At 45.6% G+C, this 115052-nt stretch overlaps 2 protein-coding genes across 3 annotated transcripts; both read left to right on the forward strand.

Annotated features, from left to right (window-relative positions):
- The first annotated feature begins 4069 nt into the window (after positions 1 to 4069).
- On the forward strand, positions 4070 to 53399 carry setd7 (SET domain containing 7, histone lysine methyltransferase). The gene is made up of 8 exons (XM_038792477.1): positions 4070 to 4270; positions 5409 to 5538; positions 17930 to 18131; positions 21179 to 21368; positions 38836 to 38917; positions 46052 to 46169; positions 49143 to 49300; positions 51175 to 53399. Exons 1-8 carry the CDS (start codon positions 4231 to 4233, stop codon positions 51347 to 51349), a joined length of 1095 nt encoding a protein of 364 aa, XP_038648405.1. The 5' UTR covers positions 4070 to 4230; the 3' UTR covers positions 51350 to 53399.
- A 15289-nt stretch (positions 53400 to 68688) lies between these two features.
- Positions 68689 to 113498, forward strand: zgc:113425 (uncharacterized protein LOC541425 homolog). 2 transcript variants are annotated; one of them, XM_038792479.1, is made up of 8 exons: positions 68689 to 69183; positions 69696 to 69799; positions 82868 to 83139; positions 83252 to 83311; positions 94326 to 94463; positions 104078 to 104224; positions 106910 to 106970; positions 112814 to 113498. In XM_038792479.1, the coding sequence occupies exons 3-8, from the start codon at positions 82975 to 82977 to the stop codon at positions 112924 to 112926; spliced, it is 684 nt and encodes a 227-aa protein (XP_038648407.1). In that variant the 5' UTR covers positions 68689 to 69183; positions 69696 to 69799; positions 82868 to 82974; the 3' UTR covers positions 112927 to 113498. The 2 variants fall into 2 exon arrangements, with proteins under 2 accessions (XP_038648407.1, XP_038648408.1); XM_038792480.1 differs by lacking the exon at positions 68689 to 69183 and adding an exon at positions 69260 to 69406.
- Positions 113499 to 115052: the final 1554 nt, after the last annotated feature.

Genomic DNA, 115052 nt, shown 5'->3' on the forward strand with positions numbered 1-115052 from the left:
CCTAAAAAGAGTAGCCATTTGAGTACATGATGCAGTGCTGAGAGTTTGATATCAGAGGGAGTTGAAGGATGACTTAACCTGGCGGAGTGGGTGACATCATTCATTCTCTTCCTGCACTGGATCTTGCCGGGACACGGTTGCCAGCCATGAGGACCTCCTTGGTGACAGCCTCCCATTCTGAAGAAGTCAAGGCAGGTGTGCTTCTTGGAACTGTCCCTGGGATAGAGCTTATCACTTTGTCCCCCACACTCCTCTGATCAAGGTCTGGAGAGTGATGTGGTTGAAGAGAGGTGCTGTCTTCTTCTTCTGTGTAGAAGACATCTCTCTGCATGTGTTGGGTACAGCTGGGCTGGGAAGATTTAGATGTGTGTGCCATGGTGTCATTTAAAGATGAGCTTAGGCCTTCGACCCTGCTAGCTAACAAGCAGGGTGGAGGAATCCACTCCCGACCTGCCAGGTTAATTTGTCCGATTCTCGCCTGTGCATAATTAATGAGCTTCCAAGTGTGGAATCAGATGCAAGTTGCTGTCATTCCGAGAATTAGGGTGGGTGCCGCAAATACCACCTGCCACCTCACTAGGGGCGGGACTTAACTAAATAGGAACAAAGTCCCACAGTGAGTGCATTTAGCTGCGTGTTTCCGGCCGCTCGCAGCACCGAGAAACACAACGCTACAAAACAGCACCCAGATTAGGTAGGGGACCTCAGCGGGGAACAGCGCCCAAGGTCACACATAGTCCCGTTGTGTGCACTGAAGAACTCTGCTCGGCGGAACTCCTCAGTGTAGCAAGAGATTGGGACGCCGTTTTTTAATGACATCCTGATCTCTGGGGCCTCGTAGCGATCCCCCAAATGCACGATGGGAGGGTCCCCGAGCCCCCAACACCTGTGCAGGGCACCTCGGCCTGATGGCCACTACACAAAAAATGCCAGCTTGACCACCTTGGCAGTGCCAACCTGGAACCCAGCAGTGTCCCTGCCACCTGGCAGTGCCAACTGGACATCTTGGTAGTTATTCTTACAAAAAGGTTGGCAAAACCTTGCAAATTAGCACACATTTCCTTTTTTGCTCATCTGGAATGCTACCAAACTGAAAATTACTTTCCCTGCTTGCCTCGACTTACCTTTTAGGCCTTCCAACAGTACATGGTACTGCTGCTGCTTCAATTGGTATTTCCCAGCCCTGTTTGCCTAAGTGATCCGGGAGGTACGTTTTTCCTCTAAATTTATTACCCTTCTATTTTCAAGCAGCTTTTAATTTAATGCATAAATTGTCTTTTCTAATATTTTTTATTTTATGTGCCATTTAGCTCATTGCTTACTTATGCTTTTTTTAAGGCAATGTCATCGGCATGCCTGTCCTCCCATTTGTACAGACTCTGGACTCGGACTGTCTGACCAGCTTCTCCCACTTCCACGCCCACAATGAGACTTAGCACCAAACTTGGGCATTTATCTATCTTGCTCCTAACAACCTTGGTCTATTTTGATCAATGGCTTCCCGGCTCATGCCGTTCCTACCTAGTTTGTGCATACCTAAGCTCCTTTCTCCAGTTCCATGTCCCCATTCTAACTGGTCCTTTCATTATCACCTTCCTCTTTATAATTTCCTGGCACTGTGAAACAGGATTTTTTGAAGAATGTTTATATCATTATGAAAGGACCATAGCATGGTGTTCAGTCTATAATGTGTTTTGAATTTTAAAAAGACAAATTGCTGATTCTCACTTCTGGGAAACCAACAAGAGTTTATAATGAGACGGAGGACTGGATTTTCGAAACGGTACTGTTGGGCGCGATCTATCGGCCATGCTGCGCCCGAAAAGCAGCGTGCTGCGGTGCAACGTGGCAAGTAAATGACGGGAGAGCCCGCTCCCGGGATCTACCTGGCTCACTACGCCTCATTACATCTTTAGTAAAAGGCAAATATTTCTACAATCTGAAGAGAAAGAAGCCAGAGTATTGCCTCATGAGATCTAATAGGATCTCGTGAGACGTCACGGTGTTAAGCCCACCCATTGCGGGTGGGATCACTTTTGGGCAAATCTGCATATTAGAGTGAAACATCTAGTCTCTCTCTAATATGCAGTTCCCTGAGGTAACCAAGGCGTGGGATCTATCCCCTTTGCCTTAGAGACCTCGGGTGAGTGCCGTTCAGTACTGGTCTCCACAAACAGGAACTAGACGAAATGGCACTCGTGCGGGTCTCCAGTGGGATCGAAGGCCTCCAGGTACTTGCCTTCCAGGTGAAACCTGGCATGGCCAGCCTGGCACCCTGGCAGTGTCACCTGGGTGCCAGCCTGGCACTGATGAGGTACCAATGTGGCTCTGGCAGGTGCAATGTCAAGGTACCAAGTTGCCATTTTTCATGCTGCGTTGATTGGGCCAGGGGTGCACTGCGCGTGTGTGGAGGGGTGCGGGGGTCACTTCAGGAACTCAATAGATCAGGATGCCATTTAAAAATGGCACCCTGATCTTTCGTTGCACTGCCGAGTTCTGACGGGTGGAGCTCCTCAGTGCAGAAAATGGGGCTGAGTGCGGCCTTGGCGGCATATTCCCCACTCAGGCCCCATATCTAACCGGATCGGCATTAGATGAGGGGTGTTTCTCAATTCTGTGTGCGCAAGCGGTTAAACGTGTTCGCTCTGGGATTCTGCTCCCATTTGCTTAAGTTGGGCCCAGCAAGTGTGATTGGGAAGGGGATGGGTTAAAAAGGGAATGGGGGCTGGTGGTGAGGGATGGTTTGGGGGTGATGTAGGCTGAAAGGGTTGCTGGGATGGAGGTTAGCAAATGGGGACTGATCAATTAAAAGAATAAAGGTTCTGGCAGGTTGGGGTGGTGTAAGAATGGACCTGGCTAATGGAGAGATGATGGGAAGAAAGGGTTGGTGGGTAAAGTGGGAGCTGAGTGGAAAAGAGTGAGGAATAGGGTTGAATAGGCGGGTGTAGATAATGGGGTGGCATGTGGGACAGGATAAATGTCAGAATGTAAAAATAGGTGACACAGGAACAATGAGTTAAAGATTTTTTTTATTTTTTTTAAAATTTAGATTACCCAATTATTTTTTCCAATTAAGGGGCAATTTAGCGTGGCCAATCCACCTACTCTGCACATTTTTGGGTTGTGGGGGCGAAACCCACGCAGACACGGGGAGAATGTGCAAACTCCACACAGACAGTGACCCAGAGCCGGGATCGAACCTGGGACCTCAGCGCCGTGAGGCGGTTATGCTAACCACTTGGCCACCGTGCTGCCCTACAATGAGTTAAAGATGATACAGGGTGTGAGAAGGTGATGCAAAGGAAAAGGCGTGGGGGGGGGGAGATTACCTGATTTTAGCTAGGCCAAAGGGAGGCACAACACTGAGCTCCGCATCCTTAAGGGTAAAAAATAAAAGAATCAGCCTTGATAGAACATGGATGGGGAAGGGCATCAATTCAAAGCTGCTGGTAGTTGAATAGTATGGGGCCACAATTCTGTTGATTTATGGAAGGGCTATTGGCAAAGTTGGGAGTGGGGTAGACAGGGGCATCAGGAGCAATTGTAAAACACAGTAAGGGGGAATATAATATACATCAGAAGCATTGGGAGTAAACAGGACAGTGGGTGGGTGTGGGCATTCGTCATTCTGACTCACCAAGTAGGGGAATGGGAGGCAATGGCAGAGAGGGGTGGAGGACTGCTGCGGTGGGAGTTGATGATGTTTCTTTGTTTTATTACAGAGTATGATTCTAATCTGTGAGGGCTGAAGGGAGAGGTTGTCAGCTATCAATGAGAGGAGTAGTTGAATGTGGTTGGGGGGGGGTAAAAAGCGTCTGCAGCTGTCATGCAGAGGAACAGTTAGATATGGGGGGGGGGATAAAAAGGGTCTGCAGCTGTCAGTCAGAGGAGCAGTTGGATATGGGTGTGGGGAGGATAAAAAGGGTCTGCAGCTGTCAGAGGAGCAGTGGAATATGGATAAGGATGTGGGAGGGGGAAAGAGTGGGGCTGGAACTGTCAGTCAGGAGCAGTTGGATATGGAATATGGGAGGAGGGAAGGGTGTGGCTGCAGCTTGTCAGTCAGGAGCAGCAGCTGGGGATGATGTCAGCGTCTAAAGGCTGATTCCGGTTTGGGCAGCAGGAGCAGGCAGGAACTGGCGCTGTCTGAGGGCAGAGTTTCAGCCAGCCTCCCAGTGCACCAAAAGCAGCTGCAGCTGCCCAGGGAGCGTCCCCACACCGAGAGGCAGCAATATGGATAGTGACGACGACAATGTGGAGGAGACGGTGGAAGGTGAGCAATGTGAATGTGTGCTGGCTTGGTCCGCACAGGGGAGGACAGGGCCCCCCGGGGAGGGCAGAATCCCCCCCTGGGAGGGTAGGGTAGCCCCCTCCCTCCCTCAGACAGCCCCAGCAGAAGGGAGGGGGGGACAGTGCAGTGCAGATTTCCGGGCCCAAATCACGCGTTTTAAAAGCGAATGTTCTAATTTGTGCATTTGAACAAAGCACGGGAAGCGGGTGCTGGCGAGAGAAAACCATTTTGCATGCACCGTTCGCGAACATATGGTTTCCAGTTAAAATGATAACATGTTTTAAAAAGTTTATCTTGGGCAGATCTCCCACGATTTCAATTTTTGCAATCGACACGAGGTGTGGATTAGGCAAGATGAGTAACGTGGTGCCCACAATAAAAGCCCCCCCAAAAAAAATCTTCATTGTTTTGGAAAAGAACACTGAAGAAAAATCCCTATTCCCCTGACTTTCCGGCGAACAGATTGGACCCCCACCCCCACCCAAAAAAAGTGATTCGCTAAAGAATGTGTTGTGCTACTTTAAGAATTATGTAATCTGGATTATTGTGATGCAGGCATTAGAGTCAGTGTACTCAGCAGTGTCACGGTGGGGAAACTGCTGTGTTCTCATTTGTTGCATATTCATAGTCTGGGAAAGAGAGAACAGGAGAAACTTTCTTTCCTATTACTTTTTAAATAAAAACAATGTAATCTTTCCCTCACAGCAGTGTTTGAGTGCCCTAAATCTTGGGGTACTCTCGAGGGGAGGTCATTGTCATTTGCTGTTGCCAGTTTGATTTGCGATTCTCTGCCTCGAGCAGAGTTTCAGACAAATTTATAAGCTAAAGGTTGTCCCATTTTTGTTAACGTTACTCAGGGGAGACAAAAAACAACCCCCCTCCCCTCCCCCCATCGTGACATTGGATTTCACTCGTGTTCAATAACCCAGTCAGAAAAATCACCTCCTCCAAACTGGATCTCACACGAATCAGAAACCAGCTCTTGCGCTGGTGATATTTAGTCAGTAGCAGATGTTTAGTGGGCTAATGTTGCAGTAATGTGCATATTTTTTGTGGATTTAAAATGATGCATTATATGCCTGTGCCGAGGTTCAGTAAGTGTAAAATGTTCCTATTGTAGGTCCCTTGGATGAAGATCACCAGCCACATGGGTTCTGTAAAGTTACCTATTCCTCTAGTGACAGATTTGAAGGGCATTTTGTGCATGGTGAGAAGAATGGTCGCGGGAAGTTCTATTTTTTTGATGGCAGGTAAAAAAAAAATCACAAGTCCATCAATTTAAAACTTATTACTTGTTGTTTGGATGTATTTATTCCATCGGAGAGGTTTTTCTCCTAACCTAATTGAACAAGATTTTTGTTTGCCGTCTATTATTTGGAATGTGTACATCTGCTGAGTGGGGTGGGGGGGTGGGGATGAAGGATGGTCCCCTCCTGTTCAACCACTTGCTGTTGGACGTACAGACGCTGGAGATTCACATTTCGTAATGGGTGTTTTATTTCAATTGAATTTTACCAACTATATTTGACAGTGTGTGCTTGCTGTAGTGTACCTCAACAAATATCTTCTTAAAAAATAAATTTAGAGTACCCAATTCATTTTCCAATTGTGGGGCGATTTAGCGTGGCCAATCTGCCTACCCTGCAGGTCTTTGGATTGTGGGGGCGAAACCCATGCAAACACGGGGAGAATGTGCAAACTCCACACGGACATTGACCCAGAGCTGGGATCAAACCTGGGACTTTGGCGTCGTGAGGCAGCAGTGCTAATCACTGCCCCGCCGTTCTGGCCTCTACAAATATCTCCTTCGCTAAATTGAAAATAATGCATTTAATATTTTGACACACATATATCTATGATGCAGGTTATGATCCTTCTCCAGGTATCATGCCCTAAAAGAGTGTTGGTAACCAGGGGCTTCCATTGTATTGGTTCATGAGGATGCTTGGCAAAGTACTGCTGTGGTTTGCCATTGCCTTCTGCAGTGTGGCTGACCAGGAAACTCTTCTGCTCTTACTGCCTGACATCAGGCGTATTCGAAGGATTTTACATGCTCATATTCAACGTGTTTGGCCACCTTCTGAATGCATCTTCCTTGGTTCAATCCTGAAATGGGACTTGAACCAGGCCTAGAGGTAGGGACAATACCCACTGTTCTACAAGACCACCCAGTTCAAGATAGTTGAGTTACAAATATACCCAACTGCTTCTCTTTATTTCGTGGTGTTGATCTTCAAGGGGGGAATATTGGACATTTCCAAGAATAGTACTTCCTTGCCCAGCAGAAGCTTTGTTTGTATCATGAAGGCAGCATCAAGATCCTTGCCTTCTAGTGTGTGCACAACAGAATCCTGAAGTAATCTTGGGTATATTAAGACAAACGCATTGTTTACAGAAGGTGAGAGGGGTGGTGTGGGTAATGTGGTGTGGGTAATGTAAATGACGTCAGTTCAAGAATCAATTCTTTATGGAATTCTGAGGTAGGGAAGAGGTAATTCCAGCTGTGGTAGGAACATGGGAGGAAAAATGTTGTATGACCCAAGTGACCAAAATATTATATTGCAATGTTACAATTTAATAAATCTTCCACTTCCAAGACACAAAGGTTAAGCAAGCAGTAGTCTAATGAAATCACATTTACTGTGTTTATATCTGCAAGCTAAATTTGCTATGGTTTTTAAGTACATTTTTCACATTATAAATTCTTATTTAACCATTTAGAATGGGGTATTCACCTCATTTGTTTTACTCTTGTTACTGTAATAGGTTTTGTTAACAGGTCACCAAATGTCCTTAAATCAATCCAAATATTTTCTGGAGTTTCGCCATCTGAAATTTAAATTTTAAATCCCAAAGATAAGGGGTTTAAATTCCAAGAAATAACATGTCATAATAACATTAAGCTTCTGAAAGGTTAACTTAAAATGCTCGGACTTTCCCAAAAGCCCAGAGAATCATAGAATTTACAGTGCAGAAGGAGGCCGTTCGGCCCATCAGGTCTGCACCAGATCTTTGAAAGAGCACTCTACCCAAGCCCACACTTCTAGCCTATCCCAGTAACCCTACCCCACCTTTTGTTTCTGAACACTAAGGGCAATTTAGCATGGCCAGTCCACCTAACCTGCACATCTTTGGACTGTGGGAGGAAGCCGGAGCACCCGGAGGAAACCCACGCAGACATGGGGAGAATGTGCAGACTCCGCACAGACAGTGACCCAATCCAGGAATTGAACCTGGGACCCTGGAACAATGAAGCAACTGTGCTAACCACTGTGGTGTAACTCTTGAGCTCAGTTTAGTTAATGCAGTTTGAGAATGTGCAGTAGTACCTAATTTTCCAGCTGCATCCAACAGCTACACTGATGGAATATTTTTCTTCAGCTTATAGCTGCTGTGGCAGTCAAATTTTGAAAAATCTTATTGCGCAAAGTGCATGTGTATTTATCAGAGCTATAAATGAGAGAGAAAAAAACATTTGTACGAATTGCACATCCATGGTAGTTTGTGTTCCAAGAAAACCCTGCAGAAATTGAGCTGAGTCTTCATTCAAAAAAATCTGAACAACACTGCCAATTAATTGCCACATCTACACGATGCTTGCAGTTTTTAAAAAAAAAAATGTCAGTGCTAACCGCTTGCATCTGTGAAACCGTTTCAAATACCGAGGAGAAAAACTGGGAGAAAAACATGTGCGAGTTGTTAGAGTGCGACAGAGGGAGAATTAAATAATTTGAGGAAGGTGGGCAGTGTCCTTTTCAATGTTATTTAGTTTGATGAAAAATTGAGAGCAAAGAAAGAATGGAAAGAAGGAAACAGATTGGGAGGGAAAAAGGAAGGGGGAAGAAGGAAACTGTTTTGAGCAAAGGGAGCCTCTTGGCATCTGCGTTTGGGGCTTTTGGGGTCAGGGCAGTAAAGTAATTAACCTAATCCAGTGACCGTCAAAGAGCAAGAGGCGGAAAGGCTGTCCGGGTCAATAGGAAGTAAAATAGAGTGGGCTGGAAAATGAGCAGTTGATTCAATTCCATTGTTTCCCACCATGAGGATAGATTAATATCTCCTGGTGTTCCGGTCAGACCTTTTGAAATTTGAGACTGGAGATGTGTTGTCATGCTCATAAACTGGTAGAGAAACATGTGTTCATAATCAGTCTGGTAATTGGGGGTCATGGGACCCACCATTTCTATGAAATTGAATTTTATTCCAAATTATAAATAGTGAGATGATATTCATGATCTTATCCAGATATTTCTGCTGTTCGTCATTCGAAACTGGGACAGAAATAAATGTGCTAGCTGACTTGCAGTAATACCGGGCAGAAAAGGACTTGTGGTGTTGACGCATGTCCGTCCTGTTGATGGTTTGGACAAAGATATTTTAAAATATACCATTTTCAGGTCTTTATAATATGTACAGGCATAAATTTACAAAACCAACAAATCTTTTTGACACTTGAAGCAATGGTTATTCAACTTAAAGAGAGGCAGAAATAACTTTGAAATCGGGCACGTAACTGACCGAGAAGGTCTTGGAACCAAAAGTTAAATAATGCACCATTTGAAAATTTTAAACAAAAACATAGAACATTTGATACCCAGCAAGTCACCATCATCAGTTGAGAAAAAACACGTCAGCTGGCTTTTCGGGTGTAGCCCATTCCTTGGAATTGAAATGCATTAAAGTGGTTAAATAGTAAGGAGGAAAAGTACATGTAAGTACAGAATGTTGAAAGAAAGGTTTGCATTTATATAGAGCCTTTCATGACCTTGGGGGTTTCTCAAGGTCAGTGGAATTGTAGTGCACTGTTGAAATGTAGGAAAATTCTGCAGCTAAATTGCCCAAAGCAAGCTCCCCACAAACAGCAGTGAGGCAAAGACAAAATAACCTGTTTGTAGTGATTTTATATTTAGTCCCATAAATGTACATTTATTCAAAAAATTGTGAAGTATATTGCAAAGACAGTTCAAATTTGACAATGCATGAAGTGCAATGCAGATCAGTCTCTTTCAATACAGTACATGAGGTGTCTAAACTACACTTTCATTACAGGTTATATTTATAATGTACATTTGCATTTCATGTTGAACCATTTCCTGCTAGTTACAGCTTGAGGAAGTTTTACAGTTTCCAGCGTCTCGTGGAGAGGGCCTAAGACTATAGCTTTTCACCATTGAGGGTTTGTGGCAGCTGCCATGAGCTTTAGTGCAGCTCTCAGCACATAGTCCTAAGAGCTTAAAATGGGCCAGTCTGCAATACACTGTCTGTATTGAGCTTGAGGGATATATATTGGCCTGGAGACTGAAGAGTAAGCCCCTGCTGTAGAAATAGTCATGGTATCTTTTCTGTTCACCTTAGTGAAGACAGGGCTTTAGTTTAATGTCTCATCTGAAAGGTAGTGCCTTTGACAATACAGTAATTGGTATTAGACTGGAATGTCAGCCTGGGGAATTTGTGCTGAAGTCCAGTGGAACTGAAAACTGCAGACTTCTGACTCAGAAAATGCTACCAACTCACCCTTGACTGATATGAGATAAGAGTTCACGTCGAGCTACAGTGGCACAAGGAAATAGAATGAGAGGCATGCAAAACCAACAATTTTGAGCATGCTGCAGTGGCCCAGGAATCTCTCAGATGTTGGAGACGTTCAAGGCCACACCGAATGATTCCCTCCCTGAGCAAGAATCCACTCCTTTCCATTTCCAGAAATGCAAGCACATGAAGATCTTTGTCATTTTATACCAAGGGCAGATTTCTGGACACAACGCCATATCAATGAAGAATTTGGTTAGTTTCAGGGTGGCGCAGTGGTTAGCACTGCTGCCTCACGGCGCTGAGGACCCAGGTTCGATCCCAGCCCCGGTCACTATCCGTGTGGAGTTTGCACATTCTCCCCGTGTCTGCGTGGGTCTCATCCCCACAACCCAAAAAGATGTGCAGGGTAGATGGATTGGCCACGCTAAATTGCCCCTTCATTGGAAAAGAAGAAGCGGATACTCTAAATTTAAAAAAAAAAGAGTTTGGACAGTTTCTCAGGAGTGAAAACTCTTGACCAGCTAGACTCGGTGTGCTTACAAGGCCATAAAATTATCAACACAAGTGGGAGATTTGATGCCTCACGCCTACTCACAGGAAACTACTCAGTGAACCAACCATTTGGCTTGTGTGGGCGAGGAGGGCGGTCAAACAGAAGTTAAAAGGCTCCTATGTTTTGAGATGTGACAAGGTAACCCATCGTTGGCCATCTCTTGAGACATCCAGAGATGCAAACCACATGAGCTTGTAAGATATGAGAGAGCCAGTTATACGGTCACCGCTGATAGGTTAACCTCTGCACTGGATGGAGGGGGAAAGGTTAATGAAACAACACTCTTGGAACAGTTTATAATTTTTTTTGTACTGCAGTTGCAGCTTCCTTGAGATGTTCAAGTCTGTCCAGTGTGATATTTTGTACCCTGCTGGCACCATGCAAGTGCGATGGAGTGGTGCCATTTAGTGTTTGGAACAATGAAACAAACAGGACTGGTAGTGATTGTTTGTTTTTCTAGAGAATTATATAAACTGATCATGAAGGTCAAATGCTTAAAATGTTGGAGCAGAGACTGGCTTTTGTGATTAATACAATTATTTCTACGGTTACCGTACACCGCTATCTCTTTGAGTATTGTGTATTCTATGCTGTTTTTAAATTTACTTTTTTATCCATTCAAGGAAATAAACAGTGCATGTATCTCTCCCAGATAGGGAACAAAATAAGTTTTGTTTATCCTCTCGCCTTTTGAGGCGATGGATCCAATCAATAATATTGCTGTGCAATTCATCGTGAATATTTTATTCCCAATTTGCAAAATAAATGTAGAAAATAAACAGGACCATAATAATTGTTGGAATCTTCAATATGGCACAAGGGTTTGTCCCATGAATGCCAAATAGACAGCATAATTGGAGTACAAGGTGCTCTTCCCCACGCCCCTATACCCAATTTATGGAAGTGTGCATTGACTGCATCATTTTGGATCATGCTGGTATCTTTTTGTCAATGACAAGAGTTTAGTCTCCACATCAGAGTTTAGTTAGCAAGTGGTTAAAATCTCCAAATTAACTTTAGTTAATTTTGCCTGTTTCATTGTGGAATGCAGCTACACCCCTAAAGCTCAACTGCCTGCTTCATTATTGATGGTTCCTTCAGCTTGCTGCTTTGTTTTTCTGGGTGATCTTCAATGCTTGGCCCACATCATGTAATCTATGAAAGACAATGAAGTGCTGGTACATGCTACTGGTGCTACAGCCAGTCTCATCTCCACTGTTGGAGATTAAGATGTTATCAGCTCTGTTAACCAGGAAGTAACTAATATATGTATAAAATTATACTTCCCTTGCTGCAGCACCACCACCCACAGTGCAAAGTAAGAAACTACAAGGCGAATACGGTTAAATTATGAGGATAAGTTATATAGACTATACTTCTATTCCCTTTTAATGTGGAATATTTGAGGGGTAGCCTAATTGTGGTGTATAGGGCGGGATTCTCTGTTTGAGAGACTTGAGTGCTGACCCGGGCTGAATGGGGGATGTTCTCCGCTCGCGATAAGGGTGCGACTGCTGAAGCCATTCAGGACATGCTAATGAGCCAGCAGTGGCACCACGTGGAACTAGTGCAATTCCAACTCACTCCGGCGTGAGATTCGCTGGAGTCTCGAGAGCTTGACAAGCTGGAGCTGCATTTAAGCACTCCTCTCCCCACACACACTCATTCCAGCCAAGACGGTGGCTCCACGGAGAAGAGGCCCCGAGATTTACAGATGCAGAGCTGGAGATATTGCTGTGGAGGAGAGGCAGGGCACCCTGTTCTCCTGGATGGGAAGGAGGCTGCCACGTGTCTAGGCCAACTGGGCATGGACGGGGATAGCAGAGGCAGTGAGCACCACTGGCCCCACGCCGAAGACCGGCGAGCAGTGCCGCAAGAAGATGCACATTCTCCTCGGGGTGGCCTGGGTACGTCACCACCTCTGCCCTTGGCACCAGCCCCGTTCCACACCAGGCGGACGGGTAGGCAGTGGCTGTCGCCAAGGTGGAGGTCGTCATGGGACAGTCAAGTGAGCCCCCAATGTGTTGCAATGTCTCCATGGCATGTGAGTCATTCCCCCCCACCCACCCACCCAATGTCTGTCTTTGATCTCATCACACGTCTTGTCTTTTTGCCTTGTTGGACACTACCCAACAAGGCAGAACAGGCTGATGCCCAGCCGCTACACGGCGATGACGGGGGACCATCCGGGGTCCCTTGTTCCCAACCTCAACACCCCGGAACACCTGCTCAGGGATGACACTGACTTCCCGTCACTGCTGTCACTGGTGCCCTCCACCATCCTGAGGCTCCTGAGACACTACATAGTGCGCACCACATACATGCAGCACTACATCAGGTGGGGGTAGGAACCCTTTAGGGCCAGACGGATGGAGGGAAGCCTGACCCCAGGGAATAGCTGCCGTCAGGATGGGTCTCGTCTTCTGGAAAAGGAGGTCCCATCAGTGTTGGAAATGCAGGCGCAGTGCACTACAGGTGGGGGTGTCAGCAACTTCTCCTGCCTGCAGGTGCAGTTGGAGGAGTCCAACTGCCTGCAGGAGCAGGAAGCGGTGCCGATAATGCATGCCACCTAGGCCAAAACCCCACAGGTGGCGTCGGCAGTGAAAGCCTTGGGTGCAAGGGTCACGGCCATGGGTCAGGATGTCCAAGGCCTGAGGCATTCAGTGCAGCCATTTCACAGGTGGCAATGTACAAGGGTCACATGGACATTGCTGCGGCGCTCAGAGGGTGGCCCAGTCACAACGGACCTCGGCTGCGGGTGTCGAGAGCATTGGCCTGGCGCTGGCTGACCTGAGCCAGGCACAGAGGGAACTGGCCCAGTCACTGAGTGACATGGCACATTTCCCCATACAGCTTTCATTATAATCCAACAATGAATACCCATTTCTATTAGTCACATTTTGTACTTATACATTTGTAAGGGCAAAGAAATCCAGATTTTATCTGATGACCTGCTCTCTGCCGCTGCTTCCGATGGAAGGACTCCATTGTTGCTGAAACAAAATCGCCCCCGACAGCACGCTGATGTCAAGAGGAGGTGGTGGAACCTGCTGGACTCCGGGCCTGCGTACTGCTTGATCCAGCACATATGTGCGGGATGGCCGGCAATCTCAAACGTCCATCATAGCTGGCATTTTTAAAAGCCGGTCATTGGGTGTGCCTCTCGCGACCCTCCCGTAACCTGCCTGCGACCCACCCATGGCTTGCAACCCTGAGTTTAAAAACCCCTGCTCCAGAGGACAGCTGCCTCACACATGCCGCGAGACATCAGGTGGAGATAGGAATCCCTGCGGGGACAAACCGGTCACAGTGTGGGAAACATTTCTGATGTACTGCCTGGGCATCCACCTGGAAGGAGCATTAGGACACTGAAGAGTAGAAAGTTAGACACCAGTTTGGCACATGTGAAGCACAGTTTGCGTTGGGTGTGAGTGCACAACACTTTATAAAATACAAAAATCTGTTCACCGAAGTTTCAAAGTTCGGTACTCTGTCTGAAGGGATGGGTTGGGCCGGGTGTAACAGGTCTGCTGGGTGGGATGCCAGCAGTGTGGGTATTGGAGGGAGGCATGCTTGAGGGCCCCCAGGACTGTCCAGAGTTCTCCCCGCGTGTCAGCAGGGGGCTGGACTAGCTATGTGGGGGCGCCATGTGGTAGGGCCTACCCGGTGAGTGAGCCATCATCGGCCACTACCCCCATAACCGCCCCCTGAAGGTCTGTGGGTGCATGTGGTGGAATGGCTAGCACGCAAGTAGGAGCCACCCAGGCAGACAGTGGAATGTGACACTGGGGCAGGAGTCCATCGTACGATACAGAGCACCAGAGCTCATAGCTGAGTGGATTATCATCATCCTCCCTCCTATGGACTAGACCCATGATACTACCAGCCCAGGGCCAACACCCTGTAGTGGAAGTGGTGGGAAGCTCTGAGGGATGGGGGGGATGTTTCCTGATTTTGGGGGGGTTGTGGGGAGGTGGGGCAGGGAGGACGAGCTGTCAGTGGACAGGCCTCCTAGTTCATGAACCTGGAGACAATCAGGGTGTCCCATGCATGTCGGCCCAAGTTGCACACGTCGTGCAGCCTATACCTGCCTGTGCCCGGCCTATCCTGGCCCTCCTCTGCAACCTCCTCGTTGGACAAGGCCTGACATTCATCCTCATCCCTCCTCCAGCATGTCTCTTCTTTTGCGCAATGTTGTGGAGGACGCAGCAGATAATCACTGTACGAGACTCTCCTTGAGTGTATTGGAGATCCCTACCAGAGCAGTCCAGGCATCTGAAACCGCATCTTCAGTACTCTGATGTAGTACTTGATGACGCCCCTTGGTGGCTGCGTGGGAATTTTTATAGTGGGTCTCCGCGTCATTCTGGAACCTCCGGTCGGGCGTCATTAGCCACAACCTCAGCGGATAACCCTCGACCCCCAGGTGCCAGCCGCTCGCTCAAGTGGTACCTTGAAGGTGTGGGGCACTGCTGAGTGTGCCAGAGCGAATGCGTCATGCGTGCTGCCTGGGTACCGGGTGCAGATGTGCATCATGTGCTGACGGTGATTGCACACCAACTGCACATTCAGGGAGTGGAAGCTATTTCTAATGATGAAGGGCACTCCCACATGCAGCGGTGCTCGTAAGGGGACATGTGTCCCATCTATCATCCCCTGGTCCTGGGGCATGCCAGCAATGGCAGCGAATCCTGGGGCCTTGACAGCCTGATGGTCTCGGTCTGCATTGAAGGTATACTGCACTGCCCGGGCATGTTGGACATCTGTTACTGCGTGGAGGCACCTGTGAATTGAGATCTGGGAGATCCCAGACAGGTCGCCACTTGGTGCTTGGAAGAACCTGGTGGCAAAGTGGTTCGGGGCGTCCTCCCCATACCCCAACAATTCCAGGTGTGCCATCATGTGGCGGAGATGTTGCACGGTCTCCCTGCTCTTCAGTAACATGTCAGTCCGCAGGTCCTTGTATGACCGGCGCTGCCGATTATACATACACACAGGCCCGATGCCACGCTTCCTTCCCACAACCCCCTCAGCCTGTTGAACGGCCTTCTCTCCAGCCTCACCAGTTGGCCGCTGCTCCTCCGGGCAGACTCTTGTTCTGCAGCCCCAGTGCATCCACTGCGACCAGGCAGTAAGGGAAGGATTTGTGAAAGTATGGAACAAATTCTACTACAAATAATTGTCTTATTTCAAATCGGCTATAGTGCCATGTATTATGACACTTATAATTGTTCTTGGAGGGCAGCATGGTGGCACAGTGGTTAGCATTGCTGCCTACGGCGCTGAGGACCCGGGTTCGAACCCCGGCCCTGGGTCACTGTCCGTGTGGAGTTTGCACATTCTTCCCGTGTCTGCGTGGGTTTCGCCCCCACAACCCAAAAAGATGTGCAGGTTAGGTGAATTGGCCCCTTAATTGGAAAAAATAATTGGGTACTCTAAATTTATTTTTAAAAAATAATAATTGTTCTTGGAACCTACACTTTTTAGAAACCAGAATACACATCCCTATTTTCAAAGACGTGGCACATTCTGCAACCTGGCAATCGCGAGCACATTTTCCGCATACTTTTGAAGCCAGGTCTAGACAACTGTTAATGTTATCATGGTCTGGGGCAGCACGGTGGCCTAGTGGTTAGCACAACCGCCTCACGGCGCTGAGGTCCCAGGTTCGATCCCGGCTCTGGGTCACTGTCCGTGTGGAGTTTGCACGTTCTCCCTGTGTCTGCGTGGGTTTTCGCCCCCACAACCCAAAAATGTGCAGAGTAGGTGGATTGGCCACGCTAAAATTGCCCCTTAATTGGAAAAAATAATTGGCTAATCTAAATTTTAAAAAAAAAAAATGTTATCATGGTCTGTAGTCAAAAATGATCCTGGGGTGAAAGGGAAAAGCTAATAACTTCAAAAATCTTTAACACTTTGCCGTTCCTTTTTAATTTTCAAATTTCCTCATGGCTTTTCAGTAATTGAGACTTTGCTGCTCTCTTTTAACACAAATGGAGTGCACAGGTCCCCCATGAGGGATTCGACTTTGTCACCAAATATAACATCACTGGAGGAAGAAATGTTATCATTCTGGTGTCAGTCAGGCTGAAACCTTCAACAGGCCGGTGATGCGGGGCCGGATTCTCTGTTTCTGATTTAAGTGTTGACGCCAACGGAGAATCCGTGGAACTTCACATCAGAAATATCGGCGCCACAGATGCTCCATGAGGGGCTAGCACTGGCGCCGCGAGGAACACCGTTGAAACACATGAGAAACAGTGCGGGAATCAGAGGGTCAGTGATGGAAAGCCCCAGGGCTGACGAGCTGCAGCCGCGCGTAAACAATACACCCCCCCCCCCCCCCCCCCCCCCCAAAACACACACACACCATCGGGGCCAAAATGATGGGGCCGGTTATGCTGGAGCAGGAGCCGCCATACAGCTGATAGGTCTGCTGGGGCCAGAGGGCACCCAGGGAGGTGGCCCCGAGGGGGGTGGTCACCTAAACATACCAGGGCACCAGGTTTAAAGCGGGCTGTCAGTGGCATGCGCAGCCACATGGCTGCCTTGCCGGCTGGGATAATGGTGTTGCGTACCCAACCCCACAGCAAACCTCCTGGCCACGCACCACTTTCCCTGCCCCCCCCCCCCCCCCCCCCAGCTCTCTGGCAGAAGCTCCCTGGCCAGCGGCACGGCTGGACACTGTTCGTACACCCTTTCTTTCTCTCAGCAGCCACTAGGCCATGTTCACCATTTGTGAGAGCACACGTGGACTGCGCCACCGGGAACTCGGCCCATCGGAGACGGAGAATTATGGGTGAGCCCACTAATGATATGCGAACGGTGTTGCAACTGCATCCATCGTGCATTGCATTGACGCCGTTTTCGAGGAGGAGGCGGAGCATCGCGATTTGGCATCAAACCGGCACATCTCGCGCTTTTGGCATCGGGAGCTATTCTCCGCCCGACCCCATGCCCTGATTTTGCTGTCAGCCAACGGAGAATTCCATCTGTGGTGTCTCATTTTGTTTGACTTTATGAATTTTTCCCAGCCATTGAGATAGGTCAGGGTTTAGAAATAGTTACAAATGACTCTTTTGCTTCCAATTGCGAAGCACTTCCCTCTCCTTTTCTCAGTTGAGGTCCAGTCAAGAGAAGGAACCTCCCATGTATAGCATTTTGCTGCAACATGTTATATCAGCTGCTTGGAGGAAAAGGTCAGACCGTCTTGGATATGATCTCTGTCATCACTAAGACTGAATTAATGTAACAGATGCATGCAATTTTATTTGCTAGTAAAATACCCACATCCCAATGCTCAGGTGGGGAGAAAATTGCCTTACCCTTGGTTTTGGTTTTGCAGAGTTACCACTGCTGCATATTGTAAACCATAGTAAATATTCATAGAGGAGTCCTACCTCTGGTCTTACAATAAATTGGCCAGATTAAGCGTATAGCGCGCGCGCATCCCAAATTAATATTTGATGGGTGCCTATTACTTGTTCTACGTACAACCATTAAGGACTAGGGTATCTTGAAAAAATGTGTAACATCAAATATCCCTTTTTATTATTTAGCACACTGGAAGGGAACTGCATTGATGATGCTTTACATGGACAAGCTGTTTACACGTATGAGGACGGGAGTGCCCTCCATGGTACCTACTTTGATGGAGAATTGAATGGCATGGCTGAGGAATATGATTCGAAGGGACGGTTGACATTCCGGGGTCAATACAGGGATAATGTCCGATGGGGTATTTGTTGGATGTACTTACTGGTAAGCTTCAATTCGAGGTCAACAGCACAGAAAAGGCTCTTTGGCCCATTACTCTGTGCCGGAGCACTGGGGCTGCATGGAAGGCCAGTGTTAGGTGAAGATTGACGAAGATGTTGTGGGCAAAAAAACAAAGTGAATGTAAATGGGGGTGATTGGTGGTTTACAATCCCACTGGCATGGAGTGGAATCAATAGAAAATCCCATTGGCAGCAACAGGACCAGAAGATCCCTTAATTTAAGCAACTCTTAGACCGGCACATGGACAGTAGTAAATTAAAGGGGTGTAGGTAAGGTTGATCTTGGGATAAATGGTCGGCACAACATCGTGGGCTGAAGGGCCTGTACTGTGCTGACTGTTCTATGTTCTATTGATTTGCAAACTCTGGTGAAAAACTTAAATTTGAGGTTAACTTGCATAGAGACCATAGACCGCACGTTTGATCTGCAGCCCCTGATTAATTATATAACCTCATCTAAAGCACCAGTTTGGTTGCTTTAGTTGCGCTCAACACACACACTTTTTTTTCAAATATGATATGCACCTGGACTCTTGTGAACGAATGGTCAAATTTGCCTGAACATCATGTGCAACACGCACCTTGATTTCTGCAAAGTTGTGGCCAAAGTGAACAAACCAACCAAACTGCAGTATTTGCTCCCGAATTAGCATTGAAACTATTTGTATGAATTAAAAATAGCTTTTTTATAAAAATGTAAAATGCCATGGCTTACTTTGCATATTGTTTTTGAGTCAAAATTGTCCTCCGCTCTTCATCTTTCAGTGGCTCCTTCTAGTTTTATTTATCCTCTTGTTCCAAAATAATTCCTTGCAGAATGTACTATGATAAAATGGCCAATCCAGCTGTGTCTAGACTAGAAAGAATTGCCGTGAAGTTTTATTGAGGCAAGATGAGTTGTGCTAATTTGAAATATGACTATGTAAAATTACAGCCGTTACATAATTCACAGCCAAGCTCCCACATGCTTTCAATTGATCAATCGAAAAAAGCTCATGACAAATGTGTAATGCTTCACAAGCAGGGGTTCCCAAGCAGTGGGCCGCGGCTCCTGTTGGCCGGCCGACCTTCGCGACCCAGGCCAGCCGACCTTTGCGACCCACCATTGTTTGCTGCTGACAAAAATGGAGGAAATGGTTTTGGGTCCCTTTGGCCCTCGTACACGCTCCTCCAATGGAACCTGTTGGATGAAGGTGAAGCCTTCCGGTGTCAGAAAGTATGGAGTCTCCATCTGTCCAAAGTTCTGCATTTTTTTCCTGTAAAAATGTTATCAAGTAAAACCACCCCGAACTTGTAAAAATATATAAAAATAAAATGAATAAACCCCTCCCCCCCCCAAACTTGTAAAACAAAAAGCTGCGACCGTTTTAAAAAAAAAAGCGGCTGCACTGTGCATGCGTGCCCGATCATCGATGCACATGCGCAATGCGCCTGCATTGTTTTTACATCTTCGCGCCATTTTGAAGGCCGCTTGCAGCCAGCGTTATTAAAAGCTGGCTGCTGCGTGCAGATTTGCGCGTTCGGGAGCGTCGCAAAGGGCGGCTCCGCGACCCACCCGTGTGTCGCCCCACCTGCCGAGTTTGACAATCACTGATCTATAGGACCACTCTTGATTGGTGGTTCTTTCTTTGTTCTGATTGGCCATTCAGGTAAGCACTCTGATTAACTAATCGGGGACTTCAATTGACGTGTTTGTAATTCGAGGAGGTGCTTTGCGTGCACCAAGGCTCCGTTACAATCCCAGGCAAAATGTGCAGCTCTGAGGCAAGTCAGTCTTCGAAATGGTTGCGGGAAAAACAATATGCCTGCAGGCAACAACACCCGTCCTTCCTTCCTTCCAACCCCACCCAACACTTCCTTTCTGGTTCTTTTCCACCCACTATCACTCTGGGGCTGCACCAATTTTCAAGCATTAAAATGGGGTCACGGTGGAAAAACATTTGGGAAGCACTGTTCATAAGTTTAGAAATACTGGCTGCAAAACAACTTGTATTGCTATTATGTGTAATATATCCTAACTTAGAATCATTGAATCCCTACAGAGCAGAAGGAGGCCATTCGGCCCATCAGGTCTGCACTGACCCTCTGAAAAAGCACCCTGCCTGGGGCGACTATCCCGCAACCCCACCTAACAGTTGGACACTAAAGGGCAGATTAGCAAGGCCAATCCACCTAACCTGCATATCTTTGGACTGTGGGAGGAAACCCAGCACCCGGAGGAAATCCACGCTTCTAGATAATGTTTTGGCAGAAGAAATGTGCATTAAATTCAGAAAATGATGGTAGGTCAGGGAGGAAGAACGATTAACTCGAGGCATTATCACACCCTTCTGGCTCATAAGAGTGCTGCCAACTGGCCCTGAATGTTTTTGGAGAAAACTGGCAAAAATTATGGATATAATTTTTTTTTAAAAGCTTTGCATTAGTGCTTTCATGGCCATATCTATTCTGGTCAGAAATGTCTGCGAACTGCTGCCATAACTTTATCAGAATTAGAGTAGAAAATGTATTTATGCATGGAAATGGGGTGTATATTGTCTGCACTTCTCGTGAAATTGCGATGGCAAAGTGTAAACTGTTCATGGAAATTCTTTGGTGTACGTGGGCGGCATGGTAGCACAGTGGTTAGCACTGTTGCTTCACCGCTCCAGGGTCCCAGGTTCGATTCCCGGGTGGATCACTGTCTGTGCGGAGACTGCACGTTCTCCTCGTGTCTGCGTGGGTTTCCTCCGGGTGCTCCAGTTTCCTCCCACAATCCAAAGATGTGCAGGTTAGATGAATTGGTCATGCTAAATTGCCCTTAGTGACCAATAACGTTAGCTGGGGTTACTGGGTTGCGAGGGTAGGGTGGAGGTGTGGACTTAAGTGGGGTGCTCTTTCCGGTGCGGACTCGATGGGTCGAATGGCCTCCTTCTGCACTGCAAATTCTATGATTTATGTTTCCAAGATCTTTGGAAGAAAATGTATATGACATTACACCTGTGAATATTGTGTGTTATGAATCAAGTAACATGTTATCTTATATGACAGGATGGTGGCTGTCTTGTAGGAGAGGTGAATGAAGATGGAGAGATGACTGGCGATAAAATAGCGTATGTTTATCCTGAGGGCAAGGTAGCACTGCTTGGAAAATTTGTTGATGGAGAAATTATCGAAGGACACCTGGCAACTTTTAAAGGTGTGACTGAGGGGAAACCCCAGTTTGAGTTGTCACCAAATGGTGAGAAGTATTGATTTATCATTACACTGTTTTGTCACGTAATTTAGTAATGGACACGCGTGTTCAATAACCTTTACGCTTTTTCGCAAATTTTTAGTGTTTTTTTTATGCTTCATTTAAAAAGATCTGTCAAAGTGGCATTCCTAAATTTCAACATGTTTAAATTCTGGGCGCTCACTTCCTGGCTCCCCGTTGTCAGATTTGGGGCGTCTACCCCAAAGATATGCTGGGGAGTCATTCTCTGGTTCCCAGGTAAGGATTTCCCCTGTAGCTGTCCAGAAGGACTAACTTACCCTGCGCAATTGGGCAGCGCTGGGAACCATCCAGCAAAGCCATTTAAATTGCTAACGTTGAATGTTTCTGCTAGTTTTACTCTCAACCAACTTGAGTCAGAAAGGTCGGGTGAGAAAAGCACTTTACAATTTAAGAGCAAAATGTCAATAAGGATTGGAAAATCAGCCATTCCTAGGAAGTTGCAGGCCAATATTGGCACCATCTGTGGAGAGAAACAAAGTTAATGTTTCGGGTTAATGGCCTTCCATATGCGTTCTGATGAAAGGTAATCAATCTGAAGCATTAACTCTTGCTTCCAGCTCACCGATGCTGCAAGACTTGCTGACGTGTTCCAGCATTTCCTGTCTTAATTTCAGAATTCCAGCATCTGGGGTATTTTTTGCTTTTTAAAAAAATTGCCTCATTCTCCCTACGTCACCCATTCTAAACGTTTTTGAGGCTGGGTGGTAAAAATTCCTGGAAGAGGGAGGAAAATAAGTTGATTCTGAGTCCTCTGTTGGTAACCAAGTGGGGCTGGTGTGGAGTGGTGGTGGGTGTAGGGCAGGGTGGTGTGTGGCTTGCTGAGGCGGGGTTGGCAGTGGGAAGAATGATGGTGATTTGTCCCTCATTGCTAACGATAATAGCCTGTGATTTTCTCCCCTCCAATTAACACATGGGAATCAGGAAGGTAAGGAGGAACTATTGAAAGAAATTAAGTATTCTACACATACTTAAACAAAAGAAAGGCGATAGGGCCGCTGACAAACTCATGACAGTGAAATGCAGAAATACTAACAAGAAATGCAGGATAAACTCAACAGGTTTGGCAGCATCTTTGGAGAGAAAGAGTTAACTCTTTTCGGATCTAAATGACTCTTCTACAGATTCTACAAGGTTTATTTCTGTATTTACCAGGGAAACAGACACGAGGACGTTACATTAGAAGATAAAAAAGGATGTTAAGATATTTAAGATGAAAAGGGAGGAAATAATTGATTAATTAATTGAACTTTGAGGATCAAACTTCTGAATCAAATGGATTGTGGATTGTAGCTGCGCATATTTAGGAGAGAAATAGCCGAGGCACTATTACAAGCAAAAGAAAAATCATTTGGAAAGGGAACAGTATCAGAGGACTGGTGGACAGCTGAAGTGATTCCTGTATCCACCAGTCCTGGGAAATTTAGACCCATTAGCTGATCATCAATGGTAAGAAAGATAATGGAATCTTTAATCAGGTATGTAATGGAAAAACATCTAGAAACTGAAAATATAAGAGTAGTCGGTACAGATTCCAAAAGGGGACGGTCATGCTTGACCTATCTTTCTTTCAAATGTTTTGAAAAATTTGAAATAACGGGGTAGATGGAGGTAATGCACTGTCTGGAAGTGTGGTGGAGGCAGGTTCAATCGAGGAATTCAAGAGGGCATCAGATGATTATTTGAATAGAAACAATATGCCGGGGAATGGCACAAAGTCTTAGTGCTCATTTGGAGAGCTGGTGCAGACACGATGGGCCAAATGGCCACCTCCTGTGCCGCAACAATTCTGCGGGGTAATATATTTGGATTTTGAAACAGTCTTTGACAGAGCATTGCACAGTAAACTCTGATGAAAGTCAGAGAATGTTGAGTCAGAGGAAGGGTAGCAGAATGGTAGCAAGCTGTGTACTAAACAGAAAACCAACAGTAAATGATCAGACCGTTACTTGGGAACAATTGATAAGATTTATGTTGTACAAGGATTGATGTTGGGGCCAGTGCTGCTCATCATTTACACAAACAATTTGGAGTCTGGGATCGGAAGTAAAATTTCACCAAATGGATGACACCAAATTAGTGGATATGGTTTATGCAGATGAGCACTGCAGCAAAATACTGGAAGATATTAATAAACATGGAAAAATGGACATTTCATAGGCAGATTTACTTCAATGAAGATAAATGTGTAGGGTCACATTTGTTGTGAAGAATAAGGAGACCACATTATCATTGGACAGGGACAACGTGAGATCTGAAATCTAAAAGTAGTGAGGCAGAATATAAGGCAATTTAAAACAACAAACCTACACTCTGGTTACTTTTTTTTTAAATAAACAATTTTATTGAGGTAGTTTTTGGCTTTATAAACAGTTACAGACATCATCAGAAAGGAAGCAAAAAAAGGCAAAAATGTGCAAACATCCACGTACTTTCAATACTTCCATCATACCGTATTGCACAAGCCCGCTCCCCTCCCACCCGTACTACCCGCCATATTTTCCCTCCTACTCTACTCTACCCCCCCCCCCCCTTCCCCCACCCCCCTGCTGACGCTCACTCTCCCGCAAAGAAGTCAATAAATGGTTGCCACCTCCGGGTGAACCCCTGCACAGATCCCCTCAAGGCGAACTTAATTTTTTCCATCCCCAGGAAACTTGACATGTCCGCAAGCCACCACTCAGTCTTCGGGGGCTTTGAGTCCCTCCACGCCAATAATATTCGTCGCCGGGCTATCAGGGAAGCAAAGGCCAGCACATCGGCCGCTTTCTCCCCCTGGACGCCCGGGTCTTCCGAAACCCCAAAAATTGCCACCCCTGGACTCATCACCACCCTTGTTTTTAGCACCTGGGACATGACCCCCGCAAATCCCTCCCAGTACCCCCTCAGCTCAGGGCATGCCCAAAACATGTGCACATGGTTCGCTGGTCCTCCCGCGCACCTAGCGCATTTGTCCTCTATCCCGAAAAATTTGCTCATCCGAGCCACCGTCATATGGGCCCGGTGAACGACCTTAAATTGGATCAGCCCGAGCCTTGCACATGTCGCAGTCGAGTTTACCCTACTCAGGGCCTCTGCCCACAGCCCATTCTCCATTTCCCCGCCTAGCTCCTCCTCCCATTTAAGTTTCAGTTCCTCTGTCTGGGACCCTTCCTCCCTCATGAGCACCTTATAAATACCCGAGACTCTACCCTCCCCTTCGTCCCTCCCAGAGACTATTCTGTCTAGGATCCCCATTGGCGGGGGGCGCGGGAAAGATGGGACCTGTCTACGAACAAAGTCCCGCAGCTGTAGGTATCTAAAATCATTTCCCCCTACCAACCCAAATTTCTCCTCCAAGCTCCTCAAACTCGCGAAGCTCCCTTCCAGGAACATATCACCCACCCTTCCCGCCCCTGCTCGCCGCCATACTCGGAACCCCCCATCCATACTGCCGGGGGCAAACCGATGGTTGTCGCAGATTGGCGCCCAGACAGACGCCCCCATCTCCCCCACATGCCTCCTCCACTGGCCCCATATCCGCAGGGTCGCCACCACTACCGGGCTGGTGGTGTACTTGGCCGGCGGCAGCGGTAGAGGAGCCGTGACCAGGGCTTCCAAACTGGAGCCCCTGCACGAAGCCGCCTCCACTCGCTCCCAAATAGACCCCGTACCCACCATCCACTTCCTTATCATAGCGATGTTGGCCGCCCAGTAATAATTGACCAGACTCGGCAACGCCAGCCCCCCCTCGCTGCGGTTCCTCTCCAACATTGTCTTCTTCACCCGCGGAGACTTTCCCGCCCAGACAAAGCTCATGATCAGCCCGTTAACTCTTTTGAAGAAGGACTGTGGGATAAAGATCGGGAGGCACTGAAAAATAAACAAAAATCGAGGGAGGATTGTCATCTTTACAGTCTGCACCCTCCCTGCCAGCGACAGCGGGAGTGCATCCCATCTCCAAAACTCTCCCTTCATTTGCTCCACCACCCTGGCCAAATTTAACTTATGCAGCCTGCCCCAGTCTCGTGCCACCTGGATTCCCAAATACCGGAAATTTTCCTCAACTAACCTAAACGGTAGCCCTCTCAATCTGTTCTCCTGGCCCCTTGCCTGTACCACAAACATTTCACTCTTGACCGTATTTAATTTGTATCCTGAGAACTGGCCGAACTCCCTCAGCATTCCCAGTATAGTTCCCATCCCGGCCACTGGGTCCGACACGTACAGGAGCAGGTCGTCTGCGTAAAGAGAAACCCTATGTTCAACCCCGCCCCTCACCATCCCCTTCCAATCCTCTGCGGCTCTCAGCGCAATCGCCAGCGGCTCTATGGCCAGCGCAAACAGCAGCGGGGAGAGCGGGCAGCCCTGCCTGGTCCCTCGGTACAACCTAAAGTACTCCGACACTTCTCTGTTGGTCCTGACGCTGGCCCTCGGGGCCTGATATAATAATTTGATCCAATCCACCAATCCCTCCCCGAACCCAAACCGTCCGAGCACCTCCCATAGATATTCCCACTCCACCCGGTCAAAGGCCTTCTCGGCGTCCATAGCCACCACTACCTCCACCTCTCTACCCGCCGGGGGCATCATTATCACATTGAGCAATCTCCTCAGATTGGCCGCCAGCTGCCTACCTTTCACGAACCCCGTTTGATCCTCCCCAATCACCTCCGGTACACAGTCCTCCATTCTACCCGCCAGTACCTTTGCCAGGAGCTTGGCATCTACATTAATCAGGGAGATTGGCCTGTAGGACCCGCACACCTCCGGGTCTTTACCCTGCTTTAATATCAGAGATATGGTGGCTTGTGACATCGTCGGCGGCAGGGTCCCTCTGTCCCTTGCCTCATTGAAAACCCTCGCCAAGACCGGGCCCACCAGCTCAGAGAACTTCCTATAAAACTCTACTGGGTATCCATCCGGCCCCGGGGACTTCCCCGACTGCATGGCCTTTAGGCCCCCCAATACCTCCTCTACTCTAATCGGGGCCCCCAGCTCTTCCACTCGCCCCCCCCCCCCCAACTGTTGGGAATGTTAACCCATCCAGAAACCTTTTCATCCCCTCCGGTTCTTCTGGCGGCTCCGAAGTATACAGCTTACGATAGAAGTCCCGGAATACCCTATTCAATTCTGCCGGATCCTCCACTTTGTGCCCCCCCTCGTCCCTCACTCTACCTATTTCCCTGGCCGCCTCCCTCCTCCTAAGTTGCTGCGCTAACAGTCTGCTAGCCTTTTCCCCATACTCGTACACCACTCCCCTCGCCTTCCTAAGCTGTTCCACGGCCCTGCTCGTGGATAGTGCCCCCAGTTCCGCCTGTAGCCTCTGCCTTTCCCTGAGTAAAACCTCCCCCGGGGACTCCGCGTGCTCTTCATCTATCCGGCCCATTTCCCTGACCAATCTATCCATCTCTGCCCGGTCTGCCTTGGCTCTATGGGCCCCAATTGAAATCAGCTCCCCCCGCACTACTGCCTTTAGCGCCTCCCACACGGTCGCCGCTGAGACCTCCCCAGTGTCATTCACCTGCAGGTAATTTTTTATACATTTCCGAAGCCTCTCGCAGATCCCCTCCTCCGACAGCAGTCCCACATCTAGCCTCCATTGCGGGCGTTGATAACTCGTTCCCCCGAACTGCAGGTCCACCCAATGCGGGGCATGGTCTGAAATGGTAATTGCTGAGTATTCCGTGTTCTTTACCTCCCCCCTACAGTCCCTGCTTAGCACAAAGAAATCTATCCTGGAATATACTTTGTGGACGTGCGAGTAGAACGAGTAGCCCCTTCCTGTTGGCTGTCCCTCCCTCCAGGGGTCCACTGCCCCCATTTGCTCCATAAACCCTTTCAGCTCCCTTGCCATTGCTGAGAGTCTACCCGTTCTGGGACACGACCGATCCAAAGTCGGGTCAAGGACCATGTTAAAGTCCCCTCCCATTATTAGCCTGCGAGAATCCAAGTCCGGGATCTTCCCCAGCACTCTTTTAATGAAGTCCACGTCATCCCAGTTCGGGGCATATATATTCACCAGCACCACTCTTCTCCCCTCCAGCCTGCCCCGTACCATCAGGTATCTGCCCCCCCTGTCTGCGGATATGCCCTCTGCCTCAAATTGCACACGCTTGTTGATCATGATTGCCACCCCTCTGGACTTCGAGTCCAAGTCCGAGTGGAAGACCTGGCTAATCCAGCCCTTCCTTAGCCTGGTCTGGTCTGACACTTTCAGATGTGTCTCCTGCAACATAATTACGTCCGCCCTCAGGGCCCGCAAGTGCGCGATACACTCGGGTTACTTTATAAACAAATAACTTGTCTGCTTCTCAGTTCTATGTTAACTATATACAGAATCTTGATTAGACCAGTACGGTGAACAACCTGCATATTCTAAAAAGGACATAGAGGTGCTAGGGGAAGTGCAAAAAAGATTTACTAGAATATCACTGGATTTAAAAGTTATACTCATCAGCAAGGGTTGAGCCGGGTCTCTTTTCTGTAGAAAAGAGAAGATTGAATGGTGATCAGATAGAGATACACTTAGAATCCCTACAGTGCAGAAGGAGGCCATTCAGGCCATCGAGTCTGCACTGACCCTCCGAAACAGCAGCCAAACCTAGGCCCACTCCCCCATCCTATCCCCGTTACCCCACCCGACCTTTGGATACTAAGGGATAATTTTACATGGCCAGTCCACCTAACCTGCACATGTTTGGGCTGTGGGGGGGGAAAACCAGAGCACCCGGAGGAAACCCACACAGACACAGGGAGAATGTGCAAACTCCACACAGACCCAAGGCCGGAATTGAACCAGGGTCCCTGGCACTGTGAGGCTGTGCTAACCACTGTGCCACCGTGCTGCACTTTATCTTCAAGGTTAAGGAAGGATTTGATAATCTTTATTAGTGTCACAAGTAGGCGTACATTAACACCGCAATGAGGTTACTGTGAAAAATCTCCTAATTGCCACATTCCAGCGCATGCTCTGGTACACTGAGGGAGAATTCAGAATGTCCAATTCGCCTAACCACTTCTTTCGGGACTTGTGGGAGGAAACTGGAGCACCCGGAGGAAACCCACGCAGACACTGGGAGAACGTGCAGACTCCACACAGACAGTGACCCAAGCGGGAATCGAACCTGGCACCTTGGCACTGGGAAGCAGCAGTGCTAACTACCAAGCTACCGTGCTATCGGGTTGGTGTATTTCCACTTGCAGGCGAGACGAGAATTAGAATCCAAAGTTGGTCACGAATAAATCAAAAAGGAAATTAAGAAACTTATTTACCAGAGTGGTTAGAATGTGGCATTTGCTATCACGGGAATAGATGAGGTGAATAGCATAGATGCCATCAAGGAAAACAAGATAAGCATATGAAGGAGAAAGGTATTGAAGGATATGTTGATGGAATTGGGTGAAAGGGGAGTGAGCGGAGGTCCGTGTGAGCATCAACACATGCAAGAAACTGTTTAGCTAAAAGCCTGTTTCTGTGCTGCAAATGTGTTGTAATATATTGTAAGTTGTGGGCTCTTGTAAGACTATGGAAAAAACAACATTCAACATATGGGCTAATTTTTCCTTGATTAATCGACTTATTCCCTACTGATACAGATGTCTCTCTTTTCAAGACTACTTGCTGACTAAGTCTTGGAATGTGCTCAAATTCCAGGCCCTAAGTATTTTGCATTCCTTATTGATTCAACCTCTGATGCAGGATTCCAATTGTAACTGAACACTCTGTTAGTGGAATGGACACTGTTTAGGACACCTGTTTCGGATCTCTTCCTTGTGCTGTGGAAAGGAGCAATGTGACTCTATATGATTGTCCAGTCATGTGGGATTGCCAAGCTCTGTTCCTGCTTGTATCCACAGGGGAATTATCCTATCCCTGAGCCACCTATGTGCACTTTTTGGCTTTTCGGCACAGTTCCTGGTGAATCCACACTTGTTTTGCCTTGAGCCCAACATCCAAGACATTGGTTGACTCGTTGCCACTTGAGTACATCCTACCAAGAGGTTTCCTTCACCAGTTTAACCTGCGTGCTAATGTAGTTGTCCAGGTTGTGGCAATCATGAAATCATGAGCAACATCACTGCATCAAGTGTCTCTTGGAAGTCCATGTACCCCACCACATCAACAGCATTACCCTCATTGAAACTTTGTTAACTCTTTTTTTAAAAAAAACACCAGAAAGTTAGTTAAAGTAACTCTTAGCAGCCATTGATGAGACCAAAAAAAGAGCCCATCATAGGGGAAAAGGTTGACTTTAGGTTTAAGAGCATGAGAAACAGAAGCAGGAGTCGGTAAGAAAGCCTCTTGAGCCTGCTCTGCTTTTAAAGAAAAACAATATCAACCGAATTGTTATGGTGCAGAAGGAGACCACTTGGCCCATTGTGTCTACACCAGCTCTCCAAAATGAGAATTGTGACTGTACCACTCCCCTGCCTTTTCCCCATATCAATTTGAATACCTTAATGGAACTGGCCTCCATCACTCTTCCACGCAGTGCATTCCAAACCTGAACCACTCTGTGTGAAAAGGATTTTTTTTCTCACATCACATTTGCTTCTTTTGCAAACCACTTTAAATCTGTGCCCACTTGTTCTCAATCGTTTTACAGATGGGAACTATTTCTCCATATCTAATCTCTCCAGCTGCCTCAAGATTTTAAACACCTTAGCCTTCTCCACTCCAAGGAGAACAGTCCCAACTTCTCCAATCTATCCTCATACCTGAAGTTTCTCATCCCTGGAACCAATCTTGTAAACTTCTTCGGTACTCCAGTGCACTCACATCGCTTAAAGTTTGGCACCCAAAACTGTACATAACACAACAGCTGAGATCTAACTAATATCCTTTACAAGTTCAGCACAACCTCCTTGCTCTTGTACTCTTTGCCTTATTACTAAAGCCTAGCATATTCTATGTTTTATTAACTTCTCTCTACCTGTCCTGTCCTACCACCTTTAATGCCTTGTGCACATATACGCCAAGTCCCTCTGATCCTGCACCCCTTATTTAATATCGTCTCTCTCCAAAATGAATCACCTCTGACTTCTTTGCATTGAACTTCATTTACGACTTATCTGCCCACTCCACCAACCTGTCTATGTCCTTCTGAAGCTCTACATTTTCCCCCCTTACAAAACCTGGAAACATTGTTAACGGTATAATCTGCCAAACTTTGAGATTGTCCCCTGCACACCAAGGTGTTCATCATTAATACATGTCAGGAAAAGCAGGGGTCCCACTACCAGCCTTTGGAGAACTCCATTACGAACCTTCCTCTAGCCTGACCAATATTTTGTTTCCTATTACTTAGCCAATTGTGTAATCATATTCCTACTATCTCTTTTATTCATGAGCTACAATTGTTCTCGCAAGTCATGTACATCACTGCACCAAACACCTCTCCGATGTCCATGTATCCCACATCAACAGCATTACCCTCATTGAAACTTTCTGTTAACTCTTTTTTTTATTTTTAACTCCAGACACTATAGAGAGTCGGGAACACAGCCCAGTCCATCACGCGAGCCCACCTCCCACCCATTGACTCTGTTACACGTCTTGCTGCCTTAGGAGAGCGGGCAGCATAATCAAAAAACCCTCGCACCCAGGCTATTCTCTCCTCCAACCAAGGAATGGTCCCTGCGAAATGCTGACCGGGGGGGGGGGGGGGGGGGGGGGGAGAGAAGATGTGTTTGGTAATGGCTTCCAGCCCCCCACCCACGGTATAAATCTTGACCCTATTTCCAGTTCTCGGCAGCTTTGACAAAGAGTCATCCAGACTCAGAAAGCTTTAGCTCCCTTCTCTCTCCACAGATGCTATCAGACCTGCTGAGATTGTCCAGTATTTTCAGTTTTTGAACTTGAGAAGGATGTTTTTTTTTAAAAAAAAAACATATTGGGTCCTAGCTTTATAATTACAGCCATAGAGTACAAAAGCAAGGAAGTTATGCTAAATCATTATAAAACACTGGTTAGATGTCTGTTTGGAGTATTATGTTCCTTTCTGGCTACCACATTTTGGGAAATATTTCGGCTTTGTAGAGGGTGAAGGTGAGATTTAATTGCATGGTACCATGCATTGGAGGTTGGTTTAGCTCAGTGCAGAAAAAGGCAGGCAGCGTGGGTTCAATTGCTGTACCGGCTGAGGTTATTCATGAAGGCCCGGCTTCTCAACCTTGCCTGAGGTGTGGTGTCCCTCAGGTTAAACCACCGCCAGTCAGCTCTCCCCCTCAAAATGGGAAAGCAGCCTATGGTCATCTGGGACAATGGGGACTTTACCTTACCTTAACAGGCATAAAGGACTTGGGTTATCTGGAGAGACTAGAGAAGTTGAGCTGTTCTCCGTAAGAGAAATGCAAAGCAGTGATATTGAATAAATATACAGTACAGAAGAGGCCCTGTGGCCCATGAAACCTGCACCGACAAAAAGCTACTCTAGATCTACACTAATCCCACTTCCCTGCACTTGGTCCATAGCCTTGAATGTTATAACTAATGTTACGGTCAGGAAAATAATTTACAAAATCAAGGAGAAAAAATAAGGGGTTAATTGGATATCTCATTCAAAATGCAACTACAAGCATGATGGTCTGAATGGCTTCCTTTGCTGCATCATTCTCTGATCAGAAGGCAACATTTACTAGGAGGTCAGGAATAACAGAGTACTTGGATAGCCTGACTGTTTTTGCTTAATCTTGATATTTCCGATAGCAGGATTGTAGGGAGTTTTTTTTGTTTGCACAAGCAAGGGGATGAGGTCCTGAAAGCCAAACATGGGGAGCTAGGAAATACATTTTTAAAAGTAGGACCTCAAAAGGTAGCAATCACAGGACTACACGCAATGCCCTGTGCTGGTGAGAGCAGCGAATAGACCGGATAAATGCGGGGCTGGAAAGATGGAGAATGAGAGAGGAATTTGGATTTGTGAGGCATTGGGACAGATTCTGGGCAAGATGGGACCTATACAAGCTGGACCGATTGCACCCCTTCCCCCAGCAGGACCGGAACCAGTATCCTTGCAGGGGGTATTTGCGGCTGCTGGTTTAAACGAGAGTGGTGGGGGGATGGGAACACGAGAGGGAAACAAAGATAGAAATGAAAGACTGAAAAGTATAAAGCAAAAGTGGAAGTCAGGAGGAAACTAGGGCTAGCAACAAATAGTTTTTTTTTGTACCATAGACCGAAGAGTAAAAACTGTTAAAAAGACAAGTATAAAGTCACGGTATCTAAATGATACTCAATAAGTTGGATGAATTAACAACACTAATTGGTATACACGGGTACGGTATGATTGCGATTACAGAGGCGTGGCTGCAGGGTGACCAAGGCTGGGTACTTACTATCCAAGGGTATTCGATATTTAGGAAGGACAGACAAAAAGGGAAAGGAGGTGGGGTGACTTTGTTGGTTGTGCAGTAGTGAGAGAGAAGATTTGTTCAAAATCTAGATGTAAAATCAATCTGGGGGGAACTAAGAAGCAACAAGGGGCAGAAAATCTTAAACAGGAAATTTGAGATACATGTAACCATGGTGCTGCAGTAATCCTGGGTGACTTTAATCCAGATTTAGATTGAGCAAATCAAATTAGCAACAATACTATGGCAGATGAAGTCCTGAAGCGTACAAGATTTTTTATTTTAGACCTATGTTGAGGAACCGACTAGGGAACACGCTATCCTAGATTTGGTATTATGCGATACGAAAAGGAGTTAATTAATAATCTTGTTCTGTGGGATCCTTCAGGGAACAGTGATCATAATATGATAGAGTTCTTCAGTAGGGTGGCAAGTGAAGAAGTCTGAGCTGAAATTAGGGTTCTAAATCTAAACAAAGGTAACTACAAAGATATGAGGCGTGATTTGCTTAAGATAGATTGGGAAACTTCATTAAAAGGCATGATGGAGGATAAGCAATGACTAATATTTAAGGAACAAATCTATGCATTGCAACAGTTACATATTCCTTTCTGACGCAAAAACACAAGAGAAGCAACCCAACCATGGTTTGCAAAAGAATTTGAGGATAGAATTAGATGCAAAGAGAGGGCACGTTCTCACCAAAAAAAAGGTCCGTTGTGGACGGCGGGAACGGCTCTGCTATCTAACGGCACTCTTTTTTTTTTTTCCGGGCCTCAGCGGAGAATTCCCCACTGAGGGTGCACTCGGCCACATCCCCTGCACTGAGGAGCTCAGCTTGGCAGTGCAGGAAGACATCTGGGGCCACAATCTCTCTACACCCCCCCCCCCCCAGCTCCCCAACCCACCTGTTGGGGGGGGGGGGGAGTCATTGAACCCACCTGCACCCCATATCATATGGTCAGGGCACCCCCAGGCCAGATCCCCAGTGCTGGCAAATTGCTGTCCAGGCACCCTGGCAGCCCCTTAGTACCAGCTGGATACCCTGGCAGTGCCCAGCTGGCACTTGGGTGGCATTAGCAGTTCCAAGGTGCCACCCTGCCCAGATACCAACCACCTGGGGCCTCTGAATGCCTAAGAGATCCGAGATCCCCCCCCCCCCCCCCCCAAAGTGCCGTTTCACCTGGTCCGGTTTGTAGGGGCCAGTGCTAATTGGCACCCGGCTGGGGTTTCTTTGGTGAGGCCGGTAGATCCCAGGAGCTGATTAGATCTGGCATTGGCAGAGTTGAGTGTACTTAACACTGCAAGTTTGGGTCCCGCCCATTGTGGGAGGGATCCAAATCAGGAGATCTCATGAGGTGTAACAGCCATTGGGAATCCCGGGCGAGACCCATTGTGGGATCTACCAGCCTCATTCAGATTCTGGCCCGGCAGGTAAATCGTACCAAGAATCTCATACAGTTGCTAGAAAAAGCAGCAAGCCTGAGGATTGGGAGCAGTTCAATATTCAGCAAAGGAGGAAATAAATAAGAGGGAATAAATAGAGGATGAGAGTAAATTTGCAAGTATCCAGAGAATCCCTACAGTGTAGAAGGAGGCCATTTGACCCTTCGAAAGAACACCATACCTAGGCCCACTTCCCCACCCTATCCTTTGATGATAGCCAATCCACCTAACCTGCACATCTTTGTGACTGTGGAAGGAAACTGGAGCACCCAGAAGAAACCCACGCAGACAGTGCAAACTCTATGCCGGAATTGAACCCGGATCCCTGGCGCAGTGCTAACCACCGTGCCGTAACATAGAAACAGACTGTATAAGCTTTGCCAGTATAGAAAAAGATTAGTGAAGATAAATGTAGGTCCCTTACAGTCCAAAACAAGAGAATTTATAATCAATAACGAGGAAATGGAAGAGCAATTAAACAAATACTTTTAGTTCTGTCCTCACAGAGGAAGATGCAAAAAGATTTCCGGAAATGCTAATATCTGGCGATAAGTAGCAATTGAAGGAAACTGGTATTTGAGAAAAATATTGTTGGGAGAAATTAATGGGACAAACATCCCAGGGTAATAAAGGAGGTGACAATGGAAATAACGGATGCGTTAGTTGGCAACTTCCAAAATTCTGTGGATTCTGGAACTGTTCCGGCAGATTGTAGAGTGGCAAATGTAACCCCACTTTTTTTTTTTTAAAAAGAGGGTGCGAGAAAATGGAATTACAGGTTATTTCACCTAATATCAGTCACAGGCAAAATGCTAGAATCCCATTATGATTGATGTGATAACAGGACATTTAGAAAATATCAACTAGATTAGGCAAAGTCAACGTGGATTTATGAAAGGGAAATCATGTTTGACAACCCTCCTGGAGTTTTTTGAGGAATTAATTAGTGCAATAGATGAGTGAACCAGTGGATGTCGTGTATTTGGATTTTCAAAAAGCTTTTGATAATATCCCACCTAATGAGGTTAGTGTACTTAAAGCGCATTGGATGGGGGATATACGATGGAATGAATTGAGAATTGGTTAGCAGACTGGAAACAAAAGAATAGGAATAAATGAGTATTTTTCAAAGTTGCAGGTGGTGACTAGTGGAGTGCTGCATGGATCAGTGCTTGGGCCCCAGCTATTCACACTATACATTGCTATGGGCCAGGGTTTAGAAAATCCCAAAGTTTATCATGGAGTTCACCTGACCCACAACTTTTAATAGATTGTGGTATGGGGAGCACACGGCCCACTCTAAAGTAGTGGTACAGCAGAAATGGGAAAGTATTTTTTAAAAGCAAAACCATGTTCATTCTATGAACTAAGTTAACCTTTTTAAAACATTCAGTGACCATCTTGGCCATCATCAATTCAAATACAACCCCCAAAGAATACAACACTAAGTAATCCTTAATAACTTCCCAAACAACATCCAGAAGACAAAAGAAACACCTTTTAACAGAAGCACATTAGGTTTACATTCACTACTGAGAACATTTATAATTCTGAATTCACCAAATGATCAAGAGATAGTCTTTTCATGGCAGAGAGATCAACAGTGCACCTGCTCTGTCTGGCTTCAGCTCCAACACTGAAAATGAAACTAAAACACACCCTGCAGTAAACAGCCTAAACCGAAAGTAAAAAGCTGACAGACTCTGTCAGCTGTCCACACTCTGACATCACTGATAAACACCCATTTCTTAAAGGTACATTTCTTAAACACCCATTTCTTAAAGGTACTCTCACATGACAAAATTAATAATTTGGATGAGGGAAGCAAAAGTAATAATTCTAAGCTTGCTGATGACATAAAACTTGGTGGGAATGGGAGTGGTGAGGAGGATGTTAAGAGAGTGATTTAGGCGAGTTGAGTGAGTGGGGATGCAGTATAATGTGGATAAATGTGAAGTTATCTACGTCAGATAGAGAAACAGAATGGCAGAGTATTATTTAAATGGTGATAGATAGGAAATATGAAAATGAAATGAAAATCGCTTATTGTCACAAGTAGGCTTCAAATGAAGTTACTATGAAAAGCCCGTAGTCGCCACATTCCGGCACCTGTTCGGGGAGGCTGTTACGGAAATTGAACCTTGCTGCTGGCCTGCCTTGGTCTGCTTTAAAAGCCAGCTCTTTAGCCCTGTGCTAAACCAGCCCCTATCCAAAGGTATCTGGGTGTCCCGGTACACCATCACTGAAAGCAAGCATGTCGATAATCTTTATTGTCACAAGTAGGCTTACTTTAACACTGCAATGAAGTTACTGTGAAAAGCCCCTAGTCGCCACATTCCGGCGCCTGTATGGGTACACGGAGGGAGAATTCACAATGTCCAAATTACCTTTCGGGACTAGTGGGAGGAAACAGGAGCACCTGGAGGAAACCCACACATACACTGGGAGAATGTGCAGACTCCACAGAGACAGTGACCCAAGCCGGGAATCGAACCTTGGACCCTGGCGCTGTGAAGCAACCGTGCTAACCAGCAAGCAGTCAGGAAAGCAAATGGTATGTTGGCCTTCAATGCAAGAAGACTTGAGTACAGGAGCAAAGATATCTTATTGCAGCTGTACAGCAGGGCTAGGTTATTGTGTGCAGTTTTGGTCTCCTTATCGAAGGAAGATATACTTGCCACAGAGGGAGTGCAGCGAAGGTTCTCCAGACTGTTTCCTGGGATGACTGGATTATTGTACGAGGAGAGGTTGGGTTGACTGGGCCTTTGTTCACTGGAATTTAGAAGAATGAGAAGGGGTCTAATTGAAAGGTATAACATTGACAGGCTGGACAGACTGGATGCAGGGATGTTGTTTCCTCTGGCTGGGGCGTGTCTAGAACAAGGTCCACAGTCTCAGACTATGGGTGTTAGGCCATTTGGGAAGGAGATGAGGAAAAACCTGGTCACTAGAGGGCAGTGGACCTGTGAAATTCTCCACCACAGAAGGCTGTGGAGGCCAAATCAAAGAAGGAAATATATAGATTTCTAGACTCTAAAGCTGCCAAGGGGTATGGGAAGAGCGCTGAAGTATGGTGCTGAGATAGAGGATCAATAATGATCATGTTGAATGGCGGAGCATGCTTGAAAGATCAAATGGCCTATTCCTCTATTGTCTGTTTCTGAGCTACAGTGATGCATGGAATCATATAATCACTAGGAGGCCATTCAGCCCATCGAGTCTGTACTGGCCCTCTGAAAGGATACCCTACCTAGGGCAGGCCCCCAATCTATCCCCTTAACCCGATAACCCCACCTAACCTAACCTTTTGTACACTCTGGGGTAATTGATCATGGTCAATCCACCTAACCTGCACATCTTTGGAATCCTTGAAATCTCTATCTTTCTTTTCCGAACAATTTTTTAATATAAATTGAGTACCCAATTAATTTTTTCCAATTAAGGGACAATTTAGTGTGACCAACTCTGCACATCTTTGAGTTGCCGGGGGCGAAACCCACCAAACACCTAGGGAATGTGCAAACTCCACATGGACAGTGACACAGCCGGGATCGAACCTGGGACCTCGGCGCCGTGAGGCAGCAGTGCTAACCACTGTGCCATCATGCTGCCCTGAACAATTTTAAAACTACATTTTACTTGGAAAGTTTATCTCCCACAGAATCATTTTGATTATAATCCTTCAGCATTTAGGTTTTGAATATCATCTGAAGCTTTCAATGGAACAGATCTGTGTTGCAATTTCTATGTTAACATGTTCAGAATAACAGTGGTAAGCTGCTAAATATAGAACTCGCCCAATATGGGAAGATTACTTACAATGAAAGCTGCGTGGTAGGTAGCCCTTCAATCTATTTTCATTTCCATGTAGAGTTTGCTGCATAGTTTTGCAGCTGGAAGCAAAATGTATAAAATCTCCTAAATTGGAGAAGCTTCAATAACTACAAAACCATACAATTATATAAACTTAGTAAAATGACACCTGTGCTTCACAAGGACATTAGCAAACTGTGACCCTGAGCCACCCAAACGCTTGATCTTTCTACGCTGCAGGTCTTGAGTGTTTTGAAGGAAGGTAGATAGATGTAGAGGAGGAATCCTGAGGCTCAGACAGCTGAGGGGTTAGCTACAAACGGTGGAGCAGTTGAAATAGTGGAATGCAGACATCTAAGAATCAGCACGGAAAGAGACCTTTCGGCCCATTATGTCTGCACCAGCTGTGTTGTTGTGTTTGCACCGGCTGTCAAGCATCTATCTATTCTAATCCCATTTCCCACCACTTGGCGGAGAGTACTAGAGGAGGTTAAAGAGCTGGGGAGGGCTTTGAAAACCAGGATGAGAGAAGTTTGCTGAACTGGGGTCCAATTAGGGTTGACGAGGAAAAGGGTTATGGGTGAACAAGACTTGCTATGAATTAGGAAATGGACAGCAGAGTTTTAAATGAGATTTAAGTTCGTAGACAGTGACAATTGGGAGGTCGACCATGAGAATATTGGAACTGACGATTCTGGAGGTAGGTAAGAAAGGAGTGGCATTTAATAAAGATGTCCATTAAACCTGATTATTTTAAAAGACATGTATGGATAATTTAAGACATGTTGCCTGCAAATCTGATCAACTGTTGACATTCAATATCCTTCTTTCTCTACGACAGGTCCAGTTTACACCTTCGACAAGTCCACCTCTTTTTGCATTTCTACAAATTGTCTCCTTCCTGACCCTTATGAAAATGAGAGGTTATTAAAATTTCTTCTCTTCATAAACCAGCTTTTATTTTTAAATGTTGAAATTATTTATAGTTGGCGGGGGGGGGGGGGGAGGAATTGTCTTCTACTGAGTGACATTGCTGACAGTATGAAATAACTCCTCGGATTGTGAAAATAAGAAGTATAATGTTTAATCATAAGATTAAAACCTGCAAGAGAAAGAAAGTGCTTTAGCCCCGTTTGAGCTTAAAATGGAGCATGCATCCCAACTGGGGCATGCAAGGTTGGCCTGAAATTGGGCCTGATAAACTTTGGTGTAAGCCACTGGTAACTTGCATCATCACAGACAGCTCAATCAGTGTCTGGCTACTGGTCTCTCTAGCAGCGGTCCAAAGCTAAGCCCTGGGGGAACAGAACAAAATGGGCTAATACCAGACTGGTTGAGTCTGCTGAAACTACTATGGAGCATTCTTGCTCCTCCTAGCTCCACATCAACTTAAAACAAAACTTGCCTTTTTGTTGCTAGCCTCTTAATAGAACATGTCCAGCTTTAAGACTTCAATTATAAGAGAGTTGGCAGAGGCATTCAAATGTATATTTATTGGCAATGAGACTTAGAATTTAGAAGACCACTTGGATTGAAGATTAATAGAAGCTGAGGAACAATGAGAATGATTAGATGATGCCAAATTATTGTAGTAACCATGAGAATGATTAACTGCTGGTGACCATGTTGTTTTAAACAGTGCATCACTGGCTGGGTCAGTATTTATTGCTCATCCGCAAATGCCCTCCTTTTCAGAGGGCATTTCATAGAATCATAGAATTTACAGTGCAGAAGGAGGCCTTTCGGCCATTGAGTCTGTACTGGCCCTTGGAAAGAGCACCCTTCTTGAGCCCACACCTATCCCCATAACCCAGTAATCCCACCGTACATTTTTGGACACTACGGGGCAATTTAGCATGGCCAATCCACCTAACCACATCTTTGGATTGTAATAATAATAATTGCTTATTGTCACAAGTAGACTTCAATGAAGTTACTGTGAAAAGCCCCAGTCGCCACATTCCGGCGCCTGTTCGGGGAGGCCGGTACGGGAATTGAACCCGCGCTGCTGGCCTGTTCTGTATTACAAGCCAGCTGTTTAGCCCACTGTGCTAAACCAAGGAGGAAACCATAGCACCCGGAGGAAACACATGCGCAAACGGGAGAAAGTGCAAACTCCACACAGTCACCCGAGGCCGGAATTGAACCCGGGTTCCTGGAGCTGTGAGGCAGCAGTGCTAGCCACTGTGCCACCGTGTCACCCCTACCACGTTTCTGAGGAAAGGGGAAGACGTTAAATCTTTATTCACACTACCTGCATTCATGAGGAACAAATTAATACTATTGTGGGCCCCATATGTATGTGAAAGCATCTATAATAATTTAAACAATTTGACTTATTAAATTATATTTAATTAGTATCTCGAAGCCGTTGGCTTCTATACTGAATAGTTTGCGTTTACACATCACAATTCACATCTAGGGATAGGATATCCACAGATGATTGCACAACACTGAGTACCGTTCACAACTCCTCAGATATTGAAGCCATCTGTGCCTTATGCAGCAAAGACCAGGAGACATTTGGGCTTGGGCTGATCACATTGCCTGGCACTGGTGTAGCACCACTGTCTCAACAAAAATCTAGCTATTCCCTTTGACATTCAATGGCATAACCATCACTGAATTCTGCGACACGTAACTCCCCACAGTCAGTCCACCAGCTGCGAGTCACAATTTAGAAATGTGATGGAATCTCTCCACTTGCTTGGATAAGTGCAACCGTAATGACACTCCAGAAGCTCAGCATCATCCAGGACGAAGCAGTCCGCTTGATCCAACATCCCGTAAATATTCTCTCCCACAAGGTACAGTGGCACCAGTGTGTGTTATATATTAAAGATGCTTACAGCAACTTGCCACGCCTCCTTCGAATTTGTGACCTCTACCACCTTGAAGGACAAGGACAGCAGAGGCATGGAAACACCGCCCACTGCATCCTCCAAGCCACACATCATCCTGACTTGGAACCAAATAATTTCTTCACTTGCTGGACCAAAGTCCTGGCCCCACTCCCTAACAGCACTGTCGGTGTACCTTCACCAGATGGACTGCAGCCGCTCAGCCAGGCAGCAGCTCACCACCACCACCGTCTCAAAAGTATTTGGGGATGGGCAACAAACGCTGTCCTAGCCAGTGGCACCCACCTCTTGTGAAAGAACTTTAGGAGTGGTCAGGTGGCGGTCTCAGTAGAGTAACAGACTTCAAGTATGCGTGCATAAAAATAAATGAATCGGTCCAGATTAATGTACAAATTGCTAGTCTTGGATGAATTTCCACAGTTCAGTACCACACTAGGCAATTATGCATTTTATAGTATAATATTTCATTTTTGGGTGAGAGTTAGATGGGAGAAAGGTTTTGTAGTCTGGTCTGATACTGTATACCTAGGTCTAATCAGTCATAGAACAGCTTTACAACTGGCTTTGGCAAAGTCCTTGCTCCAGATCATCCTGCTTTATCTGTTTTTTTTTAATAAACAATTTTATTGAGGCATTTTGGCATCATAAACAGCAACAATACAGAACAGTGTGCAAAGAACAATCAACATAGTGCAAAAAAACCAGCTCCCATCTCACAAGGACCCGCCTAGTTAACCCCCTAAACTACGTTGCCCTAACTCCCCCCCCCCCCCCCCCCCCCCCCCCACTCCCTGCTGCCGATTAATTTTCCGCGAAGAAGTCGATAAATGGTTGCCACCTCCGGGAAAACCCTGACACTGACCCTCTCGGAGCAAACTTAATTTTCTCCAGACCAAGGAAGCTCCCCATGTCCGATAGCCAGGCCTCCTACTTCGGTGGCTTTGAGTCCCTCCATGCCAGCAGTATTCGTCACCGGGCTGAGGGAAGCAAAAGCCAGAACGTCGGCCTCTCTCTCCTCCTGGACTCCCGGGTCCTCCAAAACCTCAAAAATTGCCACCTCTGGACTCATCATCACCCTTGTTTTCAGTACCCGGGACATAATGTCCGCGAATCCCTGCCAGTACCCCCTGAGTTTTGGGCATGCCCAGAACATGTGGACATGGTTCGCTGGTCCTCCCGCACATCTGGCGCACCTGTCCTCCAGTCCAAAGAATTTATTCATCCGGGCCACTGTCATGTGGGCCCAGTGGACGACCTTGAATTGGATCAGGCTGAGCCTGGCGCATGTTGCGTCTGCGTTTACCCTACTCACCACCTCGGCCCATAAACCCCCCTCTATCTCACCTCTGAGCTCCTCTTCCCACTTAAGCTTCAGCTCCTGGGTCAGCGTCCCCTCTGCCCCCATAGGTTTTTTTGTATATATCTGAGACCCTCCCCTCCCCCACCCATCCACTGGACACTACCTTGTCCTGGATCCCCCTAAGTGGCAGGCGTGGGAAGGACGGAATCTGTCTGCGTAGAAAGTCCCGCACCTGCAAGTACCTGAAGTCATTCCCTCTTGTCAGACCAAATTTCTCCTCCAGCCTCCTCATGCTCGGGAAGCTCCCTTCTAAGAACAGATTCCCCCATCCTCTCAATCCCAGCCCTCCGCCATATTCGCAATCCACCGTCCATATTCCCCGAGGCAAACCAAACCGATGCTCTCACTTCCCCTCCTCCATTGGCCCCAGATCCGAAAAGTCGCCACCACTATCGGGCTTGTGGTGTACCGAGCCGGCGGGAGCGGCAGGGGCGCCGTAACCAGGGCTGCCAAACTGCTGCCCCTGCACGAAGCAGACTCCATCCGCCCCCAAACCGACTCCGCACCCACCATCCACTTCCTTATCATAGCTATGTTTGCCGCTCAGTAGTAATAACTAAAGTTTGGCAGCGCCAGCCCCCCTTCCCCATGGTTCCTCTCGAGCATCACCCTCTTCACCCGCAAGGACTTCCCCACCCACACAAATTCCATAATCATTTTATTGACCTTAAAAGACCGCGGAATGAAAATGGGGAGACACTGGAATACGAACTGGAATCTCGGGAGGATCGTCATTTTAACAGTCTGCACTCTCCCCACTAGTGTCAATGGGAGCACATCCCACCTCCGGAACTCGACCCTCATTTGCTCCACCAACCGGGATAAGTTCAGCTTGTGCAATCGACCCCAGTCCCGCCACCTGTATCCCTAAGTATCTGAAACTGGCCCCTCGCCTGGACTACAAACAACTCACTCTTTGCCATGTTCAGTTTGTACCCCGAGAACCGGCTGAATTCCCTCAGGATTCCCATGATTCCATCCATCCCAGCCACTGGATCCGTGATGTATAAGAGCAGGTCGGCGGCGGCGGCACATAATGAGACTCTATGTTCCGCCCCCCCCATACCAGCCCGTTGAAGCTCTCCGGGAAATTGCCAGCGGCTCTATTGCCAATGCAAACAGCAGGGGGAGAGGGGACACCCCTGCCTTGTCCCTCGGTACAGTCTAAAATAGTCAGATGGCGTCCTACTCATCCTTACACTAGCCTCCGGAGCCTGGTACGGCAGCTTAACCCAGTCGATAAAGCCCTCCCCGAACCCAAATTGTCCCAACGCCTCCCATAAGTAGTCCCACTCAACCCAGTCGAAAGCCTTTTCGGCATCCATTGCCACGACTACCTCTACCTCCCTACTTTCCGGGGGCATCATGATCACATTAAGCAGCCTTCTTAGGTTGGCCATCAGCTGCCTGCCCTTGATGAACCCAGTTTGGTCTTCCATTATAACGTCCGGCACGCAGTCCTCAATCCTAGAAGCCAAAATCTTGGCCAGTAATTTTGCATCTACATTGAGCAGCGAGATCGGCCGATAGGACCCACATGCCTCCGGGTCTTTGTCCCATTTCAATATCAGGGAGATGGTGACCTGTGACATCGTCGGGGGTGAAACCTCTCTGTCTCGTGCCTCATTAAAAACCCTAACTAGCACCGGCCCCACTATCTCAGAGAACTTTTTATAGAACTCCACCGGATACCCATCCGGCCCCGGACTTTACCCGATTGCATGGCCTTCAAGCCCTCCAATATTTCCTCAGTCCTAATCGGGGGCCCCAGCCCGTCAACAATCTCCTACCCACTTTTGGGAAGGACAGTCCGTCCAAAAAGCGCCTCATCTCCGGCCCCGCGGGGGGTTCTGAGGTATAAAGCTTACTGTAGAAGTCCTTGAACACCTTTTTCAGCCCTGCCGGAGCTCCGGCCAGGTTTCCCCCCTCCGTCGACCGCCTTCCCTATTTCCTTAGCCGCCTCCCTCTTCCTCAGTTGATGTGCCAGCATTCTACTGGCTTTCTCCCCATGCTCGTAGACCGCGCCCCTCACCTTCCTAAGCTGCCCCACCGCCTTACCTGTGGACAACACCCCAAACTCCATCTGTAGCCTTTGTCGTTCCCTTAATAGCTCTGCCCTCGGGGTCTCTGCATACCGCCTATCTGTAAATATCCTTTACGTCAGTCTGTTTCTGCCCTGTCCGTCCTGTCTCTATGTGCTCGAATCGAGATCAGCTCCCCTCTCACCACTGCCTTCAGCACCTCCCAGAGCACCGCAGCTGAGACTTCCCCTGTCGTCATTGACCTGCAGGTGGTTTTGCATACATTTCCTCACCCTCTCACACACTGCCTCGTCTGCCAGCAGACCAACCTCTAGCCTCCATTGAGGGCGCTGGAAGCTTTCCTTATAGACCTGCAGATCAACCCAATGTGGAGCATGGTTCGAAATAGTGATCACTGAATATTCTACGTCTGTCACCCCGCCATCTGTCACCCCGCCAGCAATACCTGCTCATGATGAAAAAATGAATTTGAGAATACACCTTATGAACATGTGAATAGAACGAAAACTCCTTTCCTGTCAGCCGACTAGCCCTCCATGGGTCAACCCCCCCCCCCATTTGCTCCATGAACCCCCTCAGTTCCTTTGCCATTGCCTGCACCCTACCCGTTTTTGAACACGACCGGTCGAGGTCAAGGACTGTGTTAAAATCACCTCCCATAATCAATCAACCAATGCGAGTCCAGGTCGGGTATCTTCCCTAGCAGTCTCTTAAAATCCACACCATCCCAATTAGGGGCATATACATTGACCAAAACTAGTAACTTCCAAGTTGTATATCCTTGAGGATCATTAGTAATTTAAGCACAGATAAAGAAGTTGAATGGAGAATGTGTTTTTAAAACACATTGTTTTTCCAACGCTGCTGCTTAACTTTTGATCTTGGTACCATAAATAGGTGTAATATTCTGAACATGATCCAAGTGTGGAAGTTAATATTTCCAGCCATCGAAACCCGACAGTTCAACCCCTGATCCATGTGGATTTAGTGATGTTGGTTGAGGGATAAATATTGGCCAGGATACCAGGCAGAACTTACCATCTCTTCAATATAGTGTTTTGGGATATTTTGTATCCAACTGAGTGGGCAGATGGGGCCTCGGAACCTCTGGCAGTGCATCATTCCCTCTGTGCTGCACTACAATGCCAGCCTAGATTATGTGGTCAAATCTCTAGAGTGGGACTTGAACACGCAATTGTCTAACTTGGATAAGTGCACTACCCATTGAGCCACAACTGGCCATTTCTCATGTACAAGTGTAGGATTATGTTAATATAACTTGTGATTGCTCGTTCTGTGTTTAAAATATCTCTGTACAAGGGATTGGTCAAGATGACGCTTTCTGAGAGAGAGCTTCAAAGGCAAGGAAACCTGGTCGATGGCCAGGACTTATCTCTCTGGAAAATGGGTCTTATGGACTTTGATATAGAAAAGATTGTTTTCATCAAGTCCATTAGTGAGCATAGCTTTGGACTACTGGATCCCGGCGAGATGGATTTTCTCTACATCTTGCTGAACAGTATTTCATCAATGAATTAGTATAGAATATTAAAGTTTAAAATGAATTAACATGGCTGAGACCCCCCTCTTGTATTACCGTTGCAACATATTTGTTCAAGACCGGTTCAGATGCAGTTGTAAAGGCAAGGACGGCAACAAAGTTACAATCCTGTTTATCCTTGCCTTTCAAGATAAACCAGACTGTCGCTTTTCATCATTTTAATATATTGAAGAGATTGCACAATTTTATCAAAGGACGTGCATAAATGTTGTTTCTTACTTCTCCTAAATTAGGGTGTATGTTGCGGAGTCTCTTATTCCTGATGCTGGGGAAGGTTTATTTGCAAAAGTAGATGCGGAACCTGACACAGTCATGGCTTTCTACAATGGAATACGGCTAACGCATCAAGAGGTAAGAGGCAAAATTTCAAGGTTTCTTTTTTTAAAAAATAATTTTTATTCAAATTTTCACAAAAAAGAAAACAATAACAGAAAATTCTAAGAACAAACCCCCCCCGCCGTAAATACAAAAGAGAAACAATAAATTAACACCCGTCATTGGCAAAAAACAGATATTCAACCCAAAACAAAAACAGAGACATCTCCCCACCCCCCGGGTTGCTGCTGCTGCTGCTGACCTTTTGTTTTTACCGTTCTGCCAGGAGATCTAGGAATGGTTGCCAACTCCTGAAAACCCCCTGCACTGACCCCCTTAGGGCAAATTTCACCCTCTCCAATTTAATAAATCCCGCCATATCGTTGACCCAGGCCTACACGCTTGGGGGCCTCGCATCCTTCCACTGAAGAAGAATCCTCCGCCGGGCTACTAGGGACGCAAAGGCCAGAACACCGGCCTCTTTCACCTCCTGCACTCTTGGCTCCACTGCAACCCCAAATATTGCGAGTCCCCAGCCTGGATTGACCCTGGATCCTACCACCCTCGATACTGTCCTTGCTACACCCTTCCAAAATTCCCCCAGCGCTGGGCATGCCCAGAACATGTGGACGTGGTTTGCTGGGCTCCCGGAGCACCTAATGCACCTGTCCTCGGTCCCAAAAAACCGGCTCATCCTTGTCCCGGTCATATGAGCCCGATGCAGTACCTTAAACTGATGAGGCTAAGCCTCGCACACAAAGAGGAGGAGTCCACCCTTTCTAGGGCATCCGCCCATGTCCCCTCCTCAATCTCCTCACCCAGCTCCTCCTCCCATTTATCTTTCAGCTCCTCCACCGTGGCCTCGTCTACCACCTGTATCACCTGGTACACTTCCGAGATCCTCCCCTCTCCAACCCATACCCCCGAGAGCACCCTGTCCTGGACCCCACGCGGCGGCAGCAGGAGGAACCCCGCCACCTGAAAAACGCCCTTACTTGCATGTACCTAAAGGTGTTCCCCGGGGGGAGCCTGAACTTCCCTTCCAGCTCACCCAGGCTCGCAAACTTCCCGTCTATGAACAGTCTCCTGACACCTGCCCTGTGCCAACTCAGGAACCCGCCATCAATTCTCCCCGGAACAAACCGGTGGTTCCCCCGTATTGGGGACCCCATCGAGGCCCCCACCTCCCCCCTGTGCCGCCTCCATTGCCCCCAAATCTTGAGGGTAGCTGCCACCACCGGGCTCGTGGTATACCTCATCAGAGGGAGCGGCAGCGGCGCCGTTGCAAGCGCTTCCAGGCTCGTACCCACACAGGATGCCATCTCCAGCCTCTTCCATGCCGCCCCCTCCCCGTCCATTACCCACTTACACACCATCGCTGCGTTGGCAGCCCAATAATACCCATAGAGGTTGGGCAACGCCAGCCCCCCCCCCCCCCCCCCCCCCCATCCCTGCCCCGCTCCAAGAACACCCGTCTCACCTTTGGAGTCCCGTGTGCCCACACAAACCCCGTAATGCTCCTGTTAACCTGCCTGAAAAAGGCCTTCGGGATAAGGATGGGGAGGCACTGGAACAGGAACAGAAACCTCGGGAGCACCGTCATCTTGACTGACTGCACCCTACCCGCCAAAGACAGCGGCAGCATGTCCCACCTCTTAAACTCCTCCTCCATTTGCTCCACCAGCCTTGTGAGGTTTAGCTTATGCAAGGCCCCCCAGCTCCTGGCCACCTGAACCCCCAAGTACTTGAAGCTCCTCTCCGCCCTTTTCAGTGGGAGCCTCCCAATCCCCCCCTCCTGGTCCCCCGGGTGTACCACAAACAGCTCGCTTTTCCCAAAGTTAAGCTTATACCCTGAGAAATCCCCAAATTCCCGGAGAATCCCCATCACCACCGGCATTTCCCCCACCGGGTCCGCCACATACAACAATAGGTCATCCGCATAGAGCGACACTCGGTGCTCCTCCCCCCGGACCAGCCCCCTCCAATCCCCCGACTCCCTCAACGCCATAGCCAGGGGTTCAACTGCCAGCGCAAAAAGTAGGGGGGACAGGGGACACTCCTGCCTCGTCCCTCGGTATAGTCGAAAATACTCCGACCTCCTCTTATTCGTGGCCACACTCGCCATCGGGGCCTCATACAATAGCCTCACCCAACTGACCGAACCTTTCCAGCACCTCCCACAAGTACCCTCACTCGACCCTATCAAAGGCCTTCTCCGCATTTAGCGCCACCACTATCTCTGCCTCCCCTTCCACCGCCGGCATCATAATAACGTTCAAGAGCCTCCGTATATTAGTGTTCAGCTGCCTCCCCTTCACAAACCCCGTTTGATCCTCGTGGATAACCTGCGGCACACAATCTTCTATCCTCGTGGCTAAGATCTTTGCCAACAATTTGGCGTCCAAATTCAGGAGTGTGATTGGCCTGTATGACCCACACTGCAAGGGATCCTTGTCTCGCTTAAGGATCAAGGAGATCAGCGCCCGAGACATCGTCAGGGGCAAAGCCCCCCCCCCCCCCCCCCCCCCTCCCTCGCCTCGTTGAAGGTCCTAACCAACAGGGGGCCCAGCAGGTCTGCATACGCCTTGTAAAATTCAACCGGGAACCCATCCGGCCCCGGCGCCTTCCCTGACTGCATGTTCCCTATCCCTTTAACCAGCTCCTCAAGCTCAACTGGCGCCCCCAGACCCCCCACCCGTCCCCCCTCCACCCTCTGGAATCTCAGCCGGTCCAAAAAGCGCCCCATCTCCCCCTTCTCCGCCAGAGGTTCGGACCGATATAGTCTCTCATAAAAGTCCTTGAAGACCCCATTAATGTCTACCCCCCTCCGCACCACATTTCCTCCCCGGTCCTTAACTCCACCAATCTCCCTAGCCGCATCCCGCTTACGGAGCTGGTGTGCCAGCATCCTGCTCGCAATTTCAAGGTTTCTAATGAAGGTAAAATTTACCAGTCAAAAAGAATGCAGAAAAGTCTGTTTGTATAAAAGAAAATCACTTGTCTTTCCAGGTAGATTCCAGAGACTGGTCTCTCAACGGGAATACTATATCATTGGATGGCGATACTGTGCTAGATATTCCTGAGCCTTACAACAGCACAAAGCACTACTGTGCAACATTGGGGCACAAGGCAAATCACTCCTTTGCTCCCAATTGCAGTTATGCAACGTAAGTAGTGGTTGGAATGTTATGGGTCAGCTGCAACAATGAGTTTTGCATGTGCTTGCGAGTACTGCTGAGGAGGGGGACATTGATAAATTCTTTACAAGTACACTTTTTTAAAATAATGGGTTATAATTTTGACGGAAGATAATAATGAGAGATCCTTTAGTTTTAATTAACTATATATAACCTATGGATTGGAGTAGATTTCAGTCTGGGGCTGTTTTTGTAAAAAATACTCAAGTATTCCCATATCAAAGTTATAGAAGGCATAAGAAACATAGTTTGTAACTTTGGTTAGAATCAATTCATTGTTGTGGGAGACTCAGCAGTGATACTGTTGAAAATCAGGGGCGGTTAGTGGATTTGGAGATGGCCAATGCTGCCACTTAGGAAGTGCAAACATTATCTGCTACTTCTCAGCCCAAAGTTCTCCAACGAGTGCATTTTTGCCAAATATAGCTAAGTTTTTAAACTCTGGGGGAAATGTGTTCTTGTTTTATGGATGAAAAATTTTGGAGGAGAATAAGGGTCATCTCTCACGCATGATGTCACCTAAATGGGCCAGATGGAAACCTCTGACTTCTAGCTGTGCAGCGCGCCCACCTGATATGTGCCTTGGGTGCCCTAGTTATGCAAATAGGGGCCCTAATGGTGCCTGTCAGATATTGATTGAAATTGGCCATCAACCGAGGCCATGCATCCTCTGTCCGGTGTTTCACTCTTTGGCCTAAGCAGTGGTCCACAAAAGGGACTGTTACTGACGACCCACAAAAAAGGTGGCAGAGGATTTTTACAGTTTAAATTCTGGAGGAGCAGGACTTCTGCTGTTTGCTCCACGGAAGTAATGCTGGCTCTGGCCCATCCACCCTACTTCTTGCCTCCCTACCTTCAGAAAAGATTGGGAGTTGGCTGAAATTTCTACGGCTCCGATTCAGCCTTTTCATGCAGATGAATTTGTTTTGATCACGTCTTCGTTGGGCAGCACGGTGGTTAGCATAAATGCTTCACAGCTCCAGTGTCCCAGGTTCGATTCCCGGCTGGGTCACTGTCTGTGCGGAGTCTGCACGTCCTCCCCGTGTGTGCGTGGGTTTCCTCCGGGTGCTCCGGTTTCCTCCCACGGTCTAAAGATGTGCGGGTTAGGTGGATTGGCCATGGTAAATTGCCCTTAGTGTCCTAAAAAAGTAAGGTTAAGGGGGGGTTGTTGGGTTACGGGTATAGGGTGGATACGTGGGTTTGAGTAGGGTGATCATTGCTCGGCACAACATCGAGGGCCGAAGGGCCTGTTCTGTGCTGTACTGTTCTATGTTCTATGTTCGGCTGACATCTTGAACTGCACATTACAGTTGCCCATCAGTTTCATGCTAGAAGTCCATAAACATTTCCCTTTCAAAGTACGGATGTGTTGTTGAGTCATCATCATCTTCAAAAGGCGAATCATTGTTTACTGAGCTATGGGCATACTTGAGCTCTGGTAGTTGTAGGAGCACAAATGAGAGCAGGTTTTGACTCCTACTTTGAATATGCTTTCTAGTATGTTTTTAAAATGGCATCTGGTAATGAATAATAAAGGCATGGTACTACCAGTAGTTTTAAAAAAAATTACAAGTCCAAATTTAAAAATTTCCTCAATAAACACCTCCTTAATTCTCACTTGCATAATGTCCATTCAGCTGATGTTTGTTGGTTGTAGATCTTCCTGGCACTTAGCACTAATATGTTTCTGATGCTATTAAACATAACAAATTATTCTTATTTTCCTTTCATTGCCTTTGTCCAAGAGAGCTTTATGCTTTAATGTGCAACATACTTAAATTAAGCCACTTTAAAAGAAAAAAAAAATCACCTTGGTGTACATCATTGCAAATGTTTCTATCCAGGTTTATTCATCCTCGGTTTGGACCTATTAAAAGCATCCGCACCATCCAGCCAGTACAGCAGGATGAAGAGCTTACAGTGGCTTACAGATACGATCACTATTCTGCAGGCAAGGGTGGCCCAGAAGCTCCTGACTGGTACAAGTTTGAAATGCAGGCCTTCCAACCTGTTCAGTAGAAATGAAATTTATGCAACTCTCTCTTTAAGCAAGTAGAAAAAGCAGAAGAAGCTATGCACTAATGCTACATGAAACTGCCAGATCAGGACCTTTTGAAATGCTCTGTTCCATGAATTATCATTCACCTTGTTTTTAAATTATTCAAGGCTTAACTTTTGCAAAATACAAATATGAGGCATTTGAGCAAGTAAATATGCATTTGCCTTTCGCATATGAAAGTTTGTTATGTAGCAGTAAACACTATTAACCTACTAATTGTACAGTGTAGCTTGTCCTACTTGGTAGTCTTTTGAGCAGTGTGCAATTTTCTAAGATGGTTCATGGACAACTGTATATCCGTGGCCATTTTTACCGTTTCAAATTAAAGTGGTTTTAGCCAAACCTAACTACATGCACTATTTATGGGTTTATAGGATTCACCTCTAAACTTTGTTGAAATACTACCAATAATAGCTGTTACATTTTTTTGTTAATCTGATTGTGAATAAGGCATTATTCTGTTTTTTCATTGGGATTTTGGTGAAAGCTAACACAAGCAGGCTTTTCAATTTTTTTCCCCGTACCCTATCCATTTCATCTGTTTATGCAAAAGGGTTATTCACAATTAAAGTTTGTTCGTTGAAAGTTAGTTTGGGTCTGGGGAAAGCATTTTGAGTTGCATATTGATATCACTAGGATGAAGTGCAGTTATTTGGGTCTGGAGAAAGCATTTTGAGTTGCATATCGATATCACTAGGATGAAGTGCAGTTATTTGGGTCTGGAGAAAGCATTTTGAGTTGCATATCGATATCACTAGGATGAAGTGCAGTTATTTATAGATCTTTTACAACTAGTTAAAGAAGGAGTTGAGAATTTTTTGAATGATATTTAAATGCATTAGGTTATATATGATTTCTCCCTTGGCTGTAGTTATGCGGTATTTAATACTAAATATTAAATGCAGCTATTTATAACAATGTTGCACACTCTGGCATTTGGATACAGCAGCTTAACTCAGTGAATGGTCTGGCATTGTTGATAAAGTGCAAGATGCCATTTTCTGTTTCATTTCACTACACTGAGTAATCAGAGCCAGCAACTGAAGCATTATCCAAATAGATTATTCTTGTGTTAATGTGACAATGTTATTTCAGTAACATGTAATCTTGCTTCAGGTGTAAGGCTGTAATCTTGGTCACTTGTAGCATTTTTTTCTAAAGAACAGTAGCACAATCTAAACTTTGTTTCAGTCCAATGCTTCTTCCTGAAAGCTTGACTAGTTGAGCTCCGCATTTTGTAACTGGTGTTTGCAGCCTTACTAAAATTACATCGTTTTGGAAATGTGACAGGAAAAATAGCTTAACGGGTGTGAGTATGAGAGAATGGAGTTACTCCAAAAGTTTACAGATTTCTCTCCCGTCTTCTGATTGTTTGTATCCTCTCTCAGTGTAATAAATGAAAATGTGTGCATTTTATAAAGAGTGTCTGGGTGAGCTTGAGAATTGTTTTGGTTGCTGGGGGTGGGAGAGCATTTATAATATGTTTTGGTTTTGACAAAATGAATTATGCTGTGATCAATATATGAAGATAATAACTTGGTATAGGGCAAGAAAATTTGTTTTCTAGTGGTCGTTTCAACCAAAAAGTGGTAAATTGTGAATAAATGGATTTTTACCATGAAGATAAAAACATGTGGAGAAGAACAAATTGTGGAACTAATTGATTTTAAAAATGTAATATATATATATGTCAATATTTCAAAGATTCTGACTGCATGGTTTGTTTTCGAACATGAAATACCTGTTAATTTTAAGCCTCACCGTTTGTTAGTCATTCTTCCGCTTTAAATCTGTCTAATATGATTAAAAATGAGGAAAGTGTTACATTATTTCAGAATGAATGCATTTTAATCTTTCTACAGCATTGTAGCACTGCATCCATTATTAGTGGCCTTTGTGGACTTGTCAACATATTGAACATCAAAACCTAGTGCAGACATTCTGCATTGCTGAATGAATTCACATTTAGTAGGTTGTCAGTGGCAATAAATGCTCCAAGCTTACAATTGACTCGAGTCTTCACTTGTTTTCCATCCCTATAACTTGATGCTCTGATCTGCTTTTTAACAAAAAATAATTACAGAGGTGGGTTATCAGCTATTTTTTTTAAAAAAATTTTAGAGTACCCAATTAATTTTTATCCAATTAGGGGCAGCAGGGTAGCATGGTGGTTAGCATAAATGCTTCACAGCTCCAGGGTCCCAGGTTTCGATTCCCGGCTGGGTTACTGTCTGTGCGGAGTCTGCACGTCCTCCCCCTGTGTGCGTGGGTTTCTTCCGGGTGCTCCGGTTTCCTCCCACAGTCCAAAGATGTGCGGGTTAGGTGGATTGGCCATGCTAAATTGCCCGTAGTGTCCTAATAAAAAAGTAAGGTTAAGGGGGGGGTTGTTGGGTTACGGGTATAGAGTGGATACATGGGTTTGAGTAGGGTGATCATGGCTCGGCACAACATTGAGGGCCGAAGGGCCTGTTCTGTGCTGTACTGTTCTATGTTCTATGTTAAGGGGCAATTTAGCATGGCCAATCCACTTACCCTGCACATCTTTGGGTTGTGGGGGCGAAACCCACGCAGACATGAGGAGAATGTGCAAACTCCACACGGAAAGATACATTTGCAGCTGGCAGATTGGGGAGGATGAGGTCTAGTATGTTTTTCCATTTTGATACTTCCCTCCCCACCTGCCACAGTCCCAGTCTTGCAGCTGTGTCCTCTAAAACACGGCCAGCATGGTCTTTAGCGGTGCTACCGAGCTACTCTTGGTAAACTCCCCTACCCAGAGTACATGCGGCGTTGCCACCCTCAGTGCTTCCTCCAAGTGCTGTTCAACATGGAGTAGTACTGATTCATCGGTTATGGGGAGTGGCGCATGGTAATCAGCAGGAGGTTTCCTTGTCCATGTTTGACTTGGCCAAGAGACGTCATAAGGTCTGGATGTTGAGGACTCTCAGGGCAACTTCCTCCCGGTTGTATACCATTGTGCCACGAGCTCTTTTGCCGGTGGAACAGGTCAGATCCAAAGATGGTGATGGCGGTGTCTAGGACATAGTCATAATCATAGAATCATAGCTCCAAATTTTGGCATTATCAGAGAATTTTGCAGGACGACTGAGCCGAGTTTGCCAGTGTTTCCAGTGAGTAGGTCAAGGGCGGATGGTCTGTCCAGTTCCATTCCTTTTAGACTTTGAACGGTGGCCTCCATGGGCACTGACAACTTTCTTCTTGTGTTGCACCCAAATGGTTATTCTTCATTTCTGAGCCATGCAACCAAGCTGGCTATTTGAAGATCAAGAGTAGACTTCATAGATAAGCCCACTCACACTTTACTGTAGCTGAATATTTCTTCTCCTCAGGCCGGGGATGTTCAAACTAACTGTACTGCTCCCATTTGTGCTCTGAGGTTCAGCACCGAACAGAAATTCAATTCTTGGTCCTAAATGGCCGGAGTAGCTTAATACCATAGCCATCTGGTGCATAATTCCATTAAATCAGCTGATAACCCAGGGCAGCACGGTGGTGTAATGGTTAGCACTGCTGTCTCATGTCGCAGAGGTCCCAGGTTCGATCCCGACTCTGCGTCACTGAAGGAAGTGGAAGAGACATTATTGCAGCACAGTGATCAACTTACCTCAATGGGGAAGGAGATACGGAAGGTGATAGAGATCAACAAGGATCTGCGAGGCAAAATGGAAGACCTGGAAAATAGATCCAGGCAAAAGAATTTGAGGATTGTGGGGCTGCCCGAAGGAGTGGAAGGACCGAGGCCAACGGAGTATTTTGCCACAATGTTGGCTAAGCTATTGGGGGAGGGGGAGGATCCCTCCCGATATGAACTGGATCGGGCTCAGCGGTCGTGGAGGCCTGTACCAAAGGCGAGTGAGCCGCCAAGGGTAGTGACTTTCTGCTTCCGTAGGGGCGGGTGGTGCAGTGGGCTTCACGTGGTACGCGTATACCAGGACTTTACGGTGGAGCTGACGAGGCGGGCTGCCTTCAACCGGGTGAAGAGGGCACTGTACATTAGCGCGGTGCAGTGCGGCATTGTATATCCAGCGAAGCTGAGGGTGACCTACAAGTTCAAGGACTTTTATTTTGGCACGGCGGAAGCAGCAGAGGAGTTTGCAAAGGCAGAAGGACTGTGGCAGAATTGAGAAATGGTCATGTACCGATGTAGCCTCATGAATATATTTTTTTCTTTTTTGTTTCACTGCATGCTGGTGTATGGGCTACAGGAGCCAACGTAGTATATATTTGGACAAGGAAAGAAATGGGACTTTCAGTCGTAATGAGGGTTCTTTGGGGTGTGGGTGCGTATGTGGGGTTTGTGTGCTAAAGGGCACTTATGGGTTTTTCTGGGGCCTGGAAAGAGTCCCGGGCGGAGCCTCCACGCTGGCTGGTTTAAGCAGGCCAGTGAACGGGGGTGAGGTGGGGGGAGGGGCTGCGGCCATCGGAGCCTGGCAGAACAGGGTCCGAGTGGTCTAGCCGGGGTGGAAAGTTGGGGGGGAAGGAACCAAGGTTGGGGAGAGGAGTTTTACAAGAGGAAGTGGAGGGGAAGAGTTAGGGGAGGGGGGTTTACAACTCTTGGGTGTCATTTACGGTACTCTTTCAGAGACTGGATGGCATTGAGTGTCGGGAGGGATAGGACTCTATAGGTTAATGGTGACCATGGGCGATTCCGGACTCCTTTTTCTCCTTTGTTTTTTTTCCACCGTGAGAGGGTTTGTTTTATTTGATGCATATATTAGAACATAGAACATTACAGCGCAGTACAGGCCCTTCAGCCCTCGATGTTGCGCCGACCTGTGAAACCACTCTAAAGCCCATCTACACTATTCCCTTATCGTCCATATGTCTATCCAATTACCATTTGAATGCCCTTAGTGTTGGCAAGTCCACTACTGTTGCAGGCAGGGCATTCCACACCCGTACTACTCTCTGAGTAAAAAACCTACGTCTGACATCTGTCCTATATCTATCTCCCCCTCAATTTAAAGCTATGTCCCCTTGTGCTAGACATCACCATCCGAGGAAAAAGGTTCTCACTGTCCATCCTATCTAATCCTCTGATCATCTTGTATGCCTCTAAAGTCACCTCTTAACCTTCTTCTCTCTAATGAAAACAGCCTCAAGTCCCTCAGCCTTCCCTCATAAGATCTACCCTCCATACCAGGCAACATTCTGGTAAATCTCCTCTGCACCCTTTCCAATTCTTCCACATCCTTCCTATAATGCGGCGACCAGAACTGCACGCATTACTCCAAATGCGGCCGCACCAGAGTTTTGTACAGCTGCAACATGACCTCATGGCTCCGAAACTCAATCCCTCTACCAATAAAAGCTAACACACCGTACGCCTTCTTAACAACCCTCTCAACCTGGGTGGCAACTTTTAGGGATCTATGTACATGGTCACCGACATCTCTCTGCTCACCCACACTACCAAGAATCTTCCCATTAGCCCAGTACTCTGTCTTCCTGTTATTCCTTCCAAAATGAATCACCTCACACCTTTCTGCATTAAACTCCATTTGCCACCTCTCAGCCCAGCGTTGCAGCTTATCTATGTCCCTCTGTAACCTGTAACATCCTTCCGCACAGTCCACAACTCCACCGACTTTAGTGTCATCTGCAAATTTACTCACCCATGCTTATACGCCCTCCTCCAGGTCATTTATAAAAGTGCCAAACAGCAGTGCCCCAAAACCGATCCTTGTGGTACACCACTAGTAACTGGACTCCAGTCTGAACATTTCCCTTCAACCACCACCCTTTGTCGTCTTCCAGCTAGCCAATTTCTGATCCAAACTGCTAAATCACCCTGAATCCCATGCCTCTGTATTTTCTGCAATAGCCTACCGTGGGGAACCTTATCAAACGCTTTACTGAAATTCATATACACCACTGCTTTACCCTCATCCACCTGTTTGGTCACCTTCTCAAAGAACTCCATAAGGTTTGTGAGACACGAACTACCCTTCACAAAACTGTGTTGACTATCTCTAATCAAATTATTCCTTTCCAGATGACTATACATCCTATCTCTTATAAACCTTTCCAAGACTTTGCCCACCACAGAAGTAAGGCTCACTGGTCTATAGTTACCGGGGTTGTCTCTACTCCCCTTCTTGAACAAGGGGACAACATTTGCTATCCTCCGGTCTTCTGGCACTATTCCTGTAGACAAAGATGACTTAAAGATCAAAGCCAAAGGCTCAGCAATCTCCTCCCTAGCTTCCCAGAGAATCCTAGGATAAATCCCATCTGGCCCAGGGGACTTATCTATTTTCACACTTTCCAGAATTGTTAACACCTCCTCCTTATGAACCTCAAGCCCTTCTAGTCTAGTAGCCTGAATCTCTATTCTCCTCGACAATATTGTCAGGTGGGCCGTTGGTTGGGGTGGTGGGAGGATGGGATCGTTGTTGATGTTAAGGGTATCGACATTTTTGTTACCGTTTACTGCTTGTTGGGGGGTGGGGGGTGTAAATTTTGAAGGAAAATCAGAAAATGGAGAATAAAAATATTTTAAAATGTTTTAAAAACAGACTAGATCCAAGCTCTGCAGTTCTGCCACATTCAATGATGGCTGGTGGTAAATAATCAAACCAATCTGGAAGAGGAGGCTCAACTATTATCCCCACTCTCAATGATGGAACAGCCCAACACATCAGTGTAAAAGATGAGGCCGAAGTATTCGCAGCTATCTTCAGCCAGAAGTACTGAGTGGTTGATCCATCACTGCCTCGTCCAGAAGTCCCCAGCATCACAGATGCCAGTCTTCAGCCAATTTTATTCCCTCTATAATATATTGAGAAATGACTGAAGGCACTGGATACCTGCAAAAGATCTGGGTCCTGACAATATTTCGGCAATAGTACTGAAGATTTGTGCCCCAGAACTTGCCATGTCCTTCACCAACCTGTTCTAGTACAGCCACAACACTGTCAAATACTATATGCAAAGTTCTCTGGTATGTCCTGAACGTGATGGCAAGGCAACGCATTGGTTAGCACTGCTGCCTCACTGTGCTGAGGACCCGGGTTCGATCCCGGCCCTGGTTCACTGCCCATGTGGAGTTTTCATATTCTCCCCAAAGATGTGCAGGCTAGGTGGATTGGCCCCTTAATTAGAAATAAAATTGGCTATTCTGAAAAAGGTATGTCCTGAACACAATGGACAAATCCAACCCAGTCAATTACTGCCCTATCGGACTACTCTCACTCACTATAAAGTGATGAACGTGGTCATCAGTGATATCAAGCAGCACTTGCTTAGCAATAACCTGCTCACTGACGCTCAGTTTGGGTTCTGCCAGGGCCACTCCGCTCCTGAATTCATTATAGCTTTGATTCAAACATGAACAGAATGCTGAACTGGTGAGTTGTGCTGAGAGTCACTGTCCTTGACATCAAGGTAGCATTTGACTGAGTGTGGCATAAAGGAACCCGAGCAAAACTGGAGCCAATGGGAATTTGGCAAAACTCTGTGCCAGGTATGACTCCAACCAAAAAGGAGGATGGTTGTGGTTGTTGGAGGTCAATCACATCAGTTCCAGGACATCACTCAAGGTAGTATCCTAGGCCCAACCATCTTTAGCTGCTTCATCAATAACCTTCCTTCCACCCATAAGGTCAGAATTAGGGATATTTGCTGATGATTTGTTGCGTCTTAACCCAAATGGACAAATTACTACAAGTTTGTTTCGCATAACAGTATAATATTTATTTACGTTCACACAATGTTAAGGTTATTCAATCACACGCATAAGGTCTTACAGTCTTGATGGTAAGTTGCTGGTCATCGTTGTCCTTGGCTCTAGTATTTCTAATGATGGCGTGGATGGTCGTCTTCTTCGGCTGGTGAAGGGTCGCCGTTATTGGTTGCTATCGAGAGAGCAAGCGAGGGGTTGTGCAGCATCTTTTGTCCCTGGGATTTTCACGCTCTTTTGGGTGGTTCCAGGTGAGCTACCAATCAGTCGATCAGTGCTCGATCACCCTGATCGAAGTCCAATCGAGACCCGCCACCTTCATGGTGGGGCGTGCTCTTACCGGCCCTGTTCATTGGTGTCCGAGGCACGTAGGCTTTTCCAAATAAGGGAACAGACGCCACTGAGTCTGTTACTTTATAGGTGATTTTAATTTGAGCCCATTGTCGCTGGATGGCCTTTTTCCTGTGTTATTTGCAAAGCCAGGGCTGCAGCCTGTTTGTCCCTGAACTTGGCCACTTTTCCCAGCGGCCTTTGCCGGATGGCATTTTAGGTGGCTACATATCCCTCCTCTTGATCCTGAACGCGAAGAGTGGTGGATCACAGACGCAGAACCAATACCTGCCCAGCATCCCCAGTCACTTGTCTGTCAAGTAAGGCCCAACACTAAATTCAGTTACACATTACAATACAGGCGCTACTAACGTTTAACATTGCAGTCGCACATATTAACTACACACAGGTAAAAATGATAAAATTACACATGAAAACTGCCAATACAATTACATGGAAATAAAAATGTCAATACAAAATACAAAACAAAGGTTGATACAGCAATGAAAATGTCCTACTACTAACATTGCTCGGTTTGAAGTATACACATGGTTTCTTACTACTAGTGCAAACAAGTATGAGTCCCAGAGGGCTCTTTAATCTGGTCCGATGAGGGGGGCCCGTGCTGCAAACATGGGTCCCAAGTCCTGATGTTGAGTTATTTTGGCTTTCCACCACGGAATTCTGAGGATGAGGAGATAAATTAGCGTGAACAGGATCAGGATTACAGCCAAGTGTGCAATGAGGTGAACGAAAGCGTGTATCTGTATGTTTGAGCCCCAGTCCCAAAAATCATCCCACCAAGTGGTGGCGGCCTTAATTTCTGCAATCTGCCTTCGTACATCCTGAGTTTGTTGGATCTCTTTGGTAAAGGTTTTGTGTGTTGTAGCCAATTTTTGCCGAATTTGGTGTAGTTCCTCAGGCAGGGGTTTTAATTTGGTGCCGTACTCTTCGTAATAACCCCCAGGTTTTGCCAAAACTCATTGGTGGCGTTCATGCCAACCTTTCCCTCTTATGTATGTCGATTAATTGGATGAGGCCCAACCTGGCCGGTATGACAGGTTTGATGCAGAATGTGTTGTTGATGATGTCACAGTGTGCTGTGTCGTATTGATATTGTTTCAGGGAGGTGGTCAGGCAATATTCTCCTACTCCCTTGTATGCTACCCGAGTGATGTCTGTGTCCAGGTTGTGTGCCTCTATGGTGCAGTTTAGGGTGGTATTTGTCTGGAAGCCACACATTGCATACTCGTTTAGATACACTGGGTATGGGCATGCAATTATTTTGTCAGTTTTTAGACAGAGGAATGCCGATGAGCCTCACTTCCTTTTCCACTGTGTACAGTAGAGTATCCGTCATGCCCTATCCAAATGTCCTTGTGGATTGTCCCTATATTGTCCACCTCAACAACCCTTCGTTCGGTCAGGTTGTCGTTATGATTGTAAGTCCTAGAATCATTCTTAAGGCTTTCCTTGAAGTCCCCCTGCAGTCGTCGTTGAACCAAACCTTAGTCAATTGTCTCAATTGGCAGCCAGATAATTTTGGGTTTGTTCCTGGTGAATTAATGTTCCATCTGTTCATCGCTAATCCAAAATGCAACCTGTCCCCTGTGGACCTGGTCTAAATTTTCCCTCAGCTGCTCTATCATCCATTGCCCATGTATACTACCGGTTTTGCTGTTGGTTATTGTCTTCCAATTTTTCCTGTATAATGTGGTTGATAATCCTGGCATGTCCCTCTAATACAGCTATCATGTAGCTGTTAGCTGCATCCCCAGTCCGTTCCACTTCAGCATCTTGCTGATTGTCCTCATTAAGGGGTCTGAGTTTGTTGTTCATATTAGCCAAATCAAGGGAGTTAATAGTTGACACTCCTGCCCCGTAAGCTGCTGCTGCATCATTTACCAGTCCCCTCTTGACCCTGTCCTGTCTCTTATCCATCCCTATCTTGCATCCTAACAGTCTGCGGATCAAATGGAGGTGTAGTCGTTTAAGTTGGGGAGAGCATCACTCTGGTAATTGGGTCCCAGCTATATCTACCACCACAGGTACCAATTTGTGGTGGATGTTATCGTACAGGGTTTTCCCTTTGTGTCTTAATACTAATCCGTTTTGTGTCTGGGGGTGGCTAGAGGACAAATGGAGTGAGATGTGTATAATGCTGGCTTTTGTCCTGCCTGATCTCAAATAGGGCAAAATTACCCTCTGAGTGTCCAGGGGCACCTTCGCCCAAGTTCCAATCCTTTCTCGAGGCTATTAGTAATACAGCCAATTTCGGAGCACCTGTTGCTTGAAAATCCCCACCAATCCCCTTTTATGGTGGCACTCAGATAGCATTTATCTGAGGTCCCGTTTGGCTTTTTGCAAATGAGCCTCTGATTATTGCACCTGAACATAATACTCTTATTAGGGCGTATCCATAGTACACCATCCTTTCAAAATGGGAGGGAGAACTGGGACCTATTTTGGATGAGGTGGTGTGGCTTGAGGCCCTTCACATAGTAAATTCCACGTCGTCCAGTGTGCAGCTCAGCCTGATCCAGTTTAAGGTGGTACATAGGGCACATCTGACCAATGCTAGGATGTGTAGGGTTTTTTTCAGGGGGTGGGGGACAAGTGTGAATGGTGTCTTGAGAGGCTGGTTAATCACACTCATGTGTCTGGTCATGTCCCAAGTTGTTAAACGTTTGGGTCCCCTTCTTTAACCACATGTAAGTAATTCTTAATGTCGAACTGGAGCCTTGACCTTTGGTGGCTATTTTCGGGGTATTGGAATCTCCGGTGCTACAGATGAGGGTGAAGGCGAATGTTCTTGCCTTTGCCTCGTTAATAGCCCGGAGGAGAGTTCTGCTTGGGCGGAGGTCTCCTCCTCTGCCCAATGTCTCGGTGTGGATGGGTGACCTCATGGAATTTTTGAATTTGGAAAAGGTCAAATACACTGTCCGGTACCTTGGTAGTCAAGATTGACACTTTGCCAAGATTTCTGTTCTTGCTCTAATGTTTGCTGGTCTGTCTCCCTCAATCCATTTTTGGGGGAGTCGAAAATTGATTACATCCATATGGGTGGGCAAGGCTGTGACATTCGAAGGACAGTCCTCCAGAGGGATAGACAGTCGGGGGCTTGGTGTTGCTGAACCTGATATTTTATTACTGGGCAGTGAATGCAGAGAAGGTGTTGGGTTGGTGTAGTGATCTGGGAGCAGGTGGAATCAGAAGTTGTGTAGAGGGTCTGGTTTGAAGGCATTAGTGAAGGCCTCGCTCCTGTTCTGACCAGTAAAACATCCAGCAAATTTTTTTAAAAAAAATTTAGTGTATCCAATTCATTTTTTCCAATTAATGGGCAATTTAGTGTGTTCAATCCACATAGCCTGCACATCTGCACATGGGCAGCACGGTAGTTAGCATAAATGCTTCACAGCTCCAAGGTCCAGGGTTCAGTTCCCGGCTGGGTCACTGTCTGTGCGGAGTCTGCACGTCCTCCCCGTGTGTGCGTGGGTTTCCTCCGGGTGCTCCGGTTTCCTCCCAAAGTCCAAAGATGTGCCGGTTAGGTAGATTGGCCATGCTAAATTGCCCGTAGTGTCCTAAAAAGTAAGGTTAAGGAGGGTTGGGTTATGGGTATAGGGTGGATAAGTGGGTTTGAGTAGGGTGATCATTGCTCGGCACAACATCGAGGGCCGAATGGCCTGTTCTGTGCTGTACTGTTCTATGTATCTATCTTTGGGTTGTGCGGGCGAAAACCATGCAAACGCTGGGAGAATGTGCAAACTCCACACAGACAGTGACCCAGAGCCGGGATCGAACCTGGGACCTCGGCGCCGTGAGACTGCAATGCTACCACTGCGCTATCATGCTGCCCAAACACCCGGCAAATCTGATAGTTGTCTCCACTTTGAAGATATGGGGACAATCGCAACAGCATTTTAAATTGGGGGCTGTATAGAAGCTTTCCCCGATTTGTGCAAATCATTTCTTCGAGCTTGCAAGGTTGGATGCCACTTTTGGGGGGATGGGAACGGAAGAGATTGAAAACAGGTGGGGAATCTGTTCTTGGAGGGCAATTTGCCACTTCTGAGGAAATGTCGGAGAAGTTTGGGCTCTCGCGATCTCTTTCAGATGCTTACAAACATCTCCGTTACATTCCCCATCGTGCCGCTAACCTCGCTAATGAAGAGGGTTCTTTCTCTCGCGGGGTCGGAGGAAGGGAGCATTTCGGATATCAATGGATGGATAATGTCGGAGGACACCGTATCGCTGCAGGAGGTTAAGGCCAAGTGGGAGGAGAATTTGGGGCCCGTTTTGGATGATGAGGTCTGTAGTGAGGTCCTGAGGAGAGTAAACTCCACCTCCTTGTGCACAAGGCTTAGTTTAATCCAACTCCCAAGTAGTTTATAGGGTACAGCAGACTAGGTCCAGGATGAGTCGGTTCTTTGCAGGGGTGGAGGACAAGTGCGAGCACTGTTCAGGAGGTCCAGCCAACCATGTGCACATGTTCTGGTGTTGCCCCAAGTTTGTAGGTTTTTGGGTCTCCTTCAGTGATTCTGAAGATTGGGCTGGAGCCCTGTTCCTCAGTGGCCATATTTGAGGTGTCAGGAGGGTGCGGGGGCTGATGTCCTGGCCTTTGCCTCGCTGATTGCCCGGAAGCAAGTATTGATGGGGTAGAGTTCAGCTTCCCCACCCAGTGTGGCTGGGAGATCTGATGGAGTTCCTATACTTTGAGAAAGTCAAGTACACTGTGGGAGGAGCAATTGAGGGGTTTTATTGAGGATGACAGCCGGTTAGTGTATATTTCAAAGAGTTGGCCACTGTTAGTTGCTAATTGTCTTTGGAAGGAGTGGAGTTATTAGGTTCTGGGGGGTTGTCGATGGGAAGGGTGGGTTCTGTTTGGTTGTTTTGTATTATGTATAAAATGGGAAACTTGAATAAAAATATTTTTTTTAAAATACGCCGTCAGTGGGTTGGTTGAGGAGTTACCGTCAGTTGTTAGGGAGGGTTACTTTTAATGATTGGGAGGGTGGGTTTTTTGGATGTGGTCTATACTGTTGGTCGTGTTTCTTTTATATTGTAACTTCTAACATCTGTTTTTATATGGTTATGTTGTTAAAAATTAATAATCATAAAAAATCTTCGATCAGATTCTTGCCTTGCCACAGTATTTAAATGACTCCTATCAAAGTTACAAATAACAATCTACAGGACTGTGACAAGATCACCTACCAATGTCCTTCTTGATCTGGCATTTGGCATAGCTGATCACAGCATCCTCTTTGAATGCCTTCTCACCGTTGTGCAGCTGGGTGGGACTGCACTCACCTGGTTATGTTCTTATCTATCCAGGCATAACCAGAGAATCACCTCCAATGGTATTCTTCACATTCCTCCACCATTACCTCTGGTATCCCACAAGGTTCTGTTTTTGGCACTTCTCTCTTATTTCTTATCTGCATGTTGCCCCCTGGCAATGTCATCTGAAAACAGAGTTAATTTCTTTCTGAATGCTGACAACACCCAGCTATATTTGAGCACAACCCCTGTTTATAAACTATTTTGCTGCTTTTGCAACACCTATGGGAGCATAAATTTCCTCTGGTTAAATATCGGGACGATTGCAGCCATTGTCCTCTGGTATAACACAAATTCCATTCGCCTGCCTCACGCCTCTTTCTGAAAACTCTCAGACTGGACCAGTTCGCAACCTTGGTGCCATATTTGTCCCCAAGGTGGTTGGCATGTGGCGCAGTGGTTACCACTGGCACTGCAGCGCTGAGGACCAGGGTTCGAACCCTGGTCCTGGGTCACTGCCCGTCTGGAGTTTGCACATTCTCCCCTTGTCTGTGTGGGTTTCGCCCCCACAACCCAAAGATGTGCAGGTTAGGTGGATTGGTCACGCTAAATTGCCCCTTAATTGGAAAAAAAATAATTGGATACTCTTTTTAAAAAAAAAATTTTTTTTTTAATATTTGTCCCCAATATGAACACATATCGATGACACACTAAGATTGCCTTCTTCTAGCTCTGTAACATGACCTTGTTCCTGCCTCAGTTCATCTGCTGTTGAATCCCTCATTTATGTGTTTGTTACCTCTAGACTTGACCACACAAAACAACGCACGCCTGGTCTCCCATGTTCTACCCTCTAAACATGAGGGAATCCAAAACTTTGCTGCTCGTGTCCTATCTCTCACCAAGTCCCATTCACCCATCACTTCTACGCTCCCTGACCTAACTCTGGCTCCAGGTGAAGAAACCGCTTGATTTTTTAAAAATGTCATCCTTCTTTCCAAATCCTCCATGGCCTTGCTCCTGCCTATCTCTGTAATCTTCCATAATTCTGGAGCCTTTTGCTCCACCATTGAGGACCATGTTTCTGGCTGCCAAGACCCTAAGCTCAGGAATTCCCTTCCTATGCCTCCACCCACCTTTCCACCTTTAAGATTCTCTAAGATCTCCTCACACAGCTCCTGTGAGGCACTCTGAGTTGAGTTACCATGCAAAAGATAAATTTATAAAAACATTGATGTTGGGTTCAAACTAGAAGTTAATTTATTTTGTTCGCGCAACACCTACGAATGATTCCTGTAGAAACTTATTGAGAACTACTATTTTTTAAAAAGGAGTTGAAAGAGCTAAATGCAGAACTGAATAAGGACTTGCAAGAAGGGTGTAGCCAATGATTCTATATTTGGATACAATAAAAACAAAATAATAATTTAATGATAGTGCTAATTAAATGTTGATTTGTCATGACAAAGAAATGCCTTTCCACGATGAATATAATTTACCATTATGATTTCCTGTTTTTAATTAACTATGGGATAACTGAGCACTGCCCCACTAGGAGTCCATGAAATCACTTTTTGATGGAACTGCTCTGGGTGACACTCAGCAACAACTTGTGTTGATATAACACAATTAATGTTTTGTAAATATTCCAAGATGCTTCATCAAATCATTATAAAGCCACATTAGGTAATATCAGAGCAGATTTTCAAAAACTCACCCAATGAGATAAGGAGCATCTTAAAGAGGGAAAGGGAGGGATGACTTCTGGTGGCGGCCATGGAGAGAGTGGTCGCACATTTGGTGACTCCCACTCGAGGCGGATTGTTTTCGGTCTTTTCCTCATCCGAAGGGTTAAGCATTTGAGTGCAAGAGGTGCAGGAGTGCCTGTAGAAGGTGTTACTCCTCTGGTATGGCTGGTGAATGGATCCACAAACTAGGAGTGGGGCGAGAAGAAAAGAGCTGCTGGAACAGAAGAGTCTTCGTGGTGTGCCACAGGATAAGAGGGCAAGGGGGCTGTTCTGCCCGCCCAGTGGTCAATGGAGCAGCTAGTGGAGTTTTTGAACGCAAAGTTCAGTCAGCAGAGGAAAGGGGCCCTGGAAGACCTGGCCAAAGTGGTGGAATCCATTAAGTCGGGGATTGAGAGAGTGGAGCAGAGGCTAGAGTCCCAGGGCAGGGTGAACCAGAAAGTGGAGGAGGCAGTGGGGGAGCATGAGGAGCAGTTGGCCTCATTGGTGGCGAAGATGGGGGTGATGAGCGAGACACAAAAGAGGCTGAAGGAGAAAGTGGATGAGCTGGAGAACCACTCCAGAAAACAAAAAGTGAGGATCATGGGGAAGGTGTGGGTGAGCAACCGGGCGAAATTCCTGAAGCAGGTCAAGTTTGACCTGAGGGGGTTGGTTGATGGGTTCACTCGGATGTGGAAGCCAGTCATTGATTTCTTTAAAAAGGATTGAGGGGTCAGCGAAAGGGGGGGGGGGGGGGGGGGGGGGTGGAGTGGAGGTAAGGCGGTTAAAATGGGGATGGGAGAAGGGGCCGTATTAGGGAATGGGGAGGGAGTGGATGTTGGTTATTTATAATGTATGATTTTTCTTCTGCTTTTGTTTGTTTATATGAAAATGCCATGAATAAAATCTCTTTTTTTTAAAAAGAGGGAGGTGAAGAAATTTGAGAAAATTCCAAAGCTTAGAGAACGCAGGCAACTGTAGACACAGTCCGCTCCTCATGGAGAAATTAAAATCAGAGATACTTGAGACCAGAATTAGATGAGTGCATATATATCAGAGGGTTGTGGGATTTGAAGATAATTCAGGGAATCACAGAATCCCTACAGTGCAGAAGGAAGCTATTCGACCCATCGAATCTGGGCTGACTGTTCAAAAGATCACCCTACCTAGGCCCAATCCTTGCTCTAGCCCTGTGTCCCCACCCAAACTTTTGGACACTAAGGGGCAATTTACAATGGCCAGTCCACCTAACCTGCACATCTTTAGACTGTGGGAGGAAACCTGAGCACCTGAAGGAAGCCCAGGCAGACACGGGGAGAAAGTGCATACTCCACGTAGACGCTCAACTGAGGTTGGAATTGAACCCGGGTCCCTGGCGCTGTGAGATAGCAGTGCTAACCACTGTGCTGCCGGTGGACAAGGCCATGGAAGTATTTGAAAGCAAGGATGAGAAATTTAAAATTGAGGCATTGCTCGACTGGAAGTCAGCGAGCACGTGGGTTATGGGTGAAGGGGATTCTGCGCACCCAAGGACATGGCCAAACGAAGTTTAGATTACCTCAAGTTGACAGAGGGCAGAATGTGGGAGAATTGCCTGGAGTGGGTTGGAGTGGTCAAGTCTAAAGGTAACTGAGGCATGGATGAGGGTTGCAGCAGCAGATAGGTTGAGGCAAGAGTTGGGTGATTTTACAGAGGTTAGAAATAGGTGATGGGTGGCATAGTTATATAATCCAAAGCTCATCTCATGGTCAAATTACACCAATGTTGCAATCTGATTCGGCCTTCCACAGGATCCCTAGTGCTGAAACATACCATTCGGCCCATCAAGTCTGCACCGACCCACCGCAAGAACACTCGACCTCGGCCCATACACTCGACCTCGGCTCTAGCCCCGGAGAGCAGAATAGAGCCTGTAGGTAGGAGGTGGGGTTTGTAGTGGGGAACGAAGAGAATGGCCGTGCGTGATATTCCTGCTTATGCTGCACTGGACCACCCCAGATCCCCAATGGTCTGTGGCGACCCAGTGCCAAATTCAAAACGGCCTTAATATTCATCACCATGGGGTATAGGGATAGGACTTTGAGACTGCACTTCCCGCAGAGACGTTCCGAACATTTCCAAAGGCCACATCAAACTATCTCTCCGCCCTCATTGGAAAATAAATCTCCAGTATCCTTCCTGGGCGGGCTTGGCAAAGGCCCGGGAGGAAGCTGGCCCCACCCAGGAACGGTATGTCATTCATGACACTTAGAAAGGAGAAACCTTTTTTAAAAAAAAAGGAATTTTACAAAACTTACAATTACTTCTATGGTCATTAATGCGGAGGACTTGACTTTAGATAATCTGTGAGAATCTAGGCAAATGAGTTCACTACAAAAGAGTGGTACTATCAACACCAATAGAGAGATGGTTGGGACAAAACACAACTGCACTTTATAAGCCTATGTATTAGTAACAAGTTATTTCAGCTATCAGCTCCCCCCACCGAAACAAAAACAGAAATGTAGAAAGATAAGCCAGAAATCCGAGAATGAAGGGACTGGGAGGCGGGAGGCTGTTGACGGCAGAGGGCTGGGCAGGGTTAATGAGATGAGGTGATCCTGCTGAGCTGCTTCCACCTGTCTTCATAATGGAGGCCAGACAGGCTGCACCAGACCAGAGAACAGAACTTCGGCTTCTCCGAGAAGAACAGGCAATTTCAAGAAAAACGTGGTGAAATTGAGAAGGAAGTAAACATTGTTTAAAACCTGCGCCGCTGGTGAGTTAATTGCGCGGTACTTGCTTGTCGATACATCGGGGTAAAGGGAGCGACTTCTCCAGTGTCATGGCGGTGAGTTGGGGTGTCGTGGCAGGGATTTGGGGTGTCCGGGGATCTCGAGCTGGGGTGTCCAGGGTGTCGCGCCGGGACCTTTTGAGGCACGTTTTCTACCATCCAGATGTGTGTGTTTTCTGAGGCGGAGGAAAATGCTCACGCTCCGAAGGTAAGAGTCCAGGATTCAAGGGATGGGTGCTTGGCTGGGGTAAGTGGGTGAAGCTGGGCTCGTCTTCGAGGGAGGAATAAATTATTTTGTGAAATTTGTTTTTGTGAATGTTTCTTGTGATGTTCATGCACCGTCCCAGGGCTGCTTTACTGCAATTTTGTGCCTGACTGGAGGAGAACAAATAACAACAGCAAGCTATTTTAAAAGTCAAATTTCCCCCACCCTTTTGCAATCCAGTGGTAACAGGATGGATCAATAACAGCAAGCTTAATCATTTTATTCCCCCCAGGAGGTTCTGTAGTGAATAGTCAACTGATATATATTTATAAACGATTGTCAAGAAGTCGCTCGGAATTTCTGAACACTTTGCATCGAGCAATCCTAGTGCAACAGGTAAACATGTTATTTTGTTATTGTTCACATCTATCTGGCTACCTTTTATATTTTTAGTAGCACGGTCAAAAAAATATACTACCTAATATTTAATGTCAAATGTGTTTCATTCTATAATATTCCGAATACCAACAAGAAATAATAAAGGTCACTTATTTAATTTTTCACTTGTGGGACATGGGTGATGTTTGTGTTGGACTACATAAGTCCTCAAAGTGTTTTACGTGGTGAGCTTTTTGAGATATTTCGATGTGACAGTGGTATATCATGTTATTTGTTTAACCTTCCAAATAAGCAATATTAGGTTCCCAGTATCGGACCTGCACAATATGTTCATTTGGAAATGGTAACATGTAGCAAAGGGCTATATTGTCATCTGTTTCTTTACACCAAATGGTTATATGCATGCAGCCTGCTTGTAAATCTTGGTACAATGTCTCATCTGACTTTGAACAATGCGGTTCATGCTCAAACCTAAAGTGAGCTTTGAACAACCTGGGAAGTTTTTTGAAAGGAAGGAAAGTGGGTGGCACGATGGCACTGCTACCTCCTAACATCAGGAAGCCAGGTTCAACTCCAACCGTGGATGACTCTGGGAAGTTTGCATGTTCTCCCCGTGTCTGCGTGGGTTTCCTCCGAGAACTGCGGTTTCCTTCCACAGTTCAAAGATGTGCACGTTGAGTGGATTGACCATGATAAATTGCCCCTTATGTCGAAAAGTTAGGTGGGGTTATGGGGCTGGAGCGTGGGCTTAGGTAGGGTGATCTTTCGGAGGGTTGATGCAGACTTGATGGGCTGAATAGCCTCCTACACCTCGACTCTTATGGTTCTATGGAACTTGGACAGAGGCTAAATGCAAATACTAAACTGTTTAAAAGGCCACAAGGTTCTTAAGCTCAGCTCAGTAAATTTGTCTAAACAGTCTTAAATGGTAAAGTAATTGTTTTTTCATGAGGTTTCTGTGAAAAGACATGAAGCCCTGAATTATAAGGGTGTTTTTCCTCGACTTCTTCAATTACAATTCTTACAAGTGATATTACCCATCAAAGTTTAAAAAAAATTTACAGTAGCCAATGATCTTTTTCCAATTAAGTGGCAATTTAGTGTGGCCAATCCATTGACCCAGCACATTTTTGGGCTGTGGGGGTGAGACCCATGCAGACATGGGGAGAATGTGCAAACTCGGACAGTGACCCGGGGCCGGGATCGAACCCAGGACCTCGGTGCCATGAGGCAGCAGTGCTAACCAATGCGCCGCCATGCCACCCTCTTTATCAAAGTTGAACGTAACATAGAAAAGGGAGTAGGCAGTCCTGCTCTACCATTCAATACCTAGCCTACACTCCGGTTTCCTGCCTGTTCCCCGTAAACTGCTGATTCTCTGAAAAACCCTCACTTCTGTCTAGTTCAGACTTGACTATATGCAATGATTCCACCTTCACGCCTCTTGGGGATAGAGAATTCTAAAGATTCACAACTTTTAGAGAAGAAATTCCTCCTCTCTGCCCCGAATAGGTGCCCTGTTATTCTAGTTCCATGTTCCTCAATGAGGGGAAATATCCTCTCAGCATCTTCCCGGTGGAGCCCCCTTAGAATCTGATATATTTCAATAAGATCACCTCTCATTCTTCTAACCTCCAGTGGGTTTAGGCACAACCTGGTCAATCTTTCTTCATAAAACAACTAGTAGGAGTAACCACAGCACAGTCCTAATCAGCGCCGGCCCTAGGGTTGCTAGCGCCCCGGGCAAGCTGAACTTCGGCGCCCTTACAAGTATAATTTTTTAAAAATTTTCACAAGGAGAAAAACTGAAAATGTAGAATAAAGAGTTTCAAAATTCAGCAGTTACAATACAACCTGGCGGCGTTCACAGCTCAGCCACTCTGTACAGTAACGCGAACCGCTTCCCGGACCCACTGCTGGACACACGAGTCACCCCAGAGCCATTTGGCAAATAGTTCACATTTAGCCTCACAACTTTTAATGGGTAGAAATTGTTTCGTTTCTATATTCTGTCCAGGACCGATCTTCAATTCACTGTGTACACAACTAACCTGTCTCTCATTTAAAAAACAAAAACTGTCTGCCCCTCAAAACATACCATGATGGTCAGGACAGGACCCGAACGCTGTCCAATTGATAACAAATGAAATGTTTCTGAATCACCCGAGCGACGATCCGCGAAACCTTCTCCCTCAGATGCATGTGCTGCACATTCAGTAACTTTAACCAGATGTCAGACTTTTCCCTTCTCGCGGCTGCAAAAGGACGTCTGAAGCGAACTCGTGATTGTTGGCCTCTGCACCGACAAACGGTCTCAGGCGTGTGGTCAAGGGGGGAAAAAAAGTTGGAGCAAAGTTTCGCAAGAGTTTTGAGACTTCAAAGGACAGACAGCTGAAGCGTCGCCGGCGCTCCGGTGAAGCTCTGGTTTCTCTGGCGAGTTAGGGAGCTGATTGGCAAACAGCAAGACCGGGGTAAGGTCAGTTGCCACTTGGTGGGAGTCGTTGCCCTGGACCTTGAAATGCCCGAAGTGCAGCAACGCCGCATTGTTACCTTCTCCTCCCAATGACAAAACAGAATTCTCTGCCAGAACTCAGATTGCTACAAATTGGTGTCCATTTCTCTGTAATTATTAACGACAGTAAGAAAATGTGATTTATTAATGGTTAACACACCAAATATCACGCATCTGTGATTAATTCTTATTTTCCAATCATGGTGAATTATATTATTGATAGGTGTGGAGGGGGAGGGGGGCTTTTTTTCTCTATTTCTTCATTGGATGAGTACAGTAAGAAGTCTTACAACACCAGGTTAAAGTCCAGTAAGAAGTCTTACAACACCAGGTTAAAGTCCAACAGGTTTGTTTCAATCACTAGCTTTCGGAGCACTGCTCCTTCCTCAGGTGAATCTACTCATTGGGTGAGACAGTGTATAATTCAGGGAATTATCCCCCCCCCCCTCAACCACACCACCCCCAAACCTGTCTGCCCTGTCCAGAGAGGGAATCTCCGCTGACAGAATCACTTCACCTTGTTCTCTTGTCTGGTCAATATGTTTGTTGTTGTTGCAGATTTCTTACAACAGAATTAGTATTTCCCCGAGCCAAGGCTGTTGATTCAGGCGACTGGAACTCTTAACCTTTTTTTTTGGTGGGGGGGTCACACGAAGTGGAGAGAGAACCTCGGAGCTAAGGTTTGGAGTCTGGATCATTCTTCGTCCAGTGAACGGGAAGCAGAACTGCAAATACAAAGCTAATCCCATCTGCAGATCTCTGTCTCCACAGAGGCTGTCAGACCTGCTGAGATTGTTCTGTCTGTTCTGGGTGGGGTGGGGGAATAGGAGGGGAGATTGTCTCCGTCTCCGGCATCCTCAGTGATTTGCTTTGATCTAAGAGGTGGTGGAGTGCTACAGTCATTTGATTCTAACAAGACGTTATTGACATTTATAGGCGGCGGGGCAGCCCTGTGGTCCCAGCAGCAGGCCCGCTGGTTGTGTTTACCAATGCCCCCCCCCCTCCATATGTGAACCCAAATGTAGAACCGGGCTTGCTTCACTATCTCGGCAGACATCAAAGCAAATATGCGTCTTCCCTTCCCGTTGAGGACTTGATCAAAAGTCACTAAAGAAATCTCACTATACCAGCAATTCACAGCAATGACTGAACATTTGTAAAGGGTTCCTAGCGCCCCCTAGCACATGGCGCCCCGGGCGACTGCCCGAGTTGCCGGTCCCTTGAGCCGGCCCTGGTCCTAATGGAGAAAAAGTTTGTTGACTACACGACCATAGTGGGTCGGATCTCGAACAATGATGAGTCAGAATACAGGAGGGAGATAGAGAACCTAGTGGATTGGTGTAACAACATCTCTTCCTCAATGCCAGCAATACTAAAGAGTTAGTCATTGACTTCAGGAAGCGAAGTATTATATACATTCTTGTCTGCATCAACGGAGCCGAGGTGGAGATGGTTGACAGCTTCAAATTCCTAGGTGTGTACATCATTAAAAATCTGTCCTGGTCCACCCACGTCGACGCAACCACTAAGAAAACACAACAGTGCCTATACTTCCTCAGGAAACTAAGGAAATTCGGCATGTCCATACTAACTGTTATCAACTTTTATCGGTGCACCATAGAAAGCATCCTATCTGGCTGCATCACAGTCTGGTATGGCAACTCCTCGGCCCAAGAGCGCAAGAAACTTCAGAGAGTCGTGAACACCGCCCAGTCCATCTCACAAACCCACCTCTCATCCATTGACTGACTCTATCTACACCTGTTGCTGTGGGAAATCAGGCCGCATAATCAAAGACCCCTCCCACCTGGCTTACTCGCTCTTCCAACTTCTTCCATTGGGCAGTAGTTACAAAAGTCTGAGAACACGTACAAACCGATTCAAAACCAGCTTCTTCCCCGCTGTTACCAGACTCCTAAACGACCCTCTTATGGACTGAACTGATTAATACTACACTCCTGTATGCTTCACCCAATTCCGGTGTCTACCTATTTACATTGTGTACCTTGTGTTGCCCTATTACGTATTTTTTTTTCATGTACTAAATGATCTGTTTGAGCTGTACCTCAGTGCACATGACTGAAAACTATTCCAATGATGATCCCTCCAGTGTTTTGTGTAGCACTATCATTGTTAAATGGGATAGATTCAGAACTGATTTAGCAACTTGAGACTGGGAATCCATGAGGCACTGTGGGTCATTGGCAGCTGTAGAACTGTACTCAACTAAACTCTCTGTAACAACATACCCTGGCACAGCCCCATTCTACTTTTACCACCAAGCCAGGGGATCAACCTTGCTTCATGAAGAGTTCAGGAGGGCATGCCAGAAGCACTACCAGGCACACCTAAAAATTAGGTAGTTAGTGAAGTTACAACATAGGATGACTTGCATACCAAACAGCAAGTGATAGCCAAAGCCAATTCCACAATCAATGAATCAAATCTAAGTCCTGCCATATCCAGCTGTGAATGGTGGTCGACAATTAAACAACTCACTGGAGGAGGGCAGCTCGTTGGCGCAGTGGGTTAGCACTGCGGCCTCATGGCGCCGAGGTCCATGGTTCGATCCCGGCTCTGGGTCACTGTCCGTGTGGAGTTTGCACATTCTCCCCGTGTTTGCGTGGGTTTCATCCCCACACCCCAAAGATGTGCAGGCTAGGTGGATTGGCCACGCTAAATTGCCCATTAATTGGAAAAATGAATTGGGTACTGTAAAAAAAAATTTTAACTCACTGGAGGAGGCTGTACAAATATTCCCATCCTCTGATGGAGAGCCTAGTACATCAGCATTTGTTACTGAAGCCGCTCATGTCCAAATGCAGCAAGACCTAGACAATATTCAGTGGTGAGTAACATTGCCTGGCACCTAATGTGGCATGAATGATCATCTCCAACAAGAGAGAATTAACCATTGCCCCATGACTTTTAATGGTATTACCGTCACTGAATCTGTCACTTTCAACATTGGGTTATCATTGACTAAAAACTGAACTAGACAAGCCATATAAATACTGTGGCCACAGAACAGCTCAGAGGCAAGGAATGGTGCAGCAAGTAACTCCTCTTCTGACTTCCTAAAGCCTGTCTACCATATACATGGCACAAGTCAGGAGTTTGATAGAATACTCTCCACTTGCCTGTGCATGTAGCTCCAACAGCACTCTGACGTTTGACATCACCCAAGGCAATGCTGCCCACTTGATTGGTGCACACCATCCACAAACATTCATGCCCTGCACCACTGACACACGATAGCAGCAGTGTGTACCATCGACAAGATGCACTGCAGGAAATCACCTTCCAAACGCCCAACCACTACCGCCTAGAAGGACAGGGCAGCAATTACATGAGAACACGACCACCTGAAAGTTCCCTTCCAGGCCATTCAACACTCTGACATTGAAGCACATTATTGTTCCTTCACTGTTGCTGGGTCAAAATCATGGAACCTCCTCCCTAACTGTGTTGTGGGTGTACCTACATCATATGGACTGCAGCAAAAGGGTGATTAGAGATGGGCAATAAATGCTGGCCTAGCCAGCAATGCCCACATCCCATCAATCAATTAAAAAATCTCTTTAATTCCAAGAATCAACCTTGTGAATCTTCTGTAAACTGCTTCCAGTCCTAGTATATCCCTCCTTTTTTTTAAAAAAAAGACCAAAACATTAGTCTCATCAATGTCGTATAGCGTTGTAGCAAGTCAGGTTTTATACTCCATTCGCCTTGCAATAAAAGGCAGCAGTCCATTTGCCTTCCAATTAATGGTTGTGCTTGCATACTAACATTTTGTGCTTCATGTCTTGGGACACCCTGATCCTTCTATAATAAAAGTCTCCATTTAAATAATATTTTCCTTTTCTGTTATAAACTAATTTCCCAGATGGGGCATCTGCCAATTTTTTTTTTTACCACTCACTTAATGTCCGCACTTTATCCTGTGGCAAATCAGTGGTAATTCACCAACCTGAAAATTACCCATTTATCCTGACACGCTTGTTAGTTAATCTGCTACCCATCCACCATTAGTTCTTACTTTGTGTGCTAATCTTTTATGTGACACCTTTTGGAAGTCAAAATTTATTACATTCATTGATTCCCCTTCATCCACCCTGCTTATTGTATCGTCAAAAAGGCTCTACTTCAATTTGTGGGAAACCAGCAGCGTCAACAGGTTTTTAAAAAAATATTTTTTTCCCACCCTTAAAGTTACAAACCAATGTGCAGAGTGGATGGGGCAAACTTTAATCCATCCCGTTGCTTGCTCCAAAAAACAATTCAAATTGAATGCAATTCATGGTCTCGACAAGAGAGACGTACAAGATCCAAGCTGACAAGAAAAGGCATCGCACCTCATCTTGGGCTTGAACTGATGCTTGATCTTAGCCAAAATTACAATTTTCTAAACGTCCTACATATACTTACTTTATAGTGGATTTCAAAGAGGATCCAGAGGATTCTTAAGGTTAAATTCTGAAAGGATGTTTCCCCTCATGGGAGAGTCCCTGACCAGAGGGCATAGTCTCAGAGTAAAGGGTGCCCATTTAAGACTGAGAGTCTTTGGAACTCCCTGCCATAAAGCGCTGTGAGGGCGGAGTCTTTGTGTATATTTAAGGCTGAGATGGATAGATTCTTGATCAGTAAGGGAATCGAAGGTTACGGGGAAAGGGCAGGAAAGTAGACGTCAGGAATGTCTTATCAGCCACGATCCTATTGAGTGGCAGAGCAGACTCCTGTTCCTATTTCTTATGGTCTTAAATTTTAACACTGACTGGTGCAAATTCAAATTTTGTTTTTGAACCTGGTTCTGTAATTACTTGACAATTATGAATATGAGATGCCCACACCCAGCAGTTAACAACTGCAAGAAACGGGCAGCTTTATTCCATGATAAACATAGAAATTATGCCTGCCTGTCAAGATTTTGTATTAATGCTTTTTAAAATCTCAGTGCTCCTGCTATTAATATAAATCCTTTTATTGTTTGATAAAACAATTGGTTCCTTCCAGTCTCTAATTTAAACACAATGGTTTTAAACAGACCAAAAACTACACATTTTGGAGGAGTTAACATTTAAACCAAATCATATCAAATAATAAATAATGTGCAAATCTAACATTTCACTGTATATTTTTCACAGACGTCACATTTGCAGTAAGTGTCTATTGGTTGTAATGTTGTCTGAGTGCACGGATGGTGAGGTCTTTGTAGTTGAAGTGATCAGAGAACATACGGCATTGTAAATGAACAAAACTGTTTATTAATTAACTAAATTACTAAAGGGCTTTGATGTAAGATCACAGTTAGATATTACGACCAAATACAAACAACTATGGTTAACTCTTATTAATGACAGGGCAGCACGGTGGCCTAGTGGTTAGCACAACCGCCTTACGGTGCTGAGGTCCCAGGTTTAATCCCGGCTCTGGGTCACTGTCCGTGTGGAGTTTGCACATTCTCCCCGTGTCTGCGTGGGTTTCACCCCCACAACCCAAAAATGTGCAGAGTAGGTGGATTGGCCACACTAAATTGACCCTTAATTGGAAAAAATAATTGGGTAATCTAAATTGATAAAAAAAACTCTTATTAATGACTGTTGACTCAGGAGCTGCTCGATATGTGACTGTGCTCTGTACTTGTTGTCCAGATTCTGTTTTGTGTGTGCTGTCCAGGAGATTACCTCCTATCTCCATGAGGCCTGTCTTCCAGTGACCTAGTCCTGTCACCACGCCACCTGTGGTTGGATGCTAGAATCTCAGTCTAGGTGCATATGGCACCTATCTATGTAGTTCGGTTATTAAATGATAAACAAATAATATTCTACATATCATTACACTGGTGTTCCTACAGAATTGTCCAACTTTATTTGTGCTGTAATTTCACCAAATGGTGAGTTCCTGGAGACTGCTATACCAAATCACGCTGCACCATTCCCTGGGATTATCAGTCCACCTGCTTCCACTGCGACATTAAGTGTGAATTTGGTATTTTAATGTCACTAATGAAGCCAGGGACGTATCAGATTGGCTGTTGAATCTTGGTTTACAATCAAAACAATACATGGAGACTTTAATGTAATCTGAACTTAGTTTTGATTTGATGTAGTAAATATTTTCAAGTAATTATTCAGGTTAACTGCTGTATGAACAAAAGGAGGGAAAAGTAACAGATCGGGTACATTGGGAACAATGTGTTGTACCCGTACAAAAAGATTTCTCCATCGGCTATGTTGAGACATCCATCATTCAATACAAACCATACAAATAAGTCGCTAAATTGTGGCATTCTTCAATTTGCTGCTATTGAAGTGAAACAATTTTGGTCAGGGTCCTAAATTTGAATAGTGGGTGTTGAACTGTCATTCAAGCTTTCTAATGGCCAGCCCACAGCTTCATGACATTTGAATGTGTTGATTTCAGAATTTATATGGCTCCACACGTACAGTTCTATCTGTTTCAGATATTGGCTACAAGCTCTGACTGCAGTCGTTTCAGTTAAAGTGAAACTTTTTCAGCAGGCCGCTTAAATTATTGAAAACCGCGTGCGGAGTTGATACCTATCTGTGGTGCATGTGCATCGCATCTCAGTCTTTTGGTGAAGATTGAGTGTAGGATTGAGCCCGAGATCCGGTGCAATGCCTGTTATTGTCAGCTTGGATCTGGTGTGTCCCTTTCATTGGAGACCGTGAATTGGCTTCATTTTGAATTTGAATTGGGAGTTTGGAGAAAGCAAGGAGATGGATTAAGGTTTTGTCCTGTCCACTACGCACATGGGCTTTGTAACTCTGAAAAAGGAATTTTAAAAAAATTAAAACGGCTTTTGCATGTGCAAAGCTCCCGTTTTACAAACTCTAATATGAGTAGCTAGGGATAAACTGACCACAACTTGTAAAATAAAACTGGAGCCTGGAAACAAGTTTGATAATTGCCATGCAATTTTAACACTAGTCTTCCAAGGTGATTCAAATGAAGAACAGATTAATTCCAAGGCTTATATTGTACCGATTCTGACTTTTGATTGAGATTATGAATGATTATTGTTCAAGTGTGTGTTTGGTTTACAGTGACTCATAATGTCACATTCTCATTAAATAAACATGGTTCGGGGCTTATTACAGGTGTTTTGGGGATTTTGTTCAGCAATTCCTCAAATTGTACATTAGTGGTCTTGCTTATTGTGGTTCTCATAATCCAAATGGGCAGATCTTCTATGAAATACAACAATAACAAACTATAAATATTTTTAGTTGGAATATCTTTGACTTACTGAGATAAATCAGCATTGTACTGCAATTGTAACATCTCTTTCAAGAAAGGAGGGAGACAAAGTTAGCCTTAACATCGGTCATTTGGGAAAATACTAGAATCCGTTATTAAAGAAGTAGTAGCAGAGCATTTAGAAAATCATAATACAATCGGGCAGAGTCAACCCAATTTTATAGAAGGTAAATCCTGTTTGACAGATATTAGATGATTTTGGAGATATAACAATCAGAGTGGATGAAGCGGTACTAGTAGAGGTACTGTACTTGGATTTCCAAAAGGTGTTTGATGTAAAAGGTTACAGCACAAAAGCTTATGGAGTTGGGGGTAATACATTAACATGGATAGATGATTGGCTAATGTTATAAGTGAAGGATAAGTGCATCATTTTCAGGTTGGCAAACTATAATTAGTGGATTGCCACAGGAATCAGTGCTAGGGCCTCAACTATTTACCATCACTATTAATGACTTGCACAAAGTGAACAACTGTATTGTAGCCACATTTATTGACTATACAAAGGTAGGTAGGAAAGCAACTTGTGAGGATTCAGAGTCTAGAAAGGGATATGGATGGGTTAAGTGAGTGGGCAAAAAATGGCAGATGGAGTATAATGTGGATAAGATTCATTTTGGCAGGAAGAACAGAAATCAAAATATTATTTAAATAGAGAAAGATAACAGATTGCATTTGTACGGAGATCTGGGTGCCCTTGGGCATGAATCACAAAGTTAGCATGTAGGTCCAGCAAGTAACTTGGAGGGCAGACGGAATGTTGGCATCATTACAAGAGGCTGAAATAAATGTAGGGAAGCCTTGCTGTAGCTACAAGGCATTGATTAGGAAAATTAACAAAGTTTTATGGGATTTAGATTTGCATTGGGAAACTTTAGAAATAAGGTGTAGCTGTAAATGTGTTTAATTTCATGTAATTGTGCCTGGAAGGACCTATTTTTAGATTCATGCCGGTGGTTGGTTAAGTTCCAACTGTGATTAGAGAGGGCTACAGCATGATTAATAAATAGCAGTAGCAGGGGACAAGAGGCCACCTCCCTTTGTTCTTGGTTTAACTGAAAAGCCAGAGCTGTTTGAGAGATGGTGAGAGATAAGTCAGCTCTCACAGCTCTAGAAGTAGTTGGTTTAGAACCAAGAACAATACAGCACAGAAACAGGTCCTTCGGCCCTCCATCACCTGTATCGTTCCATACCCCATCTGTTCATGTGCCTATCCAGATAAGTCTTAAAGATCGTTAGAGAGGAACGCCTCAGCTTTGCTTCAGAAAAAACATACCCTGGGGGTAATGGTTATTTAAAGAGCATTTTGTTAAGGAAATTAGAGAAATAAAGAGAGGTTTCCAAGAAGTCTGAGGTTTAAGATGCTAGAACAGAAACCTTTTCGGTAGAGACACAGAGCTCCGGGGAAGACGAGAAATGCACCTGAAGTGATTTTACAGTGCTGTGAGACATTATACAGTTTGTGATATTATTTGAAATAATTGAGTAAATCAGTGACTGTATCTCAGAGTTTGCACAGACGCCTTTTAAGACAAAGAAATCCTAAAGCGGTTTGTGCAAAATCCTGGTCTGGAGTCACTGTGAAAAGTGGAGTGGAAACTGTTTAAAAGTATCAATTGGGAAACCTGGTCTGGATATCAGAATGCAAACCGCCAAGGGGAAGCATAATTACAAGAGTGCAGAATAAAGCATTCAGCCCTGGGGTCTGCACCCGCCCTTGGAAAGAGCACCCTGCTTAAGCCCATGCCTTCACCCTAACTCTGTAACCCAGTTACCCAACCTAACCTTTTGGACACTAAGGGGCAATTTAGCCAATCCACCTAACCTGCACATTTTTGGACTGTGGGTGGAAACCGGAGCACCCGGAGGAAACCCACGCAGACACAAGGAGAAAGTGCAAACTCCACCCAGTCACCCGAGGAATTGAACCTGGGTCCCTGGAGCTGTGAGCCAGCAGTGCTAACCACTGTGCAACCGTGCCGCCCAACCTTTCACTCTCATGTGAAAATCCCTTAATGGTCTCATCTTTCCCGTATGTCTGTCTTCCTCCCAGCCTTACACCAGCTTCTTCCATGTTCCACTGCAACCCCCCGCCCCACCCTCTCTCCACTAAACCACCAGATTCTCTATTCTTTTGACTCTTATTGCATCCCCTCTCTTGTCTCACCATTTGAGCTATGCCAACACCTGTCTAAGCCATCCCCTCTGCACCTCTGTCCCCTCCCCCTCCCTTTTCAAGATCCTCTTTAAAATTTCAGTTCTTAGAATAAGCTTTTGATTACCACTAATTTGGCTTGGTGTTTTTTTAATTGTGCCTCTGAAGAATTTTAAGCTGTTTTTCTGCTTTTTAAAAAGTGCTATCCATGCGCTGGTCAGTGCAAGGTGTACTTCACATGGCTGATTTACTTTTGGCCTGGTGCATGGTGGTATTCTCCAAGGTTCAGTACAAGGACCACTGTTTCAATATACAGGGGGTGGGGCGCACAAGAACAGAGACCTGGGGTTGTTTGTGCAGAAATATTCGAAGGTGGCAAGAAAGATTAACAAAGAAATTTAATAAAGTCTAGGATCGATACTTGGCTTTATAAATAGGGACTTTCAGGGACATAAAAGTACAAAATCTAGGAAATTGTGTAAAAAATCTCTAAAACAAAACTTGGGCCCAGTTGCCTTCATTTACGGGCACCACACTTCAGGAAGGATGTAAATGCTTCGAAGAGGGTATGGAAGATATTTGCTAGCACGGTTCCAAGGATGAGGGATTGCAATTGTGTAAAGAAACTGAGATTTTTCACCATTTTTAGAACAGAAAAAAGATTTGATTTTCGGCTAAAGAAAAGCTTTTTCCAATGACTGAAGGGCCAATAACCAGAGAACAAAACATTTAAGGCGATTGCCAAAAAGAAAGCGACATGAGGGACAAACTATTTTTTAAATACGATGAGTGATTAGGATTTAGAATGTGCTGTCTGATCAGTGCTGGAAAGAAATTTAACAGTAACTTTCCAATAGAAAATTGGATAAATTCTTGAGGAAAAAATTGCAAGAATATGGGAATGAGTCAATGGAATATTCAATGGAAGGAGGATACAGAATAGATGGGCTGAATGGCCTCATTCCTGTTCTATGCTATTCCATAATGCTTTGATAATTTATTGTAGAATTCAGTGATCATCCTGGTGATTCTAAATGAACGCACAGGAATTTAGTGTATAAGTAGATAATCATGATGTATAATCCCTTTTTTTTTTCTCTCTTCTCTCCCCTTCCAGGCTGTGAATTGAAGATCACTTTGGTTTGAACTTACAGATATTAAAATTATTGACCTTCAGTGAGCCTTTTGGCTGTTTCTCCTGCCTTTTGTTTTTGTCTTCAGACAATGGCACGTTACAGATACTTCATATTTAATCAGCGTGGTATGGTTGTCCTGGGAATTCTGCAGATCGCTTGTGCTGCAGTGTGTGTGGTATCTGGTTTTATGGATACAATCTTTCGGAAATCCTCAGTACTTAGTAGAACTAGAATACCCATCTGGACTGGCACGGTAAAACCAAAATAATTTAGTTTTAAGTGTAACTTTTAATATAAATTTTTTAAATGATTTCAGTTTTTTTTTTAAAAAGTCCACGAATCAATGATGAATTTTTTTTTTTCAGGCAATGGCCTTTCCGGGGGTTCTGGCGTTATTTTCTTCTCAGAGAAAGAATCCTATTCTAGTAAGTGTCTTTCAGGGGAAACTGCATAATATACATCATGGAATTTAAAAAAACATTAGTTCACTTATTCATTTTAATCCTTTTTAATTACCACTTGGATGTGCTTGGTTGACTGGGTGAATAGGTGACCAGCTCCTTTTAACCCATTCACCCAGTCTTTGATAAAGAGTCATTGGACTCGAAACGTTAACTCTTTTCTCTCCCTACAGATGCTGCCAGACCTGCTGAGATTTTCCAGCATTTTCTCTTTCGTTTCAGATTCCAGCATCCGCAGTAATTTGCTTTTATCTTTTTAACTTTGAATGTGCTTGGATACCCAAGACTTTAAACAATGACTTTTTTCCCACCATCCATGAAGAACTGAGCATATATAGATTGGGTTTAGTAGATATGTTGATTTAATGGAATCTTTTCAAAGTATTAAGCAAAGTCTTTTAAAGTCAAAATAGACAATGATGCTGCTTCTTAAATTCGGCCTCATTGAATCTTGAGGGGTTGCTTTGGATATTAAGATTTAGATTTTTGTCAGGTTGCTCGCATCTTGAGCTCATTTGTGAGAATAGCAATTTGTCAGTTTCCATTTTCGATGGTGGACGGCCGAGTCTGTGGGCGCGATTGTCTGGAAAGATTTCCAAGTGCTGTAGCAAGCGGGAAATGCCACAAGCTTCCTGGCGCTCAGCCCAGCGAGGCCCTCGATGCTATTCAACGTTAATTGGCCCACTTAACGAGGCCTCACTGGCTTCTTGCCGCAAATGAAAGCTCGTCAGCTGACTCGCTGGCACCACGCTTGCCAGCCCCCAGCTAACAATTTTGAGAAGCACTTAAGCGGCACTTACCAACCCCAGCCAGTTTGCAATAATGGCTTGAAGGAGACAAGATTCGGGGACACTGACTTGGGGAAGCTGCTAGATGCCGTGGAGACCAGGAGGGATGTTGTATTCCCCGAGGGTCCAGGAATGTTCTCCATAGGGCAGCCAGTGATCCTGTGATGATGTGGCGGCAGCTATGAGCGCATGGAGTGTGACCAAGAGTGCTGGCCTCCAGTGCAGGAAGAAGATCAATGACCTACACTGGGCAACACGAGTGAGTAGACACCGACGCCCCCCTCAACTCTCCATCCTTCCCCCAACCCTCCCTTCACACTCACACCCTCACCACCACCTCTGTGAACCATCTAACAATGTCCTCTGTGTTTCCTCAGGAAAAACTCTCCCATAATCGCCGCGAGGGCCCAGACTGGCGGTGATGTGCTGGCCATAAGAATCCTCACCACCTTCAAGCAACATGCTCTGGAGGTGACTGGGGTGGCCGAGGCGATCACCCACGTGGAGCCTGGCGGACGCCGCAAAGGTGAGTAACCACCGGGCTCCACCCGAGGGACCTGTCAGAGGTGAGTTGTCATTGCCTTACTGACTGACACAACCCTCCCATTGACCGCAGTTCCTCTAGCTGACGGCGCTGACACATCCCAGGTGGCCCTCTCTCCAGTCTTCCAGGATACCACCTCCGAGGAGAGCTCTGAGGATGCCACCATAATAGTCGTGGCACAGCTACCATTCCCACCCTCCACCAGCGTAAATACACACACCTCAGTGGGAAACGTTAGTGGTCATGTTTCTGGGGCACAATCTGGTGAGTACCATACAGCTGCTGATGTACATCTGGTGAAGGCAGGAATTCCCAGGCGGATAGCAGTCGGAGGTCTGTAGTATTCCAGGACCGAGCTGGGTCCCAGTCTGGTGCCGGAGCTGATAGAGACATTAAGGAGCGGCCGGGAAATTCAGAGGGAGAAGTCAGCGTCACGCCAGCAGATTCATAGCCACTTGGAGGAGTCCCAGAGTCTCTGGGCGCAGGAGATGGACCGGTAATGCCTGACACAGAGGCCAGCGCTCTCAGATGGGAATGACTGAAGCGCTGCGGAGCATTTCCCAGTCACAAGTGGGCATTGCAGAGCATGGCCCAGTCACTGAGGAGCATCACCGTGGGCATCAACACCATGGGGAACCGCCAGGGCTGGCAGAGCCGGATGATGCAGGGGCAGTAGGAGCTCGAACCAGCTTCCCCTCTATCCCAAGGTGAACCCCAGGGCCCTATGGGCACCAAGCGGGAGGAGGGGGCCCACCCCATGGAGTGGGGATGGTGACCATCAGCTCCCCGGGGTTCCAGCCCTCTGATGCCACGTCTCGCAGCCAGCACAGAAGACAGGACGGCATGGCTGTGCGTGTGCCATCGACAAGTGCCCAAATCCCTGGGCACACCGCGTCAGGTGATGGGTGCGAGTGAGCACTCGCAGACGGTCAGTGGTCAGACTATGGTATATATTGAGGAGCACCGGCACTTGGCTCTCTGGGTTATCATCACCCCCCTGCCCTTTACAGTGCCGACACAATCCCAGCACCCTGGAGTGATATGACACAGATCCTGGGGGGAGTGGGGGTGATGGACCAGGCCATGTCCTAAGTGAATGGGGTTGAGTGGCTCTCTGGGCTTGCCTTGCTCCTCACCCCTGCTGTCTGTCCTACAGCCTCCGGCTGGTCCTACCGGTTCCTCCTCATTCTCATTCTCCAGGCCCTGCTGGTCCGGCGTCTCGTCCTCATCCTCCTCCTCAGATGTGGCCACATGTTCCTCATCACCAACCTCCAGCATGTCGCCCCACTGCTGTGCGAGGTTGTGGAGGGCACAACAAACCACCACAAAGCGGGCAGCCCCTCCGGGCAGTGTACTGGAGTGCACCACCGGAGTGGCCAAGGCATCGGAACAGCATCTTGCGATGCACTGTTCGATCAAAGCTCAGTTGGTCACATGGGCCCTGTTGTATCAGATCTCTGCTTCAGTCACTGGCCTCCTGGTGTCATTAGCCAGGTCCTCAGCGGGTACCCCTTATCCTCCAAGAGCCAGCCGCCCACCCTGGGGTGCTCCTCGAAGAGGCCGAGGATGACTGACTGCCTCAGGATGTAGTTGTCGTGCACACTCCCCGGGAAGCATGCACACACGTGCATTATCTTCATCTGGTGGTCGCACATGAGCTAGATGTTGAGGGAGTGGAACCCCTTCCTGTTAACATATGGCCCGGTGAGCGCAGGGCGACATTCTTGGCATCTTGACCCCTCTGGACCTGGTCATCCCAGCGATGGTGGAGAAACTTACTGGCCGAGCATCTTGTTGGGCCTGGTCCATGTCAAAGATTATGTAGTTTCCGCCCGGGCATACAGAGCATCCGTGACATGTCGGATGCATCTGTGGCCTGTGAGATACCACACAGGTTCCCCTCGAGCCCTGGAATGATCCCGTAGCATAAACGGTCAGGGCTGCGGTGACCTTGACACTCACCGGGAGGGGGTGTCCACCTCCTCCATGTGGTGCCAGGTCCGCGAGAACGTGGCACAGGTGCTGCACCATCTCCTTGTTGAGGCAGAGTCTTTTGCAACACGCACTGTCCGTCATCTGTTCAAATGACCAGCGACGCCTGTACACCTTGGACTGTCGTGATACTCTCCCTCTGGGTCCCTCCTTGGCCTGAAGGGGGGGCTGAGTCGTCAGTTGTGCGGGCGGGGTCCAGCACATAGGCCGCGGCCTCGAGCATCTGCATCCGTTGCTGCTGCCGCCATCTCCGGTAGCACCACTAGGGCAACTTCTGCATTCAATATCTCTGCCATAAGTGTTCAATATTTGTAAGGAATTGGGAGAGGATGTCAGACTGACAGACAGCGGTGACTCGCAGCTGGGACCCTCCACTCTTTTCCCCCCCCCCCAAAACCCGGAACACCCTGCCCACGCGCACCCGGCCGCAGCGGGCTCCCTTCACCAGACCCTGTGCCCCGGACACCCACTTGTAACGTTACCTGGACCAAGTGATGGTCCCCTTTCCGTGGCACTCCCCCACCCTCCGGCCATGGACATGGCCCTGGAGCTGTGTCCTATCCCCTGGGTGTTCGGATGTTGGCTGCTGCGAGTGTAGTGGTGCCTCACGGTGTCCAGGCTTTGCAGTCTGATTGGGATGCTAGGCAATGACTCCCACATGCTACATGGCCCACCCACCCACGGGAATCCACTTGGGGTGGTTATTAACCACGATTGCCAATTCCCTATTTGTGCTAGCCTTCAGCCGCACGGCCAGAGGCCTCGGCTGTTGGTGGGGGTTGTGGGTGGTTGGTGGGGTAGACGGGCAGGGATAAGGGTTGCCGCTAGAATGGGTAAAAACAATCCAGAGATTGGCATGGCAGTGCCGTGAGTAGTTGCGCCCCCTTCCCATGCTGGCCCACCCCTGCGGAAGGTCCCCCATCCCAAGCTGAGGGTCCCGCACCACCCGCCAGGTTCACGTTTTTCAAAAGGAGTATTAATCGGCGCCAGCGTGACCACCTGATGGTGAGGCCGATGAATGACGGGAAGCCGTAGGATAAGGGTGGCTCTCGTTAATTGTATGGAAATAGGGCATAAGTGGTGATAATTAGTTTCTCACCACATTACGGCAAGATCCCAGTTTCACCTTCGGGAGCGGGCCGGTTGCATTGCAAACTATTTGGCGCCTGGCGCGGTTCTCGTGTCTGCCTCTTTCCCCCCCCCCCCCCCACTATTCACTAGCCTCGTTTCACTTGAGCAAGAGCATAACTAGGCCGGAGAATCACATCCCGTGTGTTCAAGGGGATTTCCCATCCATGTGACAGTATGGCTGCATTACTCCCAGTCTACTCACTCATGAAAATCCATCTGATCAACCAGTATCTATGCTATGAACTCTAGAAATGTGTTTGTCCTTCGATGGTGAGTAAGGAAAGGATGTCGGGATAGTGATGAATAAGAAGACTGTTGACCGGAGGGAGGGGCACCATTTTGTCTTCTCTCCTCATCTGAGGCAGTTGTTATTGTGTTGAACTGTTTCAATTAAATTTAAGGCCCTCTTGTGCCAATCTGTTGGATCAGCCCAATATCCTATGGGCAGCACGGTAGCACAAGTGGATAGCACTGTGGCTTCACAGCGCCAGGGTCCCAGGTTCGATTCCCTGCTGGGTCACTGTCTGTGCAGAATTTGCACGTTCTCCCCGTGCCTGCGTGGGTTTCCTCCCACAGTCCAAAGATGTGCAGGTTGGGTGGATTGGCCAAGCTAAATTGCCCTTAATGTCCAAAGGGCTTAGGGGGAGTTATTGGGTTGCAGGGATAGGGCTTAATGTGGGTCAGTGGGCCGGGTGGCCTCCTTCTGCACTGTATGTTCTATGTAATCCTATTTTGAAACAAGCTAGTGGTTAATATTCCGAAAGCAGAACATTGCGGATGCTGGATACATGCAGGGGTGCTGCTGACGGAAATGTAAAATACTGAAACAAGCAAAGAAAAGGGAACAATATTGGAGCACAGATATCGATTCCCAGAAAGCTATAAAGTGTTACAAGGTGCTGTTCATCAAACCTGCTTTGTGCTTCACTAGCACAGTGCAGTATGCTGAGGACTGAAATGTCAGTGTGAGAGCAAGGGGGAAGATGAAAACTGAGAGGCCACCGGACGTTCGGGGTCATGCTTGCAGTCTTGAATGGAGAGGTTCAGCAAAGCAGTCACCTAATCTTCATTTGGTCTCGCCAGTGCAGAGGAGGCCACATAATGAGTAGTGAATACAGCAGACTCAGTGGCGTGCAGAGGTGTGGTGATGCCCGGGGCAAATCTTGACTGTATGCCCCAAAGACTCAAGTATAAGGCCTAATATACTGAGAAATATTATGAGAAAGGAAAACATTTTGAATATATAAACACAGATGAAACATGAAATAAACGCTTTATTCGATTTTAATATAAATCAATCAAATTTATTCCAAGTTCTTTTCCCCAAATGATACCTCCTGTCACAAAACACCTGAACTACTTCACTTTTTACATCAGCTGTGAGAAATTCTTTTTCAATGCTTATTAAAGCCAGGTTGGTCAGTCGCTCCTGTGACATAGAAGACCTCAGATATGTTTTTATTAATTTCAGTTTTGAAAATGACCTTTCACAGCTTGCGACTGAAAATGCGATTGTAAGCAGTAATCTGTATGAAACACACAGCGTCGGAAAGACATCCCTCCCATACTGCAGTAAAGACTCCAGAGCATCTTTAGGATCGGGGGAACTCTATTCCCTCCAGCTCGAAGGAGCATCACAAAATCAATAATTTTGTCATATAACTGAATTGCAACCACATCATTGTCATAATAATTTGCAAAGTCTGAACATTCCTTTTTTAATTTCTCTCTTTCTTGTTCATCTTCAATCACTCCTGAATTCAAGTTCAGAAGAAAAGAAAATCGGTCACTGAGTCTTTGAAGACGGACACTGCGGTCTTCAATTTCAGTTTTTAATCTGTTCACAATCTCTACCATTACTCTATTCATTTCTTCTTGTGCCGTCAGTCCACTATCTCTTGCTGACTCTCCAGGCATTATTCTTCTTCTCCTTGTTCGTACAATTGGTATTCCCCAATTTTCACAATATTCATTGGCTAAATCTATTGCATTGTGGATAATTTCATCATTCTTCAAATTCAAGATATGAATAAGTCCTCTCAGATCACAAGAAGCTTCATGGAACCCCATTTTCGGATCCTGCAAACGTTTTGAGACTTTATCCACTGATGATAAAACTGAGTACCAAAAATTTAATAAAGCTATAAACGGGAACTGTTGAATAGAGTTCAGTAGCGATCCTGTATCAGATTTAGTTTCCCTTGAAAATTCTCCTTCCAGCAGGTGTTGAAGGCTTGCAATAACGTTGTCACACTCTTCGTGGATTACTTGCACAGCATCATGGCTGGAACTCCATCTTGTGTCACACTGTCTTTTCACAGTCCGAGTGACAAATGATTTTAACACTTCCCAACGAGAAGTAGATGAAGAAAAAAAAGTAAAGAGTTTTCCTAGACTGCCAAAAAATGTAACAACAACAGGTTGCACCTCACTTGCATGGACACAGGCCAAATTGAGGCTGTGGTTCTCGCAGTTCACAAACACAGCTTTTGGGTTAACTTCAAGAATTTTTTGTTGAACATCTCCTCTCACTCCAGCCATAACTGCTGCGTTATCATATGCTTGACCACGACAGTCATTCATGGAAATTTTGTCTTCTTCCAATTTTTCCTGAATTTTATTTACCAGGCTGACTGCATCTTTCTTGTTGACTTGAAAAAATCCCAGAAATGTCTCCTTTATTTCTACTTTTCTGTTTTCATCAATATGAACGTAACGCAGAATTTCAGAAACCTGATCTTCATGGGCAATATCTGGAGTTGAATCCAGCATTATGCTAAAATATTTTGCGTCCTTAATTTCGGAAATTATATTTTTCTTGACAGTTTCACCAAGAAGATTGATTATTTCGTTTTGAATTTTGTTGGACAAGTAGGTGACACTTTTTGGTTTCTCTTTCCCTCTCTGCAAGTGTTTTGCTAAGATGTCATCATATTTGGCCAAAAGTCTGATTGTTGCTAGAAAGTTTCCTGTATTTTCACTGACTGTCTCCCCTGGCTCTGATAACCCAGATATTCCTTCTCCTCGATGTCCACGATAGGCCAGATTCTGTTTTGCCAGAAAGGATATAGCCTCGACAATCCGTTCAGTTATAGCTTTCCATCTTTTCTTTTCAGCAGACATTTGCTGTTGAAGTTCAGCATCTATCGTAGTTGAATGATGGAGTCGAACTACGAGGTTCAGGTATTCCCTCATGTGAGCTCTATGAGAAGGGCTTTTCTCATGGTCAGGTATTGTTGGATTAAATTTTCTCCAAGTGGAGAAACCATCTTCCTTTCCAAAGTTTAACACAGACGACAAATGCTCCTTTGAAAACAAAAAGCAAACAAAACAGTAGCATGCTTTCCGATATGGAGAGTATAACAACCATTTTCTCTCCACAATTTCTCCGTTTGTGGAAACTTTATCAAACCACTGTTTGGAAAATGATCTCCCATCCTTCTCAGCAAATGGACCACTTTTATTCTGATATCTTTCAGGGCCATGTTGTAATATTGTCATCTTCAAATGATCTGGAAACAGATCATTCTTCAAACAGCCAAAATCGTTTCTTTGCAAAAATATGCAAAATTCTTCTTTACTTTCTTCACATGGATCATCATCCTGACAACGAGACTGAGGAGAGAGAGTATTATGTTCTGACCGAGCTGAATCCGTATCAGAAAAATCCTTCTCTGCACCCACATCATCTTTTACTTCTCCAGGTTCTCCTACTTCTTCTTTACTTCTTTTTATCCATGCATCTAATGCCCCTCTTTGATGGGACTCTTCTTCGACTCTGGCCCTCTTTTTTTTCCTGTTCTGTGCTCCACTCGGTTGTACACAAAATACTTGTAACATTTCATTTTCTATCTCAAAAACCGTAAGACGCATGAGAAAATGGGAAGAAAATGGTAAACAATCGGTCAGTTGCAGACGGATAAACCATATTTCATTTCTTTGTTCCTTCGTATCAAATTATTTCACACTGATTCTCCACTGATAATTTTGTGCAATTTATATCATAGACTTGCAAATTAGTGGTATCTGTATTCGAATATTAGCATGTTAAGGAATAAATGTCTCCTATTCCGAGTTTAAATGCCATAGCAGTCCTCTGATCATCCAGGCTTCACTCTTACTACATCCCACGTAAATATTTCATTAAATATCGCCAAAAAACCTATAAAAACCGTAGTTGCACCTGTTCTAGAGCTATTCACTGACCTGAGTAGGTAAAAGAACTAATCTAGATGCACAAAAAGCTGAAGAAAAGACGAGTTATGACTCGAGGAAACGCAGGAACGAACAGCCACGTCTGCTTGTTGCTTTTGATGGTTGCACCACGTACATCATCCACATGCGTGTGGGGGGATGGGGAAAAGGACCATTTTCTCTAGACAGAAAGGGTATACCATGTTAAAGGAATAAAGGGCTAACAACTGCCTCTGCAGTGTGGTGAGCCTCCAAAAATTGATTTATCACCGCTGAAATTTTAAAATTACTATCTTATTTCCTTCTCTGGGGCAGCACGGTGGCCTAGTGGTTAGCACAACCGCCTCACGGAACTGAGGTCCCAGGTTCGATCCCGGCTCTGGGTCAATGTCCGTGTGGAGTTTGCACATTCTCCCCGTGTCTGCGTTGGTTTCGCCCCCACAACCCAAAAAATGTGCAGAGTAGGTGGATTGGCCACGCTAAATTGCCCCTTAATTGAAAAAAATAATTGGGTAATCTAAATTTAAAAAAAAAAAAAATTTTTTTTTAAAATTTTTTTTTTTCCTTCTCTGATTGGATGCCCCCATCCAATGGATGCCCGGGGCCAATGCACCGTCGCCCCCCCCCCCTCCCCCCCCCCCCCCTCTGCACGCCACTGAGCAGACTAGATTGAAATAAGGAAACACAAATTGCTGCTTCACTTGGAAGGGGTGTTTGGGGCCTTGGGCGGTGAAGAGAGAGGAGGTAGAGGGCAGATGTTGCATCTCTTGCGTTTGCATGGAAAGATGCTGAGAGAAGGGGACGGGTGTTGGTAGCCAATTGAGGAGTAAACCAGGATATTATGGAGGAACGGTCCCTTCGGAAAGCTGGAGGGGAAGATGTGCCTGCTGGTGGCATTATGCTGCTCATGGTGGAAAATGATCTGTTGAATGCTGAGGCTAGTGGGGTGGAAGGTAAAGATGAGGGGAACCCTGTTGTGGTTCGAGGAAGGGATCAGGCACCTCTTTTTCTTTCTTGCACATTGCCATTCTCTTTCACACTGTCAATGAATCTTTAGGAGAGATGGTGGCGTAGTGGTGATATTGGACTAGTAATCCAGAGGCCTAGCTAATACTCTGGGAACGGGGGTTTAAATTCCACCATGGCAGCTGGTGGAATTTAAATTCAATTAATAAATTGGGAATATAAAACTAATCTCCGGGATGGTAATGGTGACTATGAAACTATCATCGATTGTTGTAAAAACCCATCTGGTTCACTTCCCTTTCGGGAAGTAAATATGTAGTCATTACCTGATCGGGCCTATGTGTGACTTCAGACCCATGGCAGAGTGGTTGACTCTTAATTGCCCTCAGTTCAAGGGAAATTAGGGATGGGCAACAAATGCTGATTGATTCCCAAATCCCATGAGAGACTAAAGGAAAAATAAATCTCCTAACCTTTCAGCCTAACACAGATCTTTTGTCCTTGTTCGACTTGGCTCTTGCTCAAAACCTTTTTGCATCTCTAGCTTTCCCAGTTTTGATGAAAGGTCACAGAACTGAATGGTTAACTCTGTTTCTCTCTCTACACAGATGTGCTGTCTCTCTCTGTACAGATGCTATCTAACCTGCTGACTATTTCCACCATTTTCTGTTTTTTGGTTAATATTCTGGCTGTCTCCACGGGAGTATTACAATACCTTGTATTTTTGGAAAAATTGAGGTGTGTACTTGCTGAAGCAGCCATGATTTGCCTTGAATAATATATCGAACAGTTCACTGGGTTCCAGTGGAAGTTCACGTTTGCAGCATTAAGACTAATGTGCATTTGCAATACCTAAGAAGTCCTTTATCTTCTCTTCCTGTATTTTATGAATAATTGTACATGTGCGCCAGTGATGTTACCTACATTGCAAGAGTGATATTTCAAAGTTGCAGAATATGGAAAACCAGCTCCAATCCCTTCCCCATATACGCTTCTGGCTTCTAATTTATAAACTTTTCAAAATCGTCTCTGCTCTACCACACATTTGGCAACAGCATCCAGTAACTCGTCTTCACGAATGTCTGTCTGACTTGTAAACTGCATATACAAAGTGGTGTTGAAACCAATATTCAGAAACTAATTTCTCAACAGATAGTATTTGTTCATTATAATAGTAACATTTCTAAATTGCTCTTTGTGCTGTTAATCCTGACGTCCATACAAACTGAAACTTCTAATCAAAAGCTAACTGAAACCCATTAATCCCCATGTTATGTGCATTCTGTCAATTTTCGTAATAATCAACAGCAATATTTAGAATTAACTGCAGTTTATACAGAATTCTTTGAATTCTACCTCCTAGGTGAGCTGTATGATTGTGTCAGCTGTATTTTCCTGGATTACGACAACTATTTTGATAATATATGCAGCTTTGACGTTGAACTATGGTGAGGATGATGATGAAGTGTTCCAACATAAACCCAGTCATACCATTCACATGGTAAGCTATTTTGAAATGTACATGTAACTTTTTTTATGTTGGCTTGCTTCCTGTTCTTTCTGTAGATGACAGGCTTCAGTGTTTATATGAATTTTTGATGGGGAATATGGTTACGTGCCTTTTCTTTTTTGCTTCCTTCACGAAAAATACATGGCTTTCTTATACAGAGAGTTCCCACACTGCACAGCGGTACATTATAAATTTAGCATTGTAATTTAATCTGTTGGTGGCCATTGAGTAGTATGGTGCAGTGGCTTGCAAAGATCAGTGGGGAGGAAGAAATATTTTGAATATTAGATTAGAAATCGTGAGCATTTCGGGAGAAATTTAAACACAAATCTTTGTGGCATTTTCCAAAAAGAGAGCCTGTAAAATTAGCAAAGTCTCTTCTCCAGTTTTTCTTTGTTGTGGAGTTGACCAAATTATACATTTTGATTTTCTGGCGGTTTTTTCGGTGAAAGATAGGAACACTGAAAAAAGGAGCAGGAGGAGGCCATTCGGCCATTCGAGCCTGCTCCACCATTCACTATGATCATGTCTAATCATCCGTTCCCCCCTCCTCCCCCTCCCCTCCATATCCTTTGCTCTCCTTTGCCCTAAGTGCTTTTAGTAATGCTTCTTGAAAACATACAAAATGTTTTGGCCTCAACTACTTCCTGTGGTAACGAATTCCATAGGACCATTCTCCTGGGTGAAGAAATTTCTCCTCATCTCTGTCCTAAATGGTCTACCCCGTATCCTCAGACTGTGACCCCCTAGATCAAGCAGGAAACACTCTCTACCTGACAGAATCATTAAAAACTAATGACAGAGGGAGGCCATTCAGTCCATTGTGTCTGTTCCAGGTGAAAACGTTATTCAGCTTAAACCCACTTTCCAACTGTTGGTCTGTAGCCCACTAGGTTACAGTACTTCAGGTGCATTTCAGAACACTTTTTAAAACGTGCAATAGGTTTTTGCCTCGACTACTCTTTTGGGCAGTGACTGCCAGACTTGTCGGCACCATAAGTGTGCAAAAATTCTCAACTCCCCTCTATTAGAGTACCCAATTATTACTAATTTTTTTCCAATTAAGGGACAATTTAGCATGGCCAATCCACCTAATGTGCACATCTTTGGGTTGTGGGGGGTGAAACCCACGCAGACACGGGGAGAATGTGCAAACTCCACACGATCAGTGGCCCGGGATTCGAACCCTGGTCCTCAGCGCTGTATTTCCAGTGCTAACCACTGCACCACCGTGCTGCCCCTATTACTGAAACGTCTGACACATTTGTCAGCTGTCAAACATAATAAAATCAAAAGATTGGGCCACTTTTCAATGAAACATCTACATTAGAAGCAATTGCTTTGGACAAGAAATAGTAATGAGCTAGACCTATAATTTTGGCTTTACTGGGGGGAGCATTGATCTGTTTGATCAATTCACACCAACATGCAGGATTACCCACTGAATCATTCTGGGAACTTGAGACAAAAAAGAAAGGAAATGCAAACTCCTATTTAGTTTATTGATTTTAATAAGTATTTTGAACTTATTAAATCCCCCTCTTCCCAAGTGTTCACTGGAAAACTCACGGACAATATGCATTCGCCAGACATTAACCAATATAAAACTAATGGCCAGTAAAATTAAAACCAATAAATCCACAAAGTTGGGTGGTATTTATTCCAGAGTGCTGAGGGGAACTTGGAATGGATTTCTGAGGCACTGATGATCTATTATGAAAGGGATAGTAGCCACTGGAGAAGCACCATTATGCTGGAAGCAGGATAATGATCCTATTATCAGCAGCAGGTGATGAAACAGACATGGTAACTACAAGCTATTAGTGTTCAACTTTTTATATTTGTTCACTGGATGTGGCTGTTGCTGGTTCAGCCAGCATTTATTGCCCATCCCTAATTGTCCTCGAAGGTGATAGTGATCTGCCTCTTTGAAACATTGCAGTCCATTTGTACTCAAACTGTGATGTTAGGAAATGTGTTCCAGGATTTTTATCCAGTGACACTGCGGACATTGATATCGGGTGTGATCTACTGGCTGCATTACACCTGAAAGGTAGTACAGTGTGGTGCAATGCAGTCGGTCGATGCTGGGAGATCCCTCTTCCGTGATCTTCCCGTCTCGCCAGGCCTCACGAGAGATGTCGCAATATGAATCCCGCCCATTTTGGGCAGAATACGTTTTGGCAAATCTGCATAATGAGACAGCTAGTCTCACTCTAATACGCACTCCCACTATCTCCTCAAGGAGATGAAATCTAACCTCCTCACCTTGGAGATCTCGGGGAGCATCAATCAGTGGTGGTCCCCACAAACAGTGACCAGACTCATGGGGGTCTCCCAGGGGATCGGAGGCCCCCAGGTGCTTGCCCTCTGTGCACTACTGGTGCCACCTTGGCAGTGCCACAGGGGGTACTCTGCGCAGTTGCAGGAGAGCCTGAGGACCCACTTGGGGCTTGGGGGGAATTTAAAAATGGCATCCTGATCTCCTTCTGCACTGAGGAGTTCCGGCGAGTGAAGTGCCGAAAATGGGACCAAGTGTGGCCTCGTCGGGGTGTGCCTCCTGTCTACTTAATGGGAGTTCAATAGCGTGGTGTTTCTCAGCGCCATGAGCGCCTGAGAACACCCGGTTAAATACGCTCACTACGGGATTCTGTTCCCATTCAGGTAGATTGTGCCCATAGTTACAAGTTAGGATTGTGTGTGGCCTGGGGGGAACCTGCAGGTAGTGGTGGTGTTCCTATGTGACTGCTGTCCTTGTCCTACATGGGGCGCACGGTAGCACAGTGGTTAGCACTGTTGCTTCACAGCACCAGGGACCCGGGTTCGATTCTCGGCTTGCGTCATTGTATTCAACGAAAATTTGGAACCTCATATCCCCCACTCTGCTATTACCACCAAGTCAGGGGATCAACCCTGGTTCAATGAAGAGTGCTGGAGAGCATGCCAGGAGCAACATCCGGCATACCGATAAATGAAGTGTGAATCTGGTGAAGCTACAACACGGGACTAGTATGTCAAACAAAAGAATTTAAAAAAAAAATTAAACACCATAAGCAGCAAGTAATAGAGCTAAGAGATACCACAACAAACACATCAGATCTAAGCTCTGTAGTCCTACCACATTCAGCCGTGAATGGTGGTGGACAATTAAACAACTCACTGGAAGAGAAGGCACCACAAATATCCTCATCCTCAAAGATTGAGGAGCCCAGCACATCTGTGCGAAGGACAAGGCTGAGGCATTCATAACAATCTTCAGCCAGAAGTACCGAATGGCTGCGGTATCTGTCTTCTCCCAGAGGTCCCCAGCATCACGGATATCAGTCTTTAACCAATGCGATTCACTCCATATGATATCAAGAAACGGCTGAAGGCACCGGATACTGCAATATCCCGGCAATAGAACTGAAGACTGTGCTCCAGAACGTGCCACACCCCGAGCCAAGCTGTTCCAGTACAGCTACAACACTGGCATCTACCCTGCAATTAGAACATTTCCCACGTGTTTCCCGTACACAAGAAACCGGTCAAATCCAACCCAGCCAATGACTGCCCTGTCAGTCTACTCTCCATCACCAGCAAAGTGATGGAAGGAGTCATCAACAGTGTCATTAAGCAGCACTTACTCAGCAATAACCTACTTAGGGATGCGCAGTTTGGGTTCTGCAAGGTCACTCAGCTCCTGACCTCATTCCAGCCTTGGTTCAGAGATGGACAAATTAGCTGAATGCCAGGGGTGAGGTAAGAGTGACTGCCCTTGACATCAAGGCAGCATTTGACTGAGTATGGTATCAAGGAGCTCTAGATAAACTGGAGCCAATGGGAATCAGGGGGAAACTCTCCATTGGTTGGAATCATACCTGGCACAAAGGCAGATGGTTGTGGTGGTTGGAGGTCAATCATCACAGCTCCAGGACATCACTACGTGAGTTCCTCAGGGTAATGTCCTAGGTCCAACCATTTTTAGCTGCTTCATCAATTTAAAAAAAAAAAATTTAGAGTAACCTATTCATTTTTTTCCCAATTAAGGGAAAACTTAGTGTGGCCAATCCACCTAGCTTGCACATCTTTTGGGTTGTGGGGGCGAAACCCACGCAAGCACTGGGAGAATGTGCAAACTCAAAGTGACCCAGAGCCGGGATCGAACCTTGGACCTCGGCGCTGTGAGGCCGCAGTCCTAACCCACTGCGCCACCGTGCTGCCCTAGCTGCTTCATCAATGACCTCCCTTCAGTCATAAGTAGGGATATTTGCAGAATGTTCAGCACCATTCGCAACTCCGCGGATAATGAATCAGCCCATGTCCAAATGCAGCAAGACCTGGACAAGTGGCAAGTTACATTTACGCCACACAACTGCCAGGCAATGACCACCTCCTACAAGAGACGATCTAACCACCACTCTTTCACATTCAATGGCATTACCATCACTGAATCCCCCCCCCCCCCCAAATCAACATCCTGGGGGTTACCATTGATCAGAAACTGAACTGGACTAGCCATATTAACACTGTGGCTACCAGGCCAGGTCAAAGTCTAGGTATCGTACGGTGAGTAACGCACCACCTGATCTCTTCTCCCCCCCCCCCCCCCCCCCCCCCCCACACACACACACACACACACACACACACACACACACACACACACAGAGCCTGTCCACCATCTACAAGGCACAAGTCCGAGAGTGTAATGGAATACTCTCCACTTGCCTGGATGAGCGCAGCTCCAACAACACTCAATAAGCTCGGCACCATCCAGGACAAAGCAGCCTCTCCCACAAACATTTAAACCCTTCATCACCGACGAACAGTGGCAGCCATGTGAACAATCTACAAGATGCACTGCAGTAATTCACCAAGGTTCCTCGGATAACGCCTTCCAAACCCACAACCACTACCATCTGGAAGGACAAGAGGCAGCAGGTACCTGGAAACCCCACCACCTCCAATTTCCCCTGAAGTCACTCTCCACCCTGACTTTGGCGGCACGGTAGCACAGTGGTAAGCAGTGTTGATTCACAGCGCCAGGGTCCCAGGTTCGATTCCCGGCTTGGGTCACTCACTGTCTCTGTGGAGTCTGCACGTTCTCCCTGTGTCTGCGTGGGATTCCTCTGGGCGCTCCGGTTTCTTCCCACAAGTCCTGAAAGACGTGCTGTTAGATGAAATGTACATTCCGAATTCTCCCTCACAGTGTACCCGAACAGGCACCGGAATGTGGCGACTCAGGGAATTTCACAGTAATTTCATTGCAGTGTGAATGTAAGCCTACTTGTGACACTAATAAAGATTATTATTATAAATGTCCTTCATTGTCACTGGGGCAACATCCTGGAACTCTCTCCCTAACAGTGAATCTACCTACACCTCCAGGACTGCAGGGGTTTAGGAAGGCAACTCACCATTACCTTCTGAAGGACAACTAGGGATTGGCAATAAAGGCTGGCCTAATCCGTGACCCCCACATCTGTAAATGATGTGTTTTTTTCAATTAGAAATTGGCTGAGGAGTAAAAAATATTGGATTCTAGCTAGAGGAGTGGTGAGGCTGGATGTGTGGTTTGAAAGAGTTCAGAGTAAGTTGCCTTCAGACTTGGTTTTGGGACCACTGTTGTTTCTATTTTACATTAGTTACTTTGATTCAGAAACTCGAGGCAAAGTTCAAATTCATAGATACCAAATTGAAAGGAAAGTGAAATCAAATAAGAGGGCTCAGATATAGAATCAGTTGGACAGGATATGCAAATTGCCAAAAACAAAATGGCAGATGACATTGACGTGTTGCACATAGGAGTGTTTGTGTTACGTTTTACTTCCTATGAATGGTTGTGAAATAACTAAGGAAGTTGAGACAAACTCATTAGTCCCTGAATAGACTAGATACCCAGCATGTCCCTTGGGTACTCTTAAAAAGATGTTTTAAAGTAGGACAACAGGTTCAAATTCAAGGCTGATATTGGAAAATTCTTCACATGCACATTGTGACCAACATTTGAAAAAAAAGTCCTGGATAAAGCAATGGAAGCAGAATCCATGGAATTGTTTAGAAAACGACTGAATGCTAAAATGGGAAGCCTGTTAAGATATTTATGGATGGATGGAATGGCCTTTCTCCTCATACTTATCTTGTAATCATCTTCATTTCTGTGTTCTTTTTTCGCAAGGAGTATTTTATCACAATTAAATTTATGCTTCTGTCTTCTGCTGAAATTTTTTAATTTAATGAGTCTGGATTCATTTTTCATCCATACTTTATTTTGATCGTTGGAACCGTTTGGGGGGTTTTTCCATTTCATCCTGTATCTCAGGCTGACTCTGACTTTGAATCACACAATTTTCACCCTTTGCCTTCAATACAATAAATGCAGAAATTTATATTCTCTGAACATGTACATTTATATAGTTATATCAGCTGTCCTGCCTGGTTTCACTTGTGCTTCATTCCAGACCACAACAATGGGACTGTCTTTTGAAATGGCCTAACAAGCCACTGGGTTGTCTTCAAGAAGATGGCTCAACACCACCACCTCAGGCCCAATAGGGGTGTGCAATAAATGTTCAATGAGTATTGCCCACAATTCATGAATGAATAAAATATGTATGCACATGGAAAGTTCATAAGAAATAGGAGCAGGACTAGACAATATAGCCCCTCAAGCCTGCTCTGCCATTCAATATGATCATGGATGATCTTTTGCCTCAACTTCACTGTCCTGCCAACTCCCCATATCCCTTCGATTCCCCGAGAGGTCAAAAATCCATCCATTCCTGTCTTGAATGGAAAGAATGATGGAGAGACCACACCCCACTGGAAGTAGAGAAATCTAATGATTCACAACCTTCCATTTCTCCTCATTCCGGACAAATGATTGACCCCTAATCCTGTGCCACCATGTTCTAAATTCCCAGCCACAGTAAGCAATGCCTCAGTGTCTGCCCTGTCAAGTCCCAGTAGAACCTTTTATGTTTTAATGAGATTACCTCTCGCCATAGAACAGGCGTCTCAATCTAATGTACCGTTGCTGGGGTGGCATAGTGGTTAGAACTGCTGCCTCATAGCGCCAGGGACTTTGGTTTGATTCCAGCCTTGATTGGCTGTCTGTGTGGAGTTTGCATGTCCTCCCCATGTCTGTGTGGGTTTCTTCTGGGTGCTCCAGTTTCCTCCCACAGTCCAAGGATGTGTAGGTTCGGTGGATTGGCCATGATTAATGGGTGGGATTACAGGGACCGGGTGGGTGAGTGGACCTATGTAGAGTGCTCTTTTGGAAGGTCAGTGCAGACATGATGGGCTGAATGGCCTCCTCCAGCACTGTATGGATTCTATAGACTGTTTCCATGGCAAGTATATCCTTGTGTATGAAGACCAAAACTACTTCAGGTATGACTTCCTTGTTCCCTGACAAAAGCCAACAAGCCATTTGATTTCCTAACTGCAGCATGGTAACTCTGCCCTAGTACAGGTACCATAGATTGCAGCATATGTGTTGCTTCAGTGTACAAAATGACCCAATTTTTCAGGCCCAGAAATTGTGTTTTTGCATATACTGGGTGTGTGAAAGTCAACTCAACCCAAACCCTCGACCAATACTTTTTCAGCTACAACAAACATGCAACACTGGCATTGGTCGTCAGCCTCAATTTTCCACCCACAATTAAAAGTTTTGCTTACCTTATAAATGAACACCAGGGGTCAAGAAGGTGTTACGGGTGTGTTGCCAAAAATGTGCACGACTTTTAGAAACACCCAAGTAAATCTTGTACAGCGAATTATAATAAATATGGCAACTGGCCACATTGGCTGATCACATTTGTATTTTGTATATAAGTCAGGTTGTGTTTTTGGAGGAATTTTGGTTAACTGATAGGCTAACATTTACAGTATATCCAAGTCTCTCTGAACTTCAACATTTGAAAAGTTCCACACCTTTTGTTTTTCTAGTCCATCTGCCACCTGTTTCCCACTCATAACATGTCTGTATCTATTTGCAACCTCTTTGTGTTCTCCTCAAAGCTTTCATTACCATTTAGCTATTGATCATTAGCAAACTTGGATATACCACTCAATTACTGTTTTAAAACTGTTTTTTTTTAATTTAGAGTACCCACTTATTTTTTTCCAATTAAGGGGCAATTTAGCATGGCCAATCTACTTAGCCTGCATATCTTTGGGTTGTGGGGGCGAAACCCACGCAAACACCGGAAGAATGTGCATGCTCCACACGGACTGTGACCCAGAGCTGGCATCGAACCTGGGACCTTGGTGCCGTGAGGCAGCAGGGCTAACCCACTGCGCCACTGTGCTGCCTGTTTTGAAACTATGTTGACTCTGGGATCCATCCTATGATTTTTTCAAGTGCAATGTTTTTAAAAATTAATTTAGAGTACCCAATTCATTTTTTCCAATTAAGGGGCAATTTAGCATGGCCAATCTACCTAGCCTGCACATCTTTGGGTTGTGGGGGCGAAACCCACGCAAACACGGGGAGAATGTGCAAACTCCACACGAACAGTGACCCAGAGCCGGGATTGAACCTGGGACCTCTGCAGCGTGAGGCAACATGGCTAACCCATTGCGCCACTGTGTTGCCCTTAAAGTGCAATGTTAAGACTTCCTTTAAAATTGATTCCTGCCTTTTCCTGAAGACTGATTTCATACTTTCTCTCTCCTTAATTTCTTGAATAGCGATGTTAAGTTTGCCTTCTTCCAATACATGATTTTTAAAATTATTTGGTACTACTCCCTTTCCATTCTGTTTTTGTGTAACCTTGGTTCCAATTTCTCAAAACTAATGTTAACAAACTTGGTCAGTTCTGATTATTGGTGACTTGGCTGTAGAAAAACTATTGAGCACAGTAGTATTTGGATGGAGCTATGCTGGATCTGCATAACTACATAATCTGTGTTTCAGGATTTATAAAAGAAAATAGACTATTGATTGATAACTGTATTTTCTGTCATCTGTATGATTTTCAAGGTAGTTTTGTAGAAAGTACTGGGGCTGAACTTTTTTATACACTTCCTTTTATTTTCCCGTTTCTTGCTAGTGTTTGTTTCCCGAGACCGTGGCAGTCATTTGATGCTTCACTCCAGTGAAACAGCGAAGAGGTATTGGGGTTCTTATGAATTCCTGCCCTTGCCCTACCTCAGTTATAAATAGGCACCATTAATGGAAGGTTATGACTTGTTCCATTAGTGCTATTGATATGTTACAGATTTCATTCGTAATGAGCAGAACCTCTATTGTCTCCAAAGAGGAACTATTGATTACAGGTAGTGAGGTAAATATTGACCACAAGTAGTCACTGCTAACTGCTGCCAATCATTGATCTTTCATTGTGGACAGATTGTTCACTGAAGACCATAAGTAGGTCTGACACTGTTCTCAACTGACGGGCACACCGGATTTCCAAAATTATCACTGAATAATGAGTGGAGTAATAGTTGGTTTGGTTAACCTGTGGACATTGAGGTCCCCACTCACTCTGCCCACTGAGCACGGGAATGGATCTTGAACCTAGAATTTCCCCCTCTGTTTGTACTGTCATGTATTTCCTTGTCGTCATGGTGTACTGCCAAAATTGGGAATAAAAAGTTTGATTTATCCCTTGCAGGAGTATATACTCACCAAATTTATCCAAGGAGCAAATATGGCCATATTAATTGCATCCGTGATTGGTATAATGATGGCAACCATCATAGCATATCTTGGTTGTCGAAGCCTTCCCATTTGTGCCTGCTATGACAGTACCACTGGAATGGTAAGTTTAGCGACTAACAATCATAGTTTTGATTTATACATTTCCTATTTTAAATTACTTGTGATGTGCAAAGTGCATGGGGTGTTCACTTTGTGGATTCTTTGCCTTATTTCAAAATGTACAAATTGATGTGGGGTATTTGGTGAGATGCATTGTACTAGTAAAACTCATTTAATGCTGCATAACTCCAGTCCCCACCCCCAAGGTGCTGGTATATGATTCCATGGAAACAGTTTCCGCCTAGTATCATGTCCAAGGGTGACTTGATGTACGAGTCTGGAATGCAAGTGCTCCTTGGATGTTCGACAACAGGGAACATAAATATTGGGCCCAATCCTACCTTTACTCAATATCCACACGTGCACATTCCAGCAATGGGAGATGCTATCTCCACAGATTTTCAAATTGTATTTCTGTTTCATCGGGTTGAACTCCTGGGAGGGATATCTCTCTCCTTTTTATAAGTACCTCTCAATCGTTTGTTTTTGTTCCATTTTACTATTCTCTTTGGCCTTTTGGCTCAAACTTAAATTTTGAGTAAAAATAAATCTGGGTAGCATTGTGGATAGCACAATTGCTTCACAGCTCCAGGGTCCCAGGTTCGATTCCCGGCTTGGTTCACTGTCTGTGCGGAGTCTCCCCGTTCTCCCAATGTGTGTGTGTGGGTTTCCTCCAGGTGTTCCGGTTTCCTCCCACAGTCCAAAGATGTGCAGGTTAGGTGAATTGGCCATGCTAAATTGCCCTTAGTGTTCAAAATTGCCCTTAGTGTTGGGTGGGGTTACTGGGTTATAGGGATAGGGTGGCGATGTGGGCTTGGGTAGGGTGCTCTTTCAAAAGAGCCGGTGCAGACTCGATGGGCCGAATAGCCTCCTTCTGCACTGTAAATTCTATGACTATGATGTTGGTGCAAAACAGGTGCAATTGGATTGACTGCATATTCAACAGAATACCTGGTCTAAAATTGCTCTGGATGCAATGGTACTGAATACCTGACACTGCACAAATCAGCTCATCCGATACAACCAGAGAATCCTTCCTACCCCATCATGCTCTTGTAGCATTTCCGATCTAACTTCAAAATATACCCATGCAGTTGCCCGCCAATTCTAAATGAAAACAATGAATTTCAATTTTCCCCCCTTTTAAAAAAATTTAAATTATCCGATTTTTTTTTTTTCCAATTAAGGGACAATTTAGCGTGGCCAATTCACCTACCCTTTGGATTATGGGAGTGAGATCCACGCAGACATGGGAAGGATAAATAACTGTTTCATAACATTTTAAAACCACTTTCAGTTGATTTTGGATCTATGGGAAGCAATTTATTTGTGCAAGTGCAATAGTGAAATAATTATAATGAAAGTAAATTGCTAGAAAAACACATACCAGTTTGCATCAATAAAGAACAGTCGGGTTAAGGTTTTGGTATACATCGGAAAGGGTAATGGAAACAGACTTTCGAAAGACAATGGGACATATGCATGAGGACTCGTTTGCAAGGTTATAAGGAGGGAAAGTGCTGCTAAATTGGACAATGCTGGCACAGAATGATGGACCAAATGGCTTAAGCAGACTTCACATCTGCATTCCATGTCCCTAAAAAGTGGCCATCAATTTCCCATGATTGACCCTGCCCTGCAGTTGTCATTTTTCTCTCTTCATCGGCTGGGTCACTGTCTGTGTGGAGTCTGCACGTCCTCCCCCTGTGTGCGTGGGTTTCCTCCCGGGTGCTCCGGTTTCCTCCCACAGTCCAAAGATGTGCGGGTTAGGTGGATTGGCCATGCTAAATTGCCCGTAGTGTCCTAATAAAAAAGTACGGTTAAGGGGGGGTTGTTGGGTTATGGGCATAGGGTGGATACGTGGGTTTGAGTAGGGTGATCATGGCTCGGCACAACATTGAGGGCTGAGGCCTGTTCTGTGCTGTACTGTTCTATGTTCTATCTTGCCCTAGTCTGATTATTGAAAGCTCTGTGAGAAAACCAGAAAATACTGGAAACACTCTTGAGGAGCATCTATGCAAAGACAGAAACGGTCGACATTTAGGGGTAAAGAAAGGAAAGGGGGGTTGTGGGTGGAGGTGCAAGTGCAATGGCAGTGACCAAGTCTGAGGTATTTTTTTGAGGAGAGGGCTGACGACTGCAGATTTTAAATTGAGGAGATCAACTCCTGATCATTGTGAAAAAGAGGAAGGAATTCTACTGATGGTCTGGGTAATCTTACCTCTGCTAATAATGTTTTAAAAAGTTACCTGGCGGGCAGCACGGTGGCACAGTGGGTTAGCCCTGTTGCCTCACGGCGCCGAGGTACCAGGTTCGAATCCCGGCTCTGGGTCACTGTCCGTGTGGAGTTTGCAAATTCTCCCCGTGTCTGTGTGGGTTTCGCCCCCACAACCCAAAGATGTGCAGGCTAGGTGGATTGGCCATGCTAAAATTGCCCTTTAATCGGAAAAAATGAATTGGGTACTCTAAATTTTTTTTGTTAAAGTTACCTGGCCACTTTTTTTATATTATTACTTTTGGATTCTTGTGCATATATTTGGCTGCACACAATTAATTATCAGCAGTGACTACACTTCAAATGTCATGCTTTGGAATGTCTTGAGGACAATAGAGTGGTTTATAAATACAGCATTTCTTCTTCAAATGGAGTAAAGAGGGAGCATAATCATCCCATTTCTCTTTGTAGCAGTCATTGATGTCAGAAGACCAGCAACCTCAGATAATTGAATTGGTTTGTACTCGGCACGGTAAGTTTTTTAAAATGTGCAGTTTATAAAGAAGCTGTAAGTATTTTTCAGGTGAATTTTAACATGGGCTCATTTTGAATTTTCAAATGAGGCCCCTACACCCATTTGATAATAGATTTGAAATTAAGCTGAGTTGGAGTTTGCTAATTTTAGGTTCTGCCTGCTGATGATATGGAATTGCTTCACTTGAGTAATCAGGAACTTGCCGCTCCCAACCCTACCCTAGCAGAGTCAACGGTACCGACTGCGACAATTAAATCGGTGTGTTGGTCAACACTCCATATTCGCTCCTGGAGCCAGGATGTTCGAGGGTATATTGATTTGCATAGATGCGCCCAATGTCATTTGTTTTCTATATTTCAGCACCAAAAAGCTTGATGGTTTTTTTGGGGGGCGGTGGGATTTGAATTTGAAACATATTGGGAATAAAAGGCATGTTTCAGCAATGGTGATCATGAAACCATCAGATTATTGTGAACACTCAAACTAGATAGATAGAACAGTACAGCACAGAACAGGCCCTTCGGCCCTCGATGTTGTGCCGAGCAATGATCACCCTACTCAAACCCACGTATCCACCCTATACCTGTAACCCAACAACCCCCCCTTAACCTTACTTTTTAGGACACTACGGGCAATTTAGCATGGCCAATCCACCTAACCCGCACATCTTTGGACTGTGGGAGGAAACCGGAGCACCCGGAGGAAACCCACGCACACACGGGGAGGATGTGCAGACTCCGCACAGACAGTGACCCAGCCGGGAATCGAACCTGGGACCCTGGAGCTGTGAAGCATTTATGCTAACCACCATGCTACCGTGCTGCCCACTAATATCTAGTTCACTAATATCCTTTAGGAAAGAAATGTGCCACCTTTGCCAGACCATACTTTGCCCTCTGAAAAGATCTGAAGAGCCACTCGGTTGATTAAACTGCTACCAAAAGAATAATAAGAGACAAAGGCGCAAGTGCAAAAGACAATGCTGATGAATTTGTAACAAATATTCAACCAGGGTGGATGATCTATCTCTGCCTCCTCTTGGGTTGAGAAACAGCTCTGCACATTGGATACAGCAACGGTCCTAGGCCCCTTCAGCATCCTGGAGTTATAGTGCTGAATACTCCAGAACTAACCATGCCTCTAACAAAGCTATTCCAGTATAGGTAAGGTAAAGTCGCCATAGTCCCAGATGACCATAGGCTGCTTTCCCCTTTGAAGAGGAGAGCTGACTGGTGGTGATTTAACCTGAGGATCACCACACCTCAGGTGAGGGGCAAAGTTGAGAATTGAACCTGCACTGGTGGCCTTGCTCTGCATCACAAACCAGCTGGCTAGCCAAGTGAGCTAAACCGGCCCCGTATCGCCTGTATAATTGGCTCCAGTATAGCTACATCGTTGGTATATACCTGACAAGTGGAAAATTTCCTGGATATTTTATTAACAATAATTAAGATATTGAAAATATAATTTTTGACAATTATTCATCATTCAAAGCTCAGCGCCGTCTCTGCATCAATAATGACTAGGTAATCAGCACCACCATGTCTACAATCTCTGTCCTGCAGAGCACCATCCCCCTGTCTCGCGAGTTAAAACTCTACGTCATGCAGGGAATACGGATTTTCCTTGTCTGGGGGAGGGTGGGGCTGGTTTCCATCTCTCTTGGACACTGCCTCCCTAGCTCTGAGTGGATCAGGGATATATAAACTCAACCCAAGTGTCAATAAGCTATTTGATTTGTGGAGGTGACCATAGTGGGTTCGATCCTACCCGCATGTGCAATTATTGGCAGAGTCTTTGGATAACAATTTGAGTAGAATAACTTAAGGTACTATTTCCCCCCCCCCCCCCCCCCCCCCCGGTTAAAGTTAAAGGAGTTTGAAAACAAACTTGAGGGACATCAAAATCAGCACAAAATTCTTCCAATTATATTAGAAGAGTTGCCAATGGAAAAACTAAAACAGCAGACATGCTGAATAATTATTATGTCAGGATTTACAGCAGAGGAAGAGATCACCATGCCAGTGACAAGAAAACAAACATTGGATCAGAGGCAGAGATTCTGCCAAATTAACATAAGTAAAGTAACAGTAATGAAGAGAGTGACAGTTGCCCAGGAACAGATGGTTTATATCCCAGAGCTTTAAAGGAAATAACTAGGTGAAACATTGTACATGTCCTAACTATAATCCTCCAACATTCTCTTGATTCCGGAACCGTTCCTTTTAGATTGGAATATAGTGTATGTCACTCTGTTATTTAAGAAGGGTACAAGGAGGAAAGTGGGTAAATGTAGAACAGTTATTCTAACTACCCAATCCTTAATTATGCACTAGCAATGTCCAACAACAATTGTTAAAGATCTTGAGCTTTTTTTGGGTGGCTGATGAAATGAATGAAAATGAAAATCACTTATTGTCACGAGTAGGCTTCAATGAAGTTACTGTGAAAAGCCCCTAGTCGCCACATTCCGGCGCCTGTCCGGGGAGGCTGGTACAGGAATTGAACCGTGCTGCTGGCCTGCTTGGTCTGCTTTAAAAGCCAGCAATTTAGCCGAGTGAGCTAAACCAGTCCCTCCAGTTAGGACATGTACAATGTTTCACCTAGTTATTTCCTTTAAAGCTCTGGAATATAAACCATCTGTTCCTGGGCAACTGTCACTCTCTTCATTGTTCTCTTCATTATTGAGATCATGTGGATTTGTAAAGGTTGCGTTATTTCTGAATGATCTGATTTGAATCTTTTGAAGCGATGACTAAAAGTGATGGGCAGGAGAATCACTGTGAATGTTATTTATATAAAGTTTCTCATTAGAGACTGATAGCTAAATTTAAAACTCATGGAATGGTCAGGAAATTGGCTAAATGATAGGAGACAGAGTAGGCATAATGGGCCGGTACTCTAATTCCAGGATGTGATTAACGATATCCTATGTTGGAACCACAACTATTCACCATTTTTATTCATGACATGGATGATGGGATAGAAAGCTACATACTTAAATTTACTAATGACACAAACATTGGATCTAAAAAGGGCAGCACGGTGGCCTAGTGGTTAGCACAACCGCCTCACGGCGCTGAGGTCCCAGGTTCGATCCCGGCTCTGGGTCACTGTCCGTGTGGAGTTTGCACGTTCTCCCCGTGTCTGTGTGGGTTTCGCCCCCACAACCCAAAAATGTGCAGAGTAGGTGGATTGGCCACGCTAAATTGCCCCTTAATTGGAAAAAATAATTGGCTAATCTAAATTTAAAAAAAAAAAACATTGGATCTAAAAAAAGGATAAATGGACTACTTTCTGAGTGGGGGGGGGGGGGGGGGGGGGGGGAGGACTGGAAATAGTGGAGGTCCAAATAAACTTGCTGGTCCAACCACATAGATCATTAAAACATTATGCATAAGTACAGAAAATAATTTGAAACTCTCTTGAAATGCTACCCTTTTTATAACCTGGATAACCAGACAAAAAGGGGGTAAAATCATGCTTCATCTATGTAAAGGCCTGGTCAGGCCAGCCCTGAAGTACTGGGAGCAGTACTGAGCAACACGCCTTAGAACTGATATGTCAGCCGTGGCAGGAGTGCAGTGCAGATTTACCAGAATGACACCTGGGCCCAAAGAGCTGAATTAAGAGTAGAAATTGTACAAACTTTGGGTTGTTTCCTTAGAATTTAGCTGGTCAATGAATAATTTGATTGAAGTTTTCAAGACATTAAGGGAATAAATAGGGAGAAATTATTTCCACTGCGTGGAAAGTCAAAGATTAGGGGACATTCGCTTAAAATGTAAAGCCAGACCTTTCAGAAACGAAATTAGGAAAACCTTCTACACATGAAGGGTGATAGGAGTTTAGAACACTTGTTTAAAACTTGCGATTTTTGGAGGAGAAAGGTAGGTATATGGGGCTGGATTCTCTGCCAGTGGGATGCTCCGTTTTGCCGGCAGCCCGGGGGTTTCCCCGACGGCATGGGGCTGCCCCACAATGGGAAACCCCATTGACCAGCCGGCGAAACGGAGCATCCTGATGGTGTGCTGAACCAGAAATCTGGCGCGGTGGGATGGAGAATCCAGCCCCATGGAGTTGGCTCAAAGATCTGTCAGGATTTCATGAATGACGGAACAGACTTGAGGGGCTAAGTGATCTCCTTGTTCCTTAGTATAGCATTCCACCTGACAGAACTTTGTGAAGGAGGAGGAATGATCAAAACTATTTTAAAGCAGTGAGTTATGATATGGAATGCACTAGAAATGGTGGAAGCAAATTCAATAACGTGCAAAAGGAAATTGACATATACTTGGAAAGGAAAGAGCAAGGGAGTGGGATTAATTTGATATCTCCTTTCAAAGATGGCAATATTTGCTCAATTATGCCCTTCTGTGCTATGATGAACTATGCCCTGAATTATGCCCTTCTGTGCTATGATGAACCTATGAACTTCTGTCCAACCATGGTCTTGTATCTGAGCTCGCCAAGTCATTATAGTATTTCATTCAAAGTTATTGGTATTTGCATTAAGGGCAATAGAAAATCTGGTACCCAGTATGATGTTCTCCAAGCATCTACCAAGGTAAGATTATTGACTGTGTTTATTTTCCTTAGAAGAGTATAGCCAGCGACGTATTCAACCATTGCAGTGGAGTTGAGTTACTTGCTCACACATCCATCAAAAGTTTTGAAACGTAGGAACAGCAGAAGGCCATTCAGCCCCCTTAAGACTGTAGTACCATTCAGTAAATCATGACTGATCTTGACCTTGACTCCATTTACCCAATTCTAATCATCTACAATGGTATGAGTATCGGTGTCTTCAAGGTTTGATTTGCCCCAGCATCCACAGCCTTTCTTTGGGTTGTGGGACTTCCAGATTTCCAATGTTATGTGTATTTCCTGATTTCGCTCCTACATGGCCTAGCTCCATTTTAAGATTGTTAACATGGAATGCCTACAGTGCGAGGCCATTCGGCCCACCGAGTCTACACCGATGCTCTGAAAGAGCACTCCGCCAAGGCCCACTCCTCCACCCTATACCCATAACTGCACTGAAGCTGCTCATGAGCTGTTTTAGCGCAGGGCTAAATAGCTGGCTTTTAAAGCAGACCAAAGCAGGCCAGCAGCACGGTTCAATTCCCGTAACAGCCTCCCCGAACAGGTGCCGGAATGTGGCGACTTGGGGCTTTTCACAGTAACTTCACTTGAAGCCTACTTGTGTCAATGAGCCATTTTCATCTTTGGATACTGAGGGGCAATTTAACATGGTCAATGTACCCAGCCTGCACATCTTTGGATTTTGGGAGGAAACCAGAACGCCCAGAAGAAACCCACACAGACAACAGGGAGAACATGTAAACTCCACATAGTCACCCAATCCCAGAATTGAATCCCGGTCCCTGGCGCTGTGGGGCAGCAGTGCTAGCCCCCTTGCTCTGGATTGCCCATTAGTTTATCTGTATCTCCCCAATTGAAATCGCTGATCACTTTGAAGACCTCTATTAAATCATCCATCAACCTTCTAAACTCAAGGAATACAAACCAAATATATGTAACCTATCCTCATTACAAGCTCTGGTATCATTCTGAGATAGTGTTGTACCCCTTCCAAAACAATTCCATATATTCCTGAAATTTATCATCAAAACTGAATTTCTCTCTCCAGATGGGTTGTGACCAAAGCACAACATACCTAAAACATCAGTTTGTCAGTTGAATGCCAACACCCTTGAGATACAGACCAATGTTCCATTTGCTCCTGTTATATTTCCCATCCAATGAACTAAACTATATGGTTAAAATTATGCAAATTTTATTCACACAAATTAATGGAAATGTCTTTTTAAAACAAGGTGGCAGTAATCAACGGATTCTAAATGATCCAGTGGAATACAACGACTGGGACATAGACACAGAAGAGGCAGAGTTTGCATCAAAACCAGCACCTTATATCCGACTTGCATAAAATAGACTTTTAATTGCAGATGAGCTTGATTGCTGTATTTACCAGGAACTGAAGAAACTGTTGCCTTTTACTGGACTATGTTGATATTAAGTTTATATCTTTGAGGAAAGTGCCTTAAACCAAGATTACTATGTTGTCCTCAGCTCGAAAAGATGGAGTATTGGAAAGTCACACGTTTTAGTGTGGTGCCCCAGCAGTTATGATTGCAACTTCACACCAACACTGGATATGTTGTACAAGGCAGTAGAGACAATAGTCAGTTAAACAACACTTTATGCCATTTTGGATAGTTAAATGTTATTGTTGTGAATGGAAGGGTGTATACCTTCCAGTATTGTATTGAGTAATCTGAGAACAACTAACTCAAATATTGACGTCTGCAGTAATTCCCGAACAAAGTAATTTTAATTTGGAGTTTTGTCAATTTTTAATTTGTTATAAAATAAGTTTTGGAAAAGTGAAACTTTTTAAAATTGAAATTGGCAGTTTTTTTATTTAAAAAAAAAAGAACCTGCCGCTCCCATAATGTGAGTGGCACAGTGGTTAGCACTGCTGCCTCAAGGGGCCAGGGACCCGGGTTCAATTCGGGCCTTGGGTCACAGCCTGTGTGGAGTTTGCACATTCTCTCCGTGTCTGCGTGGGGTCCCTCCCCGGGTGCTCAGGTTTCCTCCTACGGTGCAAAGATGTGCAGGTTAGGTGGGGTTACGGCCAAAGGGTGGGAGAGTGGGCCTACGTAGGGTGCACTTTCAGAGAGCCTGTACAGACTCGATGGCCAAATGGCTTCCTGCACTGTAGGGATTCTATGGATGCAATTGTTAAAAAAACTTGTCAGAGAATCATACAATTTACAGTGCAGAAGGAGGCCATTCGGCCCATCGAGTCTGCACTGACTTTTGGCAAGAGCACCCCACCCAAGACCACACCTCCACCCCACCCATGCCTCCACCCCATCCACACAATCCAGTAACCCCACCCAACACTAAGGGCAATTTAGCATGGCCAATCCATGTTCAATTTTGTTCCATTTTACGTTCCTTTTTGCCCTTGATCTGTATCTCCCCTCCCCTTTTGCATACTGAATTCCAGAATTTATTGTAAAAATTAGCAGGGTCAGATGCTGCACTCTAGCATCTGACCAAAGACAGTGCAGTAGCCAATGGCATTGCAGATTTTCACTCGTTGGCACTGCATGCATACCTCTAGCAGCATCACTGGATCAGCTGCAGAAACCTGTCGTGTCCCCTAAATAAAGCGTACTAAGGAAAGTAGTTGTGATACTGACACTGCTCTCGGCAGCCTAGCCCAGACCAGGGTTTACACACCTGGGTCACCTGGCTGCTATTGCTGAGCAGCGTAAAATAATCACCTTTTTGAAATGGAATTGGTGATGGAATTTTTTTAATGATATGAGACAGCTGTGCCATTTCATTTTGCCTCAATCTAATAAACTGATGTTCAGGACTGCATTTAAAAAATAAAATAATTTCATATCACCTATGTGTTTTGTTTTTAATTTCTGAAGTCTTTCAAGGCAGCGCAGTGAATCAACTCCCTACTGAGAGCCAAAGGTCTGCTTTGACTTTTCATTGTTATTCTTAACTGACTTTTTAAAGTGTTTTTAAGAGTGAACCAAGGGAACTCCTTCCTCCAGCAACTTGTGTCCAGCTGAATCCCAGCCTTTTGCTCAACAAAGCTGGTTTGTTATAATGTACAGTTCTTCACCTTTTGTAATAACCAAAATGTTGCTCTTCAGGACTGATGACTTCTAACCTACACGAGGGCCAGGGGACCAGGCTGATTAAGCTCCCTGTGACTCTTGTGGAATACGAACGATCCTGGCCCGAGGGGGCGAAGCTCCCATTATTTGCAGATAAGAAACCTGGACATTAAAAACACCGGACAAAGTGTGGGCTGGGAGACCCTTCGGGGAGTGGTGTAGAAAGGGGTTTCATTCTTCATTCATCAAATGTTTCCTTACTCTCCCCTGTGGTTGCTTCCTAGAACCTAACATTGACTAGTCAGTCTTTGAGAAATGTTATCTGTATTTTTTGACCATCAGTTTGGGATTCTCTCTCAAGTGTTCAACAGTTTTGAACTCAAGAGGAAGAAGCCTGAACAGATAACGT

The sequence above is a fragment of the Scyliorhinus canicula genome, chromosome 3 (assembly GCF_902713615.1).
Source record: "Scyliorhinus canicula chromosome 3, sScyCan1.1, whole genome shotgun sequence".
NCBI classification, from domain to species: domain Eukaryota; kingdom Metazoa; phylum Chordata; class Chondrichthyes; order Carcharhiniformes; family Scyliorhinidae; genus Scyliorhinus; species Scyliorhinus canicula.

Coding starts and splice junctions, on each gene's coding strand:
- zgc:113425 (XM_038792479.1), top strand. CDS start 82,975: ATGGCACGTTACAGATACTTCATATTTAATCAGCGTGGTATGGTTGTC. Junction 104,225..106,909: donor ATGACAGTACCACTGGAATG/GTAAGTTTAGCG, acceptor TTCTCTTTGTAG/CAGTCATTGATGTCAGAAGA. Junction 106,971..112,813: donor ATTGGTTTGTACTCGGCACG/GTAAGTTTTTTA, acceptor TTTTAAAACAAG/GTGGCAGTAATCAACGGATT.
- setd7 (XM_038792477.1), top strand. CDS start 4,231: ATGGATAGTGACGACGACAATGTGGAGGAGACGGTGGAAG. Junction 38,918..46,051: donor GACCCTTATGAAAATGAGAG/GTTATTAAAATT, acceptor CTCCTAAATTAG/GGTGTATGTTGCGGAGTCTC. Junction 46,170..49,142: donor TACGGCTAACGCATCAAGAG/GTAAGAGGCAAA, acceptor TTGTCTTTCCAG/GTAGATTCCAGAGACTGGTC.